The following is a 144179-nucleotide window of genomic DNA, read 5'->3' on the forward strand; positions in this document are numbered from 1 at the left end:
TTCTAAAGTTGGACCTCTCCAAAGCGTTTGATAAACTTAGTTGGAATTATATTCATCAGATGTTATTGGCTTTTGGCTTCAACTCCACATGGACCAGATGGATCATGAATCTCATTTCATCTCCCAGCATCTCTGTCTTGCTTAATGGTTCCCCGTCATCGCCTTTCCGCCCCTCCCGTGGTATCCGGCAGGGGGACCCCCTATCCCCCTTCCTCTTTGTCCTAATGGCAGAAGGGCTTAGTCGACTGCTCAAATCCGCCGTCTCCACCCATGCTCTAAAAGGCATTTCTCTCCATGGTCTTCATCCCCTATCCCATCAGCAGTTTGTAGACGACACCATGCTATTCGGTCATCCTTCCTCTCAAGAGGCCAAAGTTTTCAAATCCCTGCTCTCTCTATTCTCTCAAGCCTCTGGCACCTCCATCAATGCTTCAAAATCCCAGCTCTTCTTTTTCAACACTCCCGCCTCCACTCAAAGGAATATTTCTCACATTCTGGGGTTCTCCATTGCCAAAATTCCTTCTAAACACTTGGGGGGTCCTCTGGCAGACTCAGCCATCAAGCACGCTTCTTGGAGGACTCTCCTCAACAAACTAACATCAAAGCTTTTGTCTTGGACTTTTCGCTCTCTAAACATGGCTGGCAGACTTGTCTTGATCAAATCGGTTCTCCAGGCCATGCCGCTGTATCTTTTTTCCATCCTGGCAGTGCCAAAATGGGTCCTCAAAGCAATTCGCAATCTTCAGAGAAATTTTCTCTGGGGCTCCTCTGGTCTAAACAGGAAATGGGCTCTCGTCAATTGGAAAGAAGTTTGCCAAACAAAATCAAATGGTGGGCTAGGATTAAGGGATCCTCTCCAAAGCAACAATACAATGGGCCCACGTATATGGTGGAACTGGATCTCCAAGCCACATTCACCATGGGCGAGGCTCTGGCAAGCAAAATATGCCCCGGGTAGCCAATGGAACTTCCTCATCAGAATCAGCACTACAACCCAAGGTTCTCTGATATGCAATACAACAAAGCTACACAGCGCCTTCGTTCAAGAGCACAGTTTTTGGGAAATTCACTCAGGTACCACTGCAAGGTTCTGGGAGGACTCATGGCAACAACTCCCGAAACTGGAAACTCTATTTCAAAAGCCAATATGGCAAGCTTCCATGCAGCAGGCAAACCTCACACTTGTTCATCAATTCTGGCAGCAGAACACACACCAAGACTTCCAAATTTGGAAACCTGCTAGCACCTGGCAGGCTGATTGGCAAGGGGAAACGCACACTGAAATAGATAGGGAATTAAACTACAGAAGAATTAAATACTCAAACCAGCAGGACAAACTGCGATGGGGTCACACGCCAAAAGGAACTTTCACTACAAAGGAAGCTCATCAGCTTCGCTACTTAGCCCCCCAGACAGACAAGGATCAGATATGGGAAAAGGTCTGGCAACCAGGAATATGGCCCAAGGTCTCCACTTTTCTATGGCTTTTAAGCAAGAGGCGCATACTCACCTAGGACAACCTGCAAAAACGAGGATTCATTGGCCCATCAAGATGCCCCAACTGTAATCTCCACTCTGAAACCATCAGACATTTAATGGAGACTTATCCGCTCGCAACTCAACTATGGGAGAGAATTGAAAAATGCAATAGGAGATCGGAAGATCGGATGGAAGATATCATAGAAACCATTAGAAAATGGACAAAGAACCCTTTCAAAAGTCGGCTTTTAAACTACTTATGGATTTTGATACCAGGCTTTCTCTATTGGATTCTCTGGAAGGAAAGAAATAGCAGAATTTTCAACAACACCAGCAGGCCAATTGATGCTCTGTGGCTCCTCCTGAAACAAAATCTTCAAGAAACTCTCGCCATCAGAAACTGGCATGACACAGATCTGCCAGACTCTCCTCAGGAATGTACCATTCTGAAAGCCTGGAATCTGGACTTATCCTTCTTAGCCCAGGTCAAAGCCCGTCCTCCAACTAGCTCGGTCTCTCCCCTTACATGGTCTCCTCCTGCAATCAACTCTTTCAAACTGAATTTTGATGGGGCTGCTAAGGGTAATCCAGGGCTAGTGGAATTTGGAGGAATCTTTAGGAGCCACACGGGGGAAATACTGCACATCTATTATGGATCGATTGGCAAAGACACTAATAATGCAGCTGAGCTGGAAGGACTATGGAAAGGGATTTGCATTGCAGATCAAAAAAACTTCTTCCCGTTAGAGGTCGAAGGAGATTCACTTATCCTTATAGCAGCAGCAAACAGAATCCAAGCAGGCACCTCAGCAGTCAAGATAGCATCCAGCTGGAGATTTCTCAGCAGATTGGAATCCCTGGAGGAAAGGCTGAGGAAGCCCCAAAGCATTACCTTCAAGCATGTTAGAAGAACGGCCAACAAAGTTGCATATAGTTTAGCCAATCAGGGAGTAACCCAGCAACTTCCTTACTTCTCAGGACCCCTCGAAATCGCAGATGATGAAGAACTCAAACAAGAATGCACTTCTCTGGTGCAAAAGGATATCTCACTCCCGGATGTGGGTGTTTGACAGCATAGAGGGTACAAAGGTGGCGTTTCACATGGGTAGGTGTCAGCCCAAGCATGCCACGGGGTACTGCACAGGACGGGCGAGCTGGTCTCACACAAGCTTATTAATGCCGGCTCTTAACTCCTCCACCCACTTCATGGTTAACTGTGCAATGGCGCTCCATATACTCTCCATTCCCGCGGCTCTGTCGCTCACCTCTGCAGTCTTATGGATCACTGTGTTATGTGTCACTCTGAGCTACTCCATTAGCATGCCTGAGTCCGTCCCCTTTCTAGGTTCAAGAGCGTTCTTCAAACGCTGGGCTCTGGTTCCAGGGGCCTACGATTCAGTGGGAGTTCTGTTTCCGTCTCAATTTGGATACTCCCCTCCGTGTTTCTGCTCATTCGATAAACCTCTGCACCTTGCAATGCCGCAAGAATGGCTCAGGATGATAAGCAGACGAGGTGGCTCCCGTGGACGTGCCATCTCTCAGCGGTCAACCCCTATTTCACACTCTTCCTCAGATGTGCTGGAACCTGGGCAAAGCAATCCCCCTGTCACCAGATCTGGTAGAGGCAGAGGTCGCGGGCGTGGTAGGAGGGATGATTGTGAGCATGCGGCCCACCCCACTGTTCGCTATCTCATCCCCTATACTCAAAGGCCATGGAGAAGCCCATCCTAAAATACCTGTAGATCAGAGGAGGGCGACTCCAATAGACAGTCAGCGTTCTGCCATGGGAAGCTCCTCTATGGCGAATCAGGCTGTCCCTGCAGGTCCAAGTGAGCCAGCTCAGGGAGAACCAACAGGCTCGGTGGTTCTTCACTCCGACTCGGATGACTCATTACAATTCGGGTGTAGGGTCGTTGAGGAACCTTACACCACTGATGATGATTGACCTTGCCCGGTTTTCCGCTCTCGACAGCTTCAGAAGTAGGAGCACTACTCTGTTTTGAATCTTGAAATTTTGCTTGTGTCAGGTCTCTGCATGTCTTTGTGTCGTTTATGTATAGTGTTGTATCGTCTATGTTCAACAATGTTTCGAGTCTTATGAGAAGCCAAAATACAGATGGAGGTCTACTGAGAACTGAGAATATGAACATTTGTGCAAATTGCCAACTTCTTGGCAAGATTTTCAAGGCTATGGCCTTGCTGTAACTTTTTGTTTCTTTTTGTATAATAATAGAAGTAGATAGATTGAGAAAAAAAAAACTTCTAACGAAATTAAATGTGATTCTCGAAGAGAAAGTTATGACGCTTTTCCCACAGTCACCTATTTGGTATGTAATTCGGGAGCCTGTAGAAAACCTAAATGTCTTGGGCTATAACTCCGCAAATATAAAAAAACAATATCTGAATTTTGGGCCCGAGCTTCACCAATATTTCGGCTCAAATGGGTTTTAATTTCAGAGTTGGAAAGGTTGTAGAAAAACAATTATAGTGAAAATTCCACGATGATCTGTTTGAGATGGAATTTTGGAGCTTGCAAAAACCCTAACTTCCTTAGATCATATCTCCGAAAATATAGCGAGCCAAGATCTGAAATTTGGAGCTAAGGTTCAGCGTGATGGAATATCAAATGGGTTTTCATTTTAACTTCTGAAACATCGAAGAAAAAAATTTTATAGCGAAAATTTCATGATGACCTGTTTGGAGTAGTGAAACCCTAGAATCCAAAGCTCTGATACCAAATGTTATGAAACCAGCTCATAAAAAGATAGAAAAGAGAGATAAACACCTTAGAATTCAGCCTCTTCTAGGGCGCAACCTCCTTTACATTACACAGATGAACAATTCTTGGATGATACAAATGACAAGACCTTCTTCCTATATATAGGAGTCTAAGGGGTCATAATATAATTAGCGTTGACATAACAATAATAATTTAAGAGAATAATAATAACATTAGTGGGTTTCTATGTGGTACAATAATAACAATAAGGGGACTGCATGGACACAACAATATAATAAGGGGGTTGTACTAATAACAATAAGGGGTTACACTAGTAGTATCAGGACCTAACAGATTTTTTATATTAGAAAATATAATGGAGAATTTTTTTTATTTTTATTTTTTCTATGAAAGCCTCCAACTTACCTTGTAGTGGATTGGATCACTGTCCTATCAATTTATATCTAGATATTAAGGCAAGACCCAAGAATCTCTCATTTTGATTCAAAAGTTTCTAGCTATCACGCCCATAATTCCAAGAAAAACTCAAAGAATGGTGGCATGAGGTGAATGATATGGAAGGATTTTCTATGTATAGGCTTCAAAACAAGCTTAGACATATTAAATCCTAAATGAAAAAATAGAATAAAGAGGACTTATGTAATATTTTCCAAATAAAAAAGGATCTGGAAATAAAAATGAGTGTTATTCAACGGGGGGCTATAACATGGGCTCTTAGAGGAGCTCATCTAGACAAAGGAAGATGTACTAACTTAGCTGGAAGAAAGAAGGAAATAGGAGGAAATTATATGGAAAAAGAAATATAGAATTAGATGGATCAACAAGGGAGAAATAAACACAACATTTTTCCATAAATTGGTGCTCCAACACAAGCATCTTAATTATATTACCTCATTAAAGAATTCAGTAGACATCAAACTTTCAGAATGTTGGGACATGGAATTGGCATTCTCTAGCAATCATTTTCCTATATTTTCTTTACCCTCTTTAAATCCAAAGACCATGCTTTATCACTGTAATAACCACTATCAACCTAAGTATGTCTATTTTTATATGACATCCTTATAACTCAATTTTTCCTATAATTTGGCATCAGAACTACTCCTTTAAGATATTTTTATCATGAAACTGACAAATGGGCTCTTTTAGGATATGTGGTATGTTGAGAAGTTATTGCAATATTACACTTTCCAGTTTTTCCTTGCCAAGGATAGGACAAGGACTTGTTGCATTGTGTTGGTACATGTGAGAGTTATTTTGGACATGTTGATCTCCTTTAATCGATAATGAAGACTGATCTAGAAAAGTATTTGGTCAAAGTTAGTTCAACTGCTAGAGGAGTTATTCATGGACATCATAGCTGAAGTAGTTAGGATTTTCCATAGATGAATTATTGTCATTTAGAAAAAAAAATTATAGCATTTCCTCAACCATGGAAATTATTATCAAACTATTGATATGTGTTCTCGATTTAGATAACATGAGAATCAAGATATTCTCATGATGATCTTATCTTTGTAATATGAAATAATAAAAAGGTGTGCTCTCTACCCATGAGAAAATATAGATATAGACATACATAAAAAGAACATAGAGGGGAGAACCAACATTGTAATCCTATATGTTTCATTAATGAAAATCTCAATCATTCATGGCACCATACCTTTTTGCTAACTAGCTTGTGTGTTGTGTAGTGTACTAGCCCCTGCTAGGAAGGAAGGGCCCTCCTTCTTAGCAAGGATCATTGGTTAGGAATGTACTGTAGAAAATTGGTTTATTTTCTCTCAGTTATGATTCATGTAAGATTGTTGTTATTATTACTATTAATATTGTTCATTCTTTAATTATTGCAAAGTTCTAACCTTTGTATTGTGTAACAACATAGGTCTTGGACCGGTCCTTGTGTTAGTGTGACAACTATTTAATTCTTGTGATAGTTTGATGGTGTGTTTACTTCATTTGAATGTGTGTTTCAACATTTGCTTGAGTGAATGGTTTCTAGGAATATTTTTTTTTTTTTAATAAGAGTGACTGCGTGACAGAGTGAATTATTTTGCATTGTGTGTTTGTTTCGTGAAAGTGTGAGTAAGGGTCGAGAGTGTAACAACTAGAGTGTTGGATTAGGGTCAAGAGTGTAACAACTATAGTGTTGGATTACTGAGAGTGTTATTACAACGATTGTTTGAGATTCATTAGAAATAGACACCATTTTACCTTTCATATACTTTTCATGATAGCCTTGAAATAAAAGGTCCTACCCAGATTAACAATTAATGTGAGAGTAAAACTTGTTGCTCTGAATTAAAAGAACAATTTTTCCACCCAACATTTTGGAGTCATTTTTAGGGAAGGCTATTAGAGGTGCATGTGTGTGACTATTTTATCTACATGCATTGATTGCAAGTGTGGTAGATGTGGTTTTTACTCTAAGTTTTTTGGGTGGTAAGACAAGAGGTAAGAACCAACACATCACTTCAACATACCGAAGTGGGCTTGACCTTGTAAGAGTCAAGACACATAGGATTGCATTACATGAGTGGTGAAGAAGAAAAACACAGTTCCCCCAAATAGAGAAACCGTGCATGTGGAAGAGGACGAGGTAGGAGGAAGAAGAATCGAGACTTGGGAAGAGTAACTTACATATAGGAGATCATCTCGAAAGCTAAAGCACAATCATTTACTTGGTGAAAGGTGGTTAAGAAGGAGGAATCATGCAAAGTTGCTGCATAGAGGTGCCTCATCCCGTGCGACATATGTGTTGGGTGCACATATTAAAGAAATAGATTTTTGTGAATTTTCAATTTTAGAAACCAGTCCCAGAGATTCCAACCCATTTGTATCAGTGGAGGGTAAGAATCGATATTTGAAACAAGGATATAGGGATATAGATGAAAATGATTTAGAATTCAAATCTGAAGAACGATTATTTGATCCGTATACCTTGGACTTTGGTAGTGTAGTGAAACAACCTAATATTACTGAGGATACTGAAAATTCATTAGGACCACTTGAATCATCTGAGCAACTTGAATAGTTAGAACAACTTGAGTACCCCTGCCACCAAAAATAGAGCAATATCCTTCATCAGGGAAGCCACCTGTAACAATTTTATAGAGCTTGCTAAAAAATCAAATGGAAGGAAGCTCAATCACTAATTTCAACTTAACTATTGGTAATCTCCAAGGACAGACCCCAATGAAAAAAATTTCTTTGTTTCCCCTTCCTACTTTCCAAGGCACGATTACAAAAAAAATCTAGATTCATTTCTTTTTGAATTTTATGTCCTCTCTAGAAGTTATGACTACATCATCGATGAGAAAAAACTAAAATTATTCTGAGCTACAATAAAGGGAGCAACACTGAGTTGGTTTATGGGACTTGATAAGGAATCCATTAATTCATGGGATGATATCAAGCAAACTTTTTTAGAAATGTATCAAGATTATTATCGTTCTATGGATTAGAAGGGTGAAATATATCATTAAGACACCAAATGAAAAATTGGAAGAATATGTTGAACATCTTCATTATAAGTTACAACTAGCTTAGATCCATCTGTCGCTGGATCTATCATGCATCAAGAGGGATCAAATCCCTCGAGGTGCAAACCTTGTTTTTGGTGTGTAGAACTTCAGGAATGTTTTGCACCATGAGGGATTTGATACCTCTCGACACATGATAGATCCAGTGTTAGATGGATCTAAGTTGCTTCCAGTTGAGGGCAACAATGTCACATTTTTAGATTATCATTATTATGTATATGTTTGAGATAAAATTCAAAATTCACATTAGGTTTTCTTTTCTTTGCATGACCATATCATTCTCTTCCTTATTTTGGTCTGTGTTTCTTTCCTTGAATGGTTTGTATGTCTATGTTTGGATGCTTTGAGCGGTTTGTGTGTTTGGATTTGGATGGTAATGTTTTTTAATGTTACAATTATTGTGTTATATTTTTATATGTGTATTTAACTGCTTATTAGTAATTAGTTGGTGATTAAGAAGGCAGACAATATTGTCAATAGTTTGCAAGAGGATTGATATTGCACATCTATTTCATTTAATTTTAGGTATCACAACTTTTGAAAACTAATTAATTCTAAATAATGTTCCTCCAAATATTACAAAATATATCTTGAAGAGTACTTTTAGTAATTTACCGCGTCAATATTACTCTTGAAATAATTTGTTTCTTTGTTTATGTTTGAAATAATTTATTTCCTTCAAGAAGAGTTTGATGGTTTTTTAATCTATAGTCTATTTTGTAAAGTCAAGAAATAATGATTTTTTGAATTTTTTTTAATGAGTAGCTAGATTTATAAAATCTTTACGTTATTTGTTTCTCCAAACAATTATCACATCTCCTTCAATAATACTTTGATTTGTTTTGATGTTTATAAATATACATTTTCCTCTTATAAATATTTTGAATACAATGTTATATGAAATTACTCTATTATTAATTTTGAATATGTTTTGAATATATGTAATTGTCTATTAGTACTTAGTTGGTGATGAAGAAGGGAGACAATATTGTCAAGGATTAATTTTCACTTTGCAGGAGGACTAATTCTGCACATATTTTTCATTTTAATTATAGGTATCGCAACTTTTGACAACTAATTATTTCTTAATAGTGTCCCTCTACGTATTGCTAAATATATCTTGAAAATATTTTTTTTAATAATCTACAATCTCAAGATTAACAACATCTAATGCATTTAATGCAAATAATCACATATGATTTGAAAACAACATCTACATTGAAATCAATGCATCTAATGCAAGCAATCAAATGAGATTAAAAATCAACATCTACACTGAAATAACTGCATCTAGTGCAAGCAATCAAATAGGATTAGAATCCACAACTACACTGGAATCCATGCATCTAGTGCAAGCAATCAATTAGGATTAAAAATTCGCATCTACACTAAAATACATGCATCTAGTGCAAGCAATCAAATAGAATTAGAAATCCACATCTACACTGAAATCAATGCATCTAGTGCAAGCAATCAAATATAATTAGAAACCAACATTTATAGGATTAGAAATCATCATCTACACTGAAATCAATGCATCTGGTGCAATAAATATTCTCCCCTCTCTCTCCCATCCATCTAACCTTGAGAAATATTTTTAATAATTTACAGTCTCAATATTAACAACATCTAATCCATCTAATGCAAGAAATCAAATAGGATTAGAAAACAACATCTACACTGAAATCAATGCATATAATGCAAGTAAGCAAATAATATTAGAAACCACCATCTACACTGAAATCAATGCATCTAGTGCGAGCAATCAAATATAATTGCAAATCAACATCTACACTGAAATCAATGAATCTAGTGCAAGCAATCAAATAAGATTAGAAATAACCATCTACACTGAAATCAATGCATCTAGAGCAAGCAATCAAATAGTATTAGAAATCAACATCTAAACTTAAATCAATGCATCCAGTGCAAGCAATCAAATATAATTAGAAATCAACATCTATGCTGAAATCAATGCATCTAATGCAAGCAATCAAATAGTATTAGAAATAATCTTCTACACTAAAATAGATGCATATAGTACAATAAATATTCTTGCCTTCCCCCCCCCCCCCCCCCCCATCTATATCTATATCTCCCTCCATCTCTCTATCTCTCTCTTCTTCCCTCTCTTCACCTCCCATCTCCTTCTATCTCTCCTTTATCTCTCTATATCACCCCCAAAACATACACAATCTTTCTCCATATATATATATATATATATAGATATATTATCACTCCATCTTCCTCTCCCTCTCTCTTTCCCTCCAACACCATCTCTCTCTTCATCCTTCTCTTCTTCTCTCTCACACATTCTCTCTCTCTCTTCATTCCTCTCTCTCCCTTGCTCTCTCACATCTGTTTGTCTCTCATCACCCCTCTCTCTCTTCACCCTCTAACCTTGTCACTATCTCCCTCCCTCTTTCCTTCTCTTCCCCTTCCTTCCATCTCTCCTTCTTTGTCTCTCTGTCTCACCCCAAAACATACACACACTCTCTCCACCTGTCCCTTGTCACTCCCTCTCTCTGTCTCTCTTCACTTTTTTCTCTCTATGGCTTTCTTATTCACTCCCTCTATTCCCCTCCAACTCTATCTCTTTTTCCCTTACTCTCCATCCTTACCTCTCCCCCCTCTTTCCTACCTCTGTCTCTCTCCCCATACATATTTATGTCTTCCTTTCTCTCTCTTACTCTTCCCTCCCTCTCTCGCCCCCCTCTCTCTCTCTCTCTCTCTCTCTTTCTCTCTTCATTCCTCCTCTCCTCTCTCCTTCATTTGATCTCCATCTCTCCCTTGTCACTCCCTCTATCTCTCCACCTCTATCACTTTATGTCTTTGTTCTTCCCTCCATATATATATCTAGATTTAATATATATCACGATATATTAATATATATTATAATATAAAAAATTGAATATCATATTAAATTTGATAATACTAATATTAGAGTTAATAATGTTTTTTCTGGCATGAAAACAAAATTTATAATAAAACTACATCAAATTAATATTTTCAAATATTAGAACTTTGATATGGAAATATTTATGTCTTTAAATACTTTAATATATCCACAGGATATGTTTTTTCTCTTTAAAATTCATTTTACAAATATTTAATTAAAATAAATATTAAAAGATTTTGGAATAGTATTTTCGATTCTTTGTGTTGAATTAACCTTTTCCCTTTTCCCTTTGATTTAAGAGATGATATTTTCTTTAGTAAATTTGAGTAAAGATGTTTAATATTTTACCTAATTTGGAATTTTAATGTGGTAATTTTTTTGTTAAAGGTAAATTTATGATCCATTCAAATTCACGTATATGATAAAGGAACTATTAAACACATGAGATAATTTATTATCCATTCAAATTGGATATAATAATACATAATTATATTTTAATAATTAATCTTATTCCATTAATAAGATTAAAATTTTATATATAATTTAAGATTCATGTTAATGTTTGGCCAACATTAGTGAAAAATGTTTTTATTATTTTTTAGGACATGACATACTTAAACATCGGGGTCATACTGGGCTGGAGAATGTGCCTCTCGATGCAATGATCCCAACATAGAAATATGGACAAGGAATAAGTCAAGAAAATTTTGATTAAAGGAATGAGGGATAAATGCCTTGATATGTTGAATCTTCTGGGGAAAGGGGATATATATCGAAGGAACCTTATGATGAGATTGTTCAATTTTGTCAAAGAAGTTCCAAATGATCAACAAGAAATCAGACCTTGACACAAGATACCTCTACTAAGATTCTAAAGTCAGATAACATTGAAGCAAGAAGAGAAGAGATTGGGAATCTACTACAGAATTTTAAAACTAATATTATGACCTCAATGTCCTCCCAGTTCGATGTATTACAAGAAAAGAAAAAACATATGGGGGTAGAGAATGCTCTGTCCATTTTCTTCTCTCGGTGTATGAATAAACAAACTTTGAGGGAATTCCCACTCAACAGTTGTACCATCTGTGAGAGTGAACACTCTACAAAAAAGTGCCCCTCATTACATGGACTGAAGGAAGTTTACAAGGAAGTAGGGGACGATGTTGAAGCAACATATTTCATTGGTACTAAAAATCCTTGGAAACCTATGCCATTAGGTATGGTGTAAAAACTCCTCTCTTCATTCAATTCTTAGTATGGTATGTATAATCCCCAATAAACAACCCAACAATTGCAATATTTAGCAGCTCCATGGCAACCTCTCAACCCTCCTTTCGTTCAATATCTTGTACCCTGGCCACAGTGGCCTATCCATTCATGGCCTCAACCATGGTGAGGGCCTACTTCCCTTAACTATATGCCTATACAAATCCCAATGCAATAAAAACAATCACAACTTCCTTCTAATGTAACTATGAGAAATCCCCTGTTACATACTTACCTACTTATACAACCCAAACCTAACCCTAATAATATGGAAAATTAGTAGGTTGAAACTCCAATTCTCCCAACCTACTATATTTCACTTGTGGAATGTAATGAGATTCAATTACAATTGGGAAGGGTAGTGATCCCCACTGCTTCCCATGGCATAATAGAAAATGAGGAAGAAAAGCTATCGGGGGAGGATAACTTAGTTCAAGGATATTTGGAAAAGAAGAAGGATATAACAACCAATGTTACCATTGGTGCTGAAATAGTTGATGAAGTTGTAACAATTTTCACTACTTGGAATACAAGTGTAACGACCAATACTACTTTAACAACATATAATACTTTGATTGCAAAACTTGTAACAACTGCTAGAAATGAGACTTCTTTGTGCCCTTCTTACCTTGAAATATTAATCAAGGTCAAGGAAACTACTTAAGTTGAGTCTGAATTCCTAAAATAGTTAAAGAACTTACATGTTGAGATCCCTTTACTTCAAGCAATACAAGATGTTCTGATTTACGCCAAAACAATTAAGGAGTTGTGTTAAAAATAAAGTTAGGAAACCTTGGGATCCCCCTATTGTGCATGTTATTTGGAAATGATCAAAACTAATATTTGGGAACAATGTACCTTCCAAATATGAAGATCCCAAGAACCCAACCATAGTTGCTCACATTGGTGGAACAACTCTCCCGAATACCCTAATTGTTCTAGGTGCAACAATCAATATAATAACCAGGGAAACTAGAACTACTTAGGCTTACCAGTGTGAGACCGACCTCTACTATTTTAGAACTGGAAGATAGATATAGAATCCAACCTGAAGGAATATTATAGGATGTTATCATTTCGGTATATTCCTTGCAGCACCTCGTATATTTTAAGGTGTTTCAACCCAAAACATGCCTAAGAGGACATACGTTAATTCCACGCAGACCATGGCTAGCTACTACAGATTCACTTATTAGATGTAGGTCTGGCTATATGGATATCTCTGATGGTCACACTACCAAGGACCTTGTTCTTTACCCTCCAACTAAACCAAGCTTTGAATTTGAGAATCCTTCATGACCTTAGCCTCACTTGCAAGAAATTGATGCATGTTTAAAACTCACTGTAGGAAAAAGCTTTGTATTTCGATTGCTGAGTTTTGTGATAGAAAAAATTGATGAGAAAGAAAATCTTGATGATATTGTTACATAATAAATTCCTACTACCAGCAAACCTTGGAAACTGGAACAATAGGGGATCGGGCTCGTGGGTAGGGGCTAATGGTCCTACACCTTCATGCACAACAAAGGAGAAGAAGGAAATGACAAAGGAAAAGACTGACAGAGGAATGAGTGGAATGGCAGGGAGGCGAGAGATCACCTCCTACTGAAATGTCACTGCAGGTGAGACAAGAAACCAGGGATTAGCCAGTGGAAATGGGAAATGAGGAAAGGGTCTACCTGTAATGGGAGAAAAATGACAGGCCGGACTAGGAGGAAAATGCCTACCCAGAGCTTCCAAAAAACCTAGATTCGTAATACCAAATAACAAATTGGAGGAGTACAGAGGATATATGAAGGATCGTGCCTTAATTTATAAGTTCATAGGGGCATGGCCAACTGAGAAAGAACTGATAAAGTGGATTCAGCATTGATGGTAGCCAAAGGGGCATATCGATCTCAAACTAGGGGCGAAAGGGTTCTTCTTGGTTATTTTCTCTAACCTAGAAGATAAGGAGAGGATATTTGAAGATGGACCCCATTTCTTCAACAATGTAGGATTTTTATGAGACACTAGGAGGAGTGCTATAACTCGGATCAGGAGAAGATGTTGGTGGCACCCATCTGGGTTCAACTCTTCGACCTCCCAATGGACTTCTGGGACCCAAAAATTCTAGAAGGAATAGGCAACTCAATCGGCACCTTTGTCAAAGTGGCAGAAACAATGAGAAAAGGTAGGCATACTTAATATGAAAGAATCTATTTTTATATGCATATCACAGAGCCATTACAAGATTTCATAGAAGTCAAATACCACAATGAGGTCTAGAAGAAAACCCTGGACTACAAGCATATCCCATTCAGATGTCATAGATGCCATGAATACGGGCACCTGTATCGAGCTTGCCCACTAAACAACCCATATAACCAAGCGCAACGAAAAAAGATAGGAGAGGAGACTGGAAAAGAGGAAGGAGATGGCTTCCAGGAAGTTCACAGAAGAAGAAGAAACCAGAAACCAGGAGGGTCACAAAAGGCTTACCAAAATGAGGTAGAGCAACAAAACCTCAATAGATTTGCTACCCTTCAATTGGAGGAGGTGGGAGAGATGAATGAGGAAGTCATCAAGGAGACGACAAATACTCAGCAGAAGGAAAACGAGGGGAGAAAATAAAAGAGACAAGAAGTAAATGAAAAATAATTAGACGGGAATAACATGCAAATGGTGGAACAAAATCATATGGAGATCGATCCCCAGAAAGAAGAGTTCAGTGTGGAGGAGCAAGTGATGAAACGACTATTATAGGAATGGAGAAACCTAGATGAACGCTTCATACCAGAGGATCAAAAGCAACTCTATAAAGAAACCATTCAGCAATACAAGCTAAAATAGGGAACGACTTTAATAGTCCAACCAGAACACCTAGTCTCCAAAGGAGGACAAGGGAAAGACCCAGGAGGACAAGGTAAAGGTGGAAAGAAAAGGGGAATAAGACCAATGAATGAGTCCATAGAGATGGTAGGGGAACTTGTAGTAAAATCGGGGAGAGTGGTGCCATTATCAGTGGTATTCCAACTTGAACCCCCAAAATTGTTAAAATGATCATCACAACCTGGAATATAAGAGGCCTCAATAGTAGAGGCAAATAGAGATACCTCAAAGAGAGATTGAAAAAACATAAATGAAGTACTATGATCCTACATGAAACAAAAATCAATGAAAAAAAAGCTAAGAGAGATTCTGGAAAACCATAAACCCCAGTACCAAGTCACAGGACAAGATGCAAATGGCAGCGTGGGAGGATTGGCCATAATATGGAACCCAAGAGAAATATGGTTCGATGACTGGGTTAGTATGCCACGAATCCTCTCTAGGGGATTCAGGGTCATTGGCTCCAATGACTGGGTACAACTCACAGGTGTATACGACCCCCATATACCGGGGGAAAGGAGGACATTTCTCCATAATCTTGTAAAAATGAGAAGCCTATACCCTGAGGACCTATGGGTGGTGGGAGGGGATTTCAATATGATCACCTATTTGGCAGGAAAAAGAGGGGGCATGAGGATAATAGACATGGATATGGAACTCTTTAGGGACACTATAGTGGAGCAAAGACTAGTTGACATCCAAACTATAAATGGGATGCACACTTGGAACAATAGAAGAGGGGGGAACCAACAGATTGCATCCAGATTAGATATATTTCTGATATCAGAACAAGTAATGAGAAGAGACATTTTCATTGAAGCCTCGATTCTCCTTGGGATGGGCTCAAACCACTGGCCGATCAGGCTGGAAGTGGACCGAAAAGCCAACCCAAAAAACTGCCCCTTCAAGTTTGAAGCTTTTGGGCTCAGAGATCCTGGCCTTATCAAAAAAATCGAGCTATGGTGGATGCAGAGTGAAAAAGAGGAGAGGAACTACATGCAAACATTCCAACTAAAACTCAAAGAAATAAAAATAAAATAAAGATATGGAACAAAGAAGAATTCGGACACATTATGAAGGATTAGCAGCAATTAAACCAAAAGATGATAGAACTGCAGCAAAAAATAATATGAGAAGGGAGATCAGAGGAGATAGCAAAAGAGGAGGGAAGGATCATAAGTCAACGGGAGGAAAGGCGAAATCAAGAGGAGATTACATGGAAATAGAAGTCGAGAGTGAATTGGTTAAGAGAAGGAGAGAGGAACACCAAGTTCTTCCACAAGGCCATGATCCAACATCGGCAAAACAACAAAATATTTTCACTTAAAGATGACAAGGGGAATTGCTTCACACAGCACGAAGAGATGGAGAGAATCCTAGTAAAGCACTTCAAGGATCTCCTAACAAAAACTCAAGAGGATAGAAAGGAAGCAACGCAAAGAATATCCCAACACATTCCCCAGAAGGTCACTCAAGAACAGAACCTAGCCTTGATGAGAGCGGCAACGCTGGAGGAAGTGGAAGAAATCATCAAAAGAATGAAAAAGAATAAGGCCCCAGGCCCGGATGGATTCACAGCGGAATTCTTCCAAGCCACGTGGTCGTTCATGGGAACAGACATCCTAGAGGTTGTGGAGGAATCAAGATGAAATCAAAAGGTATGCCCTGGTCTTAACTCCACTTTCATTACGCTCATTCCTAAAACATCAAAATCAGAGGAACTCCAGGATTTCATGCCCTATGCAATGTCATCTATAAAATTATAGCCACTCTGATCGCTAAAAGATTAAAGCCGATTCTCCCAATCATTATATCCCCATAACAAACAGGCTTTGTTGAAGGGAGACAAATCCTAGATGGACTGGTCACTTCCCAAGAGGTGGTGCACTACCTTAAGATCAAGAAAACTACAAGAATTTTGGTGAAGTTGGATCTCTCCAAGGCCTATGATCGATTAAGCTGGGAATATCTAAGTAATATACTTAAGGCATATGGTTTTAACCATAGATGGATAAACTGGATAAGCGCTATGATATCCACCCCTGTTTTTCTATCCTTTTAAATGGAACCCCTACTAGCACTTTCAACCCCACTCGGGGTCTGAGGTAAGGGGACCCCTTGTCTCCTTTCCTGTTTATTATCGCGGTTGAATGTTTGGGTAGATACATCAAGGAGGAAGCCCAGGCATCCAGAATCAAAGGCCTAAGGGTATGGGGGAATGACCTTGCAATTACACATCAGCAATTCGTGGACGATATCATGCTCTTCTGCCAAGTCTCTCTCAGAGAAGCCCGAAGAATGAAAGAAATACTGAATACCTTTATGCAAGCCTCTGGCACCCAAATCAACAAGGAAAAATCCTATACCTTCTTCTTCAATACCCAAGGGAATGTAAAATCCTACTTGGCTAGGATTATGGGATTCAGCATAGGTAACCTCCCCACGAAGTACCTGGGAATGCCCTTGGTGGAAAACCCCCTAAAATTGGCAGGATGGCAACAAACTATCCAAAATATTCAAGGAAGGTTGGGGAACTGGGCCTTCCAATCCCTAAATCTTGTAGGCAGAACAATCCTCCTAAAAGCAGTTTTGCAGTCAATTCCAATCTACCAGTTGTCAGGCATGGCCACCCCCAAGGGGGCTTGCACCAAAATGGTGGAAATTTTCAAAAAATTCCTATGGGGAGGGGCACAACAGAAGAAAAAGTGGGCTCTTATGTCCTGGCAGGGATTGACAAAGAAAAATTCAGAAGGAGGGCTCGGCTTACGAGACCCCTACACCTTAAATCAAATTATGGGGGAAAAACTCTGGTGGAGATGGATAGGGGGAGGAGGAGATCTATGGAAACAAATCTGGACAAGAAAGTATAATATTCTAGAGAGAACGGAGGAAATCCTCTGGTACAAAGATCCCCCCAAGGGCTCAGCTATATGGAACTTAGCAAGACAAAACCGAGAGATCATTGCCCAGCATGCTTTCTGGGAAATTCGAAATGGAAGAACAACGAGATTTTGGCAGGATTCATGGTAGCAAAGAGAAAAACTAATAGACAGGCAGGATCTCTGAGACATCTATAGATACACCAATGACAGGAATATGCACTATGTAGAACAATTCTGGAATGAAGGGCAAGGGACTAGAAACTGGAGAAACTGGAAAAAGATAGTAGATTGGGGTTAGGGTATAGCGACTGAGCAAGGGGCAGAGTTTGACAAAGAAATGAGTACAAGAAAAATAACCATTAGAATGGGCCCGGATATCTTGAGATGGGGGAATTCAACAAAAGGAACATTCACAATCAAAGAAGCTTACAAGCTAAAACCATAACAAGAACAAGATGGAGAAGCATTGTTATGGAAAAAAATTTGGAGCAGAGGATGGTGGCCTAAGGTAGCTCATTTCCTCTGGCTTGTTTGTAAAGGGAGAATACTGACTTGGGATCAGTTACAGAAAAAAGGGATGGAAGGTTCGTCCTTCTGTTGGATGTGCCGGCAAGACAAAGAGGACATCGAGCACATAATGAACTCATGTCCGTTTGCGAATCAACAATGGGGTCAAATACAAGGAGTCTTTGGAAGAATGGATAGGAACTGCAAAAGCATAAAAGAAACAATCCTATTATGGAGGAACAACATCTCCTCAAGCCCTGTCTTGAATCATGCATGGGGACTAGCCTTGGGATTCAACCTCTGGATCATATGGAAAGAACGAAACAACAAAATCTTCAAAAACAAAACTTCAACACAAGATCAGGTATGGGAAGGATTAGTTAATAACATCAGGGAAACGATTCTTGCATAACAATGGAGACCAGAAGACTGGAAAGTCCCTCCCCATGAAGCAAAAATACTTCGTTGTCTTAATTTATCAAGTGAAATGATCACCCCAAATGCATGGAAAGCGAGAAAGATCAATATTGATTCCCTAAAGCATTTCACTCTACTAGGAGAAGGATTCATCAAGATGAATTTCGACGGGGCCTCAAAATGGAACCCAAGAACAACAAGATTAGGTGGCATATTCAGAGATAACCAAGAAAACACGTGGCTTATATATGCATAATCATGTGGAATTGAAAGTAACAATGAAGCCGAATTTGCAGCAACTGGACAGGGACTCAGAATAGTTGTAAGATTGGGATACAAACACGTGGAAGTGGAAGGTGACTCTAGCTTGGTCATCAACACTACGAGGAAACTTAAAAATGGCATGCCATGGGATAAACTGAGTCAAAGTTGGAGGACAGCTCGCCTTATCTAAGAGATAGGGGAACTCATTCATAAGTTCAATTATCTAGTAATCAGACATGTAAGAAGGGAAGGGAACAAAGCAACAGATTTCTTGGCCAACTGGGGCTGCAACCAACAACATGGACCAATGGAAAGAATATGGCCAATGCAGCCCAGGGATGATAGACTTAAACCCCTGGAAGAGATCCTGCAGCAAGATACCCAAAACGGCCAGGAAACAGAGAATCCTAACAACAATACCCCCGATCGGGGTGTGTGCCCAAGTACGTTGGCCAGTTATGGTAGTCAGGCCACATAAGGGAAGGGTACTACCCACCACCCCCCACATGCTCATGGTGATGGGTGCGGTGGCCTCCTACATGACAACTGACAGAAGGCAGGGGAGAAGTGGCATTCAGGGTCAGGGTATTGAAGGAGGTGGAAAAGATAAGCTAGGAAGGGTGATGGGACACAGGATGGTGGACGCGAATTATGAAGGCAGGCTGGAGGGAAGAAAGATTATAGATGGTACGGGAGGAAGGAGGGGTGAAGCAACAAGACTGGGAAGTGACCAGCAAAGACCACGACGAAGTATCACCGGGTATGTTCACTGGCCTTACATGCCCATTTCTATGTTTACTATGTTATTCCATGGCTAGGGGGCAATGGAGCAGACTAGGGAGGGGAATTGGTGTAAAGGCTGGGGAGACCATTGTATGATGGGAGGGATGTGGATCGGGTTTGAGCTAGAGACAGGCACCGGGAGCAAAAATCCAGGCTGGGACCTTGAGAAACCTCCTACGATTAAGCAAGATAGCAGGGTTATCAGGGAGGGAGGGGAGACTGTAGATAAGCTTAAGTGATGGAGGGAAATTCGACTGGGAAGAGAGGAGTGAAAGTAGCACAGGAAAAAGGGGTGAGGGAAGGCTATGTGAGTGGAAGAGATGGTAACCTGGCTCGATGGGTGGGCGGTGAGTGTCGTATGCATAATTCGAGTCCGATGTCAGGAAATTACCCTAGGGAGTAGGTGAGAGACATGCCAAAATCTGAAAGGTGGAGAGGCTACCACAAGGCAAGTGAGGGGCATTGTCACTTCAGGCAGAGGAGAGGTACCACAGCTTTGGGTAGAGGGATACTTGGGAAGAGGCAATTGTGGCCTGAAATGTGAGGGGAGGGGAATCAGTATTGTGTGTGAACAAGCTCAGAAAAAAAGTAGTGATGGCCAGATCAGCACGTGGAAGAGGACGAGGCAGAAGGGGGAGGAAGCTGCCCAGAGAAGTAGCCCTGAGCACCTCAGAAACTAGGCGTGGGAGGAAGTTGGTAGAATGGCTCATCAACAAACCGGCAACATCGTATAAGGTAGGAACGGATGCAGGCATCCGCAAAATTTTAGAAGATTGGGAGGAAAAGATAAAGCAGGAGGAGGAATCCAAACAGGAAATGGAGAGTTGGCGGGAGGTAGCCCTGGATCCTGGGAATACTAGGCATAGACTAACAGAGTTTAAGCAAAAACTATACCTGTATTGGCTCATGAAGGCCATGGAGAAAATATCAGTGGGGATGGCCATGACCCTCCAGGACATACCCAACTACAAGAAAGACTTGCAGACCATTCAATTATTGCTATGTAAGCAGGACATCTACCTAGATCATATTCAAAGGCACATCCCCTGTATTATCGAGCTGGCGGACATACCCGCAGACTCTACCAAAGACCCGACTCCGATGGAGTCAGCCTCAGAAGATCAGCAGGACTAGTCAAGTTCCAGGATTTTTTTTTGGTTTCTTGCGGCTAGCATTTACTTTTACTGATGCATTTGTATGATTGATAAACACTCAGAGTCTTATCATGATATAGATACATATATAGCTTGGGTAAATCACCTGAAACTATATTATTTTTGGATGGCTTATAACGAGGATAGGTGGCCAACAGACTTGGTTTCCCACTAGGCAAGTTGAGGCCACCTACCTCACATATGTGGTGCAAACTTGTCTTTTATAAATAGAAAAAAAAAGGTCCTACCAAGCTTTACAAAAAAAAAGAAAATCCTACTACCACTAACCTTAAGGGTGTACCAGTGGAAATTGACCCTAGGAAAAGCCTAAATATCAACCCTAATTTATCCCCTAAGCAAAGAGAGAAATTAGTGTTGTTACTTAGGAAGAATAAGAAGCCTTCACGTGGGATTATAAATACATGAAGGTAATCCATCCTACCTTGTGTACTCATCACATGTATTTGAAGGAAGGACCCCAGTCTGTTCAAAAACCTCGACAAAGAATGAACCAAACATTAAAAGGTGTTGTCAAGGAAGAACTTTAGGAAATCTTAAATCCAAATTTCGTCTATCCTATTTCTGATAGTCAGTGGGTATATCCGCTTGTTATTGTTCCCAATAAAAATGGGAAATGGAGAGTTTGTTTTGATTAGAGGGAGTTAAATAAAGCGACTCATAAGGAACATTTTTCATTACAGTTTATTGATCATGTCCTAAACACCCTGTCTGGTAAGAGATTATTTTATTTCTTGGATGGATTGAATGGCTATAACTAGACACATATTTCTCCTAAATGTTAGGACAAAACTACTTTCACTTTCCCCTAAGGTACATGTCCTAATAGGTTCCTACCTTTTGGAGTTTTTAATGCACTTGCAACATTCCAGTGTGTAGTGTTAGGAATTTTTGTTGATATGGTCAATGAAAATCTAGATATCTTTATGGATGCTTTTACACTCTATGGGAATGAGTTTAATGAAGCCTTGCACAACCTTGAAAAAGTACTTAATTGTTGTATACAAACCCACCTTTGTCTCAACATTGAAAATTTTCATATGATGATGACTGAAGGCATTGTTTTAGGTCACTATCTCTCTGATGCAGTTATTTAGGTTGATCCAACAAAGGTAGAAGTAATTCTAAAAATCCCTCCTCCTAAAATTTAGAAAGAGGTATGTAGATTTTTAGGGTAGGCAGGTTATTATAGATGGTTTATAGGAATTTTTGCCAAAATTTCATTTCCATTATTTTCCTTCCTAATAAAAGATAAGGAGTTTGAATGGACTGAAAAGTGTAACAATGCTTTCACGGAATTGAAAATATGTGTCTGAGTGGCACCTATTTTGAGAGGACCTAACTAGATTCTATCATTCCACATCTCCACTGATGCTCTAGATACAACCATTGGAGCTGTGTTTGGATAACAAGATGAAAACAAGTCGTACATCATCTATTACATCGAAAATAATTTGGCTGCCATGGAGGTAAATTATATAATAATAGAAAAGAAGTTTCATGTTTTTATTCATATTATCAATAAATTTAGGCACTACATCACTCGTTATCAAAGTTTCATTCATACTAAAAATTTTCTATATGATTCTTAATGAATAAGCTAGTTACAAATGCTATGGTTACTAGGTGGTTGTTGTTACTCCAGGAATTTGATATTACCATTATAGATAAACCTAAGAAGGATAATGTTGTTGCATATTTTATTTCTATGTTAACACATGTTACTGATGAGTTGTATGTTGAAGATTATTTTCCAAATGAGTGTATCTTTGCAGCATCCACTTATTCACCTTGGTATGCAAACATTTCTTACTACCTTGCCATAAGAAACTTTTTGCATCACATTTCTCCCAAGATAAAGAGGAAAATTGTCTAGCAAAGTGCCTGGTATTTTTGGTTGGATGGGAACCTTTTAACACGAGTTTTAATCATCAGATTAAAGGATGTGTGAGGGACGATGAGGTTCACAAGGCAAGGTGGAGAAATACAAAGCTCGGTTGGTAGAAAAAGGCTATTCCTAGGTGCCGAGAATTGATTTTGGTGATATTTTTTCCCCTGTTTCCAAGGTAGATTATATTATATTACATTTTATCTATTATTGTTGCTTTTGATTGTAAGGTAGAACAGATGGATGTGAAGAAAACATTTCTTCATGGAGATCTGGAAGAAGAGATCTACATGAAGCAACCTGAACGCTTTGTAGTGAAGGGTAAGAAAGAACTGGTATGCAGGTTAAAAAAGTCTTTTATGGGTTAAAACAGTCACCAAGGATTTGGTATTAGAAATTTGATACATTTATACAAGGACTTGACTTCATCAGAAGTAAAGAGGATCACTGTGTACTTTAAATTAATTGGTGACCGTGTTATTTATCTGGTTTTGTATGTGCATGATATGTTACTGATTGGAAATGAAAAAGAAATTATCCAGGATTTGAAGACCCAATTGTCCTCCAAATTCAACATGAAGGATCTCGGTGTTGCAAACTATATTTTGGGCATGGAAATTAAATGAGATTGGGCAAAGATGAAGCTTTGGTTAAACTAGACGAAGTATGTCGAGACAATACTGCATAGGTTTAATATGCAAGATAGTAAACCTTTGAAGGTTCATATTCATGTAGGTGTAAAGTTATCTGTTGAACTATGTCCCAGGACATAAGAAGAGGAAGAGGAAATGTCTCGTGTTCCATACTTAAGTGAAGTTGGTAGCCTGCTATATGCGATGGTTTGTACTAGACCAAACATTGCACATGCCATGGGAGTATATAACAGGCTTATGTCAAAACTAGGGAAGGAGCATTAGACAACAGTAAAGCAGGTTTTCAGGTATTTGTGTGGAACTAGTGATTATGGTTTGTGCTACCAAGGAAGATTGGGATTGGACAGAGTTTTGGACATCTGTGGCTTTGTTAATGTAGACTAGGCTGGAGATCTAGATTAGAGATGATCTACAATTGGTTAAGTGTTTAACCTATTTGGAGGTGTAGCCAGTTGGATGAGCAAGAGACAATTTGTAGTGGCATTTTCAACTACAGAGGAAGAATACATGGCAGCTACTAATGCAAGCAAGGAAGTAGTTTGGTTGCAAATATTGTGCTTAAGTATGGGGTTAGTACAACGAGCTATGAGGGTAGACTGTGACAACCAAAGTGCAATTTTCTTGGCAAAGAAACCTTCTTATCATTCAAATACAAAGCACATTGATGTTCAGTATCACTTTGTGAGGGATATGGTTGAGGAAACAAAGGTGTTGCTGGTAAAGGTGGACACTTTGAATAATGTTGCAGATGCACTGACGAAGTCTGTGAGCACATAGAAGCTTTCTTGGTGTAGAGAAACAATGGGAGTTGCAAGGCTATACCAATGACTAAGTACCCCTATGACCCCCTATGTGGAAAGAAAACAACAAGTGGGAGAATGTTTGGTGTGTGTTATATTTTTTCCACGACTAGTCGCACTCACGTAGTGGGAGGTTAAAGGGGAGGTGGTTGCCCCTCCTTCATTGTGTTAGGCGCAGCGAGGGGTTCATAGGGGGGGGCGACAGCCCCTGCTATTGGGGGGTTTGAGGGGGGTGGTAGCCCCATTCTACGACGTTCATGGAAGTGTCCTGGGAAAAACAAATTGGGCCATATATTACGTGGGCGAACCTGCCTATGGTTTTGTGCGTGGGTTTTTCACATTGTTTTGGGCATGATGGTTTTCAACCCATGGTATCTTATAGCTCTAGTCAAGTGAACTACGATTATGTTCTAATCCAAGGTTAACAGATTGGGGTTTATGAATGCTTCAACATGTATATACATGTGTTGCAACACTGAAAGGGATATAATGAAAAATTAATCTGGTAATCCTGGTTTTGGGATCCAGGGGGAAATATCTCTGTATATCTTTTTTATGTTTCTTGTTCTCAGCATTGCATATTTTTTGGTTTTTTGTTTTTTTGTTTTTTTTTTAATTTGCTTGCAGGTAGTTTCTATACAGGGTTAAAGCCTACACCTCATCTATGAAGGGCTTAATGATGTAGGGAAGGTGACATTGCTATCTGATGCAAAGATCTCGTGCTTAGTGAAGCCACTCGATGGTGTACGGTTGAGGGTGTGGTGTGGGGGGTAGGCCCAACTGCTTCACGACCTATATTGAAATGAGGTTCTTTTGGATTCCGTTGTCGACAATGAACTGCTGTGGAGAACCCTTCACTCACATTTATGAGTGGAAGAGTCGCTTCCCCTCCTTTGGATCTTTGTGCTCAATCTTCTGGATCTTGGTGGTAGCAACAGTGGAACTGAGCTCTACACCAATAATATGTTTCCATTTCTCATTCCCCTTGTCAAGTTTTGAAGTAGAGTCTGAACGTGCATCTAATTTAGAAGCCTTCATCTAAGCCACCAACAACTACTTGGCTCGACACTCACTTGTCTTGTGAGTAGGGTGTTAGCACCTAAATCTGCCTTAGGCTGAAGGAAGGCAAAATTTAGGGTAACCACAAACCACACTTAGTCTGGTAGCTAGCCCTACCAGAACAGGAGAGGGCTCTCTCCGAGTCACGCTTAGTGAATAGATAAGCAAAAAACAGTCTGAGATGACTTACAGTGAAATATTGATCTTAGGCTAGTAAGTGAATATGGATACAAGAAATAATTTTTATGAATGACCGAGCTTCTGGGATGGTATGGGACCAACGGTCAGCAAAGAACATAGAATTTAATACAAAGGCACAGATTACTTCATGAGGCAAGGCAGGCGGAATGTGTAGCAATTTAGTTTGGAATAACACGGAATGGAGAGATTGCTGAGGAGTGTGAAAAGGGCATAGGAAACATGAATCCTTTTCAACAGAAGAAGAACACTGAACATGAAATTTTCCCACAGGCAGAGCAATAAAATTGAATTCTACCTAATCTCACTCAGAAAATTTCACTGGAAATGAACATGAATTGAATTATGAAACATAACGAAATACATATGAAACCATAAGAGACACATTTTCTACACTCACAACCACAAGAATCTCATGAAACAGAGCCGCTACCTTTCATTAATTCTCTGTCAAAAATACACAGTGAAGAAACAGAGTTTCTCTCCCACAGTCTCCCAGAAGTTACAAAACCAACCAACCCTTTGCAAATAGCTTACATTCAATATATAGAATGTGCCATGAAGAGATAGAATGCCCAAGGGTTGGGGAGTTACTCGAATCATTACAAAATGGAGATGAAGAGCCAACCATCAGCTACAGGTGCAGCGCTACAAACATGACATTTGGCTTGGGTGACCGTTTGCCTTCCTCCACCACTTGGATAGAAGTCCATCTGGAAAGAAAATGCTTTAAATTCTACCTTTGGTGCCAAAAAACCGAAGTATAGATGAGCGGGCCCACTTGGAGAAGTCGCGAATTGAAATTTCGCAAAAAGGAAGCAAATTTGGCAATTTTTCCTCTGTTCGCCGCCCTACTTTGGGGCCTATTTTGGGGCACTTTCAGGTGTCCAAAATGTGCCCAAGTGGGCTTGTTGGAAAGCCAGTCCTGTCTAATTTCTAACCCAACTAGAATTTCTAAATTTGGTGCTCATTTGCCCCTCCAAATCTTCATTCTCCCAAGACTGCTTCTTGTGTGTCAAAAAAGGGGCAGAGAGGCCATTTTTTGGGTGTTTTCAACCTCCTGGAGACTCAGATCTTGCCCAAATTTCTTGTCCGAGCACCAGTAGTCGTGATTTTCCATGTTGAATCCAAAAATGTAAACCATTCCTCATTTGGAGCTCTAGATTTTTAGCAGGGAGAAAAACCCTGTGTTTTGTCCAAAAATTTGTCATGTGACCAAAAATTTCCCCAAATTTCTTGAAATTTGGGCTGGAGGTTCTCTATGGGGTGTTATGATGGGTTAAGGAAGCCTCAGCCAAGATTTGAAGCCGATCTTTTTTTTTTGCCTCTTTTTCTTTTCTTGTTGCTTTCCTCAATTTCGCCTTCAAGCTGCTTATCCGGGCCTTTGCACTCATGTTCTGTGCCCTGTAATGATAAACCATCCTCCTCAATATGGCTTTGTCTTTGTCGGCCTTCTCCAACAGTCTCTCCAGGTGGACATTGCTCCACTCTAGCTAGGACTCACGGTCATTGTTGATCTGTTGCTCCAAGGTAGTGAGCTCGATCCTCCTTTGTTGGGCAGCTTGTCGATTCTCACGGATATTTTGTAGCTCCATGATCTCATGATGGTCCTCAAGCTGCTTGTTTCTCTGCTCCAAATACTTGATTATCCATTTGGCCCTCTCTGCATTGAGTGAAAAGTCTTGGATCTCCATGTTTTGCTCCTGAATAGTCATCCTGATTTTCGCATTCTCCACCTCTGCATCATCATCCTGAATGAGAATGAAGTCGGCCTCTTGTTCTCCAACATTTGGTATGCCTGTGGCCACTGAGATAGTTTCGGGTGTCAATGTGAAGGTGACCCCGGCCAAGATAGACTGACCTCCATGTAGGTGAAGCACAAAAAGACGGGCCAACTCATGATGAACTCTAACATTAGCCACCCTTTGACAAAATTCAAAACATGCTAGGTGTTGGAAACATGACATGGCAAGAGGGCATGCTTGTAATTCAGTGAGGGTAGTGGGCTCATCCCTAACATGTTTTCCACTCTCGTGATGTCTCCTGGGACCCTGCTCTTCCGAGTATGAGTCACTTTGTGTCTCCATCTCATACTCTGATGAATGTTGTGATGCCATGACTGCTGTGTGTACTACACTTGGGCTGCCCTTTTGGTGATGGTGTGAAACTAGGTGTTATTGTGATATCTGCCACCAAGGGGAACAATGAAAAAGGGAGTATTAGGAGGGGAGTAATGTGATGGGAATAGGGGTTATGGGGAGAAGTTTGTTTAGGGATATGTAGGGGGTTTGGGTATTTGATAGGGTAGGGTTTTGGGGTTTTGACAAGGTAGGGTTTTGGGGTGTTATGTTGACAAATAAGAGGAGGGATAGGGGATAGGGTTTGGTAGTATTTTAGGGTAGGGATAATAGGAAAAATGAGAAAGGGAGGATAGGGAAAAATGGTAGGAAAACAAAACCTTGGCCTCAATACCTCAATTATGCAACCCTAGCCACCATGGTTTTGATGTTTTTTGAGTGGTTGGTCTTATGAGTTTTGTGGCAATTGAACATAGCCAAGAACCACCATATCATCCATAAAATTTGATGAGCAAGCCATGATTTAGACCCTACCTGGAAATTTGGAGGCAAATTTCAATGAAATTCAGGCCTTTTAGCCTTGTGTGCCGCGCCTCCCATGTGCGCCGCGCCAGTGTAAATTTACACTGGAAATTTTCTCCCAATGTGCCGCGCTCTCTATGTGCACCGTGCCCTTTTCCAAGTGACATTTGGAGGCCTTACCGGTGTCCAAATTGGGCACAGGATAGCTCGTTCGAAAGGTATTTGAGTCTACTTTCCAACCCAAATAGAATTTTTCAATTTGGTGTTCATTTTCGCTATCAAAAATTAAATCTCCCAAGACTGGTCAAAATGTGCCAAATGAGGCTGCCTAAAGGCAGAGTGTTGTTACAGTCAACTTTTGAATGCCTTCCTCAACTCTAAATTGAGCTCATGATAGCTCATTGGAAATATATTTGTGTCTAGTTATCATTTGGCTCATCAATAAAGTCATTTGGCCAACTGAGCTAGGAGAAAATTTGATTTTTCCAAGGTCACTTCACAAGTGCATCAATTCTCCCGAGGCAACTATATTTTTGACATTCCTCCAAAACCATGACACCTGTGTAAAAAGTGAAGGAGGTTTTTCTTCCTTGGCATGTTGTAGACGAAAACCGCTCTCATTTTTCCCAAATTCATCTTTTATTTCTCAGAAACCTAATTTGAGTGAAACCTATCCCGATGTGTGGAACAAGGGATTTGTCGAAATGAAGCGAAATGAAGGGGATAGGGAGTTTCTAAATTCTTGAGGAAATTTTGGAAAGTAGGTAGGGATGTTAGGAATTAGGGGAAAGTTTAATATTAGAGATTGAGTGAGGGGAAGGGGTCCAAAAAGGCAAAACACAGGTCCAACCTAGAAAATTGCCAGGTTGTAGCAAGAAACTAGGGTTTGTGCGAAAATGAGGAATTTGGGGGATCTCAGTGATGGGAAGTGTTTGTAAGGTACTTTAAGGATAGGGGAAGGTGTATTAACATCAGGATACAAGTTTTGCCGATGATTTTACTGTACAAGAGGAATTGCCTTCAAAACCCTAGGAGAGGGAAATGACCTTACCTAGGCGCAACTGAAGCATGAACAAGGTGTAAAATGACCCAGTGGAACTTGACATGATAATGAAAACTCTCTGAATGATGGTACACTCAACTGAAAGGTGACATGGACCGAAATTTGGACAACTTTGACAAGGGTAAAATCAAACCCTAGACCTAATGCCTAGTGACCAAATTTTGCTTGAAGACTCACTGAAATGACAAAATTTGATGACACCTTAAAATCACTTTGTAAGAGCATGTTTAATCACTGGAGGAAGGATGCAAAGACTCACACTAACATTGGCTCCAATAGGGATGGCATCTCCTTGGAGGTGCCAAGAACTACAGATCTTTGGGTGAGCAGACAATGCCTTCTTCCATTGGGCTATGGAGTCCATTATTCTGACAAACCAACATGACTCAATTTATTGACTGAAACTTGACAAACTGACTCAATGTGAACTGAAATGACTGAAAAACTTGACTCTATGCAAAAGTAAATGACTCATGACTGACTTAACTAAAACAAGAACTGACAAAACTTATTCAATGGCAGCAGTCCATCAAGATTCGAGGGTTTCAAATCATGATGACAGCCACCTGCGTACTAATGCAATATGTACAATCATGTGTAATGTGTCTTCCAATGTAACCAATCAAGTAGATGCCTCCTTGATTGATTCTCTGGATCAGATCTTCTGGTCAACAACAGATACTGGTAACTGGGCCTCCAAAAACATAATTGACCATGATCTCCTTCATCACTGAATACTGCAATAATGACCTTCACTGCTGACTGTAACAGATTTTCCATTGGATCATGAAAAACATGAAGATTTACCTCCTGCTGAGGAAACAAGATGTCTTTTTCTTTTGATTCTGATCTTCCTTCATAATGTACTTCAGAAAAAGTATGTTCCTAGTCCTCAAAAAATTCTAAACAAGCAGATGAGCAAATTTCCTCTTCAAAGAACACTTCAAAACATGAAACATATGAGGAAGAGTCTCAAAGACAATCCTAAATGTTCTGCTCTTCGGTAGCCTAAATGTATTGTATGTCACCTTCATATGATATGACAGCCAGATTGTCTTTGCATTCATCAATCATGAGAAAAGAAACTTCGAATGATTCTTGAAACCCAAGCATGACATTTCTATCATCTACCAATGATTCATCCAAGGAACCTTTTTCACTTACTTGAACAAAATTCTCATCTTGTTGTTCATGAGCTGACTGGACTACCTCTTCATGAAGACTGTGTTCTGATGACATGAGAACATTTGGATCCAAAACTCTGTCTTCTTCTATGGATAGATCCGAAACGACACTTTTTCTTTCATCACTTTCAGCCATATGGAATTCTTCAACCTACAGATCTCTAAATCTGTTCACTGGATTGTCATCCTTTTCAAAAGAGGAAGAAGTTTCACCAACACTTTCTTGACCATGTGTGCACTGCAAATCCGCTTTAGCTTGAGTTGGAACATAACTGTGCAAGAGTTGACCTATCTCGTCTTCAGACAAAGGAGATAAGACCTTTCGTTTCCTTTCGCTCAAACAGTGATTGTCTTCATTAATTTCAAGTGAAGGTGTATATAAATATTCCTCATACTGCTGATCCATTTTATGTAATTCCTGTTGACTGTCAGGATGCAAAATTCTTTCCTCTTCCACCATACTACAATCTTGATCATGTTGCAAATTTTCATGATCGTCTTTACGCTGCTAAAAGGGATTTTCATCCAGGGCTTCCATGATCTCATCATCCATAAAATTATCATCCTCATAGTATTTTTCAAGGCTTTCAATAAAAGTAGAAGCATGTTTGCAACAGTCATGAACTAGATTTAATGATGGATATGAGTCTTTATATATTTCAATGAACATGGCATGAAAATCCTTTAAACAGTAAATACAAGCAGGCGGCAAACTTTCATACCAAGATTGGGCTTCACCTTCTAGAGTGGCCATGAATATCTTCATTAAGCAATCTTCAGGAACATCAACCTTCAACTTGCGAATATGCATGTGAAACTGAATTAGATGTAAAGCAGCGTCCTTCTTACCATCATCTTTAAACATAGGCAAATTCCTTGACCAATCTACTTTCAGAATCTTACTTGGAAAGCCTTGAATGTGATCTCGGCTCATGGGAGCGTATCTTCTTGCAATCCGCTCCATTTTGAAAATCTCAAAGCTACTGACCTCTCTGCAGTGCAGTCACCATGAAGCACTGATTGGTGGATTCTTCAATGTATGGAGTCGGCATGAAGGATTGATTGTTGGATTCTTCAGTGAATGGAGTCTCCAGGTGAATGATTTCAGCCTTCTTATGTCTGATCGTTGTTCACCATCAACAATCAGCTATGAACTTGAGATAAGTATTGGGCAAAACAATCTTCAAGCAAACCATTTTCGTTAATCATTGGAGTCACCACTATGTTAGCACCTAAATCTGCCCTAGGCTAAAGGAAGGCAAAATTCAGGGTAACCACAAACCACGCTTAGTCTGGTAGTTAGCCCTACCAGAACAAGAGAGGGCTCTCTCCGAGTCATGCTTAGTGAATAGATAAGCAAAAAACGGTCTGAGATGACTTACAGTGAAATATTGATCTTAGGCTAGTAAGTGAATATGGATACAAGAAACAATTTTTATGAATGACCGAGCTTCTGGGATGGTATGGGACCAACGGTCAGCAAAGAACAAAGAATTTAATACAAAGGCACAGATTACTTCGTGAGGCAAGGCAGGCAGAAAGTGTAGCAATTTAGTTTGGAATAACGTGGAACGAAGAGATTGCTGAGAAGCGTGAAAAGGGCATAGGAAACATGAATCCTTTTCAACATAAGAAGAAAACTGAACATGAAATTTTCCCACAGGCAGAGCAATAAAATTGAATTCTACCTAATCTCACTCAGAAAATTTCACTAGAAATGAACATGAATTGAATTATGAAACATAACGAAATACATATGAAAACATAAGAGACACATTTTCTACACTCACAACCACAAGAATCTCATGAAATAGAGCCGCTGCCTTTCATTAATTCTCTGTCAAAAATACACAGTGAAGAAACAAAGTTTCTCTCCCACAGTCTCCCAAAAGTTACAAAACCAACCAACCATTTGCAAATAGCTTAATACAATATATAGATTGTGCCATGAAGAGATAGAATGCCCAAGGGTTGGGGAGTTACTCGAATCATTACAAAATGGAGATGAAGAGCCAACCATCAGCTACAGGTGCAGCGCTACAAACATGACATTTGGCTTGGGTGACCGTTTGCCTTCCTTCGCCACTTGGATAGAAGTCCATCTGGAAAGAAAATGATTTAAATTCCACCTTTGGTGCCAAAAAACTGAAGTGTAGATGAGCGGGCCCACTTGGAGAAGTCGCGAATCGAAATTTCGCGAAACGGAAGCAAATTTGGCAATTTTTCCTCTGTGCGCCGCGCCATTTTCTCTGTGCGCCACGCTACTTTGGGGCCTATTTTGGGGCACTTTCAGGTGTCCAAAATGTTCCCAAGTGGGCTTGTTGGAAAGCTAGTCCTGTCTAATTTCTAACCCAACTGGAATTTCTAAATTTGGTGCTCATTTGCCCCTCCAAATGTTCATTCTCCCAAGACTTCTTCCTGTGTGTCAAAAAAGGGGCAGAGAGGCCATTTTTTGGGTGTTTTCAACCTCCTGGAGACTCAGATCTTGCCCAAATTTCTTGTCCGATCACCAGTAGTCGTGATTTTCCATGCTGAATCCAAAAATGTAAACCCTTCCTCATTTGGAGCTCTAGATTTTTAGCAGGGAGAAAAACCCTGTGTTTTGTCCAAAAATTTGTCATGTGACCAAAAATTTCCCCAAATTTCTTGAAATTTGGGCTGGAGGTTCTCTATGGGATGTTATGATGGGCTACGGAAGTCTCAGCCAAGATTTGAAGCCGATCTTGCTTTTTTGCCTCTTTTTCTTTTCTTGTTGCTTTCCTCAATTTCGCCTTCAAGCTGCTTATCTGGGCCTTTGCACTCATGTTCTGTGCCCTGTAATGATAAACCATCCTCCTCAGTATGGCTTTGTCTCTGTCGGCCTTCTCCAGCAGTCTCTCCAGGTGGACATTGCTCCACTCTAGCTAGGACTCACGGTCATTGTTGATCTGTTGCTCCAAGGTAGTGAGCTCGATCCTCCTTTGTTGGGCAGCTTGTCGATTCTCACGGATATTTTGTAGCTCCATGATCTCATGATGGTCCTCAAGCTGCTTGTTTCTCTACTCCAAATACTTGATTATCCATTTGGCCCTCTCCGCATTGAGTGACAAGTCTTGGATCTCCATGTTCTGCTTCTGAATAGTCATCCTGATTTTCACATTCTCCACCTCTGCATCATCATCCTGAATGAGGATGAAGTCGGCCTCTTGTTCTCCAACATTTGGTATGCATGTGGCCACTGAGATAGTTTCGGGTGTCAATGTGAAGGTGACACCGACCAAGATAGACTGACCTCCATGTAGGTGCAGCACAAAAAGACGGGCCAACTCATGATGGACTCTAACATTAACCACCCTTTGACAAAATTCAGAACATGCTAGGTGCTAGAAACATGACATGGCAAGAGGGCATGCTTGTAATTCAGTGAGGGTAGTGGGCTCATCCCTAACATGTTTGCCACTCTCGTGATGTCTCCTAGGAGCCTGCTCTTCCGAGTATGAGTCACTTTGTGTCTCCATCTCATACTTTGATGAATGATGTGATGCCATGACTGTTGTGTGTACTGTACTTGGGCTGCCCTTTTGGTGATGGTGTGAAACTAGGTGTTATTGTGATATTTGCCACCAAGGGGAACAATGAAAAAGGGAGTATTAGGAGGGGAGTAATGTGATGGGAATAGGGGTTATGGGGAGAATTTTTTTTAGGGATATGTAGGGGGTTTGGGTATTTGATAGGGTAGGGTTTTGGGGTGTTATGTTGACAAATAAGAGGAGGGATAGGGGATAGGGTTTGGTAGTATTTTAGGGTAGGGATAATAGGAAAAATGAGAAAGGGAGGATAGGGAAAAATGGTAGGAGAGGGAAAAATGGTAGGAAAACAAAACCTTGGCCTCAATACCTCAATTATGCAACCCTAGCCACCATGGTTTTGATGTTTTTTGAGTGGTTGGTCTTATGAGTTTTGTGGCAATTGAACATAGCCAAGAACCACCATATCATCCATAAAATTTGATGAGAAAGCCATGATTTAGACCCTACCTGGAAATTTGGAGGCAAATTTCAATGAAATTCAGGCCTTTTAGCCCTGTGCGCCACGCCTCCCATGTGCGCCGCGCCAGTGTAAATTTACACTGGAAAATTTCTCCCAGTGCGCCGCGCTCTCTATGTGCATCGTGCCCTTTTCCAGGTGACTTTTGGAGGCCTTCCCGGTGTCCAAATTGGGTGCAGGATAGCTTGTTGGAAAGGTATTTGAGTCTACTTTCCAACACAGCTAGAATTTTTCAATTTGGAGTTCATTTTCCCTGTCAAAAATCAAATCTCCCAAGACTGGTCAAAATGTGCCAAATGAGGCTGCCTAAAGGCAGAGTGCTCTTACAGTCAATTTTTAAATGCCTTCCTCAACTCCAAATTGAGCTCATGATAGCTCATTGGAAATCTCTTTGTGTCTAGTTATCATTTGACTCATCAAGCAAGTCATTTGGCCAACTTAGCTAGGATAAAATTTGATTTTTCCAAGGTCACTTCAGAGGTGCATCAATTCTCTCGAGGCAACTATATTTTTGACATTCCTCCAAAACCATGACACCTGTGTAAAAAGTGAAGGGGGTTTTTCTTCCTTGGCATGTTGTGGATGAAAACCGCTCTCATTTTTCCCAAATTCATCTTTTATTGCTCAGAAACCTCATTTGAGTGAAACCTATCCCGATGTGTGGAATAAGGGATTTGTCGAAATGAAGCGAAATGAAGGGGATAGGGAGTTTCTAAATTCTTGAGGAAATTTTGGAAAGTAGGTAGGGATGTTAGGAAGTAGGGAAAAGTTTAATCTCAGAGATTGAGTGAGGGGAAGGGGTCCAGTAAGGCAAAACACAGGTCCAACCTAGAAAATTGCCACGTTGTAGCAAGAAACTAGGGTTTGTGCGAAAATGAGGAATTTGGGGGATCTCAGTGATGGGAAGTGTTTGATAAGGTAATTTAAGGATAGGGGAAGGTTTATGAACATCAGGATACAATTTTTGCCGATGATTTGACCGTCTAAGAGGAATTGCCTTCAAAACCCTGGGAGAGGGAAATGACCTTACCTAGGCGCAACTGAAGCATGAACAAGGTGTAAAATGACCCAGTGGAACTTGACATGATAATGAAAACTCTCTGAATGATGGTACACTTAGCTGAACGGTGATATGGACTGAAATTTGGACAACTTTGACAAGGGTAAAATCAAACCCTAGACCTAATGCCTAGTGACCAAATTTTGCTTGAAGACTCACTGAAATGACAAAATTTGAGCTTGACACCTTAAAATCACTTTGTAAGAGCATGTTTGATCACTGGAGGAAGGCTGAAAAGACTGACACTAACATAGGGCTCTTATGGAACTCACACCATTTCCATGTACCCTTATTTTTCTTCATGGTGTTGTTCTTTTCTTGTGGCTTCGGCGAGTTGTCGTGTGATCTAGGTGGATATTGGTGGCCACCCTTCTATTCTAGTTGGACCCCCAACACTATTGTCTCTTTTAGTTTTTTAGTTTCCTTAATTGTATCATAGTTTGCTATTTTTGGTAGTTTTTCAGGTCCTGAACTTCCTGAGACATTTTGAGGCCCTAAACGACATTTTCAGGGAAAATGGAGAGACCAAAAAGGTCCCAAATGGCATCCCTTATTTTTTTCAGCCTATTCTTTGAGATATTTGAAATGAGGTATTATGATAGCCAAATAGATATCGTATGCCAAAGTTACAACCTTGGGAAATTGATGTACCAAATTACCCAAACAGGGCCCACAGTTTTGGCGCTTCATCTCCTAGGGTTAGGTTTTTAGATGTTTAGGGTTTTCCATTGTTTCTCAATAATAAATAGGCCTTGGAGCCTCATTGTAACATAGTTTAGAGACACGTAGTTTCCACATCTCGTCTTAGAGATAAGCTGCCATCGCTCGAGCTAGTCTTATTTCCATTTTGTTTGCAAGCATATTTCAGTATTTGATATCAATGAAATAGAGTGTTATTTTTGCTACATCTTTGTATTTATGGTTATATTTGTAATTTGTTGTGTTCCTGTTTAAATTTGGACCAGTGGTATCAAAGTGGTATGTTTTTTCTCTGTTTTTATTTGCATGTCCCCAATGAGGTTGGGATATAAGGAGTTAGGGCTTGAACTGGTTGAACCTTTGCAAGACTAGTCTCGCAAATCCCAATAGCCTACCATGGGAGAAGAAAAGAAAGATTAGGGGGCAAGAGATCCTTTCAAAATCTTGCTCGATGATGCCCTCGAGTGATAGAGGAGCATGATGATGGAAAACTTTGCCCAGACCCTTCAACGACTAGCCAAGGCTGACACATCTACTTCCAGCAGCTACTCTGGAAGCGCCACACCCTTTAAGATACAAGTTAACTTTGACATTCCCATATTTGAGGGTCAGATAGATGCGGACGTCGTAGATAAATGATTAAGGATATTTTTATGTTCATGATTTTTCCAACCGAGAAAATATTACTTTTTCTCTTCTCAAAGAGACCCCCCACGTCAAGGATTGGTGGGAAACCTACTATGAGTAGAAGGATGAAAGTACACCCTCACTATTTCTGGTCACACCGAGTTGGGATTCGTTCTGGGACACAATCAAGGAGAAATACTACCCTATCAGGAGCTATGAGGATAAATACATAAAGTAGACCACACTGCGATAGGGAAGGGACCAAGATGTGTCGGATTTTACCAATGTTTTTCATACCCTTTGCATGAAGTAGGGTATTAAGGATTTTGAGAAACATTCGGTACTCAAGTACCACAGTTGCCTACACAGGTACATCCAAGATGAGATGAAGTTCCTATACATCTCCTCGCTCAGCATGGCGTACCGATACACAATTAATATCGAGAAAAAGATTAAACAGAAAAATCCAGACATTGGATTTGTGAAACAGAAGCAAGGGAAACACGCCCCCAAACCATAGAGCAAAAGGCAAGGGAAAGGTGGGGTGACCCAGGAGAACCCATCAAAGCTACAAGAAAAGAACAAAACCATGAAGTTAAAGAAGGACACGAGAAAGTGGTGTGAGTTCCATAAGAGCTCTAGTCACAACACAAGTGACTATCGGGCCAAGCAATCATTAGTGGCCGAATTGAAGGCTTCTGAGTCCGACGCATGTTCCAACTTTGAGTCAGAACCCAACAAGGGGAATGAAAAAGGGAACCAAATCATTGACGCAAAGCCCAGTGCCATTGTGGCCACCACTAAGATCTAGAAGATTGAGCCAGAAAATCTAGAAGACGAGGAGCGCCTATTCCACTCACAGATGTGGGTGAAGGGTTCTCCGCTAGAATTCATTGTCGACAGCAAGATCCAAAAGAACCTCATTTCAGCGGAGGTCATGAAGCGGCTAAGCCTACTGACTGAAACACATCCAAAATCGTATACCATCAGGTGGCTTCACTAAGAACGAGATCTCTGGGTCATCCAACAGTGTTGCCTTCCCTACAACATTAAGCCCTTCACGGATGAGGTATTGTGTGATATATTATTAGGACAACCATACTTATGGAAGTGACATACTGTATATGAGTCTAGACCTATCTTTGTTATTATTTCTTTGGGTACTAAGTTATACAGGATACCAGAGGTAGCCCCACCTACCTTATCTCTTTGATCTGTGCTAAGTAATGTAGTAAGGTCATCTCCCAGAATAAGAAATTTGTTTTATTTATGATTCACTCTCAAAGTAAGGGGAAGTTCGTAGCCGCCTAAATGGCTCTTGGGAAGTGTTCCTTCAAGTAACAAAAGCAGATGGATATGGTCGTGGAAGAATATAGGGACATATTCTCCTCACCCACAGGGATACCCTTGCATTGTCAAGTCAAGCATTCAATCGATCTAACTCTCGGAGCACCTCTACCCAACAGGCCAATATATCACCGCTCCTTTATGTAAAATGAAGAGATCAAGTGCAAAATCCAAGAGTTGCTGTAGAAAGGGTGCATCCGACCAAGTTCCTTACCGTGTGGGACCCTGATTTTACTTGTACATAAGAAGGATGGGACCTGGAGGCTTTGCATTGATTATCGGGCACTAAACAAAATCATTGTCATGAACAGGTATCCAATCTCATGGATTGATGACCTGCTGGACCAAATCAAGGGGGCCAAGTATTTCAGTAAGATCAATCTGAAGTCTAGTTATCATCAAGTTCCAATAGAGCCCACAGATCTATGGAAGACTGCCTTTAAATCCAAGGAAGGTCTTTTTGAATGGTTGGTTATGCCCTTCGGGTTGACAAATGCCCTTTTACTTTTATGAGGCTAATGGATGACATCTTGTGACCCTTCACCAACTCGTTCGTAGTGGTTTATCTGGATGACATCCTCATCTTCAACAAGAGTTTGGAAGAACACTTGCAACACATTCGGCATATCCTTCAAACCCTTCGGCTGTACAAACTATGTACCAACTTTGAGAAATGCACCTTTGGCATCAGTGAAGTCTAATACTTGGGTTACATCATAGATGAGCGTGGTGTGCATGTGTACCTGACCAAGATCCAAGGCATTCGGGATTGGCTAGCCCTGACCACACTCATGGAGATTCGTAGCTTTTTGGGCCTTGAAAATTTATATCAGAGGTTCGTGTTGGGATTCTTCCATATCACTTAGGGTTTGAGTCAGATTACTAAGGGTGGGTGAAAGAAAAGTTTTCTTGGTCTGAGTCCCAATAGAAGTCGTTGTTGACTTGAAGCATCGCCTCTTCTCTATACAGATGCTCACACTACTAAACCTACAACAACCATTTGAAATCGATATTGACGCCGCAGACAATGCCACTAGTGTAGTCTTCACCCGGCATGGGCATCCAGTGGCCTATCACAGTGAGACACTTTCTAATACAATTCGGAATTACCCCACCTATGATAAAGAGATGTATTCCATCGTGCAGGCTTGTTGACAATGGAAGCACTACATTCTGGGGAAGGAGACAATCATCCACACTAATCACCGACCTCTTAAGTTTATACAGCCACAAGGGAAGTTGCAAAATGATAGCCATCAAAAGTGGTCTACATATCTACAACAATTCCACTTGAACATTTAATACAAAAAGGATAGCACCAATCATGTTGCATGATGCCCCAGTTGGCCCCAAATGCAACACTGACTATTGTTCTCAACTCTTGTGGTCACAAGACCTCTTGATGGCTGCAACTATACAAAAATGATCTAGAGTTTGCCTCAAAATACCGAATGCTAGTAGTTTGCAAGCAGGTTCCTGATTCCACCTCCAAGACACATTATTAAGCTACCTGGGCCACCTTTGTGTTTCTTCAAGCAAGCGTGCCAAGATGATTTGGGAGGTGCACTACAGTCGGGTCACAGGACACTTTGGTGTGGAGAAAAATGTGGTTGTACTACAAAATTACTTTTATTGGCCCAAACTCTGACTGGATGTTTGGAAATATATCAAATCCTACACTCCCTACGCCATCACTAAGCCAACCATCAAGAAGAAAGGTATGTACACCCCTCTGCCTACTCCCTGGCAACTGTGGAAATTCATCTTCAAGGACTATATTTTTGGCCTCCCTTCTACCAAGCATGGTAATGACTATGTATTTGTGGTTGTGCAAATTTTTTCTAAGATGGCTATATTGGTAGCCTACAAGAAGAGTATCACAATAGAGTAACACTGTCAAACTCTTCTTTGAATGAGTATGGGTACATTTTGGGATCTCGCAGACCATTATATCAGATTGGGAGAGCAGGTTCCTAAGCACATTCTGGTCAATCTTCTCAACACTATTGGACACAAAACTCACCAAAACGTCTGCCTTCCATCCCCAGACTGATGGTCACACGGAGGTCGTCAATAGGATGATAGTGCACACACTCTGCATGTACAACTCCAAAAATCTTCAAATTTGGGATTGGAGTCTTCCATATGTGCAGCATAGTTATAATAGATCTTTCCATAGCTCGATTGGTCGCAGTCCCTTTAAATTGGGTCTAGGATTTCAACCATTGTGTCTGATTGATGTTGTCATGCCTCATGCGACTACGCAGACAAAATCCACACATGTACTGTCTAAAGCTGATAAAGAAACTAGATTTATTGAACACATCCAACACATCTGCCCGTAGGTTCAAGATATCCTGGAGAAGTCAAATGCTGAGTATAAGTAGTGACATGATCAACATCAGGTGCCACACAAGTTTCAGGTGGGCAACAAAGTCTAATTGCATTTGCATAAAGACCACCTTACAGGAGCCCATCGGAAGCTCTGACCACTCCGATATGGTCCTTACACCATTACCAATGCTATGGGAGACAATACTTTTGAGCTCATAATTCTCCCATTCCTTGGCCTCCACCAAGTGTTCAATGTAGACCACCTTCGAACTTACTTCCCATCATTGTTGGACACATCAGACGTTGCAGAACAGCTCACACGAACAGAGTTAAACCCATACTACATGGAACATGCCACAACTTATCAGATTATGGACACACAGGTCAAGAAAAATTGCCAGCAAAATATCCAACTGTATCAAGTTGTCAAAGTTGGCCAACTCCTACACCAAGGCAAATGGCTTAGCAGGGACCAAGTTCAGCAGAAGTTCCCCATCTCATGGAGGCACTCAATGTAATTGGGACCATTGCTTCCTGGGGGGGGGGGGCTAATCCAGGTGGATATTGGTGGCCGCCTTCCTATTCGACTTGGACCCCCAACACTGTCTCTTTCAGTTTTTTAGTTTCCTTAATTATACCACACTTTACTATTTTTGGCATTTTTTCAGGTCCTGAACTTCTGGAGTTGTTTTGAGGCCCTAAATGACATTTTTAGGAAAAACAGAGAGGCCAAAATTTTCACTATTAGGTATTTGGTTTGTTTTCGGCCTACTTTTCAAGATCTTCGAAACGAGGTATTATGACAGCCAAATAGAGATCGTATGCCAAAGTTATCACCCCGAGAAATTGATGTACCAATTTACCCAAACAAGACCCACAATATTGGCACTTCATCACTTAGAGTTAGGTTTCTAGATGTTTAGGGTTTTCCATTATTTCTCAATAATAAATAGGCCTTGGAGCCTTATTGTAACATAGTTATGAGGCATGTAGCCACCACGTCTCTTCTCAAAGATAAGCTACCATCACCCGAGCTAATGTTATTTCCATTCTTCTTGTAAGCATATTTCAGTATTTGATATTAATGAAATGAAGTGTTATTTTTGTTGCATCTTTGTATTTATGGTTATATCTATAATTTGTTACGTTCCTATTTAAATTCAGATCATCATGGGTTGCCCGACCTTGGCTTTGTCCTTTGTTTTGCAGTTTGGGGGCACCTTTCCCTTACTTTGGATATGAAGATCTAAATTCTCCCTTCTTCTGTTTAAATTTTTGCTTGATCTTGAGAGTGTATCGATAGGCGACGCCAAGCGAGGAGATGTCTAGGAACTCCATCTCGTCCTAGATGTACTTGTGTAAATATTTGTGATACTTGAGTACCAAATGTCACTCATGTGAGGACTTCAGTCAATGAACCTCTAACATATCACATGCATTCGTGGAATACTAAACAATACCCTTCATTTGACTACATATCAATGGAAAATACCTATAAAAATCACCTTTTTAACACCCTACCAATATGAACCCAATACACGTTCCCAATTAAAAAACCCTATTTCACTATATATGTAGGTATTCAATTTTTCATTAACATTTTATATACCCCTTTATATTTTTTCATTAACATTAAGCTCCATTTTTTATTCCTGCCAATGTAAATACCCTTTACCCCTTATTATATGCTTAACATATTATGTCATTTTTTCCTTAATATATATCCCCCAATATGAATGCAAGTGGTATGTTATTGCTCCCCTAGTGAAGCCCTCATGGCTGCTCAGAATCCTTGATACCCATATTCGTGCGAAGGGTATGAAAAATATTTGTGAACTCTGGCACATCTTGGTCCCTTCCTTGCTGCAGCATGGTCCACTTTATGTCTTTATCTTAATAGCTCCCGACAATGTAATATTGTTCTTTGATAGCGTCTCGGAAAGAATTCCAAGTGAGTGCAGTTGAAAATAGTGAGGGTTCCCTGTCATCCTTCTATTCACAATAGGTTTCCCACCAGTCCTTGACATGGGGGTCGACTTTGAGGGGTGAAAAAAGTATTTTTTTTCCGATTGGAAAAGTCACGAACCCAAAATATCCTCCCAACAGATTTAACCATCTATCTATGGCGTTTGCATCTATTTGGCCTTCAAATATGGGAATGTCAAAGTTGGCTTGTACCTTAAAGGGAGTGGCCCTCCAGAGTGGCTGTTGGATGAAGATGTGTCACTTGTGGGTAGTCGTTGAAGGATCTGGGCAAAGTTATCCATCATTGCGTTCCTCTGTCACTCAAGGGCTTCTACAAACAATATTTTGAAAGGATCTCCTGCTCCCTCATCTTTCTTTTCTTCTGTCATGGGAGGTCGTTGGGGTTTTTGAGGCTAATCTTGCAAAGGTTCAACCAATTCGAGCCCTAACTCCTTGTACCCTGACCTCGTTGGGGACATGCAAAGAAAACAGAGAAAGAACAGACTTCTCTCATACCACTAATCTAGACTTATGTAGGAACGCAACAGAATATAGATATAAACATAAACACAGAGATGCAACATAAATAATTCTTCATTTCATTAATATCAAAGAATTGAAAGATGTTTACAGGCAACATGGAAATAAAATAGCTTGGGTGATGGTATCTTATCTCTGAGAAGAGATGTGGGGCTACAACCCTTGAACTGTGTTACAATGAGGCTCAAGGGCCTTTTTTATTATTGAACAACAAAGGAAAACCCTAAAAAACCAAATCCCTAACCCCGGGAGATGAAACACCAAGAGTTTGTGAGCCCCTTTGGGGTTAGTTGGGAAGCCCACTTCCCGGGGTCATAATTTTACCATATGATCTTTGTTTGGGATGTACAATATGTTGTTGGAAATATCTCTCTAAGTACTATAGGACTTGCATCAGGAAGGGATGCATTAGGGGAATTTTAAGGTCTAAAATAGGCCTCCTAAGAAAAATGTACAACCAAACTAAACTTTATAAGAACCAATAGGGTTCAAGACGATGATGTCAACCATGGGGAACGATTCACCATTTTTGGAGTAAAAAAGAAAAAAGATTAAAAACTAATAAAATAATAAAACTATTTTTTCAACACGTATTTTTAACTTATCTCCCTAAGGTTTGACTCAAATTTTGAGCGGGATTACCCATGTTGCATACTTTCGATGGACCATACTGTACGAAAAATGAGAAATACATGAAAAAACGTGAATGCAATCACGTTTTTCATGTCTTTCTCATTTTTTTCTGTAGCAAGGTCCATCAAAAGTATGGAACATGGGTACTCCTTGGATGAGGAAACAGATTATTCATCCAACGAGTGTTTCCACTCGAAATTTGAGTAAACCCATAAGGAGATACGTTGAAACTACAAGTTGAAAAAATAGTTTTTTTTTTTTTTCCCTCTAAAATTTGATGATGTAATCTAATATTATTTTATTATTTCCACTATTATTTTATAGTTTCCTTAGGAGGCCCATTTTAGACCTAAAAAGTCCCCTAATGGCTATGAGCCTGTTGCGAACCTCAAGAAAACTTCATTTAGGAGGTCATAACAACTCTGGAGGTTCAGGACCCAAAAAACTACTAAAAATAGTAAATGTTGTTATAATCAAGGAAATTGATGAAACGAACTGGAGGTCTAGTGGAATAGGCGAGTGGCCACCAATATCAACCTGGATCAGGAATAAAGTGTTATTATAACTAGGAGTGAGATTTCTACAAGTTGCAATGTGGAGCATGTACCAAACTACATAGTCATACGACCCATCTTAAAGTAATAAATATGCATGAACCACAATGATTGCATGTCTCATAAAATGGTGCGAGAGGGCGACACATCAATCCCTCTTCGTAGGGGAGGTGGTGGCATCCACACCCTCCCTCGCCCAAATCATATCACTTCTCACTCAATTCGAGGGGGTTAATAGATGAGCATAAACAGTTGCATGCATGATAGGGAGTTTGCCGAAGAAGTATGGACAAAAACAATTGCACAATCTAAATTCCAGAGAAGGGGGAGGGCCTTTGCCATCAAAACCTAGGGGGGGCCGTAGGGCGGGCACATACAATTGCTCGGAAATTTTGAGCTATACCGGGGGGTTGGATGGTGAACAGAAACGATTGATCGATAAGTCAGTCAACTTTTGCATGATCGATGGTGAAAGAACGAGAGCTCGTGCTATTGCTTATCAAACTCTCCACCGCCCAGCTCGAACTGAACGCGGTGTAACCAAACTTCTGGTTCACGCCGTAGGGAATATAAAGCCCATATGCGAAGTGGGGAAAGTACGAGTAGCAGGTACCACTCATAATGTACCTGAGATTGTAGCCAGGGATCGTCAACAAACCTTAGCTATTCGTTGGATCCTTGGAGCAGCTTTCAAACGACGTATAAGCAACAGGATGAGCTCAGAGAAATGTTTATCTGCTGAGATACTTAGAAGAAGTAATAATAACTAATTTAAATTTATCGTATACACAATAACCAATTTATTAAAATATATACATGTTACAAATTTATATATTTTTAACTTTTAATCATTCTGAACAATATATATATATATATAACTAAAATAATTGTTTATAAAAATTTTGAGTATTTTATTCTTAAAACTAGCATAGATCCATCTTAACTTTGGATCTACTAAGCCCCCAAAGGTATCAAATCTCTTGAGGTGCAAAAATCTGTTAGAGTGAAAAGGGATTTGATCCTTTTCAATGCTTGGTGGATTCAGAGTTAAGATGTATCTAGGTTGGTTTAATTGTTAACCTTTAAATATGCTACACTAGATAATAATACCATGGGAAAAACCATGGGTTGGAGTTCGAAAATGTTAAACAGGACATTACAAGATCTCTACCATATTGGGCTGGAGAGCACCTCTCGACAACAGACAATAATAATAATAAATTTAAATTATTGCATACACAAAAACAAACTTTTAAAAATAAATACATGTTACAAATTTATATAATTTTAAATTTTAATTATTCCAAACAAATTATAAATAAATAAAAATAGTTATTTAGTATAAAATGTTTGACTATTTATTTTCTAAAATAAATACATTTTAATTATTTCCCATTAGAAATAATAATTACTCAATATTATAATGATTTATTTTGTGTTGATATAAGTTTGTAGATATATTTTGTGTGTTAGTTTATTGATGTCCTAGGTTTTAAGTGTTCTCACCACCCATCATTAAGGACTCAAGTAAAGCATGGACATCAACAAACTCACATATAACATATATCCATAAACTTATATCAACATGACTACTCGCTATAAAAATATGCACTCGCAAATACTTTATTTTATTGAATATAAACTAATTTATTAAAATAAATACATGTGAATATTTATTTATATTAAAATTTAATCATTTGCATAAAAGAAAATAAAAATATTGTGAAAATAATATTTAATATTTTCTTATTTATACTTGATTTAATATTTTATTGAATAAATAATTAAAGATAATCATCATAGTTATTCTATAGCTGTGTAATTGGAAATCACCATTTTTCAAACTATTTTCAATTTATTATATTAATATTTTTATTAGAAATTCCATCACTTTAAATAAAAGTTTTACCTTAAAAAATTATAAAATTCATGCTAAACCTTGAATTTCTCCAATTATAGGTTTTTATGAGTATTACGACTATCTCTCATGGAAATGGTCATACGTGAATGACTTACTTAGCGCAGTTGAATCCCAAAATGATATTTAATATAATGTACTGCGTAAACCCCCTAATCCTTAAATTCAAAAAGAGTGAAGGGATCTCTACTTGAATGGTTCATGAGGCACAATACTTGCTAAGGTTTTGCAAATGGGGTAGCAAGCTAAGTGGGCTTGATTGTGGGGAACACTCCACAGTTAAGCGTGCTTGAGCCAGAGGCAATCTAGGATGGCTGACCTCCCGGGAAGTCTTGGTTACCGAGTGCAAGCCCCAGAAGTGATGATTGATGCTATGTGATTCATTTCACTAGTTTCAATTGCACTTCTTCACCCCTGTGAGCATCACCCGATGCAATGAGTGCTAAGTGAACTATTCAAAAATCATGAGAAATTAGTCAGTTACGACTACCTCTCATGGAAATGGTCATACGTGAATAACTTACTTAACGCAGTTGAATCCAAAATGGTATCTAATATAATGCACTGTGTAAACCCCCTAATACTTAAAGATAACTATCATAGATATTACATATTTATTTAATTAAAAATTAATATTTAAAAAAAAAATCTATTTTATTTTATTATTATATCTATGGATATGGTATTACACCAGGGAAAGTTTTTAGGATGGGAAATTATATTGAAGCTATCTCACTGGTCCCTAATATGGATACTATATAAAATGTTTGTTGATTTATTTGTAAAATTATTCAAATTTATAATGATTATATATACTCTCTATATAATGTTGGTGAATTTTGAAGTAAAATAATTTCATATTGTAAAAATTGGGCAAATCATTTTTATAAAAAAATGGAAATTGGCACATCTGTTTTTTGGAAAAGTCATGAAAAATTAGCCCACTTGCTAATATTAGCCCCTAAAATTTTCCATGTATTACACATTAATTTTGTTTTCATTGTCTATTAGTTTATTTTTGACTAAAGTTTTGTTGTTGTTTATCCATAGTTTAACAATAGGAATTCAATTTTTGTTAATTTCTATTATTATTTAAATTTATTTATTTCTAAAGTGATTGGTTGAGGTCTTATTATGGATTTTTTTGTTGTTAGAGGAATACTCTATAGCTCATGATTCTTATAACGACAGTTTTTGGCATATCATACTTCTGCAGTTCGTGATATCTCTCACCAAGGTCTTTCAGCCTTTGGCCAGTGCAACAACAACGCTAGAGTCACGTGAGAATTGGGGAATCTATGGCAGGGTCGATGGAAGTATGCATGGGTCTTCACTGCAAGGCTCCTGGTTGTTGTGTTCCAACAATACAAACTTGCACCTCGGATTTCATTTTACATGTGCCCACTACGTTCTTTCGTTTTGTTGGGGCACTACCCGGAATTGCAAAATTCACTGAGAAATTCTGCCAAACAGATTATGTGAAAAGTTGCACTGGATTTCTGTCATGCTGACAGATCTGCCAGAGATTGCCATCGTTGAATAGACAGAAAAAATACCGTCAAATTTACCGTCACCAACTATATTTCTTGATATGAGAGAAGATAAATATTTATTGCTAACGAGAACAACAATATCGTGCTCCTAGGTTTTTGTAGAATTTTGGAAGATCTGTTGAAGTGGATCGAAGAGGACTACAACAAATATTCCATCCAATTAAATTTGTGTTACAAACACTGCTCCAGACAACTTTGACAGGCGCATACGTTCCCACTTACTCTCCTCTTTATTTTCACTATGGGTACTTCTCCTCACCTTTCTAAACCCCCCTCTAGCAAAGGGAGACCAAGTAATATTACCCAAGAGAGTCTTTATGAGTACATTGAAACTTTAGAAAGATGAAGAGAAGAAAGAGAAAACCATTTTAAACTAGAATTACCTACAATGCTTGGAAATAACCACAAATCATTAGAAAATAAAAACTCTCACTCGAGACTGAACTCTAAGGAATGAAAGGTAGAATTCAAGAAATCGAATATAGCAAACAAGTAATGGTTAAAGAAAATTTCACTTTGAAAAACGAGATTAAAAATCTAAAAGAACAACTACATAATAACTCAACCCTAAATAACACAGAGAATAAATTAGATATTAAACCCATAAAAGAAGAAATTAATAAACTAATTGTACTCGACCATGAGCGCCACAAAAGAGCCTTACACCTTATAATTGCTGGTATTGAAGAACAAAACAATGAAGACACATTAGAACTAGTTAAAGAATAATTAAAGACAAAATCTCAAATTCAAACAACTTATCTCACCGAAGCAATAAGGGTAGGAAAGATACTTGAGCATAAACATAGACTAATTCGTGTCAAGGTAAGTTGTAATGAACATAAATTAGATATACTTAGGAAATCCCCAAGCCTAAAAGGAACGAGAATCTTTATAAATGAAGATCTCATTCTAGAAGACTAAGCTGAACTTAGGAAAGAAGTACAACAGGTCAAGGAGGCAAGAAAAGAAGGGAAATGGGCAACCATTAGGAATCGAAAAGTTATTATTAGAGATAGAGTCCCAAACATGAGTGATAAATAGGGAATAGCATCACTTTCGATCCTCTTATCGAATTGTTGTGGTTCTCCATGGTGTAAAGGTCCTATGTTAAGTTGGATCCTGAGTGATATTGATCTGATTATTTTAATTGAAACTTGGAAGCATGAAGAATCTAGGGCCCCTCACCTTGATGGGCTCACTCTTTGGTATGCCTAGAATAAGAAATTCTCTAGGAAAGGTTTTGGTGGTATAGCCTGTTATATTAGGGATATTGTTTCCTCTCACATCCAACTTCATAAAAGTGACCCCTTCAATCAGTACATTTGGATCGAGATCTCTAATTCTACAACCTATAGGATCTTTCTTACAATATGTTATTTCGCCCCTATGAACTCTACTTCCTATAAGAAAAACAACCTAGATAAGAATTTTCCATTCAATACCTTAGAAAAAGACATATACAACCTAAGAAATGAAGGCAATATCCTTTTTTTTGGGGACTTTAATGCTTGAACTGCTACTAACAAATCTATTATGTTAAGTACCAACTCTAACCCTGACCCCTTATGTCTTGCTGAGGATGGTAACTTAGCTAACAGATTCAAGAGAAAATATGAAGACATAATCAAGAACTTATTTGGCACCGAGCTCCTCAAACTTTGTAGTTCCCAAGACCTAATAATTTGTAATGGTATCAATAAATGGGATCTATCCAATCAGATGACCTGTTTCCATGGGTTGGGTAGTAGCGTCGTGGATAATGCGATTTCTGACATCCATTTGCTCAACCATATTACAAACTTTGAGAGTCTTAACAGGTACGAGCCTAAATCTAACAACAGACCTTTGTCTTTATCCCTCAATCTTGCTATGCATACCACCCACATGTAGGAGAACAATGAAAGAAAAAGTCACATTCACTTCGATAAAAGTAATGTTGGCCTTTCCTTAAGGGATTTGGAAAGAGATTTAGGCTCCCTGACTTATAATAACAACATTGATCAAATCTATTACCATTTTACTACTACACTTTACACCACCATTAGCAAATTCTCTACTAAGACTTCATATAAGAAAAATAATAGAACTTCCAATCCTTGGTATGACAAAGACTGCTAAATTGCTAGGAAAACAATCAGAGACACCCCTAATGAAATCATTAAGCTCCTGAATATAAGTATATACAAAGCTCTCATTAAGGGGAAGAAGAGGTCATATATTAATAAGAGACAAGAGCATCTTCTCCACCTTTCTAAAGTTGCGCCCAAAAATTTTTGGCGGAATGTGCTTGTTCGTAAAACTAAAGATAATCATTCTATCTCCATAGAAAATTGGGATAACTATCTTAAAAATTTGTATGACTCTCCGGACACCATGGGCACTATCTTAAACACTCCTATTAAGGATGATATTTTTTCTCTGGAAGACATTGAGTCGAGGATTAATAAGCTCGCTAATGGGAAATCCAAAGATATTGAAGGTAATTAAGTTGAGATCTTTAAAATGGGAAATTCTGTCCTCATTTCTCATCTTTACAAGCTTCTCAATTTGGCTGTGAAGCATGGCTTCCCTAAGCTTTGGACTAAAATCCTTATTGTGCCTATCTTCAAAAATGGGGACCAAAGTATTCCCTCCAACTACAAGACCATTATGATTAGCCACATCCTAGCCAAGCTTTATAGGCTCATTTTTGAAAAAAAGGTTACCCTTTGGCTTGAGAACTAGGGTAAAAGTGCTAAAGGGAAAGTTGGTTTTAAGAGAAATCACTTGAGCATCGACCACCTTGTCACCCTTAGGATCATCGCAGAGGAATGTCGCAATAGTAAAACCGATCTCTTATGTTGTTTTGTGGATTTTAGAAAAGCTTTTGACACTGTCCCCCGAGATAAGCTCTAGGAGAGGCTTGAAGAGATCATGGTTCCTCCTGAATTGAGGATTGTTGTGTTCTGCCTATACGAGACTATCATTTCCAATATTAAGACCAATGAAGGATGGTCTAGAGATATTAAATGTAATATCGGCTTTAAGTAAGGTTGTCCCCTTTCCCCTACCTTTTTGGTATTTACATATATAAATTAGAGGAGTGTCTAGAAATTGCAGGCTGCAAAGGCACCGAGCTTGCTAGTCTTATCATTACTCTTCTTATTTATGCTTATGATATCGTTCTTCTTGCAAGGAGACATGATGACCTAGATGAACAACTTAAGACTCGTCATGTCTACTTCTCCAAGATGGGTATGGTTGTTAATACCGACAAGACTAAAGTCATGATCATTAAATCAAAAGATCACCCATGGTAGTTTCGTCTATGATAACCATTGTCTTGAGCAGGTTTCTTCTTATAAATATTTGAGTATTTACTTTCCTCAGTAGCTCAAATGGAATTACAACATCGAGAAAATAATTATTGGAGATTGGAAAGCTCATTATGAGCTTGAAAACAATTGTAAGTAAGCCAATCTTTACATTTGGAGTAAAAAAATGTTCCTCTTTGAGACTCTCATCACCCTTGTTATCTTATATGGATGTGAAGTTTAGGGGTGCAGTATATCTAGGGAGCCGTGGAGAAAGATTGAGATTATCCAAAATCAATTCATAACCTATAACCTCAAGATCAAGGGAAACACTCCCTATCCTATCCTCTTGATTGAAGCTGGTTTGTTCCTGATAAAGAAGTTCGGCTATGTTTAGATATCTGATGTATAAGACGAAGCTTCATAATATGGAATCCAAGAGGCTCCCAAAAATTGCTTCTAACTTTAGTCAAAACCCCCACCTGCGCCTCAAGCACGAGTGGCATTAGGATGCTCAGTCTTGGCTCAACCTTTGGGGGATTAAGGAGGAGATCATCATGGGAAGCAAGGATAGTATCAAATTTACTATTACCTCTCATTTTAAGAACAAGATGTGGGATGCTAAGGAGTTGGAGGGTAAAAGGAAGCTAAGGTACTATAAGGAGGTTATCAACCCCACCCTTGATAACCAAAATTATCTCTCTATGTTGACTAGCACTAAGAAGAAAATGAACATATCTAGGATTCGAACTAACTCTCATGAGCTTCGGAGTGATATCGGGTGGTGATCTACTCCCAAGCCTCCCTGGGATGATAGAATTTGTTAGATTTATTATACTAAGAAGGTGGAAGATGAAAATCACTTCCTTTTACATTGCGCGACTCTTGCACATATCCGCTCTCAATTCCCTATGATCAACCACACCTCCAATCTTCTTGATTTGTTAAGCCAACCCAACTATAACAATCTTGGAACGCTTCTTTCCTTGCTCCTTGATCACAGAAACAAGATTTTGAAGAATGACAATTAAACTCTCTTTTCTTGAGGTCTGATAGACCACATTGGTCTTAGTGGACGTTAATCATCATCATCACTTTTTAGTTTTATTTCTTTTTTATTTAACATTTTGATTTTTTTTTTCTATTATTTCCATTTTCTTTACTTTTATTTTTTCTCAATATTTTAATTTAAGATAACTCGTTATTATATTAAAAACATATTTTAATAATTTTAATTATAAAAAATTATATATATTAATAAAAAATAAAAAACATAGACACATATATTAATTAATTAAAGTGTATATATGTTAATATAGACAATATTAGTTAATCATATTTCTAATTTTTTGTGATGCCTTTCAACATTATAATATTTTATTACTTGATTTTATTTTGTGATGAAATCTTTGTCTTTATTGTTTTTTGGTTTAATTAAGTGTTATTTAAACTAAGGGGCAGGTGTAGTAGCTACTATGTAGCTCTTGTTAATATTATTATTGCAAATTCAATCACTTTAAATAAAAAAAATTACTTAAAATTTTTATAAAATTCATGATAAATCTTGAATTTCTCCAAATATATTATCTTATGAGTTATAAAAAAATATTTCTCTGTTTATACAATTATTATATTTTATTGAATGAGTAGTTAAAGATAATCATCACAATTATTCTATAATTATTTAATTAGAAATTAACGTTTTAAAAGTCTTTTCTATTTTATTATATTAATATTATTATTACACATTAGATCGCTTTAAATAAATAAAAAAATAGCTTAAAATAGTTATAAAATTCATGCTAAATCTTGAATTTCTCCAATTATATGTTCTTATCTCTTTTTATGGAGAGGGGTCTTTCTTTAGAATCCAAAATTTTACTCCAAATGATACCTTCCCATGAATCATATTTATCCATATGTTTTTCTTTTTCCATATACTTTTTGGAATCTCTATAGTCAATTTTTAAGCCCAAACCATCTTTATTCACTCTTTTCTCCATTTTACATCATTTATATAATTTTCACCCAATTTTTAACATTAATCTAAATTCAATGTCTTAGAAATTTTAATTTTTATTAACAAATCATAAATTTTGAAGCATTTTTAATAGGGTTTGAATGATCACTTCTTGTTTTTCAATTTAATATTGTTTTTGTTCTTAGCTATTAATTCATGACAAATATTAAAAACCATGCAATATACCAATCATTAGCCTATTGACTTTACATCTTATCAATTAAACATCACTTTATTCTCATCCAATAAACAAAATATAAATAAAAAACATGGATTATGCTTATTATTAACTTATTAACTTTATATTTTATTCATTAAACATCACTTTATTCTTATATTCTTATCTCATAAACAAAATATAAATGGAGCAAGCTAATAATTGACTCATAATACTTAACATTTACAATCAAAATTATTATATTTTAATTATTAAAATACTTTAAATTATTAAATATATAATACACCCAAGTCAAAATGGTAGACATTTGTAAATTGAATTTAGAGATGCCCACCACGTGACTAAAGCTTTTATAAATATAATTGATAGATGCCAACCTGGCTGGGGTGTATTATATGTATTTACTATTATAAATATAATTTATAGATGTTTATCATTAAAAAAAAATATATGAATTTGGTATTATCTAGAAATAACAGAGTTGTTTTTAGTGTGATTTTTTGGATTTTCAATGTCCAATCGGTATGAAAAATTAAGGTGAAATTTTGATTTGTGTTATTTACATTGATTTTTTTAATTGTTTATATAGATTCAGCACTCTTAAAAACTTCCAGGACATTTCGATTATGCAAAATTACCCATCAAACTTGTGATTTCAATAATTCTTTTTAAATTTTAGAAAAATTAAAGGAGAAAATCCACCAAAATTCTTAAAAAAAAATCGCACTAAAAACTACCTGATAAATAAATATGAATTAAATGTAAAGAATTATATATCATAACGAGCTCCAGCGCAAGCTTGGATCGGCCCTTATTGGACAAATTAGCCTCCTCTATTCTGTAAGCTTTTTTCGTATTACAAAAAATTGAATCCGCCCCATTTTTAGTTTGGGCGATTCGCAGGCAGAGCCGATATAAGAATGAACTGAGAAGCTTTCTAGTGGGTCACCTGATCGGCGTTATCGAGCAGTTCACGGTGAAATAGGGTTTTGCATGTGACAACGGCCTCGTCCACTGTCAAAAACAGCCATTTATTCCCTAGAATTTCCACAAATTTTGAATTGTTCAGCTTCTCTATCGTCTGCCTCCCGGGATTCGCCAGTACAAGCTGCAGGAAATAAGATTTAATACAACTCAAGGATCGATGAGTATAAACATTAAATGATACTCGAGGACTGCAAGCTGCCTCTTACCTGAAGTCTTCGCAGATCCAATTTCTTCTTGAGCTCCTCAAGGGCGCTGATTCCGCTTGTGTCGATGCTCGTCACAGCTGGGGGGGGCATTATTAATGGCGCCATGTTAGGAAATGGGTAATCATTTCATTTCATTTCATTTCATGAGTTAACCATAATCAAAACGTAGAGCAGTTGAGAAAATACTCACGACCCATGTCCAGGATTACGTAGTGCAGAGTTCCATCAGGGTTTTCCTTTCCATCTTCTATCCATCTAATTATCCTGTCATCATCAAAACCAAGAGAGAATAAATTAATTAACTAAATTCATCATTGCAGTTTTAGGATAGTTCAATTAGTTATGGTTTTAGGATAGTTCAATTAATTAACTAAATTATAATGATAACTAATAAAACCCAATTACTCATTCATCTACACTGGATTAGATATTGATCGAAAGCAAACCTTTCTTGCAGATAGCTGGAGTTGGCAAAAAGAATTGGAGAATCTATGCGCAGTATGAGAATGCCTGGAACTCTGGTGGCATCTGGATATTGCTCTCTACTTCTATACACACACGTTCCAGGAATGTTGCCCAGTACTGCAGTATGAGGCCTCATGGCATGCATCAATAATCTTACAAGTGAGATGGAAACCTGCAATATAACAATATTTTGAAATTTAACAGATAAAGTCAAGCAATTGATTTCACTTTAAATTTTAAAATATTTCTAAATTTATAATTGAATTAAGTTAGGTACTCATCCAAATTCTTAAAACAAATTGATTAATTATTTTTTTCATCAGGATCAGTGAGGTTGACCCAACTTCTAAGACATGGACTTTTATATAGAGTGTGTAGAAAATAGCCTTTTGAATGAGTTGGTTATAGTTGGGTGAATGAGTTGGTTATAGTTGGGTAAGCAAGGCAACCAAGAAAAGTTAATCTTGATAATTTTAAATTATAATTTAATAACTTTTTATTATTTTTTGATTGTATATGTAGATTCAACCCTCTGAAAAACTGTGATCTAATTTTGATCTGTGATCTAATTTTAAATAGTGTGGTCGATAGATACTGTTCAACCGTTCTATAATTTCACTGTTCACCCTGCTTAATTAAACCTCTGAACAGAATGAATCGATGCGTATGTATGGATAAGAGTTAATGTGCAACCTTACCGCTATGATCAAACCGATTTCAACGGTGCCAAAAACAACGCCCAATAAGCCTCCCAAGAAGACGAAGAAGTCGATCTTGTCCAACTTCCACAGATGAATAGGGGAATGGATGTCGATTAGACCCAGCATTGCCGAGGCGATAATGGCCGACAGCACAGCATTGGGGGTGTAGTGGAAGAGAGGAGTTAGAAACAGAAGAGTGAACATAATAGCAATGGCCATTACTATATTTGAGGCTGCCGTTTTGCATCCAGCATTGAAATTCACTGCTGTCCTGGAAAAAGCACCTGCAGAACACCAGCCAGCCATTCATTAGCTACAGTTCTAGAGCAATCGTACGTTCTGGATTCAACGGACAGATGAAATGTGAAAAGGGGGGAAAGTAAAACCTGTTGAAACATAACAGGAAGTGCAGGAACCGACTACATTCATTATTCCAATCGCAACCATCTCCTTATTGCCATCAATTTGATAATTCTTGAAGAGAGCAAATGTTCTTCCCACTGCTAATCCTTCCTGTAATATGGAAGGTTGTAAGTGCCATTCTTATCCTAAATATTTATATTTCTGCAGAGTTAATTGTTTGATTTCACTGTCCGATTTCCAGATATTCTGATTTCAAGATATTCCAAAAATCTGCTATCCCCTGGTTAGATGGGATTCCAAGATATTCGAAAAATCTGCTATCCCCATCAAGATGACTTAAAAATTCTAAAACATTATGAGTTATGAAAAAGCTAGTCCTCTTACAGCTAGGGAAATGAGACCCATTATCAGCCCTGCCTTCAAACTGGTCCCCAAATACTCTCCATGAAAGACTAACTTGCCAACAGACAACGGGTTTATGCCCTTTTTCAAGGTACCCACCTGTTGCATCAAGAAAACAGTAAAAATAGAATCAGAGAAAAAAACTTGGCATATTCATCATAATCACCATAAGGATCCAGCTTTATGACATACAATTTGCACTCCATGCTTATCTGCACGCGTTGCGAAGACCAGCAAGCTACCCAGAATCACAGATGCCAGTGGAGCAGCAGCAGAGACCCAGAATAACCGTTTCCTTCTCTTGCTCTGTCACAAGCACAAACCTACAGCTATGAGCCCTGTTCAGAGGAAAACCTAATCTTTGGGGACTCTACCCAAGAGTTTAAATCCAGTTAGGAAAGAAAAAGTAAGATGATTTCTGGGAAAAAATCAAACAAAAACATGATCTAATACTCCAGGGCTTCAACTGCCAATACTCACGATGTAACGGGCAGTGAAGAGGAAAATCAGAGCACCCAGACCGAGTATAATGCTTTGCCATCTCCACTGCACATAAACAAACAAGAGAGAGTTCCACATCAAGAGGCCTGCTTGCCCTGTGGCAACTTTGTCAAAAAGGAAATTGAATGGCAGTGGGAAACCTCGTGCACTTGTTTGGTTGCTGAGGTGATGACAGAAATTATGTCGGTCTCTGTGGTAAATTTCTCCAGTCCAAGGATTCCTTTGAGCTGTTGGAGGGACACAATAATCGCTGAACCCGTCATGTACCCTTCAATAGTTGCATGGGAAAGGAGGTCTATGATGAAACCTAGCCTGCAACATACAACATTAAGTATATACAGTAAATGGCATTGAATAATGGATTCAAACCCAATTCAATTCACTTCATTTTAACCAGGACTAATCTAACAACAAACTAGAGCTATCATTTGACTCACTGGAAATTGGAAATTTGAGTTTTATGATTTACACAATATTCCATAACACAGAGATAGTCAATTAAACTACAAAATTTGTCATATACCTTTTACTTTTAATGTGATTGTACTGGTTATAACTTATACCTGAAAATACCCAAAGCTGCTTGGAAGACACCAGCAAAAAATGTGGCAGTTATGGCCAATGATATATAAAGTTCAGGCTTTTCTGTTGGCGAGACCTCGTCACCAATTACCGAACCAAGAAGAAGCGATACAACAGCGATTGTACCCACTGCGAGATCCTTTGAACTCCCCAGCATTGCATATATCAGGGGAGGAACAAAGCTGGCATCTGTGAACAAAAAAAAATCAAAAGCAAAGCCAATCAAGAACACAATTCAAAGTGTTTAGAAGCAAGCAAGGATGTAATCCATAAATGAAACAACCAAAGTCTCCTAAATCTTCTTGATTGCCAATCACAATTGACAAGTGCACAGTGCAAACCCCAACACAAGCAATTCCACTAAGTTTCAATTGCAATGAGAGGCACAAACCCCAAAAGCAAGAACTGAAAAGATGTCATTAAGAAGCTTGAACTCTGATGAAAACTGAAAACTGAAACCAACATTGAGCATGAATACTCACAGAGCCCCATCACAGGAGGTAGGTTAGCCAACTTCGCATAGCTTATTCCCTGTAAGGATTCCACCAAGTTATATAAACATCAAATGCTAAATTAAACAGAGGATAACAAAAACAGAAACAAAAACTCAAAACCAGATAATTCAGCATAACAGAATATTTCTGGAATCTGCAATTGACATAAATGAAATATTTCTGGAATCTGCAATTGACATAAATGAAATATTTCCAGAATCTGCAAACACTCAACCTATCATATTACCTGTGGAATGGCAAGAGTAGCAATAGTGATGCCAGACAGGACATCAGATTTCAACAAGTTGAGGGAATATTTGGGTGCCCATTGTAAGATGGGAAACACATACTGTAGCCCAAGAACACATTTTCTCGACCTGGGCTGGTTCTTGAATTGCCGAAATGGGTCATCGGGGAACAGAGTTTCTTTCACTGCGTGTTTCACTTCCTGCACGATGCCTTCGCTAGGCGGAACATTGACGCAGTGAACTGTCACCATGTCCATCTCTGCATCATTCCTTCCACACTCGGGTCCTTCCATTGCACCTAATACATACCACCACTACTAACTTCCTGCCCTCGACGCCTCAAAACTATTGTTCCTGAGGTTCTGGCTGTGCATTCAGCTTGCTCTGCCTATGTCTTTATACTTCATTTCTCCCCTAGTCCTGACCTTTCATACCCCCCATAAGCCGTGTAAAATTCGCTGAAACAATAATAAGCCTTCACTAGAAGTTCGCTGGAGCAGCCGGAGGGGTCCTCTCAGATCTTCTTACATCACTTCCCACGCTGTCTGAAAGACATATTACTTGTCTTTTAAAAGCTATTTCCCCGTTTTCGAATCCGTCCCAACATCAAAAGTTCGCTGGAGCAGCCGGAGGGGTCCTCTCAGATCTTCTTACATCACTTCCCACGCTGTCTGAAAGGAATATTACTTGTCTGTTAAAAGCTATTTCCCCGTTTTCGAATCCGTCCCAACATCAATTTCATTAAATGCAGCCCCTCTGTTGTAGTGATAGTTACAGCAACAGGATGTGGCCTTGGCAGATGATATATGGATAATAATGTTTACATTCCACTCAAATTTATAATTTTTATTACTATAACAAATTGACAATTAAAATATTAATAAATAAATAATTAATACATTGTGTTCATCGCACTTAAAATTTATAATTTTTTTTTTCCAGTTGAGTTAACTAGGATGATAAAAGATTTTATGATTTTATGTGTTTGGTACATGAGTATTGATTGATTAAAAATGCAGTAGTGTGATGATCATATTTTTTTCTCTAAAAGTTAAGGAAATTTTAGTTATATTTTGAAAAAAACTTAGTATGGATTTTTGTAAATCCAAGTAAAAGCTATCAAACTTTATAGTTTAAGGTGTCTTAGTGGTTTTTAATGGCGCTGAATCTATTTTCACCGTCAAAAACATGATTCAAACACTCATCTACAAGATTTTTTGATATTTTTTTGCTTAGATTCCAACCATTTTTAAACGTCGGGACAATTCCTCCACCTCCGACTCCATTAAAAACTTCTTTTATTTAGTTTAGAATTTCTCTTTTTAGGCATTTCAAGATTTAAATATATTTAGATAAAATGAAAGTAAAAAAAACTAGCTAATTATTGTAAGTGGTATGGTTTCTTTGAATAATAGGGATGAATCAATCTATATTAGCCAATAATAATTAGTGATGATTGTCCAAGTATTGATGTGGTTTTTTTGAATAATAGGATGAATCAATCTACATTAACAGATAACAACTAGTGATGATTGTCAAAGTATTGATTTGACAATTGAGTTATAATAATTTTTCTCACTATTTATTAAAAAAAATCATGATTGGTAGGAAAATAAAAAATTAATTATGCTTTTTCAAAATTATATTTTAAAAGTTTTATTTTTTTTGTATTTTTCTTAATTATAATTTTTTTTGAAAATGTTGAAATGATGAAATTGAATTGGTAAATTTATATAAATCTAGAACTTTGAAGATTTTTTGAGACTCAATAGGTTTATTGATTCATAAATATATTTCAAATATAATAATAAACCAATAGAAAAAAATAATAAACAATTAAATATAAATATTTGATATTTTTTAATATAAATTTTACATGGTTAAATTTGAAAATTATTTTAAATTTAATGAGAAAAATGATATAGACTTTTTATTTATAAAAAAAACAATAAACATCTTACTAATGTTTCTATATCATTAATTATACTATATAACAAAAATACTTAATATCAATGGTCATAAAATAAAATTTATATCATATTTTTCATTTAAATTCAATAATATATAACCGAGTTACAAAATATTAAATGTTTTACCATCAATGGGAATTACTCCTTTCATCACAAATAATGACCCTCTAATATTTATTATAGAGTAGAGAACAAATAAAAATCTGTGTCATCAAGAATTTTTTTATTATTAGTATAATTTAATTAATAGATATTTTGACTTTTTATAAGTAATATTTTATCAATTTTTTTTTTAAATTGAATCACGATTCCATGAAATAAAGCAAAAACTAAAAACTCGAATCTAATGATGTCATTGGTCGTCATTACGCAGAAATGAAAACTCTGAGGTTACATCGAGTCCAAGTCAAAATTCAGGGAAAGAGCTAACCAGCCATATATTGGGTATTTAATGCTCTCAGAGCAGCACGCGACTTAACGCGATAACACGAGAGCCGGCAAATTCGGCATTAAATAATATTTGCCCGCTCCCGTGTTATCGGGCTAAGTTGCGAGCTACTCTGAAGGCATTAAATACCCAATATATGGCTGGTTAGCTCCAACCAAAATTCAGAAGGTTTCATGGTGGAGTATAATTAATTCAAAATAGAACAAACAGTAATAGTTTTGACTAAAAGGGTTTTGTTTTATCTTTGTAGGAGATTGCATGCGACATATAAGGTATGCACGTGAGTTGCATGTTATATATACAGTTTGTATATTGATTGTATGGGACATGTAAGATATGTATTTGAGTTGCACAACATGTGTATGTAAAGGAAGTTATATTTATAACTTGTATTCGATAAAGTAAAGAAAGCTAAAGATAGGAAAGATAAATAAAGTTAAGTCACTTATCTTAAATTAACTTGACAAGTTAATTTTGGTCATCAATGTTATTTTAAGAAAGTTATAAATTGAGCTTAAGTGTTGAGGCTAAGACACAACAGCAACACAAGTTTGGGAGCGGCATCTCAATGCGTGTGTGTCGGGTCTCAGAGAATGCAAAGGGGTTGGAGATCCAGATCTATGAGAAAGAGTTGATCTATTGGATCAGATCCAAAGTTTTGAATTGTATTTTCTTAGTTGGCCCATTTTCCCAAGACGAGAGCCTAAGTAAGTTCTGATTTTAATTAATGAAGAATTGATTTGTTGCATAGAAATATGTTTGTAATTCATGTGATTCATATTATAATTTGGTTAACTAAATTTTATGTGTAAGAAACTTAAACGTGTATTTGTTCAGTGATTAATCGCTAGGAATTAAATATCGGGTGTTGAGTTTCGACAAAATCTAACATGATGTTAGAGCTCTAACTCTGAATCGATCTTCGAATTACAAGTGTTAGATTCACATCAAAATTTGGTTAGGATCATGTTGTAGTGGCTACAACCACCCTCCAAAATTTTGGCTCGCATGCAAATTTCGGAGCCTACCTCGGATCTTGCGATCGATTATCCTTGGTTGCTTGTTGGTAAGCTGACGATTTCAAGCTCCCCTCCTTGATCTTAAGAGTTGTTCGTGTTCTCATCTTCATGCAGCATGTGTCATATTTGGGCACAGGGGTTGTTGTTTGTCATACAAAGGGAATGTTGTCTTGCTTCAAGGGATTTGTGTGTGTATGAGTGGTTGTCATCACATAGACATGTTTCACACTCACCTCACGCACTCATGTCACGAAGGTTGTTGCATCAAGAAAAGTATGTCTTATGTATTCTGGATGGTCTACATTGTGTCACTAAGTGTTTGTGTGCGATCACAGTCGAGTCCTATCAATGTTTGCATATGTTTCACTGATCTCACACTTAGCCATTTTCCCAAGCAACCTAGCCTCATCCAGCTTCCCAGAACTATGCACTTTGTTTCTGCAACCATCAACCAACCTCCCTTGCCTGTTGAAACCCCGCAGTGCACAGAGACACCAACCTCCCTTGCCTGCTGAAACCCCGCAACCTGCAGAGGCCCCAGCTAGCACTCCTCTCCATAAATGCACAGAGCAGTCTAGCTGCACTGCACTCAAAAATTACGTAGAGGTGTCCTCCCGGGAGCCTCGTCCCCCAGCAGTGCTTTGAGCCTCAAAACTGCGCAGTGTTGTCCAAGTTGTCCTATCGTTCTTGCATGCAAAAACTGTGCAGACGGGCCTCCTAGGGCCTCGTTCCAGCAGGAGTCACTTTCCACTGAAATTGCACAGAGCTACCTCTCAGTGACTACAGGAAAAGGTGACATGCTGAAATTGCCTCCAAGGAGTTAAAGAGAAGGACCAAGGAACCAAGTAATGGAAAAGATCAGGACCGCATGCAAACTTTGTCGAATGCATGATCATCTTGAGGGTAAGTATGGAACATCTTTCGAAGTACACCTCTTAGTTGAGTTTGCATGACTTCTTGTCATTGCCATGACATCTTGTCCTCAGTAACATGCATGTGCACAAACACGAAAAGTCACTTTATGTGTTTCTTCTACATGGCATGCTTCTTTTTCACTTATTCGACCAACTGTCATCTTCCGCATGTTGATTGCTATGTCATGCTTGTGGCTTCGTTCTGGTGATCTTGAAGGTCTTCGCTTCGTGTGCACATGTGTTCACTATGTAAACATCCGTCGCAATCACACACGAAGTTGTATGCATTGTCGCGCAAGCATTATCGTGGTCGTCAAACAATCTATCGCAAGTGTCGCGCTTATCGCTCGCACCGTCGGTCAGTCATGATGAGCATGTGTGTATTAATGGTTTGAGGTGTCTTGTTGACAAGTCACGTGAGTGTGTGTTTGCAAGGTCGCGTATACACAAATTCGCTCACTCACACACTTAGCCACTTTGTTGAAGTTCTAACAACCAGATCCCCCTCTAACAACCGTACCTTCACCTCGCCATCGACTTGATCGACTGTCACCAGAACAACGCAGAAGCATCCAATAAGCCATTCCAATTTGTGTTGCCCGCAAGCTGATCAATAAAACCTCCTGCAGGTCAACCAAAGCATTTGACCGAGCAGTCACCCTAGGAGTAACTCCCTCAAAAATTGCGTAGAGGCTACAGAGCTTTCCCGCTTCGCTGACTCCCTCAAAAAACTGCGCATTTTTCCCAGCTAGTCACTCAGTCAGTCGGTCGGCTGCTGACCCAGAAAATTGTGCAGATTTCCTGAGCAAGCCACCTACAACCCAACAAACTGCTCAGCTCAGAAATTGTGCAGAGGTGGTTAGCAGATCAACCTCCCAACAACAGTGCAGTTTTTCTCACCAGCAGCCCGCTGCTTGTTCCCTCCAGAAACTGCGCAGTTTTTGCTGCCAAGCTCCCGCAACCCGCTGCCAGCTCCCTCCAGAAACTACGCAGATTTATATCCCAAGCCTTCTTATAGCCTACATTGCTTCCCTCCAAAAATTGCACAGATCTGTCCTCCAGCTGAGCCAAACCCCATGAGCAGTCACTGCCAATCCAAATTGCCCATCTCCATCTCCCAGTGACTTCTGCGCATTTTTCACCAGCAGTGCCCAGAGCCCGCATCCCAGCCCGAAACTTGCCTCACGTGGTTTCGCAACCTTGTCCGCTCTCCCGGTCACCTACATCCAAAAACGATCATGCATCATGGTAGACTAGGAGATTTTTGGATTTGATGTCGTCTCGTCATGAGTGACTGCAGATATAGGTACATGAAGGAACATGACGCGACGATAGATGGGATGAACAAAGGGAGTACATGTAAAAGGACATGTTCGCAAACAGACGAACAAACGATGCATGTGAAGATATGTGCTTGCAAACAGATGACCATGCGAAGAGGTGTTTGCGAACGGATGGATAGACAAACATGTGAAGATGTGTTTGCAGACGGATGGACGGACGAACATGTGAAGATGCGTTCGCGGACAAACGAACGGACGAACATTGGATTTTCGTGAATGGACGAACATGTCAAGTATGCCAAAGCATAGGCAAGGAGCAACACGCACATGCAACATCAAGCGAACCCAATGACCATCGAGGACTCCACACACCTGGCCATGCAGAGGTGAAGTTGTGATACACCAAGAGGACATCCATCACTCAGCAGCACTGCAACTCGACATGCACACCAGTAGCAGCATGAACATACCAGTGCTGTCATGTCGAGTCGTGTCATGAGTCATGTCAGGCCACATCACTACTGTGGGCCATACTATGTAAATCAATGTAATGTAACGTGGAAGTCCAAGAGACCCACTTGTAATCTGAAGAGTCATGAAATTCAAACAGTCATGAGGGAAGTTGAATAGTCACAAGGGCCAATTTTACCCTTGGCTATAAATAACCCTCATTTGTACATGCAAAAGACTTTTCACCTTGCCTCCTCCCACATAGCCTTGAGAGTCTGTAATCTTTTCTTTGAGGAGCGAGTAGTGGCTCCAACACCCCTTCCATGGGGTTATTGATATAATGGTGTACCGATGTGTCTTGGAACTTTCGCTTGATTCAGAAGCCTGTTAACAGGCCAACACGTTTTCACACATGTATTGTAACTATTTGTAAGACTAATCTTGAACACTTGTAATGCATGTTGCTTTAACCTGTGTTAAAACAATTGAACTCTTTTGGTTGCTCTAATACATCTATTTATGAAAATGTGTTGTATGAGTTGTTAACGATGTCTTGCCCATGTGGGTTGCCTCACCGGACATTAGACAAAACCTTCCCCATAAACTTGTTATAACGATCGTCACACTCGCACAGACTGCTCCACTGGGTGTTGTACGTGCTACCTTCTCTTATGTGTTGTGACTACCGCATATGTCTGGACTGCTCCTTTGGAAGTTGTGCATGTCCTGTTGTGTTGTGTGTCTCTGACAGAGTTGGGATTCTTCCCTTTCGACTGGAGACTCACTTCCACCCTCTCTCTCTATGGTGAAAGAGCCTTGACACAAGTAACACTAGCACTCACCAAGCACATGAACCTCATTGTTATCAGATAAAGCTGACCACTCTCGCATGCTTAAAAGCAAGAGTTAGGGCATATCTTTAAGATAATGACAACGGGCCATCATACCAGATGGGACTCCTACACCAAACATTGTGAGGTCTAGTTGAGACTTCATATTGGGGAGATCCCCTGATGTTGATGGGTCAAGCACCGTCAACAGATCGTATGAACTAGAATTTATTTTTAAAAGGCAACATAAGTTTTTTTTTTTTTTTTGGCCAAATCTATTTTGATTAGCACTATTTTTTTAGAAGAAAAAAAAGAGGCGGGGTCGTGCTTGTAGTCGATAGGCATGAGACAACTAACCGCCAGGGAAACCACGAGGCCCCAAGCTAGCAATGGCACATCCACCAACGAATCGTGCTATGGAAAAGTCAAGCACGCATGGGTGTACAAGGGAAACGGGCACAACCACCATAAACAACAAGCCGACTAGGCCCCAAGTCATGTCGATTGTGGCAGAGACAAGACCATGGCAATTCCATGCAACAAAGTGCACAAAAAATTGGTTGTCGATAAGGCCTGTAGCCATGACAAAGAGTGTTTGGACAAACAACGCTTGGTCCGATCAGTGAAAGGATTTGTTGTAGTATATGCATAGTCAATCAAGAGTTGCAAAGGAAACGATTGACGACGCAACCACCAATAAGCAGTCGTCAAGCCCTTGAGGAGGTGTTAGATGTTGCATGCACATATTTAAGCGTGAAGACCACAGATAGGGATTTGCAAGAGAGTCTACATGAAGCACACATTTTTTTGTGAGTAGTGGATAGAACGCAGACCACAAATTCCAGGTTAGGCGTGGCCAACGGGCTACTTCCACCAAGAAACTACTACAAAACAAATTTATGGTGCTAGATGAGACCGAAAACCAACTGAGGAAACAACACGTGAACAAGCTGTGAGCGAGTCAACTTGCAATGGACAGGAGGTGTGTGAGGTGGCCCGTAGCAACACGGTGGTCGACCACGGGCTCGACGAATACATCTGTGCCAATAGTGGTCAGGGCCGATCAGGTAGTAGAACATATGGACTAAAGCTCGGGGTCAACCAATTTTCATAGTAGTTGTCGAGGGGCAGTCGACAAAGGTTAACTACTAAGCAACTCGTTGTCAAACAACCATGGTACTAAGCCCTCTGAGCTTATGTGGATTGTTGATTCCCCAAATGTTCCAGAATCAGACAGACATGGGTGCAGTCAATTATGGGTGCAGTCAAATAATTGACTGCGCCCATGTCCATCTGATTTCTGAATATTCAGGGAATCAACAATCGACATAAGGATGCCCTACTGAGCTACGATGTTTGTGATCAAGCTAGTGGACAATAGAGCATCTAATCACATAACAGGGATGAGGTCAGTGTTCTGGAGTATTTCAAAAGTAGACTCAAATTTCCATGTGAGTTGTGAAGATAGTACCACTCATGCAGTGAAGGGGTTGGACGTGTTAGATTTTAGCTAGAGTCACGAGGATATTTGGAGGTAACAGGGATGGTATTAGTTCTAATGTGGTATTAGTTCTAAGGTTGATGATAGACGTGCTCTCAATATATCAGCCTTGGAGGATGATGGATATTGAGTTTTGTTCCACGATGGATATGTGCTTCTATATTCAGACGGAGTAACCGTGGATGCAACAATAGTGCTTGGCATCAGAGAAGGGTAGTCATACAGATTGTTGGGACAACCTGTGGTTGTATTCGAGGGGATCTTGGATACAAGATTAGTGTCAGTTACTAAGAGGGGACAAGTGACTAGGAAGAGTGATTTTTTAGGTGCTACCAAGAGACTTAGTTGGTATGATATGACATTGATAGATGCTTAGGAGTGTGATAGTACTCCTCGAAGCAATGGCTGATTATGACAGGTTCTCATCTCAAGTAGCAAGACAAGCTTTAGGGTCATGGGGAGAAACTACAAATATTGAGATGGGCTTAGAGATAAATCCCAGTGGAGGAGACTCTTCCAGAAGTACCTCCATCACTAAGAGGGAGTGTTGAGTTTTATAGCTCGGGAAAGTACTTCTAGTCTTATGTCTTGACTAGAAGGACCTTGATTTTCCTCTTTAGGAGATTGCATGTGACATTTAATGCATGCATATGAATTGCATGCAACATGCACAGTTTCATGTTGATTGCATGCGACATGTGGAGTTTCCATGTAGATTGCATGCGACATGAAAGGCATAAATGTGAGTTACATGACATGTACATGTAAAGAAAGCTAAATTTATGACTTGTACTTAGAGTTAAAGTAAAAAAAGTTAAAGATAAGAAAGTTAACTAAAGTTAAGACACTTATATTCAGTTAATTTAATGAGCTTATTTTGGCTGTAAATCTTAGCTTAGGAAAATTATAAATTGAACCTGTGTTGAGACTAAGACATAACACCACCACACATTTGAGAACAACATTTCAGTGAGCATGTGTTTACTCTAAAAGAGTGCAGAGGGGTTGGAGATCTAGATATGTGAGAGAGAAGATCTATTGGATCAGATCTAGAGTTCTGTAATGTATTTTCTTAGTTGGGCCATTATCCCAAGATCAGAGCCCAAGTAAGTTCTGATTTTATTAATAAAGATTTAATTTGTTGCGTAGAACTTTGTTAGTAATTCGTTGATTCAGATCGTAACATTCTTCTACTAAATTTTATGTGTTTGGAACTTAGTGGTGTATTTGTTCAGTAATTAATTGTTGGGAATTAAAAGCCAGATGTCGGGTTCATGTAAATTCTAACACACACTCACATAGTATTGTCGATTTCAATGAAAAAGTCATTTCGTATATTAGTTAGACTATATATATATATATATAAAATAATGCAGAAGCTATTTCATACATTTTGACATTAATCATGTTTAATTCCAATGATTTGAACTACTTTCTCATTACATATTTTAATATGGGTGATCAAAACCACAGTGTATTTAGCCCATGTTTTACATAATCACCTATTATAAATTTTTTAGTCAAAGTGTTAATTATTTCTACTCCTTTGCGTTGGGATTATGTTTACATTTCATTCTTTGAATTATGAGATCATGTTTACTCATCATTATTTGAATTATTTAATAATTATATTTATAAATTTGGAAAATGTTTTTATTTTTTATTTTTTTAAGCTTATTATCTCATTTATAGGAATTAAAATTCGGTGGAGAAGATAAGAAAGAGCATGTGTTTCCTCCTTAGAAGCTATAGGTTCAAATCCATAGGGGATAGAATATGTATGTCTTTGTAGACATTAGCAATCAAATTGCTACAAGGAGGTGGATCCCTTGTTCCATAAAGAAGAGAGTCTTATACATCAATTTGGCGTCTGGTGGTAACCTTTTAAAATTGAATTATTATTATTATTAAATCAATTGACAAGGAGCATAAAATATATTACAATAATAAATCAAATTAACAAAAATAATTTTGTAGTTAATTAGTTAATTAAATAAACAAAATTGTATTTAATGTTTAAGGTGATAGAAGTTTAAAATGTAATAATTTATTTGGACAATTTTTTTTAGTTCTTTTCCAAGTAGACTTTTCAATGGATTTTGCCTCAAATTTGATGAGAAATTGGTAAAATATTGGTTTTAAGTTGTAGAGTCTCTAAAATTCATGTGTCCCAAGGGTTTTCCAAGGTGTTCAATCCATTTTTGCAATAAAAAATGTAATTTAAATAATGAAACATTGGGATTTTGCCAAGAATCATATCAATAGTTTATGATGAAAAAGACTAAAAACTCACCTATATCAATAGTTTATGATGAAAAAGACTAAAAACTCACCTTATTAGACTACACCTTAAAAAATTAATATAGATAAAAGAAACTTGCATAAATTTATTTAAGGCGATGTTTAAATATTATAAAATTTGTATTTTTTGGGAAATCATCACTAAAATCTCACTATATAATTTTTCGTCAAATTTCTTTTTTGAAAAGATAAGGTTCAACATCTTTGAAAACCCATATTACACCTAATTTGTGCAATCTCAATAGTTGATATCTACATTTCCAGCGAGTCTTTTAAAATTTTAGCTAGATTTTGGGTAAAATGATTAGAAAAATGTGTCTAAAAAATGTCTAAATTTAGACTACACTTTTATATAACATTTTTAAAATATTAGAGTTTTGCATCTAACATTTTTAAGTCCTCTTGGTGTTTAGCATGTCTAAATCTTTAATTCTGATGGCAAAGTGTTTGAATCTTCATCCTTGGAGATTCTCATATTATCCTCTCAACCTTTAGAAATATATCCCAATCATCTTGCTTTTGCATTAGTTACAATCTACAAATAATAAAACACCTCTATAAATATTCATCAAAGTTAACATTTTCCATGTCACGAAGCTACAAAATAGAGAAACAAATGTAATGCTCAACCTAGAGGTAGTATTAGGAATAGGCGAGATCATTCTAAAGACACATCAGAAATCCCAAAACTCCCATAATCCATATCCCATGCCTAACTTAAGCTATACACTTAACACTCCATTGTTTAATAAAGATCTTCAACACAATTTAAAGAGGGACGACATCACTCTCCCTGAATTTGTTCCTTTCCTTCCCTCATCCATGGAATTAAAAAATACCACCTCTCCTTCATCCTATGGCTCCCTCTCCTTACATGCCATTACCTTCTTTCCTTCCCTCATCCATGGCATTAAAAAATACCACCTCTCCTTCATCATATGGCTCCTTCTCTTTACATGCCATTACCTTCTTGTTCTCCCTGACTTCCCCTAAACCCTTAACTCTTGCACCATATCTTTCACCTTCCTCTACTTAACTTTATCTTCATAAAATTATTGTTGCTACCATAGACAGAGTTCAGTGCCACTATTACTATATTATATTAATTATAAAAATTTAAGCTCTAGAATAATTTTTTAATAATATCGATTAAAATTTTAAAAACACCTAAATAAATGGCCAATATTCATCTATTCAATTTAGTAGAATATTGGGCATTAAATTTATGAAATCAAAATGACATCACCTTAAACACCACAATTAAAAGACACTCAACTTATGCAAATTACCCATCAAGCGGGTTACCATATTATATATATTATGGCCATTGTTTCCTCGATACCTCCTTGTGAAACAAAGCCAATGGCAAGACATAAAAATCGAAATTTCGGTGGAATTAATAACCAATTTTACCTGCTTTATGATTTTATTCTGTAACTTTAGTCAAAAGAAGATTTTTTGAAAAAATAAATAAATAGATAATGCGCATTTAATAATGAAAATATCTAAAGTTCTAAACCACTTATTTGCACGAGGGGTTTCTAAATAAGACAAATGACATGTGTGACAAATTTAAAAAAACAAAAAAAAAGAGTTTTTATGATCTCAGGAAGTTAGATATAAAGATTTTCATAGTGTAGAGCAACTTTTTATGTATTAACAATTAACTTAATTTTGACACGAAAGCCTCTAAATTTGGCTGCACATGTGTGTATATTTATACAACAAGAAACTTTTTAAAATTTGGACATAGTTAGAGAAGCACTAGAGACACGAGTTCGTTTCACGTACCATCAACCTATTAAAAAAAAGGAAGTATGTGTAAACACAAGTGTATATATAATAGAAAAAGTATTTTTAATTATTAATAAATGATTATTTTGTTATATATATATATATAATAAAATATTTATTTTAAAATAGGTTTTAGGTTATTAAAATTAAAATAAATCATAAAAATTAACTGAATTATAATTATAATTTATTATTAAATATTAATATTTAAGTTTATATATATTAAAACACATGAAAAATATAGTTTAGAAATAATAAGTTATAGGGTTCAATTTTATAAATATAAATCAAAATCAAAATAAATCTGACCTTTGTGGACATGATATTTTTTAATTAAATTGATAAGAAGAAAAGTATAACTACTTTTAAAATAAATCTCAATCTCAATCCTCTATCCTTAATTACTATCAAGAATATTTGGTGGAGGTTAAATCTCTACCATCCAACTAATAATTATTAATAATTAAATTGAAATTATGGAAACCCTATTTCAAAATAAACATGCTTACTAACATAATTATCAAAAACTTAAAATTAGTTTTTTTTGGATCAAACATTTATTATATTAACCACTACTCACAAATATAAGTTTAAATAATAGTTTCAATTTGAGGATAAAAATGTGTTATGAAACTATAATATATTTACTTAAATATATAAAGGTTCAGACTTAGTTTTTACATTGTAATAAACAACTCATTCTCATTCACGATGATCTCAATGATCATTATTATGTTTGGCAAGTTATTGCAAGATTTACCTTTGACATGTTGTGATTCATAGAATTATGTTGACTAAGGGAGGTATGAAGTGGCTTCCTACTTATATTGCAAACAACCCCATTCCCAAAATTGAAAAACTTATTATAGGGAATTCATTTTTACCTAAATTTTATTTGTCTATATACCAATCGATATATGCAAGGTTACTTATAGTTTCAAGTCTCAAACCATAAGAAAACACAACATGAGGTTGTATTCATTCTTACTAAACACAACTTCATTTTGTTTCTTTCATGGAAATAAAAGTATACCAAAATAGACAAGCATCTATGTGTAATAAAATTCCAATGCCTAAGGTAGATGGTTCGTTTATAGGGTTGATATCCATGAAATGGTGGTTAAAAGATATTGACCACATAGAGACTTGACACAAGTTTATGATTAAGTATGTCTGGCAAGGGGACATAACTAAATATGATGCTCAAGGATTTTCACACACCCACACTAGGAAATATGGAACTCTAAAAGCCTAATGCCTAAGTAAGGAAGAATATTATCTACAAGTAGACCTAACATGTCTAAAAACAAAAAACAAAAAAAAAAAATTATTAGGTTAAAACTTTGGCTTCCAAAGTGTTTGAAGTGTAAACAACATAATCTTTTACTTGGATCTAAGGAAAAATATTTTTTATAGATAATTATTAAGAATTAGGGAGAATAAAGTCAATTATGATCATCATAAGGCTTGCATTTCATAAAGGTTTTAGACTTGTGCCAATTACAATCATGCCACTAAACATGAGGAGACCACAATACTATCTTGAGAAAAAGGTTGTTTGGTATTAATCCTAAATTTTGTCAAGGATGAAATTGTAAAGTTAATTAAGATTAAATTTGTCTTGAACTCAAGATACAAAAGCTAGTCCCTTAAATTACTATTAAAGAGTTCATTCACTAAGATGATACCTTGTTTGTATGTAAAAAATGTACATAATATTAGTTTAAATTATTTAGTGTTCCCATATTCAAGTTTTGGATAGGAAAAATTAAGATCAAAATATAATGTAGTAAAAAATGACTGTATCAAAAAAAGAAAAAAATATTATTTCATGTCTAAGGTAATGGAAATGGAAAAAAATTAACATTAAGAAAAAAACTACCATAGATCTATGTAACATTATTAAGTGTTAAATATTTCTATCTAACATTTTTGAAATCATGTCAATGATTAGTATATTCAAAGTTAAGACTAAGGTGGTAGTGGCTTCGAGAGTGGGGGTCAGTTATGGCCTTGATGGATAAGCAATACTCTCTTTCATTTAGGGAATTAGAGAAGCAACCAATAATAAAGAAGAAATCCCTTGTGGCCTTCCAAAGAATCACACTTTTATGATACCTAACCTTACCTTATATATTCATCCTTGGAGAATTCCATATCATCATCTCATCCTCTAGAAATGGGGCTCAATTATCCTGTTCTTGCATCAACTATACTTTAAAAATAATAGAACCCCTTATCTAAAGATCATCCTAAGACACACATAAGGTCCTAAGAAATTCCATAATTCATATCCATGACTTGTTTAAACTATGCACTTAATAATCCATAACATGATAATTGTATTTGACATGGTTCAAGGGTTAAGAAGGGTCTTCATCACGCTCCTTGAACTCATGCCTTTCTTCCCTCATCCACATTGTTAATGGACAACACCATCCCTCCTGCCTTACGAATTTTCCTCTCCTTCAATGCAATCACCTTCTCCTCTTCCTTCACTTCCCCTCAAACCCTTGACTCCTACACTATATCTTCCACCTTCCTTTGCCTTTATCCTACCCTCCCTTCATCCACTCAATCTGGCCAATTATTGCTACCATTTATGTGTATTGGTGCCACTACTATTTTTGTATGTTAATTAAGGAGGTTCGAGATCTAAAATAATCCCTTAGTAGCACCGTCCAAAATCTTAAAAACATTTAGGGAGTTTCAATTATTCTTCACGCCTTTCCTCTTGATGCAAGTCTCAATTAGAATTTTTTTGAGGAAGAATGGAAGAGAATAGGGGTGCCTATAAACTAGAGAAAGATAATTGGCTACAAGTCGTTGAGCATTATGGAAGGGAAAAAGAAGTTCCCTTGGAGGACCTCAATTAGAAGAATTTAAAGCTATAATATTCTAGTGGATCTCTCACAAGGGTATTGAATTTACTTGGTGTTCTACACCATTAGTTATAAAAGAAGCCTCATTACTCAAGCAAAGGAATTTTCACCTTGACTTCTCCACCTAGGCATTAGAGAGAAATATCGTTCTTTTAGAGAGCAAGTAGTCGCTTAATGCTCCAATATTGGAGCTAGTGGTGCCTCATTGTATCAATGTATCTTGGAACTTTTGCTTAATATTTGACACTCATCGAACCAACACACTTTCATGAATATATCGTAAATGTAATAAGAATATTCTTTATATGTTTGCAGTGTATGTTTTGTTCATATGTACTAAGGAAATTGAACTATTTCATCGACTTTGGTGCTCATCTTGTTGAATGTGTGTTGTAATGGTTTTGATGATTGTTATGTCCATGTGAACTACTTCGCTAGATAGTTATCAATTTTTTCATATGTATGTGTGTGCATCTTTATTTGAATAGTACCAATACTTTTATTCTAAAGGCCCACTTTCTCTTCTCTTCCGATAAAAGAACCTAAATACATATTACAATTTAACATTGCACAAGGCATACTTACTTGCCCATTTGAAAGTTCATGTGTGTTTTCTCTCATGCTAACGACTACAACCAATGAAAATCTTTAAGTATATGGTAGTCGGGCAAAAATTCTAGATGGGGCTCCTATACCAAACAGTGTGAGGTCTAATTGGGACTTCATATCAAGGAGACCCCCTGTATGTTGGAGGGATCCAGTACCATCAACAGATACTTACATGTATTGATACATTCCAAATAAGTAATGATCACCAACCAAATATAGTTCAGGAATCAGGGAACATAGAACAAATTGGCATCAATGATGATGTTCAAGATGAAGATGTTCATCCAAAAGACTATGAACTATATGATAATGATAACATTCCTTTAGTAGTATGGAGAAGTGGGGCTAGAAGTGTATCTTCACAAAATGATAAATTAGATGAGGCAATTAACCATGACAATCAACAGTTTGCAAAGTAAAATGATCTTATAAAAGAAGACAATATTGATGATATACAAAATGAAGATCAAATTAATAGATCTAGTAACACTGATATTTTCTATCTAGAAACAAATTTTATTGATACAAAATATGATGAAGGTGAAGATGAGGATGATCACAATATGACTTTAGCATAATGGTTTAGGAAGAGTAATATTAATTTCCTGCAAGAACATATGAACATTGACAAGGAAGCATTGGAAGACATAGTGAAAAATAAATAAAGACTTCTAAATATTTAAATAAGGACATTTTTTATGTCCCATTTTGAAATGGTTTGTTTTTATTTGGTTGTACTAGTCATTTAATTACTATATTTAGAACTCATGATCTAAATTGGTGTTTTAAATATTCTTATAGATATACTCATTGCTTGATGCAATTAATGTCATTAAAATGTATGTGAGTTAATATGATTTGTTGGTTGGAAATAATAAGCTCAATTAGTTGGATAAGAGTTACCATGGTTAGTTTCATCTGTTGGTTGAAAATGGTTAGAAGTGATATGAAGTTATTGGCTAAGACACAATTAAAATAATTTATGTGTGTACAAATTGTCATATATTGTGCATACAGACAAATATAACTTGTGAAGTTGAATTAAGGAATTAATTAACACAAATATATTAAACTACACTACAACAAAAATTTGAATTGTTGAGGATCTTTAGATGGGTAATGGAGATGAATTCAAATTGTCTAATAAGTTTATTATTTTTTAAATCAATGATAAATTTCCCACATGTAGGTAATATTTTCCCCATACAAGTAATTCATGATGGCATGGGGTCCCTATCGTTGTATTGTTGTCGTCATCATCATCACTTAATCATCATCCTCATTGTCATTGTCATCGTCGTCATCTTCACCGTCACCCTCACTATCATAGGTTGTTTTCTAATGAGTATTATTACCATATCTTCCCTGGTTTCTGATATATATATCTATATCTATATATGAGAAGGAGGAGGAAAAAAAATCATTGGTCATAAATGGTTACCATACATAGACCATCTTTAATGATAGATCAAATTATTTTTTTGCACATTTCCAAAACCTAGGGTTTCTAATCCAAGGTAGATCTTGAGCACATTGATGAAGCCAACTCTGTCTTGGATGTATCATCCAAACATTCTGTATATTTACAAGCTCACCTCTTATATCCATTATTTTTTAAAATGTTAAAGATTTTCACACATGATATACTGAATAGTTAATGGAAAATACAAATAGTTTCCATGATTGATATTATTTTACTTATATGCTCCTTGTAATTGATCAAAAATCTTAATTTTGTCTTGAGAATTAGACTTGTATCACAAATAACATGGTTGAGAATCATTTGATGGATATAGCGATTCACAACTACTAACAATTGTTTTTTCTTTCTCCTTAAGTTTTGCAACCCAGTTTGACTTAAACATGCTTGACACTGAAAAAACCATTTGTCAATACTCCAGACCTCACAAAATTTCTATGGACAACTTTCTCTACTTGGTAATATCAAAAATATCAACAAATTCACAATCTCATATATTGGTGAGAAGAGGTCATCATCAAAGTGAATCAAATACCAAAAATGATCTATGTCTACTAAAACCTATAATAACATTGTTGCATTAATAATGCTCAACTAAAAACTGTTATAGCTAGTTATTGAACTTTTGCAACCAATTATAAATCTTCAACAAAAAGTTGTTTTCTGATGAGGAATTATTGTGGCATTGACAAAGTTCTATAGTTTATTATCCTTGAGAACGACTATGATTTGAAACCTCCACTAAAGATTGTTCGAGGACCCTTCTAGTTTGTCTTGATATCGAACACGGTTAGCTATGATAGATTAAACCCTTGAATCACTTGCTTTTAGAAAGCATGAACTCTTTTGAGATAGTACATGTGTGAAATGCCCTTGGTTTTGTACTCATAGGCTATTGCTCTAATACCATGTTAGATTTCTTGAAGCTAGGTCAAATTTTATTCCAATAAAATTATATTGAGATATAAATAAAAATTAACTTCCAGATTTAAATTTTATGATACCAAATATGCTAGGTTCCTAACTCGACATGCTCAATAGAAATAAAATAACCATAAAACCAAGCACATAAAAATATTTTGACGCATTTTTACCTTGGAAACCCTAATGTGGGGAAAAAAACAAAGTTTGGGCTTTTATTCAACTTGGAAATTTCTATTACAACAATGTACACTTCATAAAATTACAATAGCAAAAATAATCAGCAATTTCCCTATCATGACCTACCTTGTGTGACCTATTCGACCCAAAAAACACTATTGTATAGCTTCAAGAAATATGACCTGTACGACCTAAGGATTTCATCTTGTACGACCCTAACAATTTCAACCCATACGACCCTAATAAAATTAGTATGCTCGCTGTCCAAACTTGGCCTGTTTATTGTCCCTAAAACTTGATTTATTTGTTGTCCTCCCTTGATGTCAATTCAACCTCTTGTTTCTCAGTTGAAAGCCCATGCACTTTTGCTTCCTCTTTATAATTTCCAACTTAAATTATCTCCAAAGCAATAGAGGGCTAAGAATGCATCTCCACACTTGAGATTTGACCATATAATCTTTCATTGACCTTTTTAACTTAATAAAAGTTGGACAATAAAGTTAAAAATTTAATTAATGACTTTATGCCTAAAGTCAAAACTTAAGAAATAATTAAATAATTTTGTTGTAAGAGAATTAGTGATTCATTGCATGCCATGGCACTTAACCAACCCAAAATCACCTACTAAACTACCATCTCAACATATATAATATAATAAATTTGCCTTTATTGAATCATTCTCATGAGATATGAAATTTCTTTTACCATGAATGGTATGTGGTATTATTGGATTGATACTTCCATGGGAAATGTATTAAGTGAGATTATTGGATTGATTTGGGAGAGACGTTTTCTATGGAAGCGTCAATTATGCATTGACCGCAAAAAACTATTGTAATTTGACTTTTTTATTTTCAAAAAATCTGAAAGTAAGAGTGTTTGAATCACGTTTTTGATTGTGGAAATAGATTCAACATCATCAAAAACTCATGAGATACCCAAAATGTTGAAACTTAATAACAATAACTTAGATTTCCACTAAGTTTGATCAAAATTTCCATAATTTTCGAGACAAAAAAATGACAAGACAAAAATGACAACTCATTAAACTATGTTATTGAAAAATATTAAGAATATGTTTTGACATTTTAATTTGGATTGACGTGCTCATCCGCGAGGGGCAAAGAGTCTTATATTAGGACTCTGTTTTGACATTTTAATTTGAATTGACGTGTTCATTCAATGTTTGAAAGATATTTGAAGGCCCATATTTTAAATAATAATAAATTACAATTTTATATAATCTAATTAAAAAAATTAACACTAAATAAAACCAATCGCAAGAAAAGCATTCACAATATTTAAATTTTTTTTTAAATTTTATTTAATTAAAAAATATATAATGATTTATACTTTTAATTAAAATAATATAATTCACATACACAATCGAAGCCAATGAAATGAATGTTCAAGTTTGAAACGTTTGTGTTTTAAAATGTATTTTTAGTGAGTAAACTAATTCGAACGACTGACGTGGTGGTTGTTGCGTCAAACATCATGCGGTGAAGTTGTTTCCACGAAAGCCACGTCACTTTATTCCATATATTGGCTCACTAGTTTGACCCGTCACCCGGCAAGGACGTCCACGTGTATCCAGTTTGGTGCGACGGTATCATCTGCCACCTCATTACTTTAGTCTGACTAAAAAGCTCGTGCGTCATTTACTAGTTTTTGAAGTCATCAAATGGGGATGGGGAAAGATTTTACAAACTTTTAAGATGATGAGTATTAATTAAATTATTCTTACTATTATTATATTATTTATGTAATTTTGAATTCAAAGTATTTATAAATATAAGCTATTGGCCAGTTGTTTTTGTTTTTTTAATATTATGATGTCATTGTGTAAAGAATTATATTTATTTCAGATTTTATAATACAAATTTTTTTTGAGTAAATTTAAAAACAAGTTTATATGTTAAGAGATTCAATTCATTTAGATATTCATATTTTTAATGTTATTAAAATTAAAATTATATATATGTTGCAATAATATCTAGGTAGATTTATTCGAAGGGATCACATCTTGTTGATTTATTAGTACAGTCTAACCCCAAGGGCATTGAGGAGAATTGAACCTATGACTTCTCATTAGTGAGGTGCTTTTAGCAATAGGAACTCGACCAATTGAGCTTACTCTCAAGGTTATCTATCTATCTATATATATACCGATCAAATGAGAAAATTACCTAGTACCTATTTTTTTGAGGTAGCAAAAAATCACTGGATTTTGAAAAGTGGTGATTCAAAATACACCTTTTATTTTGGAGCATATTTTTGACACTTTAAATTTTCTTATGTATCAAGTATGAATATTGTTTTTTAAATGTTAGTGATTTTCATGCTAATTTTGAAAAGCGTTGCATCAACCCCTTTTTTTAGAGGGTTGATTTTTGGCACTTCAAATTTTCTAATGTCTTCTTATTCTCTAAGACATTTATTTTAAGTGTATTTATGTATTTGTGTGTTTTTAGTTTTCTTTTCAAATTTTTTTTAATGAAATTTTAATTTTTTCACGTAGTTAAAACAATAAAAAAATGACCAATATTTTAAAGTTAGTATTTTCTATATGTTTATGTAATGTTAGTTAATATTTCAATGCACATCAAATAATTGTCACAAAAAAAACAATAATTTTAAACATTTTACAAAAAAATACACATTTTCAATATAAATATAGTGAAAAAAATACACATTTTGAGACTTTTTGTCAAAAATGACATGTCAAATAAATGATTTTTATGGGGAAATCTTAACCAAAAAACCTTAAAAAATAACATTTTTTTAATGAATTTTATGTTAAGAATTAATAGTAATCACAGTTTTTTTACAAAAAAAAGATTCACATAAAAATTAAAGTGAAAATCAGATAATACAAATATTGAACATATAACAACAATAATAAAATGCCCATTCTTCTCATAAAATCTCAAGGTCAAAACATTACAAGTAAAACTAATGAACATCTCTCAAAATTGAGCTTGATTTGGAAGCGTAACTTAAATGTCATCAACAATATCATATAATCCATGTTCATCATCTTCTACAACTTCATTATTTTCTTCTTCCACATTATTTTATGCTTCAGTGTCCTCATTTTCCTTTTCTAATGGTTCTTTCATGTCTGCAAATCTCCCAAAGTGTCATTTTCCAATCATTGCATATAATAGTGGTTGAGGTTCATTTTCTTTTTTTGCCAAACGTGATTCATTAAAATCTCCTTTCCTCAAACTAACTTCTTGCATTGCATCTGGAAGAAATTGAAGATGAATAATTATTTGTTAAATAAAATTGCATTGTAGTGGGTCCTTTTCAATCAATGCAATTTCTTCCTTTTTGTAGGCAACATGCTAGTGTTGTACTTAATTATCAAGAAAAAAAAAAGTAATTAAATTAGTATAAACACATAAAAACGATTTTTTTTATTAAAATTGAATTTTATATAATAAAACTTACCTGAACCTGAAAATAAATCCAAAACCCAATCTCTTTCATTTGAACATAAATCTATAAGATAGTTAATCAATGCTTGCGGTTTTTTATAAATATTAACTATATCTCCTTTTGCATCTTTATCCTCATATGTTAACTTTCTTACGACAACATCATGAACCAGTACTTGGCTATGCCTCTTTCCATCTACTTGATTCAAAAGAATAGACTTATAACTATCATCTTTTATCAAACATTCAACATGGATAAACTCACAATCACTTATAATTGGCTGATCTCCGGAAGAAATAAGATTTGACTTTTGCCTATAACATGACATAGTAAAAGTTCAATTAATTTGTACATATATATATATATATATATATATATATATATATATATATATTTTCATATTAATTCAACATACAAGTTCAATGTCTTACCATGTAAGCTGCATCATTGAGTTTGCTTTTCCCTTGAAGTTTGTTAATAACGTTGCAAATTGTGTGTCTAAATGAAATGCCACAAATCTCCAAATTGGTGATGTTGTGACTTCTTGAAAGCCCGTAACCACTTTATTAAAATCTTGATAAGTATAAAGCTCACTATCATATCCAATGTCTAGGAAATTGAAACCATGAGGAATGTCTGCAATAACCAGGGCATATTCCTTTTAGGTATGATTTTTGAAATGTCTTCACAATCACCTTGTATTATTTAATATTGGATAGTGTCCCACCCATTCCAAATGAAATGAGTAAGAGTAGGATCAAGTTCAACATTCCTAAGACACTGCTTTCTCAATCTTTCCAACTTAATTTTTTCAATAAATATTTTGAAATTATTTGGTACTCCACTCGCATCCTTCTTTGACATCTTTAATGAAATAAACAAATATAAGTATAAGTAATAAAAAAAATTACATATGAATAAAACGAATGTAAAAATATTTTTGAATGCTAGATACAAATCTTTAAGTGTTACTGTAGAACTTGATTATGGGTAGTTGTGTGCAACATCATTCCAACTCTCTTCATTCAACCTTCTAACCATATGTTCTTGTATTTTCATATAAATCTTATGACTGAATAAATAAAGTAAAAAATGTTAATATAATGATATGTATAACAAACACTACCAACAACAATATGTTATATTTAAAAGAAAATTATAATCCAAGAAAAATAAAAATTATTCAACAAACTTACTGTTGAAATTTTGAGCACATTTCATTCAATGACAATTCCCCTAACTTCACATGGCACATGGCATAATATTGATTTGACTAGTTTGTCATCCTTCACTCCTTGCAATGTTTTGCAAGGTGTGATTGGCATATCATCTGGAAGTTGCTTCATTTCAGGACATGTCTTATTGTAGGTACATATTATGGGTTTAGACTTTTTAACCTTTTGTTTTTTTATGGCAATATTCTTCCACATGTCGAAAATGTCATTAATCAATTCCCAAATCTCCCCTATTCTAAATGCCAACTGGAAAATACCTCTAAATAATTCTGAATTTACTTTGCCACCTTTCGAATTGATTTTATCCTCAATTTAATAACATGTTTCCATACAACATTCCTTTCGAAATCTTAAATCGACTTTTGCCTTATCCCCACCACATTTTTCTACAAATTCATTAGGAATAAATATAACCCTTTGGGTGAAAGTCATAAAAATTCTATACTCATTATCTGCATTATGATCCCATGCCAATAACTTTGCCTTTGTTTATGTTAAACCAACATAAATGATGCATTTCACTGTTTCAAAAAGAGAGTTATTGGGATATTCCTCGATCAATTGTCTTTTGGCCTCTGCTGAATGGTTCCCTCCAATTACATAATATTTGTATTCAAAACATTGTGTCCTATCAAATGCCTCTTTGTTGGGAACTTGATTTGGATCAACAAGAACCACATAATCCACCACATGTGCATATGGATTGTACCTGAACAATGTTTTCAAATTATGGTCACGTAGGTGATGTTCCTTTCTAATTTGATATTGAGATTCTCCTTCATCTGACCTATAGAATTGAGTGACATTAAGCTGAAATGTTTTGCCACCATTAATTAATTTATTCTTCCTCAAATGATCTCGAATGACATTTTGTTTTGTTTTAATAATGTCATCCTCTAAATAAGCACCTGGTGTTATGATTTCTTTGTTGTCTTTAGAAATTTCACTTTGATCTTCACTTTGGCTTATGATTTTAACAGATTGACCAACCTTTGATTTCTTCTTCTTACTAGTTAACATATTTTCTTCTACATAAAAAATCTTCTCATCATCAATTGGAAGAGAGACATTTGTGGCCATTTTTCGTTTTGGTGTTTTATTTCTTTTCTCCTTTTCAACAATAGTTCTAACCTCCTCTTCACTAATGGTAACATATTTTTGAGCTCCAGCTTCAACTTCAGCTTCAAAATAAACATGCTTACCTTTGCTAGATTGACCCACCTTAGGGATTCTTTGATGATCCCCTGTATGTACTATTGTAGTGTCATGGATTGTCTCTCTTTGCTTCCTTATCCTTTCTTCTTCTGTCTCTGTATGGAAACTGTTGATCACATTCATAATATTTGGCTCTAGATAATAAATACCCTCCAACATCGTTGAAAGGATCTTAGAAAAATCCTATCAAAGAAAATACAATATGTAAATGATCAATCATTTATAAAAAAATGAATGGTCCTTACAATAATGCATACCACATAAATATAAATAAGAATACTGACAATGTTGTTTGAAATTTTTGCTGTGATTTCTTCACACAATGGTGTAGATTCTTCATATGTGTCATACTTGACCTTTGGGAGACAATATCTGACCTTTTCATGTGACTTGGGCAATTTTGCAAGAACATAAACAGTGTGCATTCGACACCAAACATATGTCTCATACCCTGCCCATCACCTCATATGGTTCACCAAAGTTAATCATACCACAATATAGATAGATATGCATACTGTTAGTGTCAGCATTTGCATACTGCCATCAATGATCAAAACTCCTCTTTTCATATTCATTTTAATGGTTCCACACAGAATTTTTTTATCATTCCACTAGGTCACGCAAAAAATTAGTCGCTGATAGTAATCCTAGTCCAAAAAACATCACTCTTCCCTAAATGTAATTACTTGCTGGCATAGTTTCATATCTTGTTGAATGTGCATCATCCATAAATTTAATTTTAGCATGCCATTTGTATCAGTCATGAGGTCATCATGTCATCTTGAAATTCAGTTCTTCAAGGTCTCATTAGGTCTTTTAGGGTTTTTCAAGGTTTCATTAGGTCATTAGGGTTTCCAAGGTTCCAATAAAACTCCATTCCGTTGCATAAGACCAACAAGTAAAGGGTGATCAAATAACATCTCTTCATCATATGAAGATGATTTGTAAATAGAAATGCTTATTTCATCATGTAATTTTGAGTTTAAATGTAAGTTTTTATATTTTCATTATGTAATTTTATGTCTTTCAAATGTAATAATTTCACCATCCCAAACTGTTAACTTAGTGTTCCAAAGATGCCATCAAAAGATCAATTTGTCAAAGGAAATAGTCAATTGAAAGGGTAAAGTTTCAAAAGTTAAGTGAATGCCAAAGGGAGTTGTCTTTTCCCAAGGGTGCCTAAATCATCATTTTCCACAAGCACTAAACCCTAATTTCCTCTCCCACTAAGCTAGGGTTGGCTATGAAATCAGAGAAATATGAGCAAAGGAGGCATAAGGGAGGTCATTTCAGCAAGTATGAGGCCATTCCAACTCATAAACATCATGTCTCCATCAGTTTTCGAGAAATCATTCCAAGGGACAAATCATTTGCCACACATAGGGCCAGTTTTTATTCAAACTATGTTTCAGACTAAACATAGATGAATTTGACAAAAGTGAGAGAGATTTTTGTCCATCATAAGCCAAGGATGAAAAATATCCTTCACTTTTTACACAGGTGCCATGGTTTTGGAGAAATGTCAAAAATACAGTTGCTACAAGAGGTTTTCTGCATTTCTAGAGTGACCTTGGGAAATCAATTTTTCTCCTAGCTGAATTGTCCAAATGACTTTCTTGATGAGTCAATTGATAACTAGACAGAAATATATTTCCAATGAGCTATCATGAGATCAATTGGGAGTTGAGGAAGACTTCAAAGAGTTGCCTGCAAGAGCGCACTTCATTTTTTTACCCTCATTTTGCACTTTTTGACCAATCTTGAGATAATTTATTTTGGAGGGGCTATACTTGATCATTTGTAGTGCTTGATAGGTTGATTGTGTAGCCACAAGAGAGATATTTCCAATGTGCTATCATGAGCTAAATTTGGACTTCGGGAAGGCACACAAAAGTTGATTTGAAGTCGGCGTTGTGCACTTCCTTCAGGCGCTGCGCACAGACTAGTCTTGGGAGAATCAACTTTTGGAGCATCAAATGAAGTCCATTTTGGAAATGGAAGAAATATTTGGAAACTAGACAGGACAGGCTTTCCAATGAGCTATCCTGGGCTCAATTTGGACACTAGTAAGGCAGTCCAAAGCAACCTGCAAGATGGAGGACGCACTTGACACTATGAAGGTGCACTTGACAGAAAGATGGTGCACTTGACCATTTGCCTGATTTTTCATTGTTTTTCTCCAAATTTGATTTTCATCCTTGGAAATCACCTTTCTAATGATGTAATTGATGTTGTAAATTTAATAATGATGTAGATAATTTAGCTATGGGTATATTCATCAAGTAAAAGTTATCATCAAGTCAAATGAATCAATTTCAATGTAATTAGGGAGGAGTCACTTAGAGCTCCCTACACTCTAGGTATCAGTTTAAATTTTTGTGGATCTCTTCCTCAACTCAGGGATTCGACCCTTGAGGATGAGAGAAGGTTGTTTTGATGTCTATATCTTCCCTTTCTTCACTCTTTTCAGAGGTTGGACTCAGTTGGATGTTGTAGTATTGATCAGAGACACTATTGTATCGTAATTTGGCCAACTTTAATAGATGAGTTGCAACTATTTCTTTGTGATACATGTGGTATGGGTGTTTAACATCGTTTCTTATTTTTTATCATTTGTATGAATATTTTGTAAGTTCACAAACCATTTCATGTCTTTTATATGGTAATTTTCAAGCTGATAGGAAGAATACATGTTTGCTTATGCTCTGTTTTGGGAAAGTTATCACAGTTTGTATATTTTTCTTCAGTTTAGGAAGAATACATCTCCTATGCTCTTCCTAACTCCTCACTAGTCTTAAACCATCTCACCAAATCACCTTTTAAGTGTTAAGCCTTCTACCTATCTTGCCCCTTTGAATGTCTGCAATTATATCTCAATTGCCCTGACCTAGCCTCTTTGACCTAATAACCTCATCTAGCATAACCCCACCAAATCAAATAAAAACAACCTCTGCACTTTATACCTAGCCTAAAACCCTAATCCATCCAGCGCTTTTGGCTGTGATTATTTGGAGAGATCCCTCTCTGTCTTGGTAGGGCTAGCTACCGAGTCAAAAGGTTGGTCTGTGGTTACCTCAGCTAGACTCTTCCTCAACCTTGGAGATCCGGAGGAGTGATAACATGTACTAAAATCGGTTTTAACATCTTTAACATGCCATGTAAAATTTGTTTTATTTATTTCTCATGAATTCCTCCATTCAGAAATAATTTTTAATGTACTTGGTGGGCTAGTTGCTTGAATTTTATGATGTTTCTCAGTTCGGGTATGTTCAACAATATTCATAGAGCGTCCAACTACAACTTTAGATGATGTAATTGCTATCCTTGTTCCAGAAATATTCACAGAGACCTTCCTTTATGCCATCTTCCCAAATATATATATATATATATAACAAACACACAGATATATATATATATATATTTATAAAAAAAGTTATTATATATATAATTTTAAAATTATTAAAACAAATGTGATTAAATATAAATTTAATATATATAGTTTAAATATTTTTTTCCTAATTCCACACACACACGCACACATATTATTGTTATCTATATATATATATATAGATGAAATTAAAAAAAAAATATTATATAAAAAAATTTACATATAAATTTTTTTATTGTATTATATAAGTTTTATTATATAAAAAAATTATATTTAAAATTTTAATTAAATAATATATATTTTTTTTAATTTAATTTAATAAAAAATGTCGCCGCGTTTATTGCGAAAAAGTCTAAACAAAACTCAAATTTGTAGGATTTTTAGGAGAAAAAATAAGATTGTTTTATTTTTATTTTTAGGCCTTTGAAGTGAAAAATCAGGTGTTAATTAATTAATTAATTAATTTTATTTTATTTTTTTAATTTCATTTCAGGAGCATTTCAATTCTTACATGAAAAAAATAAAAATAAATAAATAACCGTTCCATTAGGGAAAAAAAATCCATTTATTAATATTTTTTTCTTTCCAAACATGCCAAAAAATAAGAGAATTAATTCTTCTTTTTAAACCATTTATATTGGTTTAAAAAAAAAAAAATTGAATTTTTTTTATTACACTATGTTAATATGGTTTTAGAAAAAAAAAATTTCCTTTCAATTGAATTTTATTATTTTTAAAATTGAGATATAGTTCTTAAAAACTATATTAATATAGATTTTTTAAAATATATTATTGTTCTCTTTTCTTTTCTTTTTTTAAATTGTCTTTTATGTTGGAAATATTGGGAGGGGGGGTGAATCAATATTTCTTTTTTTGTTGTTCTTGTTGTTACCAAAAGCGCACACACACACACACATATATATATGGAACACAGAAATAGATAGCTGGAATTAATGCTTTTATTAACACAAAATAGTGCAATGAAATAAATACAATATATATATATATATATATATATATATATATATATATATATATACATATATATATATATATATATATATATATATATATATATATATATATATATACACATATATATATATATATATATATATATATATATATATATATATATATATATATATAACTGGTTGCAATTAGTTGCCAAGCTCCAACTTGGACTTCAGTGAGGCTCCAACCTCCAGAGCACCAACTCTGTCTTGCAATAGTTCTGCACTTAGGAGCACCAACTCCCAAGGATTTCAATCATGTTCAGTTCTGAGGCTCCAACCTCTTGGGCTCCAACCCAAACCTGAAATAAACTATTCTGCTGTCGTTCTCTGCTCCCAAGCCTGCTGAGCTTCTGCTTTTCTCCTATTCTCTTGCTTCTCTGGCCTCTCTTGCCTCTTGCCTGTTCTTCGGCTTCCTCTCTCATAGATTATGCATTCATCTACGACATTTCTTCTTGTTTCTTTGTTTTTATGTATTTCAGACACCTCTGACTATTTGTTTCCACCTTCCACCGCCTCTTTGGCTTCCTCCTCCATCGCTATCGTTTCCTCTGACTTGCTTGATTATTTAGCTTCCCTCCTTGGTCACTGTGGCTTCCTCTGTGCTGGCTTTCCATGCCGCTTCCTGGCTTTACGGTCATCGAGTGTTAAAACTGTAACACAGGCCCATTTTTTCAATGGTAGCAGGCATCCATCATTTAACGGACATGCCACGTCCTATCGCAATCGCAATCGGCTTGATTCTATCCTTTTGGGCTATCATTTAGGCTTCCTAAACCATCAGGAGCATCCCTTAGTGTATTTCTGCCTCCAAACGCTGTGCAAGCCAAATATTCAATTACACAGGAAATAGGAGTAAAACAGGCAAAAAAGACTAAAGGGCGGACTTCAAAAAATATTACACCCACATCTATACTGTATTGGGTCCACAGTATAATCGCAATCGGCGCTCAAAGCTTCCAGGGGTCCTTTATACATCGAGACCATGGCATCGTCGATGGCCGATGGCCGATCCTCCACTGGATGCGATATTATATTAACCCCATCTACAATGTTGCATCGGGTCTGCGTGTATATGAATTGCAATTGGGGGTTTCCCTTGGTGGAGGTCTGATGCGACACCGCTAATCGCTATCGACGATCGCAATGGGCTGCTTGACACATTGTAACTCCGCTCCCGAAGTGCCGATGCGATATAATATTATGTGCTGGACCCGATATGACTCAATGCTCACGTGCATAAAGTTTTCAAGCTTTCTTTCCACCTCTGATAGTGTAAATGCACGTATATGTATGTTTTTGCCTCCGATACATGAGGTTGTGGCATATATATGATATGTACTCTCGATAGTGTATTCCTTTGGCATATATGGCCCCCGAAGGCTATTTAAATGCATGCATCTCTCTCTCTCTCTCTCTCTCTCTCTCTCTCTCTCTCTCTATATATATATATATATATATATATATCTGAGTTCTGCTCCCGATGGTGTATTCCGCCTGCATATACACTGTAATCCTCCTGATGGCTCTGTTTGCTTCGTGCTCTGTTAGCTCCTCTGGTGGCTCTGTCTACTTTGTGCTCTGTTAGTTCCTCTGGTGGCTTTGTTTGCTCCTCTTGGCTCCTCTTGGCTTCGTCTGCTTCTCTTGGCTCCGCCTGCTCCTCATGGCTCCATTTGCTCCTTGAATATTGCCATATTTACATCAATGACAATCTGTGTCCAACATTTTATTTTTTATAACGTTTATAATAGGTTAGAATCGGTTTGCGTCTTGTTGGCCGTTGGCCGAGGGCCTAGGCGGGCAGTGGTGGGGGGGCCGTGTGCACCCCATTGACCAGTGGCCAACGGGCTGTAGTCCGATCCCCGAAATCAACCTGCAACCCGCTGGCCACTAGGTGGGCTTGGGGGTAGGAAGGGGGGACACATGCAACCCCCCACCCAGGACCCTAAATAAATAAATAAATAAAAACAAAATTAACTATTATAAACGTTAAAAAAAATCTCTAAAAAAAATTTGCTTAAAAAAAAACCTATATTAATATAGTGTAATAAAAAAAAATTCAATTAAAAATATATTTTTTTTAGAAACCAATATAATTAATTTTTTTGTTTTGCATGTTTGGAAAGAAAAAAAACAATAAATGTTTTTTTTTTTTTTTAATGGAACAGGTTGTTTTGTTTTGTTTTGTTTTTTTTTTTTTTCTCGTGAAAAAATTGAAATGCTCCCCAAACGGGAAAAAAAATAACACTTGTTTTTTCATTTCAAAGACCGAAAAATAAAATAAAAAATCTTAATTTTTCTCCTAAAAATCCTACAAATTTGAGTTTTTTTTTTTTTTTTCGTCTTCTTCGCTATAAAAATATAAAAAAATAGAGTCTTTTTTTATGTGGTTTTTCCTATAAAACATTTTTTTTTTCCCAAAATTCTTCTTTAAGTGGTCAAAATAGAAGGAAAACTAACCTTTCAAGTGCAAAAAACTCCCGTTGAATGTGTTATCGATGACAATGCAGCTTCTCCGCAAAATTGCTCCAAGCTTTTTAACAAGACCTAAAAGACTTGATGTGATGTGACGAATAGAAACAATGAATGTTATTTTATAGCGATGATTGTGGGATTTCTTTAGCATTTCTCGAATATGGGATTAAACTTAAAATTAAAAAAATTAATTTATAGTTAATATTATAGGTTTAGATTAGTTTTTATTCATTGTGGGATAAAAAATAAAATATTATTTATAAAAAACTAATTTAGTTACGTAGTCAATGTTAAAGAATTTAAACAGAAAAATTATTATAATTTCGAAGAAATGCATTAAACGAAAATTTCCATGGATATTTTGAATAAAAACTAAGGTGAAATTTTTCAAGACCAAAAGTTTAGTAATATGTTTTCTAGTAAATTTTAGATGAAAATTTTGGAGGGAAAATTTTCGGCGAAAAATTTGTTTTGGGGGGGGGGGGGGGACTTTAGAGGGAAATTTTCAATCTCTAAGCTATATATTGTCATTGGGAGAGAGTGCATTTTCATCATTCGACATCTTCTGGTTGAAGGTCATGGATTCTTCTGATAATGAAGCTTTTCCTTTTGTAGCATCGACATCTTTGTCATGCAACAGCTCTATTCATTTTGATGAATGTAACATGAATTCTTTCACTATTAATAGAGAAAAAAATTTCACTTGGTCTTAATCCTAAGGATGATGAGAGTAGCATTGATGAAGGAAAACAAAAATAATTTCTTGTGAATAGAGAGTCAATTTTTCCACTTAGTCCTAATCCTAAGGATTATGAGAGCACCACTGACGAAGGGTAGGATGAAGAATTTCCAGTAAATAAAGAGTCAAATTTTCCACTTATTCCTAATCCTAAGGATTATGAGAGCACCATTGATGAAGGGGGGGATGAAGAATTTCCAGAGTCAAATTTTCCACATAGTCCTAATCCTAAGGATTATGAGAGCTCCACTAATGAAGGTGGGGATAAAGAATTTCTAGAGTCAAATTTTCCACATAGTCTTAATCCTAAGGATTATGAGAGCACCACTGAGGAAGGGGAGGGGGAGGATGAATAATTTCCAGTAAATAGAGATTCAAAGTTTCCACTTAGTCCTAATCCTAAGGATTATGAGAGCACCACTAACGAAGGGGAGGATGAAGAATTTCCATTAAATAGAAATTCAAAGTTTCCACTTAGTCCTAATCCCAAGGATTATGAGACCACCACTGATGAAGGGGAGGATGAAGAATTTCCTGCAAATGATAATTTGACTATGAATAGAGAGTCATATTTTCCACTTAGTCATAATCCTAAGGATTATGTGAGCACCAGTTATGAAGGGGAGGATGAAGAGTTTCTTGCAAATGATAATTTTAGAGGCACAAATGTGAATAATGCATTTTCTCTAAGTGAGTGTTTCAAAGGCACTCATGGTGATGACGAATTGAATCCTCCAAGGGAGGATTTCAAAAGCACGGATGAAGATGGTGAAGAATTTCATTCAAGTCAGGATTTGAAAAGCGTAGATGTTGGTAGTGAAGCCTTCAAGTGAGGATGGTATTTTCTAACTATGTTCATAGTAAGTATAATATTCCTCCTAATGATGATGAAAATACTTCTACAGAGAACAATGAAATGATGGATATGTTGCAAGAAAATATTGTATCTAGGAGTAGGAGTATATCTTTTCATATCAATCCAAAATATTCCAGTTATACAAGGTTTAGGAAAAAATATCTCACAAGTAGAAGTTCTATCGGTGATCTGATTTCAAGTGAATGTTGTCAAAAGGATTGCGTGAAACATATGGATTTCTAGTTTTCTTTAGAGCAAAGGAAGAGATATATGTCAATGAATAAAAGCATGCAAATTAATCTTTTGTGGGTTGCATGCAATCTACACTAGCGGGTTGTGATTATTATATTGGGAATGTATTGATCTGTAGAAAGGCTTTCAAAATGTTGCATTCAATTGGTAATTTTCGTTGGTAATTGGTATTGATCCTACATATTATTCAGAAGTACGTTATAAAAGAGAGGTTGGACCATCAACAATTATTGCAATGTCATGGATGAAAGATTTCTTTTCAAAGCATGGAAAGTGGATGCGAAATAAAGACACAATACATATTCTAGATAATTTCTCAAGGCGAGAAATCTACAACTTATATATAGAATATGTAGAAGGTGCTGAAGGAGATGGTAATTTTATTACATATTCATATTTTACAAGGATATGGAAGAACACATTAAAAAATGTTCATATTCCTAAGAAGACAAGGATGGGGGTTTGCAGTACACGTGCTTCTCTTAAATAAAAAAGGGATAAATGTTAAGGGGCAGAAAGAGGTATGCATTCATAACATTATTTTTAAAAATTGGATAGTTATCAACTATGAAAATATATTTATTAATAGATTTCTTTTATTTTATGTCCAGATTCCATTTTAAAATCACTTCAAGAGCATCGCAATCAACAAACAAGTGAAAGAAAAAAATTGTATAAGCATCGAAAGAAGTGTTATGATAATCCAAATAAATATTTGGGTTTGATAATTGATGGTATGGACCAAAAGAAAACACTTCTGCCACATTTTGTCTGCACACCAAAATATTTACAGGAGGAAAATTTTATTCAATTTCACTTGGTTGGTTGTATGGTATTTAATGGGAAGATGTTGCCAAGGGTTTATTTCACAGCTCCAAATATTCATAATGATGCAAATCTTACCATAACTATAATCCATGATGTGCTTTCTCATTGGTTTGGTATTCTTCCTGAAATTTTGTATATGCAATTAAACAACACAAGTCTTGAAAAAAAAAATCAAGTTCTTTTTGGTTATCTAAACATGCTTCTTGAATTGGTAATTTTAAAAAGGGTAAAGGTTGGTTTCCTTCTTGTTGGGCACACTAATGACCATATTGATAAGATGTTTAGTCATTTTTCAGTAACATTCAGGAGGAAGGATGTTGGGAGCCCGCCATCATTAATTGAATGTATTGAGAAATCATATATTCCAGAGCATGTTTTTCATGTGTTGGAAGAAAATATTGACATGCAAAAGTTTATTCTGGGATTGCATGGTGAGGAGAAATGCATTGAACAAATTAATGGCATTAACTTCCAACATCAAGTTCGTATAAAAAATAATTGATGGCAAAACACTTATATCAGACAAGAAGTATTCAACATTGCAGAATGGGGGCCGTCATTAGGCTTAGCATTTTTTAAGTTCATTCCAGATCATCCAATATTTGCATCAAAGATAATATTATTACAATCAGTTGCTGAACTCTAGAATGCATGAACGTAGAAGAGAGAGATAAATTATTCTGAATGCTTGGAAGAAATAAAAAGATGTATTAAAGAAACATATTAGTACTTTGATGTTGCTGATTCAGTTTGGTGGGAGTCTTTTTTCAATAGTCAAAGTGATATCATTTCAATATTAGGAAATGAAGATACACTTTTGAAGACTACATTTATTTGGCCGCAAAATATGCCAAATGAACAGGAGGAAAGAAACATTTTTTAACAAAAACAATCTCAAGGCATTATTAATTCTCAATAGGTAGAGGAAAGAGAAATATATATTGGTTCTAGAAGAGCACGTGCACAACGTGAAGCCAGGGAAGACCTTTATAGGGGTTTTGTGCATGATGTTAAGGAGAATTGCATGATATCAATATTAGGAGATGGAGATCCACTTGGCTATCCATTATGGGTTTCCAAGGTTATAAATGTCATTAAATAAAATGAAGATATTACAGTTGTTGAAGCACATTGGTATGCCATAAAAACCCACCCATTCAATGGTGTGTACAAGCGAGAGATGGTAGTTGATAAAAGAATTGGCAGAAAGAGAAAAAATAAAGGGTACAAATATAAATCATCGCCGAGCAGACCTCTTAAAATTGGAGGATGTTGACATACTTGTATATGACTTCAATTTAACAAAGAGAGGAACTCTTCGCTTCAAGACCATAGAGATTTTGAAGAAGTTGCTACCAGAAGAAACAATGTTGAGATGGGAGTTCGTTGAACCTAGTCGTAGATCTAGAAGAATTTTGAAACATGAAATAGTGGGCATGCATGTTGGCTTAGATGGGGCTCTAGTTGATGAAAGAGAAGAATATGGGTCATCTTCATCTACATCCAGTGATTTATCCGAAGATGTAGATTATGATGGTGTGCCAAAACCTATGGGAAATTTTGAATAAATGTCTAAGACATTTTATGTAAATGATGTTTGCATGGTAACTTGAAATAAATATTTTTACATTCATATGCTCTTACATGAAGTTATGAGTCATTTCTATGTTTGTTGGATTATATGTTTTAATTATGAAGAATTCATCTCTTTAGAGATGTTTGCATGGTAACTTGAAATACATATTTTAATTTTCATATGATCTTACATGAAGTTATGAGTCATTTCTATGTTTGTTGGATTATATGTTTTAATTATGAAGAATTCATATCTTTAGAGATGTTTGCATGGTAACTTGAAATAAATATTTTGACTTCCATATGATATTACATGAAGTTATGAGTCATTTCTATGTTTGTTTGATTATATGTTTCAATTATGAAGAATTCATATCTTTAGAGATGTTTGCATGGTAACTTGAAATATATATTTTGACTTCCATATGATCTTACATGAAGTTATGGGTCATTTCTATGTTTGTTGGATTATATGTTTTAATTATGAAGAATTCATGTCTTTAGAATATCCACAATGCAATCAGGGGGGCTTCACTGGGGAGAAATATCATACCATGTGGGTTCATATTGGGGGATATATATTGAAGAAAAAATGACATAATATATTGGAGGATATATAAGGGGTAAAGGATTTTCATATTGGAAAATATAAAAAATGGAGCTTAAAGTTAATGAGAAAATATAAAGGGGTATAAAAAATGTTAATGAAAAAATGGATAGCTACAATATCTAGTGAAAGTAGGGGTTTTTTAAATTGAGAAGCTATATTGGGTTTATATTGGTAAGGGGTTAAATAATGTGATTTTTAGAGGGATTTTCTAATATGTAGTCAAATTAAGGGTATTGTTTAATATGCCACAAATACACGTGATATGTTAGAGGTTCACTAAGTGAATCCTCAGTGAATGCAATAATCAATTACAAAAATAATGTATGTGATATTCAATCTACCAAAGTTGATATTTTGATTAAAAGTAAAGAAATATTAGAAATTAATGTTGATTTTTAAAATTATACAGTGATATTGCCATGATATTATTTATTGTTATCATTTGGTATAAGATAGTTTTAAAAATGTTGAAATTTTAATGCCTCATTAAAAGGGACACTTCATTTTGATGGTTGATTTTTAGGTTTTTGTTGCAATAGGATAAGTTGTCTTAGGCTAAGATTTGAAAAGAATTATAGTTTTAGCCTTTAAAATAAAAAATTACTCTTGGAATAATGAATCTTTCATTTACTTGTTCATTTTTAAAAATTGTTTTGGTCATATAATTTGTCCATAATTTCATGGTTGAAATATGCTAAAAACTTAAGGTTTTTAATTCTATGGTTGAAAATTTGTCAAAATCTTAAGGTTTTTCTGAGTTATGATATTTTATCTTTAATGTTATTGTTGAAAACAATTAAAATTTTAGGGGCTTTTAGAGTCAAGATATTTTATCTTTAACAACATGGATGGAAATTGTTGGAATTATCAGGATTTGAGACTTGGTATTTTATCTTTAACAAAATGTTCAAAAACTGTTGGAATTTTACAGTTTTTCAAAGTCCTGATATTTTATTTTTAATTCCATTGATAAAAAGTGTCAAAATTGTAACCCAATTTTTTTTTTGTTCTAGCATCAACACTTATTTTTTTGAGGGTGTTTTTTCATCCATTTTGCAAAACAAAATGGTTTTTACTTCCATTTAAAAAAAATGTTGAAAATTTACCCTAAAAAAACATCGATCTAACATACACAATTTTCGTTTTTGGGTTGTTTTTTCATGCTTTCTTGGGATTTTTGGGCTAGAGTACCCGTTTTGAGGTAAAATTTCTCTTTTGATCAGTAACTATGTTTATAATTATTTTCTTTCACACACACACACACACATATAGAGAGAGAGAGAGTATTAATTAAATTTAAATATGAAGTTCTAAAATATAATGGTTATGAATATAAATGATTTAATGGGGCCCTCAGAGGCTACGCCTGCCACCCCATAGTTCCATCATGCATTTATGGAGGCACATCACAACTTCTCTTTTTAAGCATGCGTATACAAGTAACAAAGTGAAGTTTTTCTATTTAATGAAGTGGATGAGCGGGACATTAGCTGAGGAAGAAAGAAGAGGAGATGGGGAATGGTCCTCGACCTCCTGGTTCTGCTTTTCAATATCAATTTTGAGTGTAATCCTCTTTGAACTATGGCGGGTGTATGGTTTTAGAATCTCGGGAGGCAGGAGGGATCTTCTGCGCAACCCTCATCAAATGGTGACAAAATCATTGGATGTTCATTATTGTGCTTGGTCGGTCAAGGCTTACTTTACAAGAAAGTCATGGTTGGTGCTCAACCTTTTTTGTGGAGCAAATTATTTGGTGTTATGTAAGTCCATCTCGATATATTTCTTATGGTGGTCATTGGTGTTTGGTCTAAGAGATTTAGGTTTTGAAGCTTTGGGTCTTATTAGCTCTTGGGTGATAGTCTTAGTTTGAGGTCAAGTGCCAATTTAATTTCAAATTTCAGTCAGTGGCTTGAGTGTAAGTCATAACTACAGAAATTTCAAGGAAAAGCGTAATGACGACATAAATGCATAATGACATATATAATAGCAGATTGGATTCGATACCGTAATTACATATATAATATATCTCATTCCTCTCCCCCTCCCTCTCCCTTATGGTCAAGCAACTCAAGTTCCTCTCCATTCTCAAAAGAAAGAAAATATCTAATAAGATAAGAATAGGAATAGAGCAATTTTTGGATAATGAAAGATCTCTCTAATATGACAGAATAGGCCTTCCCATCGAACCAGCAACACTGACAAACCCTGCCTTACCTGAGGACAGATCAAAACCGACATTCATTGCAATTATCCACCAATCTGCAATTATCCACCTACCATTCTCCACATCCACAGTGAAATCTGCCTGGTCTACTAGAAGAAATGTTGATTGATATCTTATCTCTTCTGCTTGCCTTCGAACTTATCTCTATCTCTGCCTAGCCTGCCCTCTATCGATTGATACCTTTCTGTCTCTCTAGCCCATATCTCTATCTCTCTTGCTGCCCGGCTCTCTGATCTCTCTCTCCTGATATCTTCTCTATTCCTCATCGTCCTACAAGACCCACCTCACGAACCATCCCACACACCCTGGATGAACACCCATCATATCACAGTTCACCTGTCGAACCAATACTGCATATGAGAGCGCTACAATAGAAGACTAGGGTTGGAAGTATTCTTAGAAGAAATTCTCTGGTGCTTTGTAGGGTTTGGTCTAGTCCTTGAGGGTATAAAATTTGGTGCATTAAAGTTGGTGGGTGGTTGTGCTCCTTGAGGTTTTATATTGTGTTATTCCTTGCTTCATTGTTTTTGGGTTCAATGGTTAATGGGGTAAATTCGTTGGAGGAGGTAAGTGCCGCTTCTATTTCAATTGTCGGGTTGTATGTTGATTTCAGGTCAAGTGCTTGGATTTACTATGATGACTTATCTTGTTGGTTTCCTGGTTGTGTCCGTTTTGGGTCTAGTCTAGTATTCTATTCTTTTGCAGGTAGAGGCTCTCATCGCATGTTATGCAACCAAATCACAAAAATATATATCAATGACTTAAAAAGTATCCTCTTCGAGGGGGAAACCTCCTTTACATTATATAAATGAACAATTATTTGATGATACAAATGACATGACCTCCTTTGTATATATGAATCTAAGGGGTCAGAATATAATCAGATCCTCCATAACAATAATAATGTAAGGGCACAACAATAACAATAGTGGGCTTCTATGGGGCACAACAATAACAATATAGGGGCAACATGGGCACACAAATAACAATACTGGGGCTACACTAACAATAAAAATAAGGGGGCTACACTAGTATTATAGCGACCTAAAATGCCCCTCTCCTTCAAAACAGAGTTGTCCTCAACGCTTGAGTAGTTCTGGATGCTTTTGTATAAAATTAGCATCCTCCCATGTGGAATATTCAGTAGGTAAGTTCTTCCACTTAATGAGATACTCTGAAATTGATCAATTTTGTAGCTGTTAGGTTCTTGTTTCTGTGACTGCTTCGAGCTCAAATATGATTTTTCCTTCTTTCTGTCAAGTTCTGGCAACACTGTTTGAATTGGAAGCTTGTCACCAATAACCTTATTTAAGCATGAAACATGGAAAACTGAGTGTACTCGGGAAGATGTAGGCAACTCCAATTTGTATGCCATAGTACTAATATTTTGCAACACCTGGTAAGGACCGTAGTACTTGGGTGATAATTTATCCTTCTTAGCTTGCTTGAGAGACAATTGTTTTTATGGTTGTATTCGTAAGAATACCCAGTCACCTACATCAAAACTTCTTTCATTGTGATGTTGATCTACGTATTGTTTCATTCGATTATGCGTTAGAGTGAGGTTATCCTTTAAGAGTTGGAGAACTTGTCGTTGATGCTTGATGTGATCTTCCACTGCTTGAACCTTAGAATTTTCTCTTAAAGATGATGTGATGGATGGTGGATGATATCCATAAAGTTCCATAAATGGGGTCATTTTTGCTATGGTATGGAAGGAAGTGTTATACCACCATTATGGTAGAGGTAACCACTTGACCCATTGTGTTTTTTTATCATATACAAAGCAACGAAGATATCCTTCCAAAAATTCGTTCACTATCTTAGTTTTTCCATCATATTGAGGATGATAAGATGCACTATGAGATAATTGAGTACCAAGACAAGAAAATAATTTTGTCCAAAAATTTCTAGTGAAAATGGGATCTCTGTCACTTACTATAATTTTTGGGTTTCCATGAATCTTTTGAATTGTTTCCATAAATGCAGTAGCAGCTATAATGACTTGAAAAGAATGAGATAATGCACAAAAGTGTGCATACTTGATGAGTCTATCAACTACCACCATGATGACACTCTTTCTTTCAGACTAGGGCAAACCCATGATAAAATCCATTGGGACCTCCTCCCAATGCTGACTTGGAATGGCCAAAGGTTGTAACAGACCCCGGGTCTTAATTGTCTCAACTTTATTTTTTTGGAAAACCAAACATTCTACAACAAACTTCTTAATATAAAATTTAAGGTCATCCAAAAAAAAAACCTTCTTGACCCTATGGTAATTTTTTTAAAATCTTGAGTGCCCTCCTAAGGGAGAGGTGTGCAATTCCAAAAGAATATTTTGTTTGAGTTGGGAATTCTTACAAAGATATAAGCGATTTTTGTACCATAATGAATCATTTTTCTAGCTAAATGTATCATATGTATTGAGATTTTGCTGCAACTTTTGAATGAGTGTCCACACCTCTTCATAATTCTTCCATTCATCCCTTGCTTCACCTGTCAACTCAAGTTGGATAATAGAAATGACACAAAGAAATGCTTCCACATCCTCATCATTTCTTGAGAGTGCATCTGCAACAACATTTCTCTTTCCTTTTTTGTAGATGATTTCAAAGTCATAACCCTACATATTTGTCACCCATTTTTATTACTCTTCTGAAGATAATATTTTTTCCAAAATTTATTTAAGGCTATCATGATACATTTTTATGTTGAAGTGTCTTCCCATTAGGTATGGTCTCTATTGCTTTAGTGCATGTAGTATTGCTAACATTTCCTTCTCATAAATAGGTTTATGTAAATACTTTCCTTTGATTGGACGACCTTCAAAAGCAATGGGCCTTCCTTCTTGCATTAAAACAACACCAATTCCATTTCCTGAGGCATCACATTACACAATAAAGGTTTTTGTGAAGTCTGGAATAGTTAAGACCGGTGCTTGGCACATTTCCTCTTTAAGATGTTCAAAGGCCTTAGTTGCTTCTAGAGTCCAAGAAAATGCATCTTTCTTCAGTAATGATGTTAGAGGTGCCGCTATTCTCCCTTAATTCTTAACAAACTTGTGAGAATACCTTGTCAACCCAAGAAATCCTCAAAGATGCTTTATGGTTGTGGGGATTTTCCATTCCTTAGTGCCTTTAATTTTGTTAGGGTCTACCTTAACACCCTCATGAGATACAATATGACCCAAAAATTCCACCTCCTGTACTCCAAAGAAACATTTTGAGGTTTTTGCATATAATTGTTTCTCCACCAATAGTTTGAGAACCCTGCCAACATGTTGAACATGATCCTTCCAAGACTGGTTGTATATTAGTATATCATCAAAAAATACCAACACAATTTTTCTAAGGAAGGGTTTGAAAATGGAATTCATCAAAACTTGAAATGTGGAAGGTGCATTAGTAAGGCCAAAAGGCATGATCAAAAATTCATAATTACCCTCACAAGTTCTTAATGTTGTTTTCAGAATGTATTCAGTCTTCATTCTAATTTGATGATATCCTGAATGAAGATCCAACTTGGTGAAGTAAATTGTTATATGTAATTCATCCAATAATTGATCAATGACATGAATGGGAAATTTATCTTTAATAGTGAGCTTGTTGGACTCCCTATAATCTGCACAGATACGCCATGACCCATCCTTCTTGTGCACCAATACTACTGGAGCAGAGAAATAAATTTGACTAGGTTGAATTATACCAGCCTCTAGCATTTTTGTAACCATACATTCAATTTCACTTTTTTGGGCATAAGGATATTTGTAAGGCTTGATATTTGGAGGAGCACTTTCTGGAATAAAATGAATAGCATGATCATCATGATCACAAATAGGTGGGAGACCTTTAGGAGTCTCAAACACCTTGGAATGATTTTCCAATACTTTTTGGACATCTCGAGAAATAGATGATTTTGAGGTTTGAACCTCTAGTGAGCATAATTGTGTAATTACGCCTTGTTGTTATTTATTCAGTAGATTTTCATGCCATTAGAGATGAGTATCTTTCTTGTTTTCCCTACGATACCTCTTAAGTCAACTTCCTTCCTTCCCAAAAAAATTTCAAGAAAATTTCTTGAAAATTGAAAGTTATCATCCCCAAAGATTGTAACCATTTGACTCCTAGTACACCATCAACACCACCCATTTGAATGGAAAACATTGGACTATTCAATAAATATTCGCCCATGGTTAGCTTGATATTATGGAACATTCCCAATTAATTTATAGTTCCTCGATTTGCAACCATCACTTGACACGGTGGTGCTAGATATAGGAAGAAATTCAATTCCTTGGCTATCTTACAATGAATAAAATTATGGATACTACCTGTTGGGTCTTGAAATTTTCATTCATTTCCATTACACTTTCACTATTATATCCATTATATCACCTCCATTTTACCTTCATTTCACTACCATGTCACTACATTCATCTCACTTTCATTATCATTGGGTCACATTTATGTTTTTCCAAACTTTATTAATTCTTAGCATTTTTAAGTGAATTTGTGGTTAAAAAATAGAAAATAATGTGCATATGCTTATACCTAACAAGTGGGATGAGATTGTTGACATGTGTAGGTCAAAAGGAAGCTTCTAGAAGACCTTTATGTGACATCCTAAGGCCAAATTCGAATTTGAGTGGAGAGGATCATGGGATCATGAGGATATGTGTCACATTTCCTATTTGTATTGAAACTCTAAGAAGACATGTGTCTTATCATTTCCTATTTTGATTAGAACTCTAAAGGTATAGGGAGAGATTCATGGACTCTTATTAATGAGACGACTTCTCATATTTTTGTATAAATAGGAGATCTCTCTCATTCATTTGGTAGCTTTTGAAAGCTTTGGAAGCTTTGAAAACTTTGTTAGCTCATCTTGTTGTACTTTGTAATTTTGAAGAATTTGAATAAAGCTTTGAGGTTCTCAACATGGAAGGAGATGTGAAGTAGATGTCATGGAGCATATTAGAATGTAAGGTAGAGTAGATTTTATTTTGTAGTTTTGCTTTGATTTCATTCAAGTATGTCATTTTATTGTTTTCAAGTTTAATAGTTTAGATTTTCCATTCATGCAAGTGTGTTCAACTGGTTGATTGTAGATTTATCTAACTGTGTAATCTATGCTTAGCAAAATAGTCCAAGAAAGTATTTTCCAATTGGTGCTTGGAGCATTAGAGCACACAGTAGATTAGTTTTCCTTTACATGTTTTGTATTTAATTTTGTTGCAATTTCATTTTTAGTTTTAGAACAATAAAGTATTGAATCCCTCCGAATGCTATCACAAGGAGGTAGTTCTCCCAAATTGTATTGCGGAGTGATAAAACACTTCATTTAGCTGTTATAGTAGATTAGTTGCAATTTCACTTTCAGTCTTAGTCTTTCATTTAAATTTCATTTTCAGTTTTAGAACAATGAAGTATGGAGTCCCTCAAAATGCTATCACAAGGAGGTAGTTCTCCCAAAATTGTATAGCAAAGTGATAAAACACTTCATTTAGTTGTTATCATTTTTGCTTTCATTTCATAGACATTTTGCCAGCTTAGATTAATCTAACTATTCAAAGTTTTGATTTGTTTTTATCTAATGTTCATTTCCTTTTCTCCCTTCTTTAGAAATTAGATTTTAACATTAAAAGAGATTTAGTTGTCCATTAACATTTAGAGATTTCATTTAGAAGCATAACTTTTCTTTCTTAGATTAATTTCCTTAAGCATGAGAAACAAAACCCCCAAAAACAACATAAACTATAAAACAACGAAGTAAGAGAAAGGTTAACTAAGCACATATAGTGCATCACATTTCATCAGTTTACGATATCCGGATTGATAATTTATGTAGAGCAATTTAGGACACTAAATTGAATAGACATTTTGGCGCCATTGTTGGGGAAGTGTAATTAGGAGACCTTATTTCTTACATCCAAAAAAATTAATAATTTCTTGAGTATGCTCTCCTCCTGCACTTTGTGTGATCTAGAGGATCATAAAAATAATTTTTATGTTAAAAAAAAATAAATTCATCATTTCATTTGATTCAATGAAAAAACAATAAAAATCCAACTGCTTTGATAGGTTTAGCTGTCCAAATTGACTGGTTACGGTTTGTAGTGACCCTCAAAACACGGTGTCCTATTTAATAAGATTTTGCAAATTAGCTACGGAACGCAGCCTTGTTCCACAGCAAACTATGTGTTCCATAGCTATTTCCAAGGTTTAGCAGGTTACAGGTGTCAAATGAAGAAACCGACCACATGGGCATCTCTAGAATCGTCCCGACATGGATCCTATCCTAGTCACCCAACCCAGATCGATAAAAAACCAGCTTAAGACCTCAGTCAAAGTCCTGTTTTCAGTACATTTACCTTGAAGTCTTTGTTGCCTGAAATTGAGAACCATTAATCATTTTTATAAAAATTTCACAATTTCAGAGAAAAGAAAGAGGAAACAACCAATGGCTATCTCCAATCCTAGTTTCCACTGTGGCCTCAATAGAAAACCTGCATTCCTGTTTGAGCTTTGGCCTTGAAACAAACCTGCAAAAACATTAAAAAAAAAAAAAACCTGCAATATAAACAATCTGAGCTACGATCTTCAGCAAAAGTATTAAATTGTTGTTTTAAAATATCTAAGGAACAAATTTAATTAAAAAAAAAAACAAGCACCACAACAATTGTTTAGCAACCAGTTGGGTAGAGTATCGTTAGGTCATACGCTTGCCAGATTCGCTCGTTTACCATTAAACACAAGTGTTCAGATCACCGATTATCGAGAACCTTACTGATGGAAACTATATCATCGAAACTGGCTGGTTCATTTGTTGTTGTCTATGCTATGATTGCATTTGAAAACAATTTTTTTTTTAAATTGATTTTACAGAAGATGTAATTGACAAAAACCCAGAACTGTAAAAAACGTCAAACTTTAACTGCACATTCAGGCCAAACGAAGATGAATTAAGAAAAAAAAAAAACATGGGTTTTTTCAGGGATGGGGTCAATTAGATAACCTAAAAATTTGTTTGAAGAATTTCGCAACGCTTTGGGAGAATTTCTCAGTTCTTTGAAGCCCCTTTTGGCATGCCGCGTGAGGAAAAACGGATTTTATTTAATGAACAGAGTGTTGTTTTAAACACGGCACACTTCATGAATGCTGTTTGAATACGACACGTTTGAGGAAATCAAATTCGATTTGAAAACTAAACATTCATATGGCAAATCTAAAGAGTCCAATATGAATCACGCCATGCCTCCTGCCTTAATGCTAACAATCTCATGTCCGTTTTTAACTCGTACTTCACCATTACACCTGTTTAACGGCTAACTACATGACTTATCCCAATTGAATACAACTCTTCCAAACTAATCTTTCATTTTCAACCAAACTTCTCCAACACTCTGTTAACTCATACCAACCCTCATTCTGTTTTTGACTCTCTGTGCATAACAGTCACTTGTTTTCACAGCAAGAAATAGTTTCCCTATATCAATGGTTTTGTGCACTTGATCGTAATGGGAAGGGGCTTATTTCAGCAGATGAATTCTTATCTGTTCTAGAGTTTGCAGTGAATCCACTTTCTCAAAGATTGCTGAGAATGTTGGATGGTTTGAAATTCAATGATTTCTTAGTTTTTTTATCATCCTTCAGTTCCAGAGCAAGTATTCAACAAAATATTGAATTCATCTTCAAGGTTTATGATTCAGATGGCAGTGGGAAGGTGACACTCGAAGATATACTCGAAGTGTTGCGGGATTTGACAGGATCTTTTATTTCTGAAGAGCAGCGGCAACAAGTTGTGGGTCAAGTTTTGGAGGAAGCAGGATATTCAAAAGATTGTGGTTTGACAGTTGAAGATTTTGTCAAGATTCTTGGCATGTCCAGATTGAAGATGGAGGTTGAAGTGCCGGTGGATTGAAGCTCAGTGGCCATGCCCACGTTGCTCCATATATTCTTCATTTATTGTCTCTTTAGCACTTTGTAATCGGAAGCTCAGCTTTGGCATCTATGCAAACTGTAATTCCTTTCAAAGTTGCATATAGGTGTGCGTGATGCCTGCCCAACCTTACTAAAACCTCTTTATTTTGTCCAAGATGGGTTACCTACATTTGTTGGAGAGGGAATTGAATATAATGTATAAAGTATCCATCTCAAGAAGATTATGATCAGAATTTTCTAGCCACCACACATACAACTCATCCATTTCAAAGGGTAAGTTAAGGTACGTCATTTTCTAACTTTTAACCATAGAATTCCATAAAAAGCTAGAATGATAATTGTTGGAAAAACATTTCTCTTCCTCATTTCATAAAATTACCAATACCATCAATTGGGGGGGGGGGGGGGGGGGGGAATACATTAATTTGGGGGGGGGGGGGGGGGGGGGGGGAGGGAATACATTCATATTCATATATTTCCATGTTCATATCATATTTATAAGCCCACATACTTCCAAAATATATTAACTATTACATTATTATTATGAGCATACAATGGCTTTTCAAAAGTGCTTAAAGGATAATTGGATACAAACACAATTATGGTTGTCACACAAGAACCAACTATCATGCAATCCAATAAATATATACTTTGCAACAATAATCAAATTATCATTATGCAAAGTTAAGCCAAAGCTCAAGGATCAAAAGAATTAATGTAATATATATTGCATGAGGACATGTAATAGCTTGAGTTGGGGGGTATGTTGGGTCTTGAAATTGTCATTCATTTCCATTACACTTTCACTATTATGTCCATTATATCACCTCCATTTCACCTTTATTTCACTACCATGTCACTACATTCATCTCACTTTCATTATCATCGGGTCACATTTATGTTTTTACAAACTTTATTAATTCTTAGAATTTATAAGTGAATTTGTGGTTAAAAATTAGAAAATAATGTGCATACGCTTATACCTAATAAGTGGGATGAGATTGTTGACATGTGTAGGTTAAAAGGAAGCTTCTAGAAGACCTTTATGTGGCATCCTAAGGCCAAATTCGAATTTGAGTGGAGATAATCATGGGATCATGAGGATATGTGTCACATTTCCTATTTGTATTGAAACTCTAAGAAGATATGTGTCTTATCATTTCCTATTTGATTAGAACTCTAGAGGTATAGGGAGAGATTCATGGACTCTCATTAATGAGATGACTTCTCATCTTTTTGTATAAATAGAAGATCTCTCTCCTTCATTTGGTAGCTTTTGAAAGCTTTGGAAGCTTTGAAAACTTGGTTAGCACAACTTGTTGTACTTTGTAGTTTTGAAGAATTTGAATAAAGCTTTGAGGTTCCCAACATACAAGGAGATGTGAAGTAGATGTCATGGAGCATATTAGAATGTAAGATAGAGTAGATTTTATTTTGTAGTTTTGTTTTGATTTCATTCAAGTATGTCATTTTATTGTTTTCAAGTTTAATAGTTTAGATTTTCCATTCATGCAAGTGTGTTCAACTGGTTGATTGTAGATTTATCTCTGTGCAATCTATGCTTAGCAAAATAGTCCAACAAAGTATTTTCCAATTGGTGTTTGGAGCATTAGAGCACACAGTAGATTATTTTTCCTTTACATGCTTTGTATTTAATTTTGTTGCAATTTCATTTTCAGTTTTAGAACAATAAAGTATTGAATCCCTCCAAATGATATCACAAGGAGGTAGTTCTCCCAAAATTGTATAGTGGAGTGATAAAACACTTCATTTAGCTGTTATAGTAGATTAGTTGCAATTTGACTTTCAGTCTTAGTCTTTCATTTAAATTTCATTTTCAGTTTTAGAACAATGAAGTATGGAGTCCCTCAAAATGCTATCACAAGGAGGTAGTTCTCCCAAAATTGTATAGCAAAGTGATAAAACACTTCATTTAGTTGTTATCATTTTTGCTTTCATTTCATAGACATTTTGCCAGCTTAGATTAATCTAACTATTCAAAGTTTTGATTTGTTTTTATCTAATGTTAATTTCCTTTTCTCCCTTCTTTAGAAATTAGATTTTAACATTAAAAGAGATTTAGTTGTCCATTAACATTTAGAGATTTCGTTTAGAAGCATAACTTTTCTTTCTTAGATTAATTCCCTTAAGCATGAGAAACAAAACCCCCAAAAACAACAGAAAATATAAAACAACGAAGTAAGAGAAAAGTTAACCGAGCACATATAGTGCACCACACTTCATCAATTTACGATACCCGGATTAATAATTTATGTAGAGCAATTTAGGACACTAAATTGAATAGACACTACCCAAATCAATCAACACTATTACCTTTTTCTTCTTGATATATCCTTCTATCTTGAGAGTTTGAGGAGTGGTAATTCCTGCCAATGCATTACAAGATATGTTTGGATTCATTTCTTCTTTCTTTGGGGTTGGTTCCTAGTGTATATCCTCCTCTTTTTATGTTTCTTTGTTCTTTTTCTTCCTCTTCTTCACAATCTATGTAGAATAATTTATTCTCATCACACTTATGACCTTTAGTGTATTTTCTATCACAACTGTAACGAATCCCTCTTGTTATTTTTTCCTCAAATTGTTGTGGTGTCAACCTTGTAGGTTATGCAAGACTAGGAGCAACAACACTTCCTTCTTTATAGTTGTGAGTGGTAGACTTCCTTGTTGCCATAATTTTTCTTTCAACTTTTCTTGCCACCCTGAATTCTTTCTCCAATGAATCAAGTTCCCAAACGTGAACCTCATGTTTGTTGTTATCTTTTAAAGTCCCTATGAAGAAATCAATCCTATGCTCCATTGGAATATTGGTTACCCTAATATTCAATTTTTGGAAGTCTTCAATGTGCTCCGCCATTGAACCCTTTGGTTTGAGATTTATCAATTGGCTAGATAAGGTGTTTCTCTTTGTATCTTCATAATGTGCTATCATTTCCTCCGTAAAAAATGACCAGGTGAAAAGTGGTTTACGAGAACAAATTCATCTATACCAAACAAACTAATTGGGTTCTAAATATAAAGATGCAATAGGTACCTTTTGTGAAGGATACATATCCCGTAGATCAAAATATTGCTCCATCTATAGATTCCATGTTATCGTATCCTTGCCATCAAACTTCCTAATATCTATATTTGGAATGTGGTGGTTCTTAAACCCCACATTGGAGTCTCTAAAATCATAATTCATATTCCTTTTGTCCTCATCATGATTTTCATGGATTACCTTGTCACCATCGGGAAGCCTTTCTTGCAACAACTTTGTCAACCCTTCCAACTTGACATTCATCACATCCATGTCTACTTTAAAAACCTCCATGTTTCCTTTTATATCATCCATGTCACCTTTTAGTTCATCTTTGGTTTCTCTTTGTGAGAGTGAAATTTTTTGCACTTGGTCCTGTAATTTTGATATATCATGTTGCAATTCTTCCTCTTCATGCGTCATAGAAGAGCTTTCTTAGGGCTTAATGGGTGTAGAATATTTTTATTTTGGAGGAATTTTAAAACCCAATATTCATATATATATGATTCATTCACTTCAAATTGATTTTTCAAACAAAAGTTATGCAATTTGTAAAACAAATACACACCTTTTTATTGCTTTTGGGAGCTCAATCTTTAAACGGATGTAACTATGTAATATTGGATCTCCAAGGTCTAAAATTCCTTCCTATGGTATCCTTATGAGTCTTATTTCTAATGCTATAAGTTAGACCATAATTGGATTCTTCAAGATAATGTTCTGTCAAATCTCCCACAATGACCTGATTATTCACTGGTTCAATAGAGAGAACTTGTACGTAATGTCATGTGTCATTGTTTCATCCTTCATCCCTGAAATTGATCCAAAAGAAACTACATTTTATTCTCTTTCTGTCACTTTTTACAAAATTCCAATCCAGTGCTTGAAGAGAAAGTTATGACGAATTTCCCTCGGTCACTTGTTTGACACTGAATTTTGGAGCATGAAAAAACCCTAACTTCTTCAAACCATATCTCAGAAAATATAGAGAACCAAGATCTAAAATTCTGGCATGAAGTGCATCATGATTTTGGATCCACATGGTCGTAATTTCAGCTTTTGAAGCTTCATAGAAAACAAGTTATAGCAAAAATTCCAAGATGTCTTGTTTGAAGTAGAGAAAACCTAGAATCCAAAGCTCTGATACCAAATATTATGCAACCAACTCAACGAATTAAAAAGTATCCTCTTCGAGGGGGAAACCTCCTTTACATTGCATAAATGAACAATTATTAGATGGTACAAATAACAAGACCTCCTTTGTATATATAAGAGTCTAAGGGGTCACAATATAAACAAAGCCTACATAACAATAATATGTAAGGGCACAACAATAACAATAATGGGCTTCTATGGGGCACAACAATAACAATATGGGGGCTACATGGGCACAACAATAACAATAATGGGGCTACACTAGTATTATACAGACCTAACATCACAATTATTGGGATTCCATCCTAGTTCAGCCATGCCATCGAGACAGAGAGGGAGGAGTAAACAGTGGGGGGGGCAAGGGGGGGGGGGGGGGGGGGAGTGGGGGGGGGGGCATGCCCATCATATGCAATGTGGTGATTGCCTTTTTTCCCACGGTTTGGTTGCCACCTTTTTCAATGCTATTCCGTTGAAAACACATAGATAAATACGAAATCTAGAGACACAAGCAAGGGTCGAGAGAAAATCACTCTTAGATTTAGAGCTCATGGAGGATATGTCGACTTGGGTCCCTAACCCTAGGAACAATAGGGGAAGGGAGAAACATTACCTCAATTATTTGACTCTTCGTTGGAAAATGAAGACTCTTCTAGGCCTGGTCCTGAGGGATAAACAAGTGGAGAAGTACAATATCTTTTGCATTGCATTTTCCTTTCACATTTCCGATATATATATATATATATATACATACATACATACATACATATATATATATATATATATATATATATATATATATATATATATATATATATATATAGATATATATATATATATATATATATATATATATATATATATATATAGAGAGAGAGAGAGAGAGAGAGAGAGAGAGAGAGAGAGAGAGAGAGAGAGCTTATTAATTAAGTTAAATATGAAGTTTTCAAATAATGGTTAGGAATATAAATAATTTAATGGGGCCCTCATAGGCTACGCCCACCACACCATAGTTCCATCATGAATTTATGGAGTTTGGTTGCAACCTCTCTTCGCATGCATGTTCATGTAGATAGCATATGATTAAGTGTGTCTATTTAATGGTGTGGATGAGTGGTACATTAGTTGCTAAAGAAAGGAGAGGAGTCGTGGAATGAACCTCAACCTATTGTTTTTTATTTTCGATATCAATTGTGAGTGTAATCCTATTTGAACTTTGGTGGATGTATGGTTTTGGAATCCGAAGAGGAAGGCATGCTTGTTTACACAAGCCTCGTCAGAAGGTGCCAGAATCCTTGGATGTTCATTCTTATGCATGGTTGATCGAGGATTCCTTTGTAGGAGGATTGTGATTTGTGCTCAGCCTTTTTCACAGAGTGAATTCTTAGGTGTTATATAAGTTTATCCTGGTATATTTCTTATGGCGGTCATTGGTGTTTGGTTTGAGAGAATTAGGTTTTGAAGCTCTGGGTCTTATCAACTCTTGGGTAGTAGACTTAGTTCAAGGTCCAGTGTCAATTTGATTTCAAATTTCAGTCAATTGTTTGTGTGCAAGTTATAAGAGTAAGGTTTGGAGTCTTGTTATAATAAATCCTTTGGTGCTATGGAGGGTTTTCTTTGGTCCTTAGGGGGTAAACTTTGGTGCATTAAAGTTGGTGGGTGGTTGTGCTCCTTAAGGTTTTGTATTGTGTTAGTCTTGATTCATCGTTTTTGGGTTCAATGGTTAATGGGGTAATATCAATGGAGGAGATAAGTGTTCCTTTTATTTAAATTGTCAGGTTTTATGTTGAGTCAAGGTTAAGCGCTTGGAGTTACTATGACGACTTAGCCTATTGGTTTCCTGGTTGTGTCGGTTTTATGTCTAGTCTGGCATTATGTCCTTTTGCAGGTAAAGGCTCTCATCGCAAATGTTCGGAATTTTATCTTGATTTAGCCATGCCACCAAGACAATGGGAGAGGAGTAGATGGTGAGGCGGGGGTGGTGGTCCTGCCTGGTATGGGAAACATAGTGCTTGTATTTTTTCCCACAATTTGGCCGCCACCTTTTTCAATGTTGTTCCACCAGAAATGTGTAGAAATCCAGAAGCTTGAGAGACATGTGGGGATCGAGAGACAATCACTCTCAGATTCAAAAGTCATGGAGGATATGACGACTTGGGTCCCTGACCCTTGGCACACTAAGGGTAGGAAGAAAGAATACCTCAATTGTGTGGCTCTTCATTCGAAAATTAAGACCCTTCTAGGCTTGGTCTTGAGGTATAAACAAGTGGAGAAGTATACTATTTTCGCATCCCTGGAAGACTTCAAGAGAATGCTCATGAACCAAAGGTTTTTCTTGATTGAATTGACTCTCATCTAGCTCATATGGAAAGCCACATTGCATGTGAATCTAATGTATGGGACTAATGGATCCTCCTAACTCTAGTGTGTGGGCTCTGACAAACATATCTTCTTCTAAGAATGATTAGAGAACATAATGGGGTGAGGTGTTGTGTGATGGTTCTTTGCCTCGACTCCTGGCTTGTTTGGTTGGGTGTGTGGCACTTCTTTCCACCTCTCGGTTACATGGTGGTCTGCAAGATTGGTCCTGGCCCAATATGGTGGGCATGTCGAAATTTTCTTGGTTTGTGTGCGGTATGTTTATGGCCCAATTACAACACTTATGTTTTTGATGAAGTCTTTGTTCTTGTATTTTTTGTATATGGGGTTCAATAGCTATGTATGATTTTGGTTGTCCCTTTGCAACATTAAGGTTTTGGATATTATTTGTTTTTATGTAAATATGTATGTTGTCTCTATGTGGGCATGTGGGGTTTTTTGCAGGCCAGATTATGGTTGTGTTTTTAATGAATTCTCAGGACTAGTTTCTATAGTCTTAGTGGGATTTGAGACTCCTTTGGCTAAGTTGAATCATGTGGTTTGTTGAGGATACATGTTTCCTCCATGATTACTTTGGGAATCTTTGTAACTCCATGTACATCATATTTTGAGTAATATAATTCTTTAGTTTACAAAAAAAAAATGATTATCTTAATTTATATGTTAAAATGGATCTTAATTTATTGTTAATACACACACACGCACACACACACACACAGATATATATATATATATATATATATATATATATATATATATATAAGGCTGATTTGCGATGGAGACGATTTGAGTTCTGTAGATGATCTAGGTGGATATTGATGGCCACCTGCCTATTCCACCTAGACCCCCCAGCCAGTTTCATATGTTTCCTTGTTCATTTCGGCATTTACTACTTTTAGCAGTTTTTCGGGTCTGAACTTCCGGAGCAGTTTTGACCCATTAAACGACGTTTTTTTGGGGTCAACGACATGCCTGTAGCTATAGGTAAGGGCTTGAGGTGGAAACTATAGTACTCGGCGAGACCTTTCCAACAAGTTATCATATGCACCAAACAGACATAATATGACCAAGTTACGACCCAGCGAAGTTGGTTGCCTAACTAACCCCAACGGGGCCCACAAACTCTTGGTGTTACATCTCTTGGGTTAGGGTTTTTGTTTTTTAGGGTTTTCTCATGTTTTTCAATAATAAATAGGCCCTTACAGTTTAGAGGCATGTAGCCGCCACATCTCTTCTCAGAGATTAGCTACTATCGCCCGAGCTATCTTCTTTCCATTCTGTTTCTAAGCATAGTTCAATATTTTTCTATTAATGAAATGAAGTGTTTTTCTAGTGCATCTTTGTGCTTATGATTATACATGTAAGTTGTTGCATTCCTATTTAATTTCAGATCAATGGTATCATAACGGTCTGCTCTTTTTCTGTGTTTATTTTCATGTCCCCAACTAGGCCAGGGTACAAGGAGTTAGGGCTTGATCTGGTTGAACCATTGCAAGATCAACCTGACAAAACCCAACGAACTCCCATGGTGGAAGAAAAGAAAGACTAGGGGGCAGGAGATCCTTTCAAAATGTTGCTCGAGGAAGCCCTCGAGCGACAAAGGGGTGCGATGATGGATAACTTTGTCGATATCCTTCAACAACTACCCACAAGTGATGCATCTTCATCCAGTAGCCACTCTAGAGGTGCCACTCCTTTTAAGGTACAAGTTAACTTTGATATTCCCATATTCAAATGATATTTTTTGTATTTTTTGTATATTTTTTAGTTCATGACTTTTCCAATCGAGAAAATATTATATTTTCACTTCTCAAAGCCACCCCACATGTCAAGGACTCGTGGGAAACCTACTTTGAACAAAAGGATGAGAGTGAACCCTCACTATTTTTAGCCGCACCCACTTGGATTTTGAGCTGCCATCAAGGAACAATATTACCCTGTCGGGAGCTATGAAGACAATTACATAAAGTGGACCATGCTACGACAGGGAAGGGACCAAGATGTGCCAGAGTTCACAAATATTTTCCATACTCTTCACACGAAGATGGGTATAAAGGATAATGAGCGGTATTTGGTACTCAAGTACCACAAATTTCTACACAAGTACATCCAGAACGAGATGGAGTTCCTGAAAATTTCCTCGCTCAACACGACATATTGGTATGCTGTTAAGATTGAGAAGAAGTTTAAACAGAAGAAGCGGGACTTTGGATCTACAAATCCAAAGCAAGGAAAAGACACCCCAAAACCACAGAACAAAGGACCAAGCCAAGGTGGGGCTACCCAGGACAGCCTGCTGAAGCTGCAAGAAAAGAAAAACACCACGAAGATGAAGAAGGACATGGGAAAATGGTGTGAGTTCCATAAGAGATCCACTCACAATACAAGTGAGTGTTGGGCCAAGAAATCACTGGTGGTTGAGCTGAAGCCTTCTGAATCAGATGCATGTTCTGACTCTGAATCAAAACCTGATAAGGGAACTGAAAAAGGGAAGCATATCATTGATGCAAAGCCCAGTGCCACCATGCCCACCACCAAGATCCAGAATATTGAGCCTGAAGATTGAGAGGAGGGGGAACACCTCTTCCACTCACACATATGGGTGAAGGGTTCTCCGCTGCAGTTCATTGTCGACAACGAGAGCCAAAAGAACCTCATTTCAACAGAGGTCATGAAGCGATTGGGCCTAAAGATTACAACACATCCACAACCGTACTCCATTGGGTGGTTTCACCAAGGACGAGATCTTTGCGTCAGCCAACAGTGTAGCCTTCCCTACAATGTCAAACCCTTCACTAATGAGGTATTGTGTGACATTTCTCCTCTTAAAGTTTGTGATATATTGTTAAGGCAACCATACTTGTGGAAGCGACATGTTGTATATGAGTCTAGACCTCGCTCTATGATTTAAAAAAAACCATGCCTTAACTTGTTATCTTTTTTGGTCATCAAAAATTTAAACAACCCAAAACATATGCCTCAACTTTCCATCCTTTTTAGTTATCAAACATTAAAGAAACCCCTAGATAAGTGGATTTTAGTAATTTGAATAATCAAATTATATTGCAACCTACTTCTATGTATGAGATAATTAATCATTATCATCTTTAAAATGAGAATATAGAGAAAATACTTGAAGCGACATTATTTTTTATTTGATCAATGAGATTTAATGTGTGTTATAAGTTTGAGCTATTTGATATAGTTAAGTAATATTTTATTAATGTGACATTACAGATATGTATACTCTTTTCTAACTTTTTTCTAATTGAATTTAGGCATGAAAATTTTCTATAATTTATAAGAAACTCATCTGGGAATTTTATTGAGTTATAACACCATCAAAATCCAATTTTAAGTTGCATAGGCTTAATTTTTTATTTTTTTTTCCTTTTATCCATATCACCAATTGAGGAATATTAAAATAAAAAATCGATCCAAACAATAGATTCCAAACAAATTTATTTCTAACATAGCAAAAATTCCATATTCATGGTCATGTAGCTCATGAGTATTTTATAAATAACTTTAGCCCATATTTTTCCTAGAGGTAATGATTAAACTTAAATCTATAAATTTAAGGGACATGTCAATATAATTATTGAGAAAACCAAATTTTAACCAAAGAAAATGGCATAAAAGGATGGAATGGACCAATAACAAATTTCAACACCCAACTATGGCATATTGTAGAGTTATGGCTAATCTATAAATTGATATAGATATCCTATAATATAACATGTCACAAAAGTTCATACATTTCCATTGCAAATACATCAAACTTATACTATATTGTGCCATGATTACTTATATCGAGTGATAACATTATAATAATATTACTTTACAAATGAAAAAATTATTGAGAAGATAATAATAAAACTAATAATAAAATTATAGTAGTGAAAAATCACACTATAAACGCATTAAGCATAAGATGTACCTTAGAGAAAGATGTGAAAGATAAAAATAGTGCAAGAAATAAGGACTATGCCTTGCAGTTTAATTCTTAGATTTTGTTGTGTCCTCAACAACCTAACTATTTGTTAAGAAAAAATTGGAAGCCCCCTTTTTTTGGGGGATTTATATTAATCTAATCGCCTCATTGTGTACCTTAGTTTCTTTCAATTCATATGGAAATGGCTTATTTTTTAAATTTTCAGTGATTTCCTACATGGGTCCACTTTTCTCATCTTTTTCTTTTTAACTTTAGTTTGATCTCATTTTATTTTGATTGAAGTTTCTTTTGTTTGAACTTTTTCATTTCTATTTTTTTCCTTTTTTTTTTTTCTAACTTTACCTCTTTAATTTGATGGTTTTTAGCAGTATTACACATTCAATAACTAAACTAGAAAAAGCATATAACATAAAATTGAATCACACATTTACACAAGTGATTTTACGTGGTAAAACCTTGACAATGTATCAAGGAAACTTCCACGGGGCAAGGGATTGGAAATATTTATTAATCAAAGATGTGTCTCCATGATACAAGCCTTTCGGGAAATCGCAATTAATATGGGCTTACTTCACTACATAAATCCTTCTCGTTATACAACTGACTGACCAGTAATAAACCAAATTTACCCATAATTACATTATTTACATTACTTTTTTGTCACATTTCAACAATCTCCACCTTGACAACAATTTTCCTAATCCCTTGCCCATGCCCATTCATCATCTCTTCTGCAAGACAAGAGAAGCCAAACACCATTAGAGCTTCTCTAATGTAACTAGATTCGTGAATATGTTTGCATGATTCTCCTGTGTATGGACCTTCTTAAGAGCTACTTTATCACCATCGATCACATGCCTCACAAAATGATACCTTACATCAATGTGCTTTGTCTTGCTGTGATAAGTTGGATTTGTATCCAAATTAATAACACTCTGACTGTCACAGAATACATTCACTTTCTCCTGCATCCTTCCAATCTCATCAAGTAGACCTTTCAACCAAATTTCTTCTTTACTGGCATCTGAAGCAGCTATATACTTTTCTTATGTAGTGGAAAAAGTAACTGTTTCTTGAAGTTTTGACATCCAGCTAATTGCTCCACTTGTAAGACTAAAGACATAACCTGTAGTAGATCTCCTTTTGTCCAAATCACCTGCATAATCAACATCCACATATCCGTAGACTGATTCTTCACTACCATTAAAGATGATACAATGGTCACTTGTGCCTCTCAAATACCGAAGCACCCATTTCATTGCTTGCTAATGTTTTTCTCTTGGATTTTCCATGAACTTGCTGACAACTCCAACTGCATGTGAAATTTCATGCCTTGTAGATAACATCGCATACATTAAGTTGCCTACCGCATTTGCATATGGTACACAAGACATATACTTCTTTTCTTCATTAGTTCTAAGACTCAAAACCAAAGAAAGTCTAAAATGGGAAGCTAATGGAACATTAACAGGTTTCACATTTTTCATACTGAACTTTTCAAGTACTCTTTCCACATACTTCTATTGTGATAACCAAATATTTCCATTTTTTTCTGTCTCTGTGTATCTCCATGCCCAAGATATGTTTTGTCGCTCCAAGATCCTTCATATCAATTACCCTAGAGAGTTGAGCCTTTAACCTGTTGATCTCTTCCATGTTTTTTCTTGCAATAAGAATATCATCAACATACAAAACCAAGATAATGAATATGCCACTGAAACTATTGAAGTATACACAATGATAATACTCACTTCTAGTAAAGTTCTGGCTCACCATGAAGGATTCAAACTTCTTGTACCATTGCCTAGGAGACTTCCTCAGGCCATACAATGATTTCTGAGCTTGCAAACTAATATTTTGCTGTGACCTTGTACAAAACCCTCTGGTTGCTCCATATAAATCTCTTCATTCAAATCACTATGTAGAAAGATTGTTTTAACTTCTAACTATTCTAACTCAAGATATTAGGGGAATTTTGAGGTCTAAAATAGGCCTCCTAAGGAAATTATAAAATAATAGTGGAAATAATAAAATTAGATTAGATTACCTCATCAAAATTTAGAGGGAAAAAAGAAAAAAATATATTTTCAACTCGTATTTTCAACTTATCTTCCTATGGGTTTACTCAAATTTCAAGTAGAAACACTCGTTGGATGCATAATTTGATTCCTTATCCAAGGAGTACCCATGTTGAATACTTTTGATGGACCCTGCTACACAAAAAACGATAAATACATGAATAATGTGATTGCAATCACATTTTTCATGTATTTCTAATTTTTCATGTAGTAGGGTCCATTGAAAGTATGCAACATGGGTACTCCTTGGATGAGGAATTAAATTTTGCATCCAACGAGTACTCCTACTCGAAATTTCAGTGAAACCTCACGGAGATAAGTTGAAAATATGAGTTGAAAAAGTAGTTTTATTATTTTATAATCTTTTTACTTCTTTACTCCAAAAATGGTGAATCATCCCCTATTGTTGACATCATCATCTTGAATCCTATTGGTTCTGATAAATTTCATTTTGGTTGTACATTTTTCTTAGGAGGCCCATTTTAGACCTCAAAATTCCCCTAATGTCAAGTAATGCAGTTAGTGCCAACATAGTATGAATAGAAACAAGTTTTACGACTAGTGAAAAATGTCATGAAATTCAATACCTTCAACCCGAGAATACCCTTTTTCCAACCTCACCTTATACCTGTTGATACTACCATCAACATTTCACTTCAATTTGAATATCCATTTACATCTGAAAACACTTCTCTCTTCAGGAAGTTATACAAGATCCCGGGTTTTATTTTTGGCTAAGGAATCCATTTCTTCGTCTATAGCCTTTTACCACTTTTTTCTATTTGCATCATCCACCGCTTCTTGATAACAAAAAGGTTCCCCATCTTCAGTAATCAATGCAAAAGATGAAGCGAAATATTCATACCTTTTGGGTGTTTTTATTTCCCTTGTAGACCTTCTTAGAGTGACTAGTCGATGATCTGGTTCTGGATCTTCAATAGTTTTCTTTGCATCTTATTCACCTTTTCCTTCAAAAGTCTCTCCTTCCTTTCGACTTTTTGAAAAAAGGTCTAGCCTCCAACTGAATTTGTTGATTTGGCGATACCTGTTCCTGTTCAACTTTTTCAACATCTGATTTTAAAAGAGAAGATTCATCAAATGTTACATCTCTACTAATGAACATCTTCCGTGAAGAAGGACCCCACAACCTATATCCTTTCACCACATAGTCACACCCAACAAAGACATAACATTTTGATTTTGGATCCAATTTTAAGCACTGATTTTTAGGAATAAGAGCATAGGCATCACAACGCAAAATCTTTAATTGAGAATAATCAAAATATTGACCCGACCAAACTTCATCAAGAATTTTACAATTAATGGAAACTGAAGGTGATCTATTAACTAAATAAAAAGTAGTAGATACTACTTCTGCCCACAACTCCTTTTGCAGGTTAGCATTGCTAATCATGTTTCTGGCTCTTTCCATAAGAGTCTGATTCATACGTTCAACAATGCCATTTTGTTGAGGAGTATAAACAACAGTTTTATGTCTAACAATTCCTTCATCCTTACAGTATTGTTCAAATTGTAGAGAATTAAATTCACCACCATTGTTAGTTCTCAAACATTTAATTGATTTGCCTATTTTCTTTTCCACCATTGCTTTAAATTGTTTAAAAACATTAAATACATCAGCTTTCCTTTTTAACATATAGACCCAAACTTTGCGGGAGAAATCATCAATAAATGTTAAGAATTATAATGAACCTCCATAAGATATAGTATGATATGGTCCCCACAGATCATAATGAATATAGTCCAAAATTTCTTTACTATTATGACTTCTAGTTTTAAATTTTTGTTTACATTGTTTACCATATATACAATGTAAACAAAAATTTAAAATTTGAAGTCATAATAGTAAATAAAATTTGGACTATATTCATTTCGATCTGTGGGGAACATTTCCTACTATATCTTATGGAGGTTCATTATACCACTTGTTCTCTCCTTCCTTTCTGTTTGTGTGACTAAAAAACAGTGGTGGTTTACGTTATTCTAAATACAGACTCATGCACAATGGTGTCAACAAGCTCCCATAAATCAATAATGGATTATGGGTTTCGTAGAATAGTTATGGTTATGACTTTCACCATAGTTTGATGCTCGAAGAACTTCTCAGGTTCAACGCACATACACTCCGCGCACAGGCTCTGATACCACTTGTTGATTATGGATTTTAGGAGCATTACACATTCAATAATTGAACAAGGAAAGGAATAAAACAGAAAGCTGAATCACACATTTACACAAGTAATTTTATATGGTAAAACCTTGACAATGTATCAAGGAAACCTCCATGGGGCAAGGGATTGGAAATCTTTATTAATCAAAGATGATTCTCCATGATACAAGCCTCTTGGGAAATCCCAATTAATATGGGATTACTTCGTTACATAACTCCTTCTCGTTATACAACTGATTGATTGGTAATAAACCAAATTTACCCATAATTACATTATTTACATTACTTTGTTGTCACATTTCAACACAATTCCCATGATGGACCGAATTATCAGATCAACCCCATCCCTTTTCATTTCTCTTACATTCTCTTCACTCAATTTCAAAATCATGGTCAACTTCATCTTAAGGTCCATTGCATTATTTATTTGAATAATCATTCAAATTCTTCTTAACTTCAAACCTACATTCCCCTAATTTTCCAAAATCAGGATTGACTCTGAAAAAAGAGCTCTATCTTCACCTCCTTTTGCTAAATATTGTCTCAACATACTTATTATCCTTGATTTTCAAATAGATCGCTCCCATAATCATTCAAATTGTATAAATTTTATTTTTATTTGATGATTTTTGTTTTTTGTTTTTTTTGTTTTGTTTTTGTTTTTGTTTTGTTTTTTTTTGTTTTTGTTTTTTTGTTTTTGTTTTTGTTTTGTTTTTTTGTTTTGTTTTGTTTTTGTTTTTGTTTTGTTTTTTGGTTTTGTTTTTTGTTTTTTTGTTTTGTTTTGTTTTGTTTGTTTTTTTTTGTTTTGTTTGTTTTGTTTGTTTGTTTTTTGTTTTGTTTGTTTGTTTTGTTTGTTTGCTTGTTTGTTTTTTAATCTTATCTTTGATCTATGGGAAAAGCCTTGGAAGTCCATATTCTTTAATTGACACAAACCTTCAAATTAGACCCTCTCATCATGAAAGTTCATGAATCTTTGTGCAATTTCAGGATTGGTGAAATGAAAATTATGACTTCCCATATTGAAATATAGGTGTCTTGATTTTTCAATCAACCACAATTTTCAAGTTGGCCACTTTACCATCAACTCTCATTCTCTTCTTTTATTTTCTTCAAATCCTCTATGCAACCTTTGAACTCTTGCTTCCAAAATTGAATCCTTACTTTAAAACATTTCAAGTTCTATCACGATTGACCAGATTCCAAAAACAAACTTCTTTTCTAATAAAGGCTTGCAATGCATCCAGTTTCCCAATCAGTTTAAGCCATAAAATTAAGCCAACCTTGATTCTCAGTTTAGGCCCCTTTCACTTTCAGACTCTCCATATATGTGAAATATTTAAAATTTTGACTTGGATTCATAACACATATGTGTCATTTGTACATCTTTCACTTTTTAATCACATCTTTTCTTGGCTCACTTGAATAGAAACATGACCATAATAACTACCTTTTCAAAACATTACTTATAAGAATGATTTCCACAATACGAATTAACATTTGTATGTAAGAAATATTATGATTCAATTAGTACATATGTTGACCTATTGAGTTTCTTCCCTTATTAATGTTTAGGGCTATAAATATAAAGGAATATTTCAATTCCAACATGTAGGGACATTTTTCACCACAATTTTCAATTTCAATCATCCTGCATGCAAGTTTTATCTTCCTGTTTGAATATTCATTGATAATTTCCATTCTAAAGTGAGGGATACAATGGGATACAACCCAAGGATGGGATACAATGAGAATCTCCATTCGTAGTAGAAAATATTAAGAGAGAAGTAGAAGAATGAGTTAAGTATAACAATTACCAAACTTCTAAGTTCATTGACTATGCCTTTAGGGTACAAAATAAATTGAATGTTGCACATAGTGAATTACATAACATAGCAAAACATTTATAAGAAAAAGGGAAAGATATAGTAGAGTTGATTAAACATTTAAAAGCATGGAATTGGACTACCAACAATGTTAGTTTCAGTTGCAATTTGACTGAGTAAAATATTGCTGATTTTTTTCAGAAGAAAATCATCCTTAAGTTCATAATGCTACTTTAAAATATATGAAAGAAATTAATTTTAATCTAAAATAATGGAAGAACATATCTCTTTGTTCCCTCCAAAGTATTACCCTGGAAGTTAATGAATCTATTATGATATGGCAACTCATAAGGATTATGGAAAATAACTGCCACTTCCTTTCTTTTGAGCCTAGGAATAATTTTCTTCCACAAGCACAAGTGTCTAAATATTTTGAGAGCCATATTAATAGAAATATAAATAATATCAAAGCTCTCTCCAATATTAATGAAACAACCATATAGAATTTTGAAACATTGGGTTTCATAAAAAACTCACAAGTTTTCCACATTTCTTCAATCAATTCACCTGTATGGAATCATTATTTCAACTTAAAAAATCCCACCATGGAAAGGATGCAATGGAAAATGCAATACAATTTGAGAATTTTTGTAGTTCTACAATCATGTTATAACTCCTCATTGTGAATTGTGATCCCCCGAAAATGCACTCACTTTGAAGTCTGAAATGTTTGGTTTCATAAAAAACTCCTCACAAGTTCTTCCACATTTCTTCATTCAATTCACCTATATGGAATTTTAATTTCAAACCATATAGAGTTTAATTGAATCTCCTACCATGTAGATGACACTATCAAGAATATATTGCTTGAAATTGAGAAATGTAAGAAAAAAAAAGGTAAAGTATTACATTATACAATTCTTCCTTAAAAATCATATATTTTCTCATAATTATGCACTTAGCCAAAATTTTGTGGCATGGGTGGTTTTTATTATAAAATATAAAAGAGAAAAAGTAGGAGATCCCTTAAACTAAGTAGAAAATTATCCTATAAAAGATCTAGTTATTCAACTTACATTATTAAAGAATATCTAAAAATTAAAAAAACATCCTAACAACTTTAATTTTGAAGTTGAGCATAAATTCAACCACTCTTTACAACCACCTATTCTTGTAATTCTTAATATAACTTTTAAACCATTTTTATTCTCTATTACCTTTATCTTATTCTTTTATATTTTATTATATCATCCCCCATTTCATTTCCTTAAATCCTAAATTCATTACTCTCTTTTCTTTTCATGTTTTCATATCACTCTAGCCTTACTAACCTAATTTCTATCTGTAAATTTGTAACACCATACATAACCCCTTCTTTAACATCATTTGTCTTATTTTTTTCGAAAGGATTATATATATATATATATATATATATATATATATATATCATCTCTCTCTTTTCTCTCTATCTCTCCCCGTCTCACACACACCTTTATTTCCTTTTTCTTTTAAAATTTGGTCATAAATTTTTATCTTCTTTTATTGTGTAATTCCTCTTCTTACATTTTTTTTTTTAATGTTTAAAATTAAATCTTAAATATTAATATATTTCTTAACCATTTTATTCTTGAAGGTTAGCTCAATTGGCCGAGTCCCCATCATTAAAGAACCTTTGCTATGGATAGGTCACAAGTTCAATCTCTCGATACTCTCAAGGCTAGACTCTGTGGTTCAATTGATAGTAAGTGATCCCTTCGGGTGGATCTACTTGGTACAAATATTTCGTGGACGTAGCGATCCCCAATCTCCAGGTCCCTGAACCACATAGAAATATTTTTTTTTTTAGCCATTTTAGTATTATTTTCTTATTAATCCTTGCCTTCTGGATTATATAAATCAATTTGTCACCATTTCAATTTACTTGCACACAAGTTTATATATATATATATATATATATATTTTAAATTTCACTAAAAAAATATAAAATATACCTATTGTGAAAATCAAATATATAAATACTTTTTCTCAGCTATTCAAATAATTCTCTCTTTTGTTTATCTTCATATCAAGATGGATTTAGGATAGCTTTTATATAACTACAAGATATTAAATGTTAAGTGCAATAATTTTATTTCTCTTTTATAATTAGTTTTTATTTTTTTGGGATTATGTAAATTTGGCTTATTCATTTGAGATGAAGGAAAAAAATGTCATGTAAATGTCAACTATGTTGATAAATCCTCTTGAAATATGAAACCAAGAGTGTATCTATATATATGTATCTATATATATATACTTTATGGGTTCAACATTGTCACTTCTCAGCTTAAGCATTTTATGTTAGAAGGAATTTTCCATACCATGTCTAAATTTTTATGATAAATGATGAATCATCTCTACGATATTTGAAACTAAATTTCTTATGTGTTTATCTCAATGGAAACAAAGAAAAAATTCTATGACAATCATCCATGATTGTCACGGTTCTTAGCATAAAATATGTTAAGAAGTGAAACATAGCAACCAAAACCAAGAATAACCACGACATGCTAAAACCCAATTGAGCTGACCTCAAATACACTACGATGGTTTTGTTACATTGTAATAAAGTTTTGAGTTTTTGAATTTCTTGTAAGCATATTTAATATTTTGTCTTATAAGTTGAAGCTATCTACATTTTGGTTACAACACCATTTTTTAATTAAATGGTTTTTTTTAGGTTTTGGTTGTAACAATATTGATTGTAAGTGCAGAGGTTTAAAAAAAGTTGTACTTTTAACCTTGAAATAAAAAAAAATTGGTGCTACTATTAGCATCACTTTTTGATACATGGGTTGATTTTAAGGCCATTATCAATAAAATTATGATGTTGTTAAGGTTATGATTGCAAAAGATGGTAACTTTCCAAAAACAAATGTTATGAGTAGTACGAATATTTCAAATGGGGATTACTTGTAGATATTTTGACCCAAAAGAATGAGTCTTTAAGGCTATAGTTCTCATCAAGTCAATGACTTTTTTATTCTTCATCACCTGCCACATTTTGGCATAATCAATTGTTTCATGTTGAAATCCCCTAACAACATTCTATTCTAAATCTTTTTAGTAGTTAGATTATTAAAGGTTTTAAGAATTTATTTTCTAATAGCAGCCCATGGAAAACTTATTCTATTAATGCATTAACATAGTTTATTCCATAACGGATGACCTAAGATTTTTGTTTTCCTTTTCAAATTGTCATGGGAGTTAGAGTGAAGATCATAAGAATGATGTATGAAGCAATAGGGGAATGACTAATCAAAGTTAAACATTACATTTATGAAATTTTGTAAAATGTTAGTTTTAGATTTTGTAATAACCCTTAGTTGATTTTCTATGTAAATAAAATAAGACCACATTCATGGGACACATGTTCCAAGTTGAATGTTAGGGAAAACACTTTAGTAGGCATAACTTGTGATTAATTAATGGCTATGGAAATTTACAAAGCCATTGGAAAAGACAAAGAGGAAATAAATGACATTTAATTATGAAAATAAAGGAAAATAAGAGAAAAGGAAGGTGAAGAGACACAAATTTGCATGCAAGGGAAATTAGAGGAAAAATGAAGGAAAAAGAAGAAAATAGAGACATCAATGATAAAAGGGCTTAAGAGAATAAGTTCACAACTTTTTGTTGGTTTATTTTTTTTCAGTTGAGCCTTTTCATAGTTTTGAGTTAAGATCTCCTTTTATTCTCTCTCTCATACACTCCTGCACATAGAGATCTTGGATCATGCTTTGAGCATTCTAGAATTCACTTGGATTGGAGAAATAAATCAAAGGAAAGCAAGGGAGCACAAGGGAACAATCAGATCAACAAATACAAAGGGAAACTTTGCCAGTAACAGGTTGCATGTGTGATTTCCTTGTTGATTTTTGGATGCATGGTACATGCATATGATTCCTTGGTTACATGTTGTTATTGGCATGGAAATTTTCTTTTATTGATAGTGGTTTTAGCCTTTCCTTTTCATTTCTTGAATAGGCATGGTGTTGTGGGTTTTCCACTTGTTTTTATGATTAGTTCTTAGGTTCCCTATTGATGTGGGTTGGAAAAAATGCTCTTGAAGCCTTGGAACAGTTTGGGTTGAGTTACAAGTTCCTAGAGCCATAGGTTGGGACAAACACTTTGAAGCCCTTGTTGGGTTGAGTTACTAGTCCCTGGAGTCGTGGTTGGAACAATTGTTTTGGAGCCCTGGAAGGTTGTGGGTTGAGTTACTAGTTTTAGGAGCCCTAGACAACTTGGGTAGAGACCAATATGGTTGATGTTAGTGATTTCTAGACCATAAAGTTGGAATCACTGTGGTTGAGGGTTGAGGTGGTTTGGCCTCTGGAAGCCCTAGTTGGTTTTGTTTTGGTTTATTTCATGATATCCCACATTCATGCTTGGAATATGGCACGGGGGTGATTGGCTGAAAGAGATATTTGGTTCAGCCAAATCTATGGTCAAGTGGTACGTGGAAGTCCCTGACTTGGTTGGAATTTTCATATGTTAATAAGAGTTATTTTCCTATTGTGATTTATGAGCACTTGTATTGGTTATCATGTTGAAACTATGGTTGATTTTCCATGGTTGATATGCTGGTTATTTGACGATTATATGTTGGTTATATGATGTATGCTATCTATGGTTCTTGTCATGTTTTAATAAGGTGTTGAATGGTTTATGAATGCATGGAATAAAAAGTGTTATTGTAGCTAGCTAGAGAGGGCTTGGAGCCTTCTTGGTGATTCTCAGGTGAATATTATTAGTCTGTGATCATATATGAATTCATGACCAGTAGCTTACATGTTTACCATATGTTTGATGAAGTTTTTGTTATAGATTAGGCATCTTTGGTTCAAGTTCTTTCTTGAGTTTTGATTGATCATCATTGTTATTTACTTTGATTTCATTCTGGAAAGTTACAGGGGGTTTTGGGTACTGGTCTAGAGGCTAGCTTGAAAAAGTGGCTCAGACTTTGGGACTATTGAACTAGAGGGTTTAGGTCATATATGCATGGAAGGAGGCTTGTGCATGCAATTGAGGCTTCATAACCACACTCTTTCCTTGTTGTGCATTTGGTTGGGGTGTTAGGTCAGTGAAAAAGAGTTACGGCTCAAGGATTGACCACTGGGGTGGTTTGTAACCTCCTGAGTGGTCTATGCTCTTTGAGGGATGTTATTTTGTGACCATATTATATGCCCCACTTCCATAAATGGAAATTCTAGGTTAGGTCATGACATAGTGACACTTGTCTCATGTTTAGCCTGGAAAGCTTGTGAATTTGGGTAAATGTGGGAGGGGGAGTTTACAAGGTGGTATCATAGCGGGGTTTTTTCTCTTTGGGTGATATATGATACCACAGGGTGGTATTAGAGCTTCCAGGTTCAAACACTTATATTGAATGGGATAGATGTGATTTTCATGCATGCATGGCAATCATATTCATGCATTGCAGTGGCTATGGTTGTCATGTATGTAGTCGGTGTTACAATTTGAGTTTTCATGCATGATGTCGATAGATTGATATGTTGGTGTCATTATATATACATGTATATCATGCTAATCCCAACCAATTTATGCAGATGATATAGCCTCCCTTGAACTTCACAGAGGTATGATTTTGATTATGTCTATATTTGGTTTATCTAAAATGACATGTTTGTAGGAAATAGAAGATCAGAGATGATGAGAAAAATGTGGATTATAGTTCACATAACTCTCCTTATAGATCAGCTAAGTAGCCAGGAGATGAGTATTCTCCTGATATAGTAGATACATTGTGAATTCTGAAGGAAGAAACTTGAAGTTGCAAGGCAGATAATGACAGGATAATTGAGTCACAGGAAAGACTTGCTAGAGCTTAGGAAAAGAAAGTTGACGTTAATGCAGTGATCTTTCAGAGCCTATAAGATATGTAGAGATATGGACAACCACATATCAGTCATGTACATGAGGAAAGGTCTAACAAGGCATATAGTAGTAGGTCTCGATTAGGACACAGGTTGGATAGGGATGACACAGTCAGAGGTGATATATGGTTTGATACACGTGATAAGAGAGGTAGTGCTTATGGGTTCTATTATATTTATGGTTCAAAAAGACATCATGGCCATCACTGCCATCATCCTTATAGGAGGAGTGAGAAGCATTAATTTCTAGATGAGTTTAAGAAAGCCAAGTCTCCTACATTTGATGGAGAGATGAAGAAACCAAAAGATGTAGAAGCATGGCTACTTGGGATGAAGAGGTTATTCAAATTGCATGAATATATAGAGAATATGAAAGTTAAGATAACTATTTTCAGTCTCAAGGGAAAATCATATATCTGGTGGGAACATGTGAAGCATGTTAAAGGCATCAAGACAGAGGAGTTGAGTTGGAAAAAGCTTAAAGGACTCTTCAGAAAGAAGCACTTGTATGAGAGATACTATGATGGAAAGGATAAGGAGTTCTATGAGCTTAAGATGGGTTCTATGAAAAATGAAGGGTACATAACTAAGTTTCTGGAGCTTTTGAGGTATGTTCCATATCTTAAGGACAAGAAGATAAAAAACCAAAGGTTCATCAATGGATTTCCTTTAGCATTTAAAGTACGAATTGAGTATGATGAGCCTGGGTCATTGGAGGAGGTCATTGGCAAGTTGAAGCATTGTTATGAGAATTCTAAGAATAAGTTTGAGCCTAAGAGGGATTAGAAAGGTAATGAAAAGACTAAAGGAAAATGGGTTAATAAGCAAGGAAGACCTTAGGATGCAGGTGACAAGGAAAATGTAGCGTCGTACAAGAAGTTTAATGTAGTTGATAGAGGACATGGGTCTCAGTCCGAGGAGAAGAAGAAAGGAGATGGTAGGAAGCCTTTGTAGTGTTTTTCTTGTGGTGGAGAGGATCACAGGAGAGATTATTCACAACATCAAGGCAAAATATCTCATATTTACAATACTCAAGAGACACAAATAGTTGGAGATGTTGGTGTTGGGGCACTAAGATGTCTTATTAAAAGAAATATTAATACCTACAGTAATCATCAACCTAGGGTAAGTCTATTTATTTCAAGGCTGTCAACATTGTATATGCAGTGAGTTTAGAGGTCAATTCATAATGAGATGATTTGGAATCATTGCAATCACTAATATCTATTTCTCTAAGTTCAATCCAAGCAATTCTAAAAGAAACCTTTAGAGCATTCTCAAATCTACTTAATCTATTCTACAAGAAACTGAATTGGAATGCAAGTAGAAAGAATCACTCTTAGCAATCTAATTGGTATCAACACTAATTCATTTGATATGAAGGAAAACTATAGCAATTGAATCAGCAAGTAACTAGGTAAACATCTCATGGAAATTAATCAACTATAACCTTGAGATCTGTGATAATGAACAACAATCAAATGTTTAAATCAACATAATCAATTCGATAAAAATTATCACACAAATGTAACACACAACTAAATCTAGAGTCTTGTCTGAACAACAATGCAAACCAGAATCATTAATCCTCACATCAATCGAAATAACGTTAACTTTACATACTAACAATAATGAAAAATTATAAAAATAAATAGAAATGATTATAACACAATTGACGCAACAAATCTCCTATTGACTAGGCCCAAGTCTCCAGAAGTCCCCGCTGAGAGATATTCAGAATACGATTATGGATGAAACACAGTCTTCTTCATTAAAATTAATAACAGAGTTACAACATCACAGTAATGAAAATATTTGTGTTAAAAAAGAATAGTTACAATCTCAAAACTCCTAACTAGCTTTTCAATTCACCTCATGGCTTTATATAACTTTTGGAAAAATAAATGGATAGAAGTGAATCCTCAAGATTAGGGGATCCTGAGGATTTCACAACCCTCGATCTGATTTCATCATAGAATAGCATTGGTCCTCCTGGTCTTCCGCTATCCCTCCTACTCAAGACATTGTCCTTTTCCTTTCCTGGCTGCTGTTGTTCTGTCGTTTGAACAACAGTCGTCCAATCCACGTCCCTGCATAAAAATATAGTGAAAGTTAGTTTTTCATGCCAGATTTATCCAATTTGTTAATAATCAATTTTACCCAACTTCTGCTATTGTTTCTTCTAGATTTATTCCTAAAATGAAGATAAACACATGAAGACAAATGCTTAATTAAGCTATTACGAGGAGAAAACATACATTTTCCTCGGCCCAACATACTCCCCTGCTTACCTTTTTGCATGTCCTCATGCAATAAGATGGTTGAGGTGTAGTTGAGTCAAGGAATAAGTAGGATATACTTCCTCCTTATACAGCCTAAAACCGTTTTTCTATTTGAGCACTGCAAAATCCTGGTTCACTTGGTGATCTGGCATATTATAATCACTGTGATACCCATCAGGAGGATACCAGATAATCAGACTTCTGTATCGACACCCTATCCAATCAGGGCCCATGCTTAGGACCATATTGCTGTATTTGTGTAGGCGAGTGGAGGCAGCTTTGAAATTTCTAAACCCAAATGGCTCTCTGTTCCTGACATTGTTACTAGAGGCTTCCCATCTTTGTTTGGCTGTAGACAAAGCTTCTTCTTTGATTTCCTGAAAGTATTCCTTCATTGCCATTATGATGTTGGTATGAAGTGGGCATAATTGACCCACAACACTTTTTCGTTTCATGAACTGTTTGTGTTGGACAAAGAGGTGTAGAGGTTTTGTGGGTTCTCCCCAAACTCATAAGCCTATACCATATTCCCTCTTTTGAAATGTATTATGGGCTTTAGCCCATTTAATATGATTAGTGGCAAAGGAAAGAAAAGCTTGAAATTGGATATCCCCTATGAAGGGGCCAAGATTACTATCTAAGTCATCCTCTAAGAAAAAATTATGCATGTACAATTCACACAAAAGGCATTGTACCTATTCATTATGTTCTTTGAAACACTTGAAAAAGTCTGGAGTGGTCTTTATTTCTATTGACTTACCAACCTTAATGACTTTAACCTTCAATAAGAGGTATATTTCTAGCAGAAATAGTGCATAGTTGGTGGTAGGTGCTCGGCATGACAAGGCATCTGAGTAGAGAGAGAAAATAGTCTCCATTTTCTCCTTAGCCTTTTGTAGCTTGGCTTGTGCTTCTTTGACTTTCTTCTGTTCATCCTTGTAATTAGCGAAAGTCTCATCCTCTGTGATAGTAAGTGCCTCAAATTTCTTTCACAATTCCTGGTGGACTTGTAGTGGCACTACTTTTTCTTTATGCCGAGCCAACTCCTGCTGAGCCTTGGCTAGTTCATTTTGCAATTTTATAATGACTGCTTCCCTTACCAGAGGAATGTAATCAGGTGTTTCCTCTGTCTGGACTTCATCATCCTGTGTTACCATTAAGTCAGTTTGAACAATAGCCTTTGCCACTTCTTGGATCATACAACAATCAACTTGGGTGTTTTCTTTAGTATCAGTTTGAACAAAAACTTCAGTTGTTCCTTGGGGCATATGGCAATCTTCCTGAATATTGTTTGTAGAATTGGTTTGGACATCAACATTAGTAGTGGGGAAATCCGTTTGGGTTTCCGCTGGGAAAACGCAAGGATCTTTTGTCTGCATTTCACTACTCTTTAAAAGACATTGCTCTGTTTGGGTTCCTTTTGAACAAACCAAAGGGGTCTCGGTCTGGGTTTCAATATCTTCCCAAGAGTAGTGTTCTGTTTGGGTCCCTAAAACCTCTAATTTTGTTTTCACTTTTCGGACTCTAACTTCTTCCTTCAACCACTCTCTCAGCTGCTTAACTATTTTCTTCTACTTCCTGTACTTTTTGAGCATCTTCTTCAATCTATCCTTATATGTTTTCTTTGTCGTGAGGTCTTTGATCGGTGGTGGCACAACTGTATTTACTTTATGTTCAGGTGGAATTGTGCCAATATCAGGATGGGGTTCTAATGGGACTGTGTCTCCTGATGGATTCTCACCTTCTAGGTCTCTTTCTTCATGAGCTTCCCTCTTAGGAGACTCCAATGGAATGGTGTCTCCTGAGCAATTATCATTTTCAGGGTCTTCTCCTATATGGGCCTCATCCTCCGGGGACTTCATAAACATAGTGCCCCCTGGTTGATTTTCACCTTCCAGGGTTTCTTCTATAGGGTTTTCCTTTACTGGGGGTTCCAGTGGAGTAGTAGCTTTTGTTTTATTTTCCTCCCTGAGGGTTTCCCCTGCATGAACCTCTACTTCAAGGGGATTCTCCATAGAAGGAACTGGTTCCCTCTGTCCCTCAAAATTATCAGTACATGGAAAGGTTTCATCATGACCAGAACTGCCAGCAGGGGTAGACTGGTTAGGGGCATAATTCTTCCCTTCAGAATTTCCAGATAGCTCTCTTCCTTCATAGAATATCCCCATGTTCTCCAGTACTCGGGAAACCTCTTCCTCATAATCCTGCAAAGGTTCATCTTGTGGACTTGGAGGGGGCATGTGAGATTGCCCTGCTCCTATTTGAATGGGGTGTGCTACAAGATTTTACCCTCGCAAAGCGTCTTGCTTTACTGGGCCTAAGGCCAAAGAGGGATTCTTTATTTTTCTGTGTCCTTTTCAGACCTGTCACTCTTGCCCCCTGCTGTTCAATCTCTAGGTTTTCTACAGGTGGGGTCAAAGTAGGATTTACAAGGTTATCCTAGGTTAGCTGCATCTGGGCCAAGTCATGAATGATTATTAATTTGATCAGCCCATGATGGCTGATGACTAGATGTGGGTCCTTTTCCTTTCTGACCCGATGAGAAACGTCATGCAATACGAAATTTAAATAAAATGGAAAATTAACTATGATTTTCTATTTCAAAATAGCTAACAGTTTAAGTTGAATAGGTTTTAGCACGTCCTGACATCCATCACATGTGATACACCTCTGCACAATGGCTACCAATTCCTGCCATGGCTGTCTTAAAGCTATATGGTGAATCCCTTTTCCTTTTCGCACCAATTGCTTGTATGGGTCCTAGAATACAATGACGACATACCATAGAAGAACATGTTCGTTCGTCCATCTTGTTCCTTCTGCTGGATGTCTGAAGACTTCACCTATGACTGCCTTGGAGACCATTATGTTCCTGCCTTTCACCGTGGTGTAGCCATTCTGTAAATTCTACAGAAATTCAAGTGTCATTTCCTCGTGAAATCTCTGCAATCTAGTCAAGTATTGTAGCCATGCGGTGCGCTCAAGAATCACACGAGCCTGGTATGATACCCTGAGCACTGTGGGTTCACTTCGAATGGATTTTCCTCCCATGGCTGTTGTTTTTTAGTGGCTGGTTCACTTGCAATTTTGCATGCACTCCTTTCACACTTTCATAGTTTGGAACAACACCATAGAACGTTAAAGCTATTGATAGAGTAGTGATGTTGTTTTGAGAGTTAATATCAAAGGCAATTATGTTATTTGTCTCGTCAGCAATATTTGGCGCATGATCGTAATTAATTCACATGCTACCCATAATGGTTGCCTTCCCCCCTCCAATCAGAAAATGGTTTGATAATTATTACACACGCGCATTCATAATGTAGTCCTTTAACCAGAAATCAGTTTAATAATTATCACACAAGCTATCCATAAATCATCGCACATGCTGTTCATAATGCAGACCATCCCCCCTCCAATCAGAAAAGGGCGTCCACGCCTACCAAGCATGGAAAAAGGGAGAAAGCGTCGATAAGTCATAAATGCAGGCGAACAATCAAATAAAAGCAGCGTAAAATATGACAAAGGCAATCAAAGCAGTACACATCAAAATATTTGAAATGCTCGTAAAAAGAATAAAACAGAGATTTAGACCATTATGTAAATAGGTATTTACCTTAGGTGGAAAGGTGACAAACACATGACCAGCGATAAATATTAATGATTGTCGGTAAAGTGATTGGACAATAATGATATAATGCATATAATATATAGGTTACCATGCATGTTGGTTAATTGAATTAGAAATGTTTTTAAAATTGAAAATTTTCCTTTAGAAATGAATCCATAGGTGGTAATAGGATAGAGAGTATTTGGCAGTGTAACATAGTACTTCAATACCACAAGCGTTGTTTTTTTAACCCCAAGAATGAGCCAGAGTCCTCATTTTAGTTATTTAGATGATTATCCTTATCCTTCCTATAAAGATACCACTATGCTGACATGGTAACCAGATAATCATAGTGCCATTCACTAGGATATAACAAAGTGATCAGGCTGGCTTGTGATGAGACCCCCTGTCCTTTTGACGATTTTAACTATCAAGAAGGTCATTACCTTGGTGTGGTGGCCATAATGGAATGTCACCTGTTACATCCTTATGATCATGGTAGGATGGCTTGTACTGAGACCCCCTATCCTCTTTAAGACAATGTTTGTTGCATTTTCATATTTTCATGATTTTATTGTAAAGGGAGGGAGGCTCATTTACTCCTTAAGAGTCAGGGATGGCGTAAGAAGTAAAAAAAATGCCAATGAAAGTTATGCTTTTATCCCTATATCATCATATCAAAGGGATTTGTCCATTTGAAAGTGTAAAAGATAAACCAGCATGGTATTAAGATAATAAATCATTTTATGATGTGTCCAAAGAGAAAATATTTGACCAGTCATTGTATAGGTGCACCATGTCAGCTTTGGAATAAAGATGACCATCAAAAGGTTTCATAAGTCATAATGGTATTAATATTATTGTTTTTCTTTATCTCAGGTACAAATTCCAAATCCAATCGGATGTCTTTCACTCAAAGCATGGAAGAAAAATAAAATGGCAGAAAAGAATGATCGACGATGGAACAACAAAAAGAATCAAAGCTATTCATTCTACCAAACATCAAACACACACAAAAAAAAGAATCAGTGTTGTTCAATTGATTAAACAACAATTGCTTAATCGATTTGAACAACAAACAACAAAAAAAAGAATCAGTGTTGTTCAATTGATTGAATAACAATCGTTCAATCGATTTGAACAACAAGATTTGAATAGTAATTGTTCAAACGATTGAACAGTAATCGTTCAAGTGATTGAACAAAAAACTACGAAAAAAAAATTGGTGTTGCTCAATCGATTGAACAACAATCATTCAATTGGTTGAACAAAAAACACACACAAAAAAATAAATTAGTGTTGTTCAATTGATTGAAAAACAATCATTCAATCGATTAAACAACAAAACACAAACAAAAAAGATCGGTGCTGTTCAATTGATTGAAAATAAATTGTTCGATTGATTTGAACAACAAAACATAAAAATGAAATCAGTGTTATTCAATTGATTGAACAGAAATTGTTCAATCAATTGAATAAAAAAACACACAAAAAGGAATCGATGCTATTCAATTGATTGAACAACAATCGTTCAATTGATTGAACAGTAAAACATACAGAAAAAGTTGGTATTGTTCAATTGATTGAACAACAATTGTTCAATCGATTGAACAGAAAAACACACAGAAAAGGTCAATCGATGTTGTTCAATTGATTTAATAGCAATTGTTCAATTGATTGAACAACAAAAAAAAAAAAATGGTGTTGTTCAATTGATTGAATGGAAATCGCTCAATCGATTGAACAATTACTAAACATGCCCAAAAAACAAGAGAAATCCTCATATCTACATGGTGATGCCTAACTTTGAAACCAACTGTAAGAGAATATATACATTATTTACAGCTGAATAAAGATACATTTTTATGAAAACAAAGCTGTTGGGTCATCACTCCCTGTAGCTAAAATTTGCATAGTGGGATCATCACGTACCTGTTGACAAAAATACTCTTTGGTGAGTGGTTTGTGATAAAGACACACCTGATGTCCATTCACCTTAAAATAATGGCCAAACTCATCAATGGTAGTCAGAGTAAGCATGCCATTTTTATGTACCTCTTGAATTTCATAAGGGCCAAGCAACCTTGTCTGTAAGTTGCCGAGAGAGTCTTGGAATCTGGAATCATAGAGGAGCACCCAGTCTCCTTTCTGAAACATCTTCTTTTTAATAAGACTGTTGTGCCACTTTTCCCTTTGTTTCTAAATAATTGCGGTGCGTTGTAGATCAAGTAGTCGAGCCTTGTCCAATTCATTTATTTGTTGATGTCGTTTGGTTTGGGCCCTTGTCAGATCCAATCCCACTTCCTGGACTGTTCTGAGAGTCTTTATTTCAAATTCAATAGGAAAGATAGGTTCTTTTCCAAATACAATTTGGTACAGAGAATATCCTGTAGTATTTCGCTAAGTTGTTGGATAGGCCCACAAGGCCTCTGACAGTCTAGCAGCCCAGTCCCGCCGATGCGTCGAAACTGTCTTGGTCAGAATTGCTTCTATGACCTTATTGGTGCTTTCAACCTGCCTGTTCACTTGCGGGTGATACAGGGAAGTGACTCTATGTGTGATGTGGTGGTTCCTTAGAGTGGATGTAATTTTGTGTCCTACAAATTGCCCTCCTCCATTTGTTATCACTTCCCGAGGTAAACCATATCACACAAATAACCCAAAAAGGAAATTAATTACAGCTTCTTCTGTAGCCCTTGGAAAATCTACTGTTTCTACCCACTTTGTTACATTGTGGCAACCTGTATATAGGCCTTTTGGTTTGATGGCGGATGAAATGGGCCAAAAAAATCCAATGCCCATCGTTCGAAAGGTTCTATTACCAATTGGGGCTGCAACGAAATTTCATCAGATTGGCCATGTCAGCCCATCCTTTGGCAGCTTTCACAAGCCTGGACATATTTCTTAGCATCTTTAAAAATAGTGGCCAATAATAGCCCATATATATTACCTTATGACCCGTTCTACGATCTGTGAAGTGTCCCCCGCAAGGCTTGTCATGGCAAGCCTTCAAGATGTTGTAAATTTCATCCTCACAAATGCATCTACATATACACATATAAAACCTTGTATGAAAAAGGTATCCTCCAATCCAAGAAAATCGGGCATTGCGTTGGATAATTTGTTTCCTTTCCCTTGCTGTCAAGTGTCTGGGCAGCTTTCCTACTGCCAGATAGTTTGCTACATCTGCATACCATGGCGTTTTGACTGCTACAACAAACAAATGTTCATCTGGAAACTAGTCGTCTATTGCTAATGGATCATTTATCTTTGGAACCCGAGACAGAAAATCAGCGACTGGGTTTTCTTTCCCCAGACGATCTTTGATGGTGATATCAAACTCCTGCAAAAGTAACAACCAGCGAGTCACTTGACCATTTGTAATAGGTTTATTAGCTAAATATCTTATGGCAGAATGATTAGTATAAAAAAAAACTTGATAGCCAGTTATATAATGTCTAAATTTGTTTATGGCATAAATGACAACTAAGAATTCCTTTTTTGTTACTGTATAATTAAGTTCAGCAACAATAAGATTTTTGCTAATATAATATATAGCATAAGGTTTTTTTTCCTCCTCTTGGCCAAGGAAAATGCCTATTGCTGCATCTGACGCGTCCGTAGAAATGTGGAAAGGCAGTTCCTAGTTGGGTCCATGCAATACTGGTGTTGTCAAAATTAATTTCTTCAAATCTGTAAAAGTTGTGTCACATTTATCAGACCATTTAAAGTCAACATTTCCTATTAAAGCATATAAAGGCGCATAAATTTGTGATATTTTTTTTTGATAAACATACGATAATAATATGCATATCCAAGGAAGCTACGTACCTCCGTCTGAGTATAGGGTGTAGGTAGTAGGAGAATTACCTGTATCTTTGTTGGATCTACCTATATCCCAGTTGCAGAGATGTAGTGTCCTAGGATTACGCCTTCTGTCATCATCATGTGACACTTAACATTGCTTAAACACAACCTGGTGGCAATGCATCATTCCAAAACCTTCTCTAATGTTTGTAGCGCTTGATCAAAGTCATCCCCATACGAGGTAAAGTCATCCATGTAAACTTCAAGTCCTTCATTTATCAGATCAACAAAAATGTTGAGTATGGCTCTTTGAAATGTCGTTGGGGCATTGCATAAGCCAAACGTAATACTCTATAAGCAAATTTACCCCATGGGCAAGTAAATTTCATCTTGTCTTGGTATTCAGGGGCGATTTGAATCTGATTGTAGCTGCTGAATCCGTCTAGAAAATAAAAGAATTGTTTCCCTACCAGAGTATCAAGGACTTGATCAATAAATGGAAGAGGGAAGTGATATTTTTGTGTTGCCTTTTTCAATTCCCGGTAATCCACATAGATACACCACTTCCCATTTGTCTTGGGAACAACAACCAATGGAGGGACCTACTTACTATCCGAAATTGGATAAATGAAATTCACATCCAGTAGCTTCTGTAGCTCTTCTTTTACAATATCTTTGAGGTGTGGATTCAATCTCTGTTGAGGTTGCCAAATAGGACGAGCATCCTTTTCAGTGTAGATATGATGCATACATAACTGTGGGTCTATGCCCTTCATGTCTGGATAGTCCCAGGCAAAAGCCCCTTTATATTTTTGCAGGACATGAATGAGCTTTTGTTGTTGGTCACTGTCCAAGCTATCATTAATGTTTAAAACCTTGCTTGGTTCAATTTCAATAGACTTGCTGTTATGAACAATAGTTGTTTGGATATGCTGATCATCGGTATCTTCCAGAGGGTCTTCCGAGGCTTCATTGTCAAGAATTTCTTTCAACATTTGACATTTGACATTATTCATATTAGCTGGTTGATTAATAAAGTTATTTATTACATCATCTTCAGTCTGATTCTTGAATTCAATTGCCTCTGCTATTGTAAGCAGCGAAAGAATGCTTTCTTCCAAGTATGCGGGTGGTTGTTTATGTATTTTTACAATGGGTAGACTTGGTTTGGTAGGAGGATATAAAACAATATTTTTTATAGCATCCCCCTTAGCAATGGTCATGCTGCCTTCTCTGTAACCTATATAAGCATCAACTGTTGCCAACCAAGGTCTGCCCAAAATCAAAGGGTGCCCATCGAATTGACTCTTTGTGTTTATAATGAGAAAATCTACTGGATACTCCCATGAATCAACAGAAACCATAATATCCTATAAAGTTCCTTCTGGTCTCAACATCGAATGATGGGCAAGTTCTAGCAGGGTGGTGGTTGGTTCCAGAGCTGTAATACCAAGTGTCTTACAGGTTTATGTTGTTAAGATGTTAATGGCTGCACCCAAATCAACTAGTGTGTTTGGAAAGGAGCGGCCATATATTTGAACTGTAATTATGGGATTCCTAGGATCTTCATACTTTATTGGAGTTACCCCTCCCAAAAGCAAATTAGACAAGGTCCCTACAACATGAATGGTGGGTGGAGATTTTGCTTTCATCACAGGATTTTTTGCACATAGCTCTTTAATTGTTTTAGCATAAATAAGAATGTCTTAGATGGCTTGGAGGAGAGGAGTTTTAATGCAAAGATTTTTCAGTTCCCCTACAAGATCAAATTCTGGATAAACAACTGGTTTAGGTATTGTTAATCTTTCAAGGAACGGGGGAGAAGTAACTATGAGTTTTTTAGGGTCTTTATTCTTAACTGTATCTTCTCCTTGTTTTATTTATGTGTCAGTCATAGTCGATGGTGTATGTACAGGTGGGGTTTTTAACTTAATTGATGGCTGGTCTCTGTCTTCCTCAGGAGTGATAATGAATCCTAATCTCAGCCTAATTTTGTTACATTCTTTTTGTTCAATCTCATAGTTTGATATTTTGATAATTTGCACCAGTTGAACTGGTCTGTTATTGGGATTTGGATTCGGTTGAGCGGGCAATTGGGGACGCAGAAGGGGCTGAGGATTTTGCTACAATGGATATGAGGCTAATAATGTAGGTTGAGGTTGAGGACCCATCCCCATAGGCGTATTGGTTACCCCTAAAGGTCGCTGCCAATTCGGAGACCAGTTCGGATTTTGTGAAGTAGAGGCAGGCCACTGGGATGGATATGGATTACCTTTTGAAACATGAGTAAAAGGAGAATTCGGCCAACCATTACCCGGAAAGGACTGAGTCGGCCAAGGTTTCATAGGAAATGGTTGGGATTTCCAATTCGAGTAAGGTGATTGACCTTGCCATGCTGCCCTGGAATTCTGTTGCTAATTAAATGATGAAGAAGGAAAGAACTGGGATGTGTCTTGTGACATACCTGTGGGTTTGGCATGCCACTGTCGACACTGGTTCATCAAGTATATTGTTTTTGTCTCTTCTTATTCTTCTTTGAAAACTACTTTTATGCTTGGAAGTGATGGACACTGCTCAGTGGCGTGGTCCTTGGTGCAGATAGCACATGTCTAGACCATGTCCAATGGACACTCCCGCTAGTTGTGCTTCTTCTGACAGCGTGGGAAAAAACGACCAAGTTATGTTCTACTAAGGCTTGTTTCTGTTTAGCCTGCAGGACGTCCAACTGCATTGTAAGGGTGCCCAGGATGTCTGTCTTGAATTCTTCCAGGAGGTTACCGATTTCCATTCTTGTTACACCTCCACTATGCGATTTGCTTCCTCTGGTCATAGGATCTCGGCTTCCTGACCCGGTGCGTGTGCTACCTCGCGAACACCTGATACACAAGCGAACGATTTCATCATAATCCTCTTGAGAAATATCTCCCTTCCCCATCAAATTGAGAGTTTCTATCCATTCTTCTTTCATTCCCTTAATTAAGATGGCTCTCAGGACTTCTTTTGGTAATGTGGTGTGAGGGGATCTCTACAAATTATAGTGAAACCGTTTGACATATTCTTCTAGAGTTTCATTATCCTTTGCAGCCATCTTAAATATTTCATCTTTTAATTCCCTAGTCCTGCAGAAGTCTTGGTGCCTTGTGAGGAAATAAGTTTTCATGTCATCCCAAGAGTTAATAGTACGTTCGCCTAAACCCATGAACCACCTCAAATCTGCTCCTTTTAGAGAAGAAGGGAACAACTTTAATTTTTGAGGGTCGGTGGTATAGTCATACCCTCTATAGAGGACATCAAACTCGAATAAGAAGGCATCCAGATCCTCTGTGACCATCCAATGAAAGTTTGGGATGCTTTGTAAGGGAATAGCTTTCATTGGGGCATTGGCCACTTGGTTGACTATGGGGTATTCCAATGTCAAGGTTTGACCTTGAGGTACTTGGTTTTCCATTTGGTCAAAAATGTGCCAATATCCTTCGGGTATTTCAGAGGATGGTATTCAGGTAAGCGGAGGATTCCTAATCTGAGTTGGTTTTGCAGTACTGCCTAGATATGGGATCACATGAGATCTTCGTTCAGACAACTGTAGTCCTGCCTTAGCAGATCCACTGGTTTCTCCCTCTCCTTCTCTTAAGTTGCATGATTTTCCCTCTTGTAGAGGATCAAAATATAAATTTGTTGCAACCTGAAAGCTCTGTTAAGATCCTCCAATTTGGCTATGAATCTCAGCATAAGTTGCAGATGGTGAGCCTGCTGCTTGAGAGATTATAGTAGGGGTTTCCCAGATACAGTCCGGAATCCTACTGATGCCTGAGACTTTGCTTTTCTTACGATTTTGTCTATAAAAGTTGATCTCCCAAGGTTCACCGTTCCCTTGGGGTTTGCAGCTTTAGGTGGGGGGGTTCTAATCTTTTCATTCCTAGTCATTCATAAAAAACCTATTCCTATTTAACCTCTATGTGATTGTTGAAAAGTGGGCTGAAGAGCAAGCACTTTACTTGCTGTTTACGCAGGTTCTTACCTCCCGTTTTTAAAACCCAATTATTTTAATGCAAAATAAGAAGAAATCACTTTGAAACACTCTCCCCAACAACAGTGCTAAAATGTTAATGGTGCACTAAGATGTCTTATTAAAAGCAATATTAACACCTACATTAATCATCAACCTCAGGTAAGTCTTTTTATTTCAAGAGTGTTAACATTGTATATGCAGTGAGTTTAGAGGTCATATCATAATGAAATTATTTGGAATCATTGCAATCACTAATATCTATTTCTCTAAGTTCAATCCAAGAAATTCTGAAAGAAACCTTTAGAGCATTTTCATATCTACTTAATCTATTCTATAAGAAACTGAATCAGAATGCAAGTAGAAAGAATCACTCTTAGCAATCTAATTGGTATCAACACTAATTCAATTGATATGAAGGAAAACTACATCAATTGAATCAACAAGTAACTAGGTAAGCATCTCATGGAAAGCAATCAACTATAACCTTGAGATCTGTGATAATGAACAACAATCAAATGTTTAAATCAACATAATCAATTCGATGAAGATTATCATGCAAATGTAACACACAACTAAATCTAGAGTCTTGTCTGCACAATAAAACAAACTAGAACCATCAATCATCACATCAATCAGAATAACACTGACTTTACAAACTAACAGTAATGAACAATTATAAAAATAAACAGAAATGATTATAACACAATTGAAGTAGCAAATCTCCTACTGACTGGGCCCAAGTCTCCAAAAGTCCTTGCTGAGAGATATTTCGAATACGATTATGGATGAAACATAATATTATTCATTAAAATTAATAACAGAGTTACAACATCATAGTAATGAAAATATTTGTGTTCAAAAGAATAGTTACAATCTCAAAACTCTTAACTAGCTGTTCAATTCGCCTCATGGCTTTATATAACTTTTGGAAAAATAAAAGGATAGAAGTGAATCCTTAGGATCAGGGGATCTTGAGGATTTCACAACCCTTGGTTTGATTTCATCACATAATAGCATTGGTCCTCCTGGTCTTCCGCTGTCCCTTCTACTCAAGACGTTGTCCTTTTCCTTTCCTGGTTGTTGTTATTCTATCGTTTGAACAACAGTCGTCCAATCCATGTCGCTACATAAAAATATAGTGAAAGTTAGTTTTTTGTGCCAGATTTATCCAATTTGTTAATAATATATTTTACTCAGCTTCTAATATTTTTTATTCTAGATTTATTCATAAAACAAAGATGAACACATGAAGACAAATGCTTAATTAAGATATTATGAGGAGAAAACACACCTTTTCCTCGGCCCAACAGTTGGGCAGAGTACTAAGATTTATGCAGTAGTGGATAAATAGGCAGGTTGATCATCAAGCATCCATTATTGATATGGAAGGTAAGCTTCATGATCAAGTTATTTCCATTTTGATTGACCCTGGATCTAACTACAGTTATATTAGTCTCGACCTAGTGGATAAGTGTTTCTTGAATAAAGAAGTGCATAAAAAGTCTTGGTTGGTGCAGTTGGATATAGGGACCAAGAAAAGAGTTCGTCATTGGGTCAGATCTTGTGCATTTGAGATGAATGGTATGCCTACATCATCACATCTAAATGTGCTTGCTTTGGGATCATATAGCATGCTTTTGGGCATGGATTGGTTGTTCATTCACAAGATTAAGGTAGATTTCTATGACAAGGTTATTGGTTGCCTGGATGATGATGGAGAAAGGAGAATCTTGCAGCGAAATAAGAAGCCTACATAAGTGAGAATCGTTACAGCTATGCAGGAAAAGCACAATTACAGGAAAGGAGGTGTATTTTTTGTAGTGCATGTTTCTAGTAACAAGGGGAAGGATGTTGAGGAAGATTAAGTCTTGAAGAGGCATCCTGTATTGCAACAATTTGAGGATGTGTTTTCAATAGAGATATCAAAGTTATCTCCTCATAGGGAAGTGAATTTCTCTATTGAGTTAGTACTGGAGCAGCACCAACATCAAAGGAACCTTACATAATCAACACTCTAGAGTTGGTGGAATTGAAGTTGCAGCTTAAGTAAATACTTGATAAGGGATACATTAGGGAAAGTGTGTCACCTTGGGGTGCATCAGTATTATTTGTGAAGAAGAAGAATGGTACTCTTAGGTTTTGCATTAGCTACAGGTAGTTGAACAAGATGGCTATCAAGAACAGGTATCCTTTGCCAAGGATTGATGACTTGTTTGATCAGTTGAAGGGAGAAATGATATTCTGAAAGATTGATTTGAGATCAGGATATCATCAGGTGTGCATAAATGAAGAAGACATTCACAAGACCACATGTCGTACCAGGTATGGGAATTATGAGTTTGTGGTGGCTCTGTTTAGTCTTACTACTGCTCCAACTACTTTCATGTGTTTGATGAAGAATGTGTTGTGTACTTATCTGGACAAGTTTGTGATAGCGTTTATTGATGATATATTGATATATTATAAGAATGAGAAAGAGTATTATGAGCACCTGGCAATAATTTTAAGATTGTTGAGAGAGCATCAATTATACGCCAAGATTAGCAAGTGTTGGGATGGGGTCCCTGGGGTCAACTTTGTTGAATTTTGAGTCATTTTTGCAATATATTTTGTAGTAAAGGTAAATTCTCCACAAAATGTGGAAAGCAGAGTGCGAAGGTAAAGTCTTTGTGAAATGTGGAAAGCAGAGCACAAAGCTCAGTAGAGTCAAAGGGGCTTTAGTCCCTTAGGTGGGTAGGTAATAAAGTTGTTTTGAGAGCCACCCATGGCCCGCAGACCATGGTATTGTAAAGCAAAGGCTATATAAAGTTGAGTCATATCGAGTCTTAGGGGGTAGCTTGAAGAAGAATCATTGTAAGGGCAAGGTGCTAAGGTAGGAAAGGTTTGTTTCCTGTACTTAGGTGAAAGGGGAAGGCTCCAGCAATTGAGTGCGTGGAGACCTTCGTAAGTCTGCACGCTGAGTGCGTGGGCCCCTATAGCTAAGGGCGCAAGGATAAGAAGTCTGTATCTGAATGTTTCTATCTAATAAAGATTGTTTTGAGCCGAATATAATGCATCTGTTTCCTTTTATTTACTTTTGCTAAGTTTATGTATCTTCACTCTGTAATCTGTTTTATATGAATGAATGCTTATTTAATGCATGAACCTGGTAGATCTATAATCTTTATGCATGATAAGTACAACTAAGTACCTTCGCAAAGATCTAAAGGTCATTTAGATAGAGTTGTAGTAGTTGATAGACGAAAGGATTAGATCTGCGCGAAGGCAAATCTAAGCCGTAAGAACTTCAGGAATCCATCACACAGGCCTTTGGATGCAGAAACCTGGTTCTAGCATCCCCCAATACTGCTTCGGGTGAGACTGTAGCCTGCACTACACAAGTTATTGCTGAAAGGACTAGAAGTTAGGGTTTTTTTGGTTGGCATAGTTAAAGATGAACCTGGGTCAGGCCCCATCAAGCCAACAAATGGTTTTATTGTTGGGACCAAGATCTATCTGAGGAATGTGTGATGTCGAATAAGTGTTTTTCTACGAAGAAATAAATCAAAAAGTGGTTCAATCAGAAAGACCAT

At 36.2% G+C, this 144179-nt stretch overlaps 3 protein-coding genes across 3 annotated transcripts; 2 read left to right on the top strand and 1 right to left on the bottom strand.

Moving 5' to 3' along the window:
- The first annotated feature begins 1595 nt into the window (after positions 1 to 1595).
- Positions 1596 to 2549, top strand: LOC149208267 (uncharacterized). Its single transcript, XM_089398283.1, has one exon. It carries the CDS (start codon positions 1596 to 1598, stop codon positions 2547 to 2549), a length of 954 nt encoding a protein of 317 aa, XP_089254409.1.
- Positions 2550 to 53760: 51211 nt separating this feature from the next.
- On the bottom strand, positions 53761 to 58612 carry LOC149208268 (sulfate transporter 3.1-like). The gene is made up of 13 exons (XM_089395975.1): positions 57966 to 58612; positions 57707 to 57755; positions 57206 to 57413; positions 56783 to 56954; positions 56622 to 56687; positions 56334 to 56447; positions 56124 to 56240; positions 55763 to 55889; positions 55374 to 55660; positions 54657 to 54847; positions 54401 to 54474; positions 54211 to 54287; positions 53761 to 54125 (listed from the first exon to the last, which is right to left on the bottom strand). Exons 1-13 carry the CDS (start codon positions 58257 to 58259, stop codon positions 53955 to 53957), a joined length of 1947 nt encoding a protein of 648 aa, XP_089252101.1. The 5' UTR covers positions 58260 to 58612; the 3' UTR covers positions 53761 to 53954.
- Positions 58613 to 65851: 7239 nt separating this feature from the next.
- LOC149208269 (uncharacterized) lies at positions 65852 to 104365 on the top strand. Its single transcript, XM_089398284.1, has 2 exons — positions 65852 to 65947; positions 103876 to 104365. Exons 1-2 carry the CDS (start codon positions 65852 to 65854, stop codon positions 104323 to 104325), a joined length of 546 nt encoding a protein of 181 aa, XP_089254410.1. The 3' UTR covers positions 104326 to 104365.
- The last annotated feature ends 39814 nt before the right edge of the window (positions 104366 to 144179 follow it).

The sequence above is a fragment of the Pinus tabuliformis genome, chromosome 1_2 (assembly GCF_031772625.1).
Source record: "Pinus tabuliformis cultivar Carrire ecotype Pingquan chromosome 1_2, CPIR1, whole genome shotgun sequence".
Taxonomy (NCBI): Eukaryota; Viridiplantae; Streptophyta; class Pinopsida; order Pinales; family Pinaceae; genus Pinus; species Pinus tabuliformis.

Coding starts and splice junctions, on each gene's coding strand:
- LOC149208267 (XM_089398283.1), top strand. CDS start 1,596: ATGGAGACTTATCCGCTCGCAACTCAACTATGGGAGAGAATTGAAAAA.
- LOC149208268 (XM_089395975.1), bottom strand. CDS start 58,259: ATGGAAGGACCCGAGTGTGGAAGGAATGATGCAGAGATGGACATGGTG. Junction 55,890..56,123: donor TGGGTCTCATTTCCCTAGCT/GTAAGAGGACTA, acceptor TCCATATTACAG/GAAGGATTAGCAGTGGGAAG. Junction 54,288..54,400: donor CGTAATCCTGGACATGGGTC/GTGAGTATTTTC, acceptor TGCCCCCCCCAG/CTGTGACGAGCATCGACACA.
- LOC149208269 (XM_089398284.1), top strand. CDS start 65,852: ATGGACAGGAGGTGTGTGAGGTGGCCCGTAGCAACACGGTGGTCGACC. Junction 65,948..103,875: donor TAGTGGTCAGGGCCGATCAG/GTAGTAGAACAT, acceptor TTGTTTTCACAG/CAAGAAATAGTTTCCCTATA.